General features: G+C 51.5%; 2 protein-coding genes across 3 annotated transcripts; one reads left to right on the top strand and one right to left on the bottom strand.

Moving 5' to 3' along the window:
- Positions 1-35,747: 35,747 nt before the first annotated feature.
- Positions 35,748-101,774, top strand: PTPN5 (protein tyrosine phosphatase non-receptor type 5). Of its 2 annotated transcripts, none has more exons than XM_055141241.1 (14): positions 35,748-35,842; positions 65,453-65,529; positions 86,425-86,642; positions 87,112-87,219; positions 87,406-87,483; positions 88,001-88,242; positions 89,637-89,826; positions 93,203-93,287; positions 96,511-96,590; positions 96,724-96,861; positions 97,653-97,763; positions 100,269-100,429; positions 100,539-100,652; positions 100,798-101,774. In XM_055141241.1, exons 1-14 carry the CDS (start codon positions 35,763-35,765, stop codon positions 100,889-100,891), a joined length of 1,776 nt encoding a protein of 591 aa, XP_054997216.1. In that variant the 5' UTR covers positions 35,748-35,762; the 3' UTR covers positions 100,892-101,774. The 2 variants fall into 2 exon arrangements, with proteins under 2 accessions (XP_054997216.1, XP_054997217.1); XM_055141242.1 differs by lacking the exon at positions 35,748-35,842 and adding an exon at positions 35,953-36,217.
- Positions 101,775-122,137: 20,363 nt separating this feature from the next.
- Positions 122,138-127,112, bottom strand: TMEM86A (transmembrane protein 86A). Its single transcript, XM_055141868.1, has 3 exons — positions 126,956-127,112; positions 124,542-124,806; positions 122,138-123,858 (listed from the first exon to the last, which is right to left on the bottom strand). The coding sequence occupies exons 1-3, from the start codon at positions 126,974-126,976 to the stop codon at positions 123,422-123,424; spliced, it is 723 nt and encodes a 240-aa protein (XP_054997843.1). The 5' UTR covers positions 126,977-127,112; the 3' UTR covers positions 122,138-123,421.
- Between the last annotated feature and the right edge of the window lie 15,509 nt (positions 127,113-142,621).

Here is a 142,621-nt window from a genome sequence, read left to right as displayed (position 1 = left end):
GGGCTCTGGGCTCAGGGAACTACATAGATGCTGAGGGCTGACACCAAGTAGGTCACATGCAAGGCAAGTGGCTTTCCTCCTGTGTTACTCTGATCTCAATTATGCAGATCTCTTTAATTCTAGATTGAGCTTAAATGGCCTCTCTGGGCTCAGAAGTCATGTTAATTTTCTTTCTCAGGAATCAGTCTCCACTGATCAATACTCTCTAGATAAAACTCTGAAGTCCTTACTAACAAATTGTAACCAACTCTTGTTAGAATCTGTCTCATAAGACATTGCCCATCTATTAACTAAACTTTTAGCCCTGCAGCTTTCCTATTTCGCAGCTAGAGTGGCAAAGCAACATGCTTCAAATCCATCTATATCCATTCCAGGATTCGTATCAAGTATTAAGTAGGATTTTGATCCTGACAACCCATATGGTACCAAGAGCCCACCATGAGTAATCCATGGGAATAAAGCCAGCCAAGAGTAAGCTCTGAACATTCCCAGGCATGACCCAAAACACAAGCAAACAAACAAATATTGGAGATGTCAAAAGGTGAAAAAAAGTTTTATTTACCAAAATTCTGTAGATCAAAATTACATTCATTCTCAATAACCCATCCAATCCCATATGGAAAAGCTCAATCTCTTGCCGTTTCATTTTATTTTTATAAAGTTGTTCACAATAGTTCATTATGGCTAATATTCAAACACCAATCCTACCACCATAAGAAGAAAGTGTGTGAAGATTGTTGTATTTCATCCTGAAGCCATTTAAGCCCTTGTATAAGAGATTACAAGCATGTATATTAAACCCAAATACATGTGTGCTACTTTTGGAACATCAGTGGGCTAGAATATAAGAGGTCCAAATGTGACCTCGATGTTTTATGTAGCTCTCTTCCAGGAGCTTTATTTCATAGTCCCTGGATCTTGGCCATTGATGAGATTGTATGGGTCTGGGGACAGTTTGTGGGTGTTACTGCCAAGGTACTGAAAAACTAGGGAGCTGGGGGGAGTAAGCCATTCTGAGCGAGCCTGAAGATCTCAGTCACAGCCCACATACCTGGGCTTTTCCTGGTTCCCTCATAGGTAAGCCTCATCTGAGCCTGTGAAGAGCAACCTTGAGCATGGCTGCACAGTTTGGTTCTAGAGGTTTTCGGTTGTTGGGGTTCTGCTGGGGCAGAGAGGGAAACTCAACCCACCCCACTCTGAGTTGTCCCAGTGAAGACAGCCTGGTGCAGGGTCAGAATGTTTTATTCTCCTCCAGTTTTAAGTGTTCAATTATTTTCACAAACTTTGCTATTTTGTCTTCAGTTCTATGACAAATCTTTACTCTGGAGTATCTGTCAAAGTCTTTTTATTTTCCATAGACTTCTCTGAACACAAGGCATTAGAACAATTCAAAATATGTCCCAATACTTTTAAAAGCTCACAATTAAAGATCTTATTACACATAATTGTCAGCGACATTTATTCAATATTGGAATACACTTATTCCTAAAATATCCAGCATTAATCAAAATATAGCAGAGTCTTCAGGATTTCCACATAATTTTTGTATATATATATATATATATATTATTCACATATACATCAATAAATTTAAGTATTTGGGGGGGCAGAGAGATAGTAAAGGGGTTAGTTCATTCCCATGGCACACTCTGACCTCCAGATCATCACCAAGTGTAACCTGGAGTCTCCTAATACATGCAGAGGATTTAAGCATCCTGCATATTCAGGCCTTATCCCTGAAACACAAGTCCTGTTAACCAAGCATCTCTAGAAGTGTTCTTGGAGCACCCAACCACCTCTTTGGACAACCCCTAAAAATAGGCTATATATCAAATAGACCTAATCTATATGTATTTTTCTTTCCATAGGGGGTGAAATAATTTACAATATTAGGAGCTCTTTCAAGACCATCCTTACTTACTTTCCCTTTAACCAACCAAGAAACGTTCTTTAAATAGAAGTTTTATTTCTAGGAAATTTTGCCTCATATTTATTAAAAACTTTAAAGGTCAAACTACCAAGAAATGACACAAGAAGTGATCCAGTTAAACAAAGTAGCAAGCATTTCAAAAGTACAAACAAAACTTATCTGCTTAAAACCAAGGTAAATTTATTTAAACCTATTGATAAATCTGATATTAAATATAAAGTTATTTCAATAATGTAATATGCAGAATAATTAAATGATTTAGAGTTGGAAAAAGGCTCACCACAGTCTAATACTTTTTTCCTTTTAGGAAAGGAAATTAAAAATCTAATGTTATTTAATATTTTAATAACTAAAATTAATTAAATAATATGTTTTTATTTTATGGCACAAATGTTTAAATCTAATTTTGAGATCCTTCCAATTATTCATTAGATTCTATACTTTGATCAGTCAAAAAGTGTCTTTCCCTGAAATCCAATCTTCAGAGTTTCAGTCATCCCTTTCACGTTTACATTCTGCAAATAACCAGTTTTAACTAGGTAAATAGATTGATTTTGCTTAAGTTTGAGGTGATAATTCATATGCTTTTAATTTATATTTTATTAGCAATAAATGACTTTTTTCTTGTCCCTGTTGACCATCTGCATGTCTTCTTTGAATAAGTGCTTTTTCAGATCTGCCATTCACTCCAGATAAAAATAAATTATTTTCATAATAAATTAATAGACGGAAATTCTCTATCTTAAAGATTAACTTGCATCTCAATATGAGATGTGTACCTAATTTTTCCTTTCTGGAAAAGCTTGTTCTCTCACTATTCCTCCTTTTTCACACTCTCTTTCACTCTCTCTCATCTTTCACGTTTCCTCATATTTCTCTAAATAAAATCCAATTAAAATTTTAATAAATAATAAATGGAACCGTTTCCCACCTTCCCATTGCTGTTCTTGATGCAGTTACTGAGATCACAGAATTGGTTGTAATGCTCACATACTTACAATGTTCGTAGAAATTGAATACTTTAATTGCATTACCACACAATTTGTGGGGCACATGTGGTTGCAGTACTCAATGACTTTGCTTGCATTGCTTAGCAGGGGTCACACTAGTTGCAGGGTTCATTTAGGTGGGATGTTCACACACATGTAGTGGTGGTGCACTAGAAATTAATGCTGGGGACCACAAATAACCTTGTCACTGGGATTGTTCCCAAATGTTGCGAAGTGGTGATCAATATTGCTGCCGATCCATCTAATGACATCTCACCTACAAGGTAGGGAGTCTATAACAGAGCCACACTCATAGACATCAAATAGCTGATTCTCATGAATATCAAAGGAAGTCATTTTAGAATGTTATACCAGCTATCCATCCTCTCCAGATGTCCACTTCAAAGTGATCATTATAAGTCTATTCACAATCACAGATATCCCGTTGCTCATCCATTTGCTTGAGTGGGCACCAGTAATGTTTTATTGTGAGACTTATTGTTACTGTTTTTGGCATACTGAATACACCACGGGTAGCTTGCCAGGCTCTGCCGTGCCGGAGCAATACTCTCAGTAGCTTGCTGGGCTCTCCGAAAACTGAAAAGGAAATAGTAAACTGAGAGATAAAACAAGAGTTAAGTCACTTGCCTTGCATTCCACCAACCCCAGTTCAAATCTCTAGCATCAGATATTGTTCCCTGAGAGCTGCTAGAGGTCAACTTCTGGGGAATAGCCCATGGGCACCATTGGCTGTGGCCAAAAAACAAAATAAAACTGATGTATACTTCCAAAAATGAAAGAGAATATATGAGATAGGGAGTGAATATGAGTAAACTGTAATCATAAGAAACTGAACTGAAAAGAACAGTACATGAAACTAAAAGAACTTACTGCATAGACTCAGCAGCAGATAAACAGGAGGCAAGCAATGAGTCAAGAAAGAGACAAGGAGCAAGAGACAGTGGGAATAATCAATTTAAAAATATATAAAAAGAGAAATGAGTGGGAAAATGGAGACATAAGGGAATTATGAGATAATATTAAGAGAAACCATATCTGAAGTATGAGTCCCTGAGGATAGGGGAAGAACTACTGTTCGAAGAACTTATAACTAAAATGTTCCCCATTCTGAAGATTAAGTTATAAACATAAATCCAAAGATCTCAAAGAGTCCCAAGCTAAATAAATTCAAATAGAAGAATTCCAATACACATAATAATTTAAATGTCAGAAGTCAAAGAGAGAGAATAACAGCAAAATTTAAGAGGAAACTAATGTTAATGTTAATAAATTTTCATAATACTCACAGCACATCTACTGTGGGATAACATTGCTTTGTCCTTTCTCCCTTGCCACAAGGAGCTTAGATTTATCAAGTTACACCCATCACAGTGCTCCCAAGTCACTCCCATTTCTTTGTTTATCTGTAACCTCTTCTCTATGCTTTCTTCCCCAAACGGTCTATCATCTTTTTCCCCCTAACCAGACTCCGTTAACTTGTAAGGTCGGATTCCTCAGAAATCTATGATTTCATATGTATGAGTGAAACATTGCCTTTCTCCTCTCCTTATGTCTTTTGAATAGTTTACTTTAAAGCAATGTCCTTCTTGTATGGACAAAGGAAGACAGTTAATATTATGCTTTTGTAAGTTGGGATTTAATTGGCTTCGAATATTATTCCCTCTCGGGCATCTGCTTTCTCAATTTAAGCCTCAGTTGCCCTTAGTTCCTAACACCCCAAAAGTAGGGTCCCGACGAGGGACTAAATGAACCCAGGGCAAGCTGTGAGCAACCCTGACATCAAAATGGGCCAGGCCAAAGTGCCACAATTCTTAACCATAAGTTAAGAGCTTGGCTATGGACAAATACTGTCATGATCCAAAGGTAACGACAAGACTAGGACCCTGCTAGGGACAGGAAAGACTAATCTTCCCTGAGCACTGTAGTCTGAGATGGAGATGACCCCAGGAGAACAATCCTATAAGCTTAATATATCTATTAATGTGTCTATACAAAATGATTAACATTGAATGCTTATATGTTTGTTGGACAAGGGGATTCTGCTCTTGGGTGGGTCATCCTGCTGAAAGAGAATCTGTCCTAGAAGCAGCATCCCCTGAGGGAAAGAACTTTACCCCTATTGATTGTGACCACACCTATGTGTAAGCCCCAACCCCTCATGCTGGAGGATTTAACTAGGCTGTAAGAGTGGGCTGGGGGATCCAGAGCGAGGGCCAGAGGAGAAGGAGAATGAGAGAGGCAGAAGGAGATTAATGAGAGATCGAGGAGAATGAAATGGCATGGGAGAGGGAGAAGCAGGAGGAGAATCAGAGGAGAATGGAGATGGGAATGGAATAAACTGCAACTGATACCAACCAGCCTGGCCCTCGTTCCTTCCTTCGCCTTCCTATCACCATCGACCTCCCCGGGGTGGGGGAAGCAGCCCAAGACTACTAAACGTGGACAGCAGGAGATATAGAGCGTCACTGCCCCTATTGTGATTATACAATCTCATCATCATCATCATCCCGTTGATCGTTGAATTTCTCGAGCAGTCTCAGTAACGTCTCCATTCGTCCTAGCCCTAAGATTTTAGAAGCCTCTCTACTCGTCCTTCCCAACGATGCTGCATTGGAGGCTCTTTCAGGGTCAGGGGAATGAGCCCCAGCTTGTTACTGGTTTTGGCATACTAATACACCATGGGGAGTTTGCGAGGTTCTCCCATGTGGGCAGGAAACTCTTGGTAGTTTGCCAGGTTCTCCACTTTGCGACCTCGAGCTTCCAGGAGCTCACTTTTAAGTCTCTGGATGCTGGCCATTGATGAAATTACACAGCTCGGGAAGGCAGTCCCTGGGTGTGACCACCTAGCTACTGGAAAACGGGAAATCTGGGCAGAGGAGGCCCAGTCCTGATCCGAGCAGGCTTGGAAGTCTCAGCCCCAGGCCCCACATACCTGGGTTCCTCTGCCGGTACCTTCATGAGGGAGTCTCATCCGAAAGTGTGGAGAGGGGCCTTGAGAATGGCTGTGGCTAGGCTCCAGAGGTCTTCAGCCGCCGGGAGCTCTGCTAGGGGTGGGGAGGGAAGCTGGAGCCCACCCCCTCCGAGAGACCCCGGGGAAGACAGCCAGGCGCGCAGGCAAGAGACTCTCTGCCGATTACACAATCTAGCAAACCAAATTCTACAGCCAGAAGAGAGTAACTGGACAATGCAAACAAGCTGAATGAAATTAAAATCTCAACAAGAAGCCAACTCAAAAAAATCTTGGGTTAAGATGAATTGCATGGCAGGGACTTTGAGGGTAGAATGTAGTTTACATTTGAAGTGACACTTTTCCCACATGGAGTCAGGCAGAGATGCAGTAAGGAAAAAGGCAAGAGTGTGTTCAGAAAGAAAGACTTGATGAAATGTACCGTTCATCCATTTGTGTTAGTGAGGTGACATGTTTATCTGTGATGAAGAGAGTATTTTGCTGCATCTGACAGTAACTAGTGGAACTTCTTGGCTCTGGAGAGGAACCTACAAGAATAAAAAGAATGGATGCCAGTGCTAGAGAGAAGCTTATGAAGATGGTAGTCAGCTCCATGACTTCCTACAGAAACTTTCTGGAAAATAGCTGTGCACATTCATGTGAGTCATAAATCCCAAAGTGATCTTTCTCAACACTGTTCTAACTCTACTCCCATCTCTCAGCCTCAGCCAACCCTCACCCCAGATGGTCCCCTGACTGCAAGTGGTTGTTATAGTGGAGAATTTTACTGTCAACTATGTACCTTTTGGGCAGCAAAATGCTATTAAGCAATGTGAGCCTGCACTGGGAGGATTTATAACTATTTATCTCTTGTATCACTTGTCATCCCATTGTTCATCGATTTGCTCAAGCAGGCACCAGTAACGTCTCCATTCGTCCCTGTCGCGTGCTAGTGTAGCCCAATGGTATCTGCTCACTCCAGGAACACAAAGAGCCTCAAACCATTCATTCAGGGTCTTGACGAAGAAGTCTGACCGTCTCGTAAGTGGGCGGCCACACAGCCTTTTGACGTCCCATGGAATCCAGTCGGTAACAGCTCTAGTCCAGCAGTTGCCTCTGAATCCCATTATATGTCCAGCCCATCTGATTTTTGATGTCTTGGCAAACGAGACTGCATCTCTGATTCTTGACCGTCGACAGAGGTTAGAACTCCAGATTCCTTCTTTCACTTGAGTGAGATGTGATACTCCTATCCCAGCTCTTTCAATTCTTCTTTGGGATACCCGAATAGTGTTCTCATCCTGTTTGCATATGCATAGGGCCCAGGTCTCTGAGGCGTATGTTAGTGCGGGAAGAACGGTGGAATTGAAAAGATGTGCCCAGAGTCGGAGATCCTTCATCCTCTTAACCACTTCTTCAATGCTCTTGATGGCTTTCCATGCTGCTCTCTTTCTCCTGCGCAGTTCTGGCGCCAAGCCATTCCTCATGTTGAGTTCTCGACCCAGGTACACATAGCTGCTGCATTTGGAAATGTTCATTCCATTGAGAGCAAATGGAGCATCAGGGGCTAGTTTGTTTTTCATGAACATCGTCTTGTTTAGGATCAGCTGCAGTCTGACCTTTCCACTGTCACGGTCAAAGTTAGCCAGTATTTGTGCCACTTGGCTAATGTGTGGTGTTATGAGAACCATATCATCAGTGAAGCAGAGGTGGTGTAGTTGCCGACCGTCTATCTTCACTCCCATTCCTTCCCATTCCAGTCGTCGCATGACGTTCTCTAGGGTGGCACTGAAGAGTTTCGGTGAAATGGTGTCGCCCTGCCAAACCCCTCTCTTTACGTCAATGATCACTTCCTTGTAGAATGGTGAGACCCTGGTGGTGAATCCGCAATACAGTTCGTGGAGGATCTTGATGTACTGAGTTTGAACGCCCTGTTTGGCTAGGGTTTTGATGACCGCTTCAATCTCAACAGAATTTTTGATTCTTAAAGAAGATAACTATTTATAACTAGGAATAAATCACACCCTCCTTTCTCACCATTCTAATGCCTCCACTGTCTGCTCTTCCATTTTGCTTTATCATAATTGTAAGTACATGATTTTTATACAACAGAATTTACACTGACATAAAATAAACAGCAAAGGCTTTCTGAAACTTATTATCTAGAGAAGAAAATCTGTTTTAGTTTTTCTATGTACTTTTTAAGCTATTATAGTTTTGAGTAGTAACTATAATTCTATTTGTTAATGTATTAGTGGGACTGGAGTGATAGCACAGCAGGTAGGGCGTTTGCCTTGCACGTGGGTTCAATTCCTCTGCCCCTCTCTGAGAGACCAGCAAGCTACCGAGAGTATCTAGCCTGCATGGCAGAGACTGGCAAGCTACCCGTGGCATATTCGATATGCCAAAAACAGTAACAAGGCTCACAATGGAGACGTTATTGGTGCCCACTTGAGCAAAACAATGGAGACGTTATTGGTGCCCGCTTGAGCAATGGGATGACAGTGACAGTGACTATATTAGTATTAATAGCAGAATCAAATTTTTTCCACAGAAAAATCAAGAACTTAGGGTATGGCAAAGCATTAGAAATGAACAGATTGGAAATTAATTTGTTATTAAAGTAACTAATAATTATGCTTGTAAACTATTGGAGAAGGTGAATAACATACAAGAGCAGTTGGATAAGATAAGCAAAAAAATGGAGGCCCTACTATAATAAACTGGACAAAATATTTGCAATAGAAGTGAAGAATTTCTTTGATGGGATTATTTGACTTAACACAGTTTTTTGTTTTGTTTTTTTGCTTTTTGGGTTACATCCAGTGATGCTCAGGGGTTAAGTTCTGGCTCTACACTCAGGCATTACTCCTGGCAGTGCTTGGGGGATTACATGGGATGCCAGGGATCGACCTAAGTCGGCCACATGCAAGGCAAACGCCCTACCTGCTGTACTATCACTCCAGCCCCTTAACACAGTTTTTAAAAGAATTAGTTCCAAGATACATTTGTGGAGGGTCCAAATATAAACAAAGAGAAAAAAGATGAGAAATAAATAATCATAGGCTGTATGGTTCAAAAAAATGAATGATAAAATTCAAGAGTAAGGAGGTGATTAATAAAGGTCTAGCATATATGTAATGTAGATACTGGGGGTAAAAATAAAATGAAACATGGCCAGAGAGATAGTATAGTGGGTAAGGTGCTTGCCTTACTTGCAGCTGACTCGAGTTTGATCCCGGACATTCCATATGGTCCCCTGAACAACATCAGGAGTGATTCGTGAGTGCAGATCCAGGAGTAATTCCTGAGCATCTTCAGGTGTTTGTTTTTGCTATCAAAACAAACAAAAATAAACAAATAAAAAAAGAAAAGAAAGAAAAAACTAAAAAAGAAAAAAGTTTAAAAATACAAAGAAAAGAAAAATAAAGTGGAACAGAAATAGACGACATATTTTAGAAAGAATGGCTTAGAATTATTGGATTCTAATTTGGAGAGGGAATTGGGTCATACCCAGCTGTGCTAAGGGCTAACTCTTGGCTCTGCACTCAGGGGTCACTCCTGGTGGTGCTTGGGGGACCATATGTGGTGCCAAGGACCAAACCTGGGTAGAATGAGGCAAAGCAAGTGCCCGACCCGCTGTGCTCTCTCTCTCTCTCCATGCCTGGGCTTTTTCGTGTGGAGCAGAGGTTTGAATCTTGCCTCCCACATGCATGGCAAAGGCTGCACGGCTGGGGCAGATCACAGAGAACAGAGCTCGCCACCAGAGTACAACCTCGTCACAGCCTGGTTTGCCTGAGAAGACATGAGGCTGGAGATCTGAAGGTGTCCGATCCCTGCACGGAACAGAGCAGAAGGACAGGATCAGTGTTCTTGAAAAAGATCCCCCAAGAGGTATGGGGTACTCCAGTTGCCATAGCCGAGGGCAGATCTGATCCGGCGGGAGGAGGGAGTCCGTTCAGTAAGAGGTGACCGGCTGACAGAAATCAAGCCCGGTAAACGTCCCTATCCCTCCCACCTGTGTTAGGCTAGAGGCAACTGGACTGGCAGCATCCTGGTGACCCTCCATCAGGAACTAGAGCAGAATCCAATCACAGCACAGAGGCAGCTACTGTGAGGGGGACAGTTGGCAGGAATCTGGAACTGGAAGAGTCAAGGAGGCTGGAAGGGAGTCCAGGGCTCTTGCTCTGACCCACTGCCTTCTAGTCCCTCCTTACTACACACACTGTGCTTGATGAGGTGGTTTTTTTTTTTAATTTTATTGAATCACCGTGAGATAGTTACAAGCTTTCATGTTTGGGTTACAATCTCACAACGATCAAACACCCATCCATCCACCGGTGCACATTCCTCACCACCAATAACCCAGGTATACCCCCCCTTTCCCACCCTCCTGCCTCTATGGCAGACAATATTCCCCAGACTCTCTCTCTACTTTTGGGCATTATAGCTTGCAACACAGACACTGAGAGGTCATCATGTTTGGTCCATTATCTGCTTTCGGCATGCATCTCCCATCCCAACTGGTTCCTCCAGCCATCATTTTCTTAGTGATCCCTTCTTTATTCCATCTGCCTTCTCCCCTCCGCTCATGAAGCAGGCTTCCAGCTATGGGGCAATCCCCCTGGCCCTTGTATCTACTGTCCTTGGGTGTCAGCCTCCTGTGATGTTAATTTATACTCCACAAATGAGTGCAGTCCCTCTATGTCTGTCCCTCTCTTTCTGACTCATTTCACTTAGCATGATACTCTGATGGGGTTTTCATCACCTCTCTTTCTCCTGCTTTTCATTTTGACCCTGGATATGCTTTTAGTCCAAGTGAAGACAGAAATCTTGCTAGAAACACAAATTGCATTGGTCATAACATTGTGTTAAAGTTACCTGGAACAAGCAAAATTAGTTCTCGTAACCTTAATCTCGGAAATAGACCGTTCTCCCATATGAAAAAGTTTCCACTGGAACAGGGAGTGGGGGCAGGTGGCGGGAGGGAAACTAGGGACATTGGTGGTGGGAAATGTACACTGGCCAAGGGATAGGTAATATACATATTTCATGTACATGAACAACCTTGTAACTGTGTCTCACTGTGATTCAACTAGAAAAAAAGAAAAAAGGGGGCCGGAGCGATAGCACAGCGGGTAGGGCGTTTGCCTTGCACGCGGCCGACCTGGGTTCGATCCCTGGCATCCCATATGGTCCCCCAAGCACTGCCAGGAGTAACTCCTGAGTGCAAAGCCAGGAGTAACCCCTGAGCATCTCTGGGTGTGACCCAAAAAGCCAAAAAAAAAAAAAAAAAAAAAAAAAAAAAAAAAAAAAGAAAAAAAGAAAAAAGAAAGAAAGAACATTTCCTTTCCTTGCTACCTCCCATTAGAAATGGATCTCAGTGTATGGTGTCATTGGTCCAGGATGAGTCACCTCCTGAACCAATCACCTCCTGGACCAATCCTTAGAGACAGGGTGTGGAGAACTCTGAGTGCCTCCAATTTACTCAAAGCCATTATTCCTTCTCAGGGAAAAGGGATCTGCTACCAGCAACAGAGAAATAATTGCAGTACAAATCTGGACACTAAAAGATTTGTGAGTCAGTTACTCACATAAATTCATTTCCAATGCATGACAGTTTGTTCGGACGTCTGCTCCTTTGCCCCCATGTTAGTCAGAGCCTGCTCACAATTTGTGCTGAAGTCACGTTGTATGTCCAACAGAATGAACCGACATCTGGTGTCCTGTCATAAGCTAATTGATTAATGTCAGGTACAAGTATTGGTAAAGTACTCTGGTCCTGTGTAATGTGTAGAAATGGACAACACATTGTACAACAGAATTCTCTTAAGAGTGCAAGGATATTAGTTATGAAGAACTACTGTATCAGAGCACATGATGGGGTGCATTGGGGCTCCGTGGGATAAGGCTGCAAACATGAGACAGGTGCAAGGAAAGGTTGAATTTTGAGGATTAAAACTCTCAGATGAAGTAACAGTATAGTGAATAAGACACCTGCCTTGTACGTAACCAATCTGGGTTTGTTCCCCAGCACCCCATATGGTTTCCTGAGCCCCACCAAGAGTGATCTCTGAGTACAAAGCCAGGAGCAATGCCTGAGAACCCCCAGGTGTGGTACAAAAACAAACAAAAAGTAAAGTCTAACATTTATACAACCCTTGACTATTTACACAGTAGGTTCCTAACAAATATATTTTTATCTATTGATACTCATAAAAACTATAGAAAGTGAGTATGTCTAAAATAAAAAATATGGTGGGAGATAGTACAATTTGCCTTGTGAGCTACTGGCTTTGGTTCACTCCTTGACACTGTATATGTCCCCCCACCCCCGAGCACAGAGAAAAGAATAAACTCTGAGCACTCCTAGGTATGGCTCAAACCCTAAAATATTAAATTAAAAATTGGTGGGGGAGTATTTTTCAGTTGTGGGCCACACCCAGCTGTGCTCCGGGATTACTTCCGAATCTATACTTGGGAGGGACTATGTGAGATGCCACAGAATCTAATCTGGATTGGTTGCATCCACGGCAAACGTACTGTCCTATCTGTACCACACTGTACTCTCTCTCCTGCCCCATAATTTTTTTAATAAAATAAGAAAAGAAATAAGGGCTAGGGAGATAGCTTAAAGAAATGGAAAGCATGAGGCTCCATGTTCGATTCCCAGCTCAGCATGACCCCCTGAGCACCACTGGCTGCATCCCTAGAATCCCCAGCACTACCAGACCCAAGGAGCTAGTAGTGAGGCCCACTCCAACAGGTCCAGTATTCCTGGGAGTGGTCCTTGTACCCCGCCCTCAGCACTGCCTGGGCTTCCCCATACCAACCCTCTATGAAAAGGGAGGAGTGTTGGATTTCTGGCACTACTTCCAAGCCATCTGGACCGTGCCACCCTGTTGATTAAATATCCAGGGGACTCTCCTTGAGGTGAAAGAACTTCGGAGACATTGCTCCAGAAAAGGCAAAGAGCAGAACCAAAAGTGGCACCGGCCCCCATAATATGTAATTTACTGTAGTTAATATTTGCTCCTCTATTATGAGCAGTTTGGCTTGGCTCAGTTCTACTCCTCTTCCTAGCGAGGAGGTTATGTTATTTGAGTTACCTTCACCCCTTTCATTATACCCCGTGCAGCACTTCCCTGGAACATCGACTCCCCAGAGATACTGACAACTCTCTGTGCTTGTGTTAAACTTCACCTACTCTGGAAGAATCACAAAAGCCAAGTGGACAAGAAGCAGCCTGTGTCTGTGAACAAGCAGCCTGTGTCTGTGGCATTGGTGAAATGGGATCATGATGGGGCCATCCAGGTGGCAGAAATGGAGGTCACTGTTCTTGGGGGTCACCAACAGCCATCTCCTCTCACCAAGGTGGATTTGGCTCCTACTGATGATGAGGCACAGCCTGATAGCAACAAAGGCAACATTATGTCAGCTAGTCAACAAGGAGTCAGCTAGTCCTTGATTCAAGGAGACCAACCAGAATCCATTGACATGGGACTTACAATAGGAACCTTCCATCTTGGAGTTTCTCTGGAAATTCATTCTGACTGGGATTGTCACTGACTCTGGCACATCATTTGATTTTCTTGCTTCTAGCGCCTCGACCACACTATTACCTCAGGGCTCACTAACAGTGTTGGGACCAAGAGTGGCAAGTCAGGCATCTGAAGTGAAAGGGGTGTCATCTTAAAGTTGGCATCCTAGGCATCTCACTCATGCCTCACTTTGATATCATCCTGATTAACCAATATGAAACTGCACACAGCCTTGCCTTGGACCAAATGACCAATGAGAAAACAATGGGCACAGACAATCTACAGTTTTTACCACAGACTGTTACAGCAGGTCTGGCTAGCCCCGGTCCTTGTGGAAGGGATGTAAGACTAGCATGCTGATAACCAGATGTCTTTAGTGTTACAGCTCTCTTTTTTTTTTCAATTCATCTAAGTACTTTCCTGAGGTCTTCTCATCAATAGGCACAGAAACAGGAATCTCTTCATCAAACACCAAACCCAGCTGCCACTCTTCCTCTTTACTACTCTCCTTGCTGTTCACCTGCCTCTCACTGCTCTCTGATTCTTATTCTCCTTGCATGCTGTAGTCTATGGTTTTATACACAGTGGTCTGTGTGTGTGACCATCCTTCAGTTGTTTACTGAATTTTCCTATGAAATCATCCAACAGATAAGACCAATTGGATTGTATACATGATCCTGGTGCTTGTAGACCAACCAATCAGACCAGGTATGATCTTATAAGGGTTTGCAAGATGATCACATAAGCACTAATGCAAATAAGGTCTGTAGAATGACCAATAGGATCACATAGAGCCTTATAAGGGTTTGTAAGATTGTCTATTAGAGATTTTGATTATCTGGTCCCTCCCTCTTTGTTTCCTCTATAATGACACTGAATCATCCAACAGTGGCTAGGCTAATGACTATGAAACAGTTCTTTAAAAATAAGCAGCTGGGGCTGGAGCAATAGTACAGAGGGAAGGGCATTTGTCTTGCATGTGACCGACCCAAGTTCGATTCCCAGCATCCCATATGGTCCTCTGAGCACCGCCAGGAGTGATTCTTGAGTGCAGAGCCAGGAGTAACCCGTGTGTATCGCAGGGTGTGACCCAAAAAGAGCCAAAAAAAAAAAAAAAGCTAAGGTGACAGGTGTCTTTAGCCAATGCCCATTATAGAAAGAAATGTCTTCAATAGGTAGAATACTTGGTGCAGGAAAATGAAATAAAACACGGAGTGACCCAATTCATGTGGCAGAAATGAAAGCTATTCTTGGGGTCACCAACATCTATCTTTACCACGTTTACCCCAGGGGCCCACATGGGAACTGGGGTTTCCCAGGAGTAGCATGCTTATACCTGGAGGCAACATAAGGGTCTCACTGTGCTGCAGATTATGACTGTCTTCTGGACATTTTGTGCTTTTTGTGCCAGGAGAAGGGAAGGGGAAAAGAGAGGAAGGGAAGGAGGGAAGATTTAAGGAAATAAGCAGCCAGGGAGAGAGAGTATAGTGGGTAGGACACTTGACTTGCATGAGACCATCTCAGGTTCAATCCTCATTACCACATATGGTTCCCTGGACACCATCAGGAGTTATCCCTGAGCGCAGAGCTAGGAGTCAGCCCTGAACACCACAAGTTTGGCCAAAATGAATGATTTAAGGAAAGAAAAAAGATACAACCACACTGACAGAATTCACTGGTTCTTGTCATCATGAGGAGAGAGGTTGCTGTCACTAAGTGGAATGGATGCCAATATGTTTGCCAGTGATGTGTCTCCTATTAACCGCGTGCCGGGGCAGGGGTATAAATGGTCAAAGCACAGTAGCCATGATCTAAGAAGGATATAGTATAAAAGACCCAAAATATCTGCCTTGGGTGTAGAGCATCCACAGATCAAGCTGCCTAAGCTGGCAGAAATGTTAGCAGCGATGAAGGAAAGCTATGCTGGGTGGCAGAGAAGGGAGGCGAAAAGTCTATCAGCTATAGCCTTATGGCCAGCAGCTATGGGAATGGGAGTTGTCATTCTCTGATCTTCCTTTCTTGTCGCTCTCACCCAAAACTCTGCCTATCTCAAGCGCTAGAGAAGCTGTGACAAGATAGGAAATCAACATGAGAACTGTAGGGAATTTAGGAGATGCAAGAGGTGAAGTAGAGCAAATGTTATTGGTGCTCTGAGATCCCTTTTTCAGGTTGGTGCTTTTCCTCTGGGCCGGAGCAATAGCACAGCAGGTAGGGCGTTTGCCTTCCACGCAGCCGACCGGGGTTCGATTCCTCCACCCCCCTCGGAGAGCTACCGAGAGCATCCAGCCCGCATGGCATGAGCCTGGTGGCATATTCGATATAACAAAAACAGTATATATGCCAAAGACAGTAACAACAAGTCTCACAATGGAAACGTTACTGGTGCCTGCTCGAGCAAATCTATGAACAACTGGACGACAGTGCTTACAGTGCTTTTTTTCCCTCTGGCTGCCAACTGAATGCCGGCCAAGAGCGCACACTGACCGTTTCTCCAGCAGATGGAGCTGAAGAGATTGGAGCCCCCTCACTCTTGCGTGGCTCCAAACTTAGTTGCTTACAGCCAATGACTGCTGGCGGAAGCGGGGTGGGGTGTTGAACCGAAGCCTCTCTCTGCACAGAATAGGTCGTGAAAATGAATGAGAAAAAGGTGTGCACACAAGCCCAAACACATTCCACCACGGCTGTTGAATTTTGCTCTATTTTCTTTGGTTTATCAAAAGAATTCTCTTGATAATAATGACTGTAAATAATGCAAAAAGAGCATTTGTTTTGATTTTACGAGTAAGCATTCTCATTATAGAATTTGTTGTTGCTGTTTTGGGCCACACATAGCTGAGCTCAGGGCTTATTCCTGGCTTTGTGTTCGGCAATCACCCCGGCTGTGCTCAGGGGAACCTGTGCGGTGCAGGGAATCTGAACCAAGGTCAGTTTCAGGCAAGGCAAACGCCTTACTTTTGTGCTGTCACTTGTCACTCCAGCCCTCACTGTTGAATATTGTTGGTTGGTTTATTTTCACTGTAGAAAATGTTTTAATGTAACAATGTATACCAAAAAATTTTTAAATACAACATCATCATTTCATCTCTAAAAGATTACACATACAATTTCAACCAAAATTAGGTTTATTCTATTTATATTCATTAGTAGAATGTTTGTTATTCTTATTGATATACATTTCTTAATTACAATTTGCTAACAATCACTGACTGTGATTTCAGACATAGCACTTCGGAAATACAGGCATACTCTGTCTCTAAAATAACAATGTTAGGGAGCTGGGGCAATAGCACAGTGGGTAGGGCGTTTGCCTTGCATGCAGCCCACCCGGGTTTGATTCCCAGCAGCCCCTATAGTCCCCTGAGCACTGCCAGGAGTAATTCCTGAGTGCAGGAGTAACCCCTGTGCATCGTCAGGTGTGACTCAAAAAGCAAAAGTAAGATAAGATAAAATAAAATAACAATGTTAGAGGGCTGAAGAGATAGTATGGCAGGTAGGGCTTTGCTTTGCACATAGCCAACCCAGGTTCAATCCCTGGCATCCCATATGGTCCTCCTGAGCACAGGAGTAACCCCTGTGCATCGTCAGGTGTGACCCAAAAAGCAAAAATAATAGTAATAATAATAATAATAATAATAAATAAAATGACAATGTTAGAGGGCTGAAGAGATAGTACGGCAGGTAGGGCATTTGCCTTGCACACACCCAACCCCCAGGTTCAATCCCTGGCATCCCATATGGTCCCCCAAGCACTGCCAGGAGTAATTCCTGAATGCGGCTCCTGAGCACCCCTACATGGCTCAAAAACTAAAAGTAAAGCAAGAATGTGAAAAGTGAGCACCAAAATGCCTTCCTGCCCTGGTGATGTGTGGGGTCGTACAGTCCCTGATGCCTGCATGTGCTTGTCTCTCCCCCAGACTCCCTCCAGGACTCACTGGAGCTCTGAGCATGGAGTCCTTAAATGGCCTCCCTCTGATTCTTCTTTCAGGATCCAGGGCAGGTCCCAGGACAAGTCTCTGCCTGCCAGGATGTCCAGAGGCAACGGTTGCTTTCGGTTTGAAATCTTCTTAGGGTTAAAGTCATTATTCAGGGGCTGGAGCAATAGCACAGCCGGTAGGGCGTTTGCCTTGCACGCGGCCAACCCGGGTTCGAATCCCAGCATCCCATATGGTCCCCCGAGCACCGCCAGGAGTAATTCCTGAGTGCATGAGCCAGGAGTAACCCCTGTGCATCGCCGGGTGTGACCCAAAAACAAAAATAATGATAATAATAAAATAAAATAATTATTCAAACTGTTATCATACCAGATTGTCATTAATGTTTGATCATCACAATTTATTATCATAAATGATGATCCATTCATCATGAATTGATGGACCTTTGAATCTCTAATTAGAAAAAGAACTTTGGGGGAGGGGTGGTTTCCATGAATAAAATGTAAATTAACCAAATAAGAAATGTGCTTTGTTCAATTTGCATATCCTGTCACTTAGGAAGTTTCTAGGACTTTGTAGGTTCTTAACAAATATTTGACCATTTAAATAAGTCGCTCTAACCTTATATCCAATCCTAATTGCTAAAACAAGAAATGAAGACAAGGCCAGAGAGACAGAAGAGAGATCAAAGCACTTATCTTGCATGCACCTTGTCCTGTCCTCGGCGGGTCCTCAGCACCATAAGGAGTAAGCCCTAAGCACAGAGCCAGGAACAAGTCCTGAGCACAACCAAGCGTGGCTAATAGTAACAATAATAATAGCAATAATAATAATAATAATTTAATAACAATATTAAAGAAGGAAATGGTAAAGAGCATGCACCTAAATCAGTAAGCATGAAATAAAAGAATAGCAGTACACATTTCAGAAAAATAACAAAATAACCTTACCATTTAGAGGTAAGGTTATTGTTTATTGGGGAGTCAATGTGATGGAGCTCTGGGCTTCCTCCTGACTCTGCTCAGACTATTCCTGGGAGTCCATATGGAGTTCCCTGGACCAAGCTAGGTTCATCTGCGTGTAAGGTAAACATCTTAACCCCTGTACTGTCTCTCTGACCCGAGTTGCGTTTTACTTGGCAGGAGTGTTAGGCAGAGGTACGATTTAAATTCAGTTAATTTGCTGAATGACAACACCCTGCGATTCTTATATAGGTCACCAGAGGGCGCGCTTGTATCTCATATGTCTTCATCATCCTCGCTGCGGTCGGAGACTTGCAGGATGTTAAGTGGGCTTGAAAAATAACCAGAGCCTTTGAGGTCTGTTCGTTGCTCCTCTTTAGGACAAAGGAATAATACTGAAAGTAAGATTACCTAGCAAGGCACTTAATTGGGGCATGTCACATAGTCACGGAGACGAGTGGACGGAAATCCCTCCTTTGCAGCTGGTTGAATAGCCAGAGGACAGTCAAGACAGAGACAACTCAAAGAATTAGGACTTCCTGATGAGGGAGAGGGTTCACCGGCCACACTACCTTGTTCTCAGTTTCTAGCAGTTTCCTAAAATATGTGAGTGAGAAAAAACTACAGACGTGTCCAGACATTCCTCTGCCGTACTATTTTACAGATGGGGAAACAGACCCTTCTTATTTCCCAAGGTCAAAATACTAATGGGAGAGCCAGTCCTAAAACCCCAGGTGATTTCAGGGCTGGAGCAATAGCACAGCAAATAGGGAGTTTGCCTTGCATGCTGCCAACCCAGGTTCGATTCCCAGCATCCCATATGGTCCCCCGAGCACCGCCAGGAATAATAATTCCTGAGTGAAGAGCCAGGAGTTAGCCCTGTGCAGAAGCAGGGTGTGACCCAAAAAGCTAAAAAAAACTTTTTTTAAATACTCCGGTGACTTCACTATTTCGTTGTGTGGTGAATACGTGGGTGGGGAATTCTTTAGAAATAGCCCTCTGGATCCAGGGAAACCTCAACTTTATTGATAATTAAGATTGAACTTGAAATAAAAGGGAAAAGCCAAGCTTACAGACCAGAGTGAACAGAGTAGATGGTTGCCAGAGGTGGGACTTGTGAGGCAAAATGGGTGGACTGGAGCTGGAGCGATATTACAGCGGGGAGGGCGTTTACCTTGCATGAAGCCAACCCATGTTCGATTCCCAGCATCCCATATGGTCCCCTGAGCACCTCCAGGGGTAATTCCTGAGCACAGAGCCAGGAGTGACCCCTGTGCATTGCCGGGTGTAACCCAAAAAGAAAAAAAAAATGGGTGAAAGGCGTCAAAAGGTATAGTGGGGCTATAAAGTTCTGCATGGAGACATTGTGTATGTGTTTGAAAAATTGTGCCAGGCTGTATCTTAAAAGTCCACATAAGAGGGAAAAATATTTATGGCGATGGATGTTAATTGGTCTCTAGTCAATATGATGTAGGCAGGTAGATAGGAAAAGGCCTTTGGCGATGAAACTTAGATTAGCAAAGTCTCTGAGAAGGAGGCAAGATCGGATGAGACCTTGAGCAGTGGACACTGAGGAGATTGGACCCCAACCCATGAAGGAAATTCCTCGAATTCCCTCGGACCTCTCCCTCAATCTGATTAACTTTAGTGATTCAGCCCAAAGAAGACCATCACCACTTCCAACCTCCCTGGTAACCTCCCTAGCAACGAACTTTGAGCTAGGAAGAAGTCCCACATGGGGGCAGGTTGGAGAAACCCTATAAAAGACACCTTGGACAATGCAAGGGTGCGCATATACTGCCTGAGCCCATGTGCTGCTTGTGCCCACGTGGCCGAGCACGTGTGTCGCCCGCATCTCCCCTCTTGAGATGTGTACCTTTATGCTTTCGTGTCCAGTGCTAGGATGTGTGTAGGGCCTCTCTCCACCCTTGGAGAAGCCCGCGTTCTCTCTTGAGCGAGTTACTCTTACTCTTCTCTCTCCCTCTTATCCCTTCCTCCTTCCCTCAAGAAAACCTCTAAATAAAATCTGTTTACTTCACTGCTTGTCTACTCCTGAAATTCTTTTTCCGCGAGTGAGATGAGAACCCAGTAACCCTGGGTCCCGGGTGGTAGAGGTGGTTGGGGAGAAAGTGACCGTCTTTCTCCTCCCCGCTTCACAAGTCACCCGTGGGACCCACCGATATCAATTTCACAATATATAAAACATTGAATTCTTATGTTATACACCTGAAAATAGTATAATGTAATAGAACAGCTACACTCTCTCTCTCTCTCTCCCTCTCTCTTTCTCTATCTTTCTCTGTGTGTGTTTGTGTGTGTGTGTGTGTGTGTGTGTGTAACAAGGTAAACAAGATAGTTTTTATTGAAACTTGTTTAGAAAGACATGAGGAGAGAGAGAGAGAGGGAGATGTACGTGTTCAAGAGAGAGAAAATGGGCCTCTCCAGAGTGGAAATAGGCCAGCAAAGAGGCATGGAGACAAGCAAGCAAGAGATGAGTTCAAGGAAGAATCCGGGCTTGAAGAGCAAGTCTTGTTTTTCCATTTTTGAATGGGATTTTTATGAAGGATTGTTGATTATCATATCCTTGTTCAAAGTGTAAACAGATAAAAAGGAGAGAGGAAAGAAGGAAAGGGGGGAGAAAGGACGAAAGAAGAGAGGGAGGGAGAGAGGGAGGGGGTGAGCAGATAAGAGGGAGGGGAGGGGAGAGGGAGGATTTGCTGACGACCCTGTATCCAGGCAGCCTCTGCGGCTCTTCCTAGCAACTGCAGCTATGAGGCGTTGTTTGAAGTACTCATGTTTTTTTCAAATTCAAAAGATGAAGGATAAGCTATTAAAACAAAAGGCTTAGGTAAATCATAATTCAAGGATAAAAGAGTCACGATTCCCTCAGAAATTCATCTGCAAAATAATTATGCGTTGTCAATGACACAATTCCTTTCCCAGTGCAGATTTGGAGAGCCTTGAAACCCCCACCTAGAAGGAACCTTGGACTCAGATATTCAAATATCTCTCTTTTCAAATGGGGGATGTGCAATTCCCAGAAGGGAAAAGATAGGATCATACCCAGAAGCTTATGGAAGCCAGAAAAAAAAAAATAAAGAACCAGACTAGGGTCAGATAAGAGATATTTTATCTGTGTTACAGGAAATATGTGAGTGTTCTGTTTCAGAACATCAACAGAGGGCAGGGCATAGCTCAGCAGCAACGCATCTGCCCTGCAAGCCTTAGAGCCACAAGCTCAATCCCAGCCCTGCCCCATCTGCTCCCAGTGTGACCCCAGACGCACTTCCCTTTGTCATGCCCAGCACCCCAATGAAAGTGTGCAGTCTCTGGTGCCCCACAACTGCGTGGACCGGCACCACAGCCAGTGTGGGAACTCAGAGTGCACAACAGCTGAGGAAGCCAGCACCCCGCCCCGGTTTGCAAGAACACAACTGAGGGTGTATGAACCCTGGGGATCACAGCAGGGAGGGAAGAAAAGAGAAATTTCCTGAGTGTGGGGGTGGGAACAGGAGAAGAATGCTGACAAATAACCCCATGCATTCCTTTTTTAATGGGGAGCAGCAGGACCATGAGGGCAAACACATGTTTCCTGCCTCCAGGACAACAGCCGCCCAGTTCTATTGGGTGTTGAGTAGAACTACAGACTTGAAGTTGCCACGTTTTCTCTAACAATTCTTTGCACGGACTTGAGCGTGAAATGTCATTGTCTTTTAGTGATGATAACTAATGTGAGCTCAGTGCTGATCGAAAGGAGCCCTCAGGAGTCTGGATCCAGCTGCAACTTCCCCGTGTTGCCTCTGGACTGGGAGGTGTAAGGAAGAGGAATCTGGGGACCCCGGCGTGGCTGGTCAAGCTCAGCCATCCACTGGCGTTGGGATCTTCCAGTAGCCACTTTCCTCTGGCCTCTGTTTCCTCATCTCAAGTGGGAGAGGGTCCCTCAGGTTCCATCTGACAGGTTCTGGCTGGCTCCCTGAATGGTTCTTACAGAGGGACATTGTAAATCCACAACATATGGGGCCCGATTGTGGGGTCTGAAGGCAAAAGTTCCCCAAACTCCTGTCTCTTTATGTGCACAACTCAGTGGAACTTCTGACTCCAATGTCCAAAACTGACCTCACCGCCCCCCCAGGGCACTCCCCACTGCTCCTCACTTAACTGACTGTCCTTAACTCCGCCTCCTCCCTCCAGCCACATCCAACCAGCAAGTTCTTTGGACTCCACTCATTTCCCCTGGACCCTCTGCTTCTTTACATGACCAGTGCGATCGCCTAAATAGGCAACCACAACTTTTCATTTGAATCACTGCATTAGCCTCCAGCTCTCTCTCTGTCTTCATTCTTCCCCTCCAATCCATCCCTCGGTGCTGAGATCAGAGTTGTCTTCACAGTTGGAGATAGTGCTCAGTGGTAGAGCACTTGCCTTGCAAGTGGGAGGCCCTGGGTTCAGTTCCCAGTGTGTGTGTGCGCGCACACACACACACACACACACACTGGGTTGTCTTCATACAACATAAGTTTCTAGCTTAAACTTCTTCAGTCACTGCCCTCAACATGAGAACCAGCTCAATACCATGCCCTTAGGTATTTGTTTTTTTGTTTTGTTTTTCTGGCCCAAGCTCATGTTCTGATCTTTTCTCTTGCAACTGTCCCTCCTGTCTGTCCTAGAGCTGTCCAATTCCTAAAGAGACAAAAAAAAAAACCAGCTTGTTAACCAGTGACTGTCCAGGATTTAGTACAGTGGCAACCCCTTGTCAACACTTGCTATAAATGAATGTATACATGCGTGAATGAATAAATGAACTATGGACCCAAAGAATCGTCTGCCTACAAGCATACTGGGTACATTCACACTTTCTCTATCTGGAAAAACATAGCCTTGTTATGAAGAGAAAATTGGACAAAATAAATGAGTTTGGAATCTGTAAAAGCAGAATCGAGACACCAGGTGCTACTTACATTCTCCTTCCTTATTTTCTAGCTGAGAAACTACCTCCATCTTGTTTCATAGCCCTAAGCAGGACTTAAGTTCCTTGATAAAGCAACATCCTTCAAACAGTACCTGTAACATTTTAATCATGTGTTAAATAAATAACCTTTACTCTCTGATGGTAACAATCATAAGGACCTTTGTGGCTCTCTGCTTGCTGGGTGCACCGGAGAGTTGGGACAGCTCCTTGAACAATAACCCAGCGTCCCTTTGAATAAAGATGTGGTTGAGGCTGGGGGGAGATGGTCATTTAGGATATATGTTCCATAAGCAGTGAGGTGAGCCCACACCAAAACACAGTCGTTGGACAGTCACACTTCCAGGACTTTTGAAAGTTCAAAGGGAAGGAGGAAGGAAGGAAGGAAGGAAGGAAGGAAGGAAGGAAGGAAGGAAGGAAGGAAGGAAGGAAGGAAGGAAGGAAGGAAGGAAGGAAGGAAGGAAGGAAGGAAGGGAGGGAGGGAGGGAGGGAGGGAGGGAGGGAGGAAGGAAGGGAGGGAGGGAGGGAGGGAGGGAGGGAGGGAGGGAGGGAGGGAGGGAGGGAGGGAGGGAGGAGGGAAGGAAGGATGGAAGGGAGGGAGGGAGGGAGGGAGGGAGGGAGGGGAAAAGAAAGGAAGAAAGGGAAGGAGGGAGGAGGAAAGGAAGGAAGGAAGGAAGGAAGGAAGGAAGGAAGGAAGGAAGGAAGGAAGGAAGGAAGGAAGGAAGGAAGGAAGGAAGGAAGGAAGGAAGGGAGGGAGGGAGGGAAAAAGAAAGGAAGAAAGGGGAGGAGGGAAGGAGGAAGGAAGGAAGGAAGGAAGGAAGGAAGGAAGGAAGGAAGGAAGGAAGGAAGGAAGGAAGGAAGGGAGGGAGGGAGGGAGGGAGGGAGGGAAAAAGAAAGGAAGAAAGGGGAGGAGGGAAGGAGGAAGGAAGGAAGGAAGGAAGGAAGGAAGGAAGGAAGGAAGGAAGGAAGGAAGGAAGGAAGGAAGGAAGGAAGGAAGGAAGGAAGGAAGGAAGGAAGGAGGAGAGAAGAAAGGAGGAAGGAGGGAGGGAGGGAAGGAGAGAGGGAGGGAGAGAGGGAGGGAGGAAGGAGATGCTCATGGACTCTTATGATGACACTGGAGGCAGGTATGGAAATGTTCCCCATCCTGCAAACTTCAGGGGTTTTGTAGGCCCCATATTCCCAAGCATGGTTCTCCACCTTCCCTCCCATCCATGAACACCCAGTGGCTTTCCAGTAATGCTCCCCTTTGCCTAGTTAGCCAATGATCACTCCTGGGCAATGTCGACAGAACCCCTGGCCATACTCTGGACCTCAGAGACTAAACAGACATAAATGCACTGTGTGATCTCCAGGGAAAACATTTCTCCTCTTTACCCACAGCAAGTTCATCATGAAGTGGGGTTCCTTGCTCGAGAGCTGACCATTGGCAGAATTGTCTGGGGATCTTACTTAATATTGAGACTCATCCTGTTCTTACTGAATCAGACTTTCCATTAAGAGTAATCCTGATAGTCCAGATTTTTTTTAATCACTGTGAGAACAGTTACAAAGCTTTCCAGTCTAAGTCTCGGTCATACAATGATCAAACACCCATCCCCTCACCAGTGCACACCCTCCTCCACGAACCCCAGTATACCCCCCATCTCATCCCTCCCCCAACCTTTGTGGCAGATGATTCCCATTTTACTCTCTCTCCACATTGATCACATTCAATATTTTGACAAAAGATCCACCATTATTATTTGGAATTTCCCCAACATTCAGACCTGCCGAAAAGGCATCATTAGATAATTTGTTTCTATTGCTGATATAAAGAGCATTTTGGGTTTCTGATATTTTAGTAATAAGTCTGGAGGGATTTCTGCCAAAGCCGCTGGGTTCCGAGATTGTTTTGTGTTCCTCTGGGATCGTGGCTGTTCAGGATCCAGGAGCCGTTTGTGGGCAGCAACTCGAGGCCTCGTTGGGGCGGAGAGAGGGGCCAGTTCTACCCCCCATCCCGTGAGGCCCCACGTGTCATGTCACTGCAGTCTCATACCTGGCTGTCCAATAGGCTCTGAAAAGGTGGTGGCCACCGCACTGCTGGGGGAAAAGGCAGAAAGGACAAACACTTTTCCCCACCCGAGGTGGCACGGCACCGTAGTTTAATGCTTAGTCCAGATGCATTTCTGCCAGAAGCTGCTGGGTTCCGAGATTGGTCTGTGTGCCTCTGGGATGAGGGTCATTCAGCAGCCAGGAGCCGTTCGTGGACGGCAACTCAGGGCCTCGTCTGAGCGGGGAGAGGGGCCTTTTCCACCCCCCATCCCACGAGGCCCCGTGTATCACCATTCTCTGTCTAGTTTTGGGCAGGGTCAGATTCTAGATCATTTGATGATCTAGATCATCACTAGATCATTGCTCACTTTGTATATCAGGAAAGGTCTCACACCGTGTAAGTGGGCGCGCACTTCAGAGGAATAGTCCTGTGGCCACATACTGGAGCCATGTTTGTAGAAGCTCATGGTCACCAGGATTCCATCTGGAGAAGGTGGGGAGACTGCACCTGCTCCATCTTGGGGTCCTGGAGATATCGGTGCGGTATAGAACCCAGAAATTCTCTGGTGTTGTGGTTCCCGCCGGCTTTCTTCACTGCTGAGTGCAGCAAGAATCCAGATATTTTTAATAGCTCCTACAAATGATTCTGAAATTCACTCAGCTTGGGAGAAGCCTTGGAGGGTCTTTGGAGCACAGAGGCACCAGAGGCACTGTGATGGTCCGTGCTTCTATGACGCCCCAGCTCTTTAGGTAGGATAGCTGAGACTGAAGACCAGAATCTATCTCACATACATGCAAGCCCCACCAGAAAACTCTTCCCAGCACATTAGACTAATTCCTAAGCTCTTCCCAGCCTTGAAGGGCCCTGTAGTCTGACTCCTCTCCTCTTCCATCTACACTCTGGCTTCCCACTATGCCTAAAACAGAGGCGTATGCCTGGGTGGCCCTTGCCCTGATCTCCCTGAGTGGTTCCTTCTTGTAATTCACATCCCCACCAAAATGTCATCTCCTCTAAGTATTAGAAGGATCACTCCACAGCTTAGATGCCGGCCTCACATGCTGGGGGAAAAGGCAGCTCAGATAGAGAAGGGACCAACAAGTAAAGGCTGCTAGGAGGACCCGCTCGGGATGGGAGATGTGGGCTGAAAGTAGACTGTGGGCTAAACATGAAGGCCACTTAATACCTCTATTGCAAACCATAACATCCAAAGGGGAGAGAGAGAGAGCAAAAGGGAACTCCCTGCCACAGAGGTGGGGTGGGGTGGAAGGGACGGGGTGGGGGTGGTGGGAGGGATCCTGGGATCATTGGTGATGGAAAATGGGCACTGGTGGAGGGATGGGTACTCGATCATTCTATCACAAAGCACAAAGCAAGCACAAAATTTTGTAAGCCTGTACCTCATGGTGATTCACTAATTTTTTAAAAAATGTCATCTCCTCTGAGAAGCTTCTGTTTGCAACCCATCAAAGTGGATCCACCAATAAGCATAGAAAAAGTGTTTGTTGTCACTTATTCTCAGGTAACTACAAATCAGAATAATGAGATACCATCTCACAATCAGTGAGGATGGCTTATATCAGAGCACTTAGTATAATAATCAGGATATGGAAACAACCCGAATGTCCTATGACAGATAAATGGATAAAAGAAGTTGCGGCATATATACCAAATGGAATATTATGCAACCATGAATTATGCAGTTTACTGTCACTTGGATGGAACTGGAGGGTATCATATCAAGTAGGTCAAAAGGAGAAAATACTGGATGACTTCATTCATCTGTGGTACGTAGAGTAACAATACAAAGGAATGGGAGGTATCAAATGATGGCAAACCCTGAATTACAGAATTGAGAATACCAACAAGTGGGAGGGGGAGCGGGTGTAGAGGAATGATAGAACATAAGTGAACTGTATGGAACATAAGGACAGTGCTGGGTGGTCCTGGGTACTTTGGTGGTGGTTAGATGAGGCAAGTCTGTTACAGAAAATGCATAAGCATTAATATCACTGTAAACACTGAGCCAAAGTATAGCTACTAATGTTTTAGTGAGTTTGCCAAGGAAATCTTGAGACATTGGTGAAGGGATGCTGAACTGAGGCTGGGCATGAAGTTGGACCACTTTCAGTCTAAAACTCTGTTTTTTATAGTACTGTGGATCACTGTGTCTCAAGAAGAATGGTGGCAGGGTGAGAGGGAGTGGGCCCTCTCTGACTTCACTCTCCATCAGCCCGTCATTTGCCACATCAGAAATGATCCTTTGATCTAGACTAAGCCCTGAGCACTGTGTCCCAAAGTCAAAAAATAAATAAACCATCCTTTTATTCATGATTTTAACCTGCTTCGTTGACAATGGGCCCCACTAGAATGCAAGTGCGGTGAGTGCAGGAAAGCTGACTGTTTTGTTGTCTAACCCATGACTGGCTCGTGGAACATTGGTCACTCAAAATAGGTCCTCAATAAAATATGTGCTGAGGGGCATATAGTACAGAGGTTGGGGCACTTGCCTTACATGTGCCCGAACTAGGTTTGATCTTCAGCACCCTGAGCCCTGCAAGGGGAGATCCCTGAGTACAAAACCAGAAATACCGCTGGGTGTGACCCTAACTTCCCCCTCTCACTCAGAAAGTGTGCTGAATGGGTCTGCTTTGTTGGAGCCCAAAGCAGTGGCCACAGGAGAGACAAAGTTTCAACTCCTCCTCCTTTTTAAAAAAAATTTTAATGAATCACCATGAGGTACAGTTACAGACTTACAAACTTTCGTGCTTATGTTTCAGTCATACTATGATCAAGTACCCATCCCTCCACCAGTGCCCATTCTCCTCCACCAATGATCTCAGCATCCCTCCCATCACCCCCACCCCCTCCTCCCCCCAACCTCCCCGCCTCTGTGGCAGGCACATTCCCTTTTACTCTCTCTCTCCTTCTGGGTGTTATGATTTGCAATACAGGCATTAAGTGACCATCATGTTCGGTCTATAGTCTACTTTCAGCACGCATCTCCCATTCCGAGCAAGCCCCCCAAGCATCCTTTCCTTGGTGGTCCCTTCTCTATCTCATCTGCCTTTTCCCCCAGCATGTGAGGCCGGCTTCCAAGCCGTGGAGCAATCTTCCTGGTCCTTATCTCTACTATCCTTGGGTCCAACTCCTCCTTCTGAGACTCACGTGTCTAATGTTTCTGCCCAGAATCTAACCCTGGTGCCTTTTCCCTTTAACCTGAGTTAAGGGGCTAGAGCCTGCTACTCTCAGAGGCTGGGCCAGGCCACCAGCAGCTCCCACAGGAAGGTCACATCTCCCCCTGCGGCAGACACCCTAGCAGTCTGTCTCCCCTCGGAGTCTCCTCTGACAAACCTTGCTAATGACCTTGACTTAGCACTCTTCGATCTCACAGCCAGGAGACACAATGGTAGAGTGATGCTTAGGAACACAAAAATGCCTTCTTCCTTCAGATCAAACGTTTTACACAAAAGCTCCATCCCCATAGCACCTGTTCGAGTCGTCAAATTCTTGGGATGGTACTTGACCCTGATGTAGGCAAGTAGACAGGGAAGGGCCCCTATGGCAAGATAATTCCTAGGAAGTAATAAAAACCAATAGGGCCAAGGCTGCCAACACAGGAACCAAGGCCTGGTAAGATCCACACCTGGTGCCATCAACAGACCCAAAGAGAAGCTCCAGCAGGAACAAAAGGCCAGGAAAGGAATTTCAGAGAAAGCCATCAACTTTTGACACTCAACCCCCTTGGCAACCACCCTAGAAACAGACTGTTATCTAGCTAGTCCCAAGGAGGGGGGGGGCACCTTGGGAAAAACAGTATAAAAGCCACCTTGAACAAAGGAAGCCTGCGCACATGCAGCCTGACCCCATGTGCTGTTTGTGCCCATGTGGCCAAGAACATGTGTCGCCAAATCTCCCCTCTTGAGACGTGTACTTTCATGCTTTCATATCTAATGTTGGAATGTGTATAGGGGCTCTCTCCATCTCTGGATTCTCCCTTGAATTTGTTACTCTCTTTCACTTTCTCTTTTTCCTTCCCTCCCCCTTTTTTTTTTTTTTTTTTTTGGCTTTTTGGATCACACCCGGCAATGCACGGGGATTACTCCTGGCTTTGTACTCAGGAATTACTCCTGGTGGTGCTCAAGAAACTATATGGGATGCTGGGAATCAAACCCGGGTCAGCCACGTGCAAGGCAAACACCCTATCTACTGTGCTATCACTCCAGCCCTTCCTTCCCCTTCTTAAGTTTCCAGATAAGACTTCACTGCTAGTCTACTCCTGAAATTTCTTTCTGCAAAAAAGACAAAGAACCTATAAACTCTGGGTAAGGCCCAGGACTGACTTTCCAGACTTTATCAGTCCTAACCTTTCCAAATGGTCCAGAGTGGCAGAGGCAGATCAGAGGTGACCCTCTCCTCTCCTTGCTGTCTCACATAAACCACCCATGGGGGCCCACCAACTTCAACCCTATTCTTCAACCCCTACAATATTTTTCTTGCTTGATTGAGAAATATGAGGATAATGTTCAACTTTCATTGAGAGATTCCATCTGATGTAGCTCAAGAAATCCCATTTAAGTATCTTCTTGCAAGAATATCATCTAAATTACTGGCCATGGGGACTCTTGGAGTCTCCTACCAGGAAAACCCTCTGAGAGAAAAATGCTGGAGATGCCTCAGATTCTTCCTAGATGTCAACAGGGCAAAAGAGAAATTAAAGGAAAAGAGAAAGGAGGATAAGAGGGAAGATAAAGAGCAAACAAAGGTGAGCTACAGGGCCACTTTAGACACATTGGCCTGTTTCTTCCCTTCAGGCCAGGCTCTGCCATGCGGGCAGGATACTCTTGGTAGCTTGCCAGGCTCTCCGAGAGGGGCGGAGGATCGAACCTGGGTCAGCTAATTGCAAGGCAAAGACCCTACCACTGAGTATCGCTCCAGCCCAATAATAGCAATAGCAATAAAAATTAAAAGGTATGAATTCCAGGATCAAGCTAAATTCAAACTGACTCTATGACTTATTGTTTATAATAACTTTGAGCAACATTTTTGATCACTCTGCATTTTAATTCCCTATGCCTAAAAAGCAGTTATCTTAGAGGGCTCTTTTAAGGATTAGATGAAATTGTCAAACAAATTTCTTTGACACAGGAAGAACTCAGTAAAAATAAGCTATAATTTAAGTTTTGGTCTTTGCTTCACTTTCAAAGTCTATTTACATTTTCCTTAGCCCTGATTCTCTCTTTATTGATATTTTAACATCATTTTGTGCTTTTATGTCCTGCGGTAAGCAACCTCAAATCCTTTGTGGATTGGACAGGTTATAATAAGGAAATAAATAGATATATGAATAATAAAACATTCTCACCAGCAAAACATTTCATTTCCTACATAGTGAACTGCAAGAGAGACCAAATGCAAGAAATGTGAACTCAAATCTTTAACCGTTCATCAAAAACCCATCATCAAAACACATTCTGATTACTCAGACTATCTTACCCACATCCTCCTCCTCTTTCCCAAATCATTTTTTTCATCCTCCTTCTGTCAAGAGAGAGTGAGTCACGCAAAATGGCCCCATACACCTGAGTCCTCTGAACTTTACTGCTGCCTCATTGCCATAGACTCAGAAAACCCTTGTTTCCCATGCAGAAGGGAAAGGAAGCCAGTGGGTCGCTCTCCACAGGGTTGTGCTAAAAGAGAGCAGTGGCAGTTGAGTGCTCAGTCAGGCATTGGCTAGAGGCTCACTGGAGAGCGTGAGGGCATTAATAAGTGCTGTGTTTAGTAAGTGATGCCTTTGGACCTCTGTGGGCCTTCATTTCCTCATGGGGAATAGCAGAACTTTCCCCTTAAAATGCCTGTGGTAGGGGGCTGGAGTGATAGCACAGTGGGTAGGGCGTTTGCCTTGCACGCGGCCGACCCAGGTTCGATTCCCAGCATCCCATATGGTTCCCCGAGCACAGCCAGGGGTAATTCCTGAGTGCAAAAGCCAGGAGTAACCCCTGAGCATAGCCGGTGTGACCCAAAAAGAAAAAAAAAATGCCTGTGGTAATGGAATCTGAAACTCCTCAACAAGAGGCTATATCAGCAGACGCACCGTGAGAAGACCAATTTATCCCTACATGGCAGAAACTCCCTACAAGCAATAGGAGAAAGAGCGTTTCTTTGGAACTCCTTCCTACTTCCTTGGTGTATTCCACACTTTTCTTCCTTTCAACCCTGAGATGAGCTTTGATGTGTCTGGAGGCAGATGTGTCTGGGCTTGGAACCCCGGCACGACACAAGGATGTTTGAGAGGGAGGCAGGTCTACCCCTCTGCAGTTGACTTTATAAAGTGCGACAGTTTCCTCTGAAAGGCTTTTGATAAGAGTATTAGGCTTTTCTCCCACCCTAAACACACAGTTAGGCCTTGAGTCTGAAAGAGATTATATGGCTGGTGGCATGCTTGAAAGCCCAGGATGGGACTGAGGCCTTGATTTGTGGAAAAACATTGGGAGCTTGAAGAGAGGGACCTTGGTTGTGGGTATCAGACCAGTTAAGTCCTTGAGCACTTGAAAGTGTCACTGTCAGAGCATTTGTAGGGCAAGAGGCTTTGAGGCAGAGCAGCATTTATCCTGCTTTCCTATATGAGTGTTACAGAGTGGGAACAAGAGTATACAGAGGGTAGGGCACTTGCCTTGCACGTAACCTGATTCAGTCACCAGCTCCACATAATGCCCCCAAGCACTGCCAGGAAAGATCCCTGAGCACAGAGCCAGGAGAAAAGAAAGTAAGAAAGGGGGAGGAAGAGAGAAAGAGAGAGAGAGAAAGGAAGAAAGAAAGGAAGAAAGAAAGGAAGGAAGAAAGAAAGGGAGGAAGGAAGGAAGGAAGGAAGGAAGGAAGGAAGGAAGGAAGGAAGGAAGGAAGGAAGGGAAAGAATAAAGAAAGGGAAAAAGAAAGAGGAAGGAAGGAAGGAAGGAAGGAAGGAAGGAAGGAAGGAAGGAAGGAAGGAAGGAAGGAAGGAAGGAAGGGAGGGAGGGAGGGAGGGAGGGAAAGAACAAAGAAAGGGAAAAAGAAAGAGGAAGGAAGGAAGGAAGGAAGGAAGGAAGGAAGGAAGGAAGGAAGGAAGGAAGGAAGGAAGGAAGGAAGGAAGGGAGGGAGGGAGGGAGGGAGGGAGGGAGGGAGGGAAAGAATAAAGAAAGGGAAAAAGAAAGAGGAAGGAAGGAAGGAAGGAAGGAAGGAAGGAAGGAAGGAAGGAAGGAAGGAAGGAAGGAAGGAAGGAAGGAAGGAAGGAAGGAAGGAAGGAAGGAAATCCCCCAAGACTGTAGGCCCCCCAATGTGAGTAAGTTAGAGGTACTCCTGAGTAAGCAAGTTAGGGAGGCCCCTTGAGAGAACAGACATTGTGGGGTGCAGTTAGGTAAGGGCTGCTGCTAGAATCTGCTTCTCACCAGAGATAATCCCAGAGAGCCCAGGTAGCATAGAGGAAGTAGCAGTTTCCTGGACCCCTGAGAGAGAAGAGAGAGAGAGAGAGAGAGAGAGAGAGAGAGAGAGAGAGAGAGAGAGAGAGAGGAGAGAGAGAGCGAGCACATAGAGCTCCTGAACCACGCCCCCCCACACACCACCTGCCATCCCTGAAAGGGAGCAGCAGAGCTGCAACCAGGAGAGAGCAGTGAGCCGCCAAGGCTGCTCTGAGAGCTCCTGCCAGCGCAGGGATGGCAGAATGGGTGCGGCTCTGGTGAAGATACTCAATGCCTCCTTACGCTTCACCTCCCCCTTCGCCTGGCTAGACTCACTCCATCCAGCAAAGCACCAGGCACTCCTGAGCAGGTAGAGATTGGGCAGAGCCCATGAACCCAGGATGGGACCCCCACAGACAGGGGCACTAACACCCCTCTGCCTTCCCATAGGCTTTTGGGGCAACGCTGACAGAAACCTGGCATGCCCAGCCTCTGTGACCCCAAGCTCCGCTCCCCAGGGACCTTGGCAGCTCCCTGTGCTGCCATCCTCCCAGTTTCCAATGTTCCAGGACATTCTGTCCTTCCAAGTCCCCACTGTTCCAGAACCTTCTCAAGCCTTTCCTGCCTGGACTTGGAACTAGCTGGGAAGTGAAAGCCCACACCCCTCAGATGTCAACCACAGGGCCTTAAACCAGTCACTGACAGGTCTCACTTCTGAAAATGGGGATCTGACAAAACAGGGGAAGAAAGTCCCGAACACCTGGTCTCAAATACAAAACTCAAATTACCAAGCAGTAGCAGGAGGAATGGTGGGGTGGGAGGCGGGGCATGCTGGGGAGGGTGCGAGGAGATGAGGTGATGAGGTGGGTTAGAGGTGACAGAGGGAGAGTGGAGAGGATCTGAGGTGCTTTGATGGTGGTGGGCTACAGTAACTATCTCAAAATCATAAAATAGCAACACTATTGTAATCATGTTGCCTTAGCTATACATTTTTTTCATTCTTTATGTTTGTTTTCGGGGGCTTTCTCCTGGCTCTGTGCTCAGGGATTGTGGACTGTATGTGGTTCTGGAGATGATTTCAGGGTTGGCCCCAAGCAAGGCAAGTGCCTTACCCACTCTCCTACCTCTCCAGCCCCCAAATTTTTAAAAAATGTTTTAATAAGTCAGAGATTAGTAGAGCTTTGTCCAAGATCTACGAGAGAGAGAGAGAGAGAGAGAGAGAGAGAGAGAGAGAGATCCCACGGTGCCTACTCCCCAAAGTTGCAATGAGGAGTCAATAGAGCAGTATATGGAAAACACAAAGTACATAAAGTAGAGCAAGGCCTATTAAAAAAAAAAAAAGCAGCGCCTGGCACATACGAGGTACTCACTTACAGCACCTGCACAGCCGCAGGTAACCGCACACCTTGTTGGGTAAGTCAGCCTCATGGCAAACGATGAGATGAGGCTCTCGGGCGTGGAGTGGGAGAGTCTCCCTGAGCCGGACTGCCATTTGTCCCCCGACTCTGCCATGCAAACTGAACAGCACGGCCTGCTTGGATAGCTGCTGTTTGATCTCTCCCCTCAGTCGACAGGGCACAAGGAGATTTAAGTGGGCTTTGTGCCCCCAAATAGGCAGGGAAGTGGCAGAGTGAGGGGATGGACCACTCATCAAGGCCCAAGGCGGGGCTTCCCATCACTATCCTCGTTCACGTGCTGGGAAATGATGACAGAGAGGTTCCAGGAATCCATTATGTGAAGGAATATGCCCAATAGGCTCCACCAGGGAGAATGAGGCCGAGAGTCCCCGGAAATCTCAGGGAAGGACCTGGGGAGCAGGGGATCTGTGAAACAGAACTTAAAATGAGATTGGAGGGGGGAGATTCGGGGAAGGGCTGGCCTGGTGTTCCAGGCTGAAAGCAGGTCTGAGCAGAGGCCCAGCAAGCCTCTTTTAATGAGGTTTCCCATTAACAGACTCTGTTTTTGTTTGGGGGCCACAGTTGGGGGTTCTTAAAGGCTCCAAGCTCTGGAGTGATCCCCCCTGCTGTGCTCAGGGGGATAATATCTTTACTGGGGGCGTTGAACCAGGGCTTCTGCAGCTGCATGTAAACGCCTGACCTCCGGTACTATCTGCCCAGCCCCAAGCGGCGTCTTTGCGGTACATGTAAGAGGTAAAGAAGCACCGAGGTAACTTCCTTATTCCAAGCAGAGAAAAGAGCAATGTTGAACGTCTTGGGGACCCGAGGTGGCTGCCAAGTGGGTGATGCTCATCAGAAAGGCCTGTGGGCCCCCGCAGCAGCCGGATGTGTGGTTGGACCGTTGCTAGGAGCGAAGGGAACCTTGTGGTCGGGGAGGGGGCTAAGGCGAGCCCTGCAGATCCTTCAGGGCCCTTAGCTCTCCGTTAGATGAAATGGAGCGCCACAATCGGATTTCCCTGAGAGGAAAAAAACGGGATCTGACGTTTTAAAAGGATCCCTCTCGCTGCTGTGTGGCAGAATCAACTGCAGGGGGCCAAGGATGGAAGCCGGGAGACCCCCGTGAGGAGGCTAATGCAGAAATCCAGGAGAAAGAGGGCGGTGGCTGGAACCAAAGTGGTAAGGGAAGAGAGGAGGTGCGCTTGGCTTCCCCCCCACACACATAAAAAATAAAAGAAATGGGGAGGAGGAATCGGAGAGCTAATACACTGGGTAAGGCGCTTGCCTTTGCACCCACCCTCACCGGGGTCGATCCCTGGCACCGTGAGCACAGCCCGGTGTGGCCCAAAAACCAAAAACGGAATTTAGGATCCCCTGCCTGCTGCAGATCATTGCCCCCCAAAGCCCTGTATCCGGATGGAAGGTGGGGAACCCCCGGCCGCGCCGCGTCAGTCTGCTGACTGCGGGATTGCGCCACGCGTGGGCGGCGGAGACCCCCCGGGTGCCCACGAGATCGCCGAGACCGCGCGCGCCCCAGGGAAGGAGGCCGGAAAGGAAGGAGAGCTTGCTCTCCAGATCTGCGCTGGGGGGAGCAGGATGGGGAGCCGGTGCTCCCCCGATGCCTCGAGAGGGTCCTGAGCCCCCCGCCTCCCGCCCCCGGCGCTCTGTGCGCCCCGGCAGGCCACTCCGCGTATGCAGGTGTGGGCATGACGCGGGCATGACGCGGACAGCGCCACAGCACCCCCTCCGTGTAACTCTCGCTCTCGCCCCTCTAACCCCCTCCCTCCCTCCCTCCCTCCCTCTCCCCGTTCTGACCCCTTTGTCTCGCTGGCCTCGACCCCCCAAGTCAGTTCTGCACTGGAGGGGTCGGGGGGTGCGTCCGGGGCCCGCGGCCCCGCCGGGGTCCCTCTGGCGGTCGGCGGTCGGTGAGCAACGGCCCGGGGCTCCGGGCGCAGAAAATCATGAATGAAATGGAAGCGGGGCTCCCTCTCCCCCGCCCTCCCGGGCCAGGAAAGCTCGGCGCGGGCGCGGCGCCGGCGGGGACTCCGAGGGGAGAAGACGCCGGAGCTCGGGGTGAGGAGGGGAAGGTCCGGCGGCGCGGGCGCTCCCCGCCCCCCGCGCGCACCAGCCCCGCGGGCCCTGCGCAGCTCCCGGGGAGCGGGGCGGAGCCGGGGCTGAGGGTGCCCCAGAGCCCCGGCGGCGGCGGCGGCGGCGACTGCGCCCGCCCCAGCCCCGGCGGCCGCGGGGAGCCCGGGCCGGGGAGCGCGCACGGAGCGCGGGCCAGAGCGTCGGGGCGGACGCATCGACGGACGGACGGACAGACGGACGGACGCCCCCGCACACGCAGACGCACGGAGCTCGGCGCAGCCCCCGCGCGCGCACACACACGCACACACACGCACATACACACACGCTCGCGCGCGCACACGCACACACCCATACACCCACGCACACACACACGCACACGCGGGGCGCACGCACACGGAGACACGCGCCCCCTCCTCCCGCCGGCCTGCCCGCCCGCTCCCCGGCGCCCGGAGCCCGCTCTGGCAGGTAAGTGCGGCGCCTGCCGTGGGCGCTTTTGCTTGCCGGGAGCCCGAAAGCAGGCGGGGCGCGCGGTGCATCCCCCCCACCGGGGTGGCCGCGGACACCCCGCTCCAGCCCTCGGGGCCGAGAAGCCGGCGCCCGCCCCCGCCACGCCCCCACGGGGCTACCGGGCGCCCCGGGAAGCGGGGGAGGGGGGAACTGGGAGCGGGATCGCGGGGTGCGAGTTCCCCCCGACACCCATCCTCCGAGCTGGCGCCGTGGGGGAGCGGAATCCGGGTTGGGGGTCCCGGGTCGGAGCCTGTGCGGCCGAGACTGCTGCGCGGCTGTCGGCTGCGTCGCGGCTCCAGGCGCCGAGGCTCCGGAGGGAGGTCGCCCTGCTCGGCCTATAAAATGCGGCTCCCAGCCTTCCCCGGCGATGGAAGCCTAAAACACCCGCTTTCACATCCACCCCCAAAACCCAAGCCCCGGGGTTTTCATGCCCAGGCAGCCTCGTTTCCATTGCGGAGGCCTTGGCCCAAGCCCCATCTAGACATGGCCTGGGTCAGAATCCTAAGGGTATGCTGAGGGGAGCAGCGCCGGAGGAACCGTGGGAACTCATGCAGTCCCCTCATTTCACAGACGGAGAAACTGAGGCCCGGGTGAGGCAGTCGCCAAGGTCACTGCAAAGTTAGTGAACAGAACCTGTGTTTGAAGCTAGAGTGCCTGGCTTTCATACTTAACACCCAGCATCATTCGATCCCCGAGGCCCCCCTTCCCCCATCCCCCAAACCAGAATTTGAAACCCAGAATTTCATCCTAGAATTCAAAAAAGCCTACCCTCCCAGCCTTGTCCGAAAGGAGCTGCAAGTGCCTTTCAGTTGCTACCGTACCTATGTTTAAGGAGGGGAGGGGAGGGGGTAAAAAAAAAAAAAAAGTAAATAAGTGGGTCTTTAATTTGCTCTTTCGCCTGAAAAGAGAGCTCTCTTATGCAAGCACTCCAGGTCTGAGATCTAGTTTGGGAGATGGGAAGCGATCCCAGAGTGGAGACCAGATTCCAGGGTCGTCCAAGACTTCTCTGCCTGTATCTTCAGCCAGACCAGTTGGTTTGGCCTTCAGAGACTCCTCATGGACCGCCTTTCCCCACTTTGACCCAACCTTAAACTCTCCCAGGTACTCTCCTGTCTCCGGGAGGCCTAGGTCTTCTCTGCCAGCTGGACTTCTTTCCCCAGCGGTGTGCAAGTGCCCCAGTCCTTGGCTTCCAGCCTCCCCCCTCTCCCTTTCTCCTTGATGTTGGTGGAGAATGGCCTCTGGCCTTTGCTGACAAAGCTGTCGGGGAGCTTGAGTTACAGCCCCCACAGGGCTCAGGTGGTGGCTTAGCACACAGTTCCCTCAAGGACAGCTGGATGACCCCAGAGCCAAGCAGAATGCCTGACCCAGAGAGGGTTCCCCGAGGGGTGGGTTGAAGGAGAGCTAGCTGGGTGCTCAGGGGGCAAGGTCAGGCCTGCCTTGGAGAATTGTGGAATCTGGGGTCCTTAGCTCCGAGGACTTGGCTCAGTCTCTAGGGGGCCTGAGGCCCTCAGCTGGGTGAGCTAAGCTGGATGGGAGCAGAGCCAGGGGGGCTAAGTGGCATTATCTCAGTGTGGGCCCTAGAAATGACACAGCTCCAGGCCTGCCTTTTGCAGAGACTTCAGAGTAAGTGGTGGTCCCGGAGTCTTTGCGGTTCGCGAGGTGCTGGCCTCGCTGAGACCCAGGACCCTTCTCGTGGTTCCCACCACTTCAGTAACTGCTCAACACCTCCTTGGGTCTTTGTTTCTCTAGCCAGAAAAATAAGAGCTTCGGGTTGGAGATTGTCAGGATGTTTCTCACGTCTGAACAGGTTGGGGGCGGGGAGGGAGCACTTATTTATGTAACTGCAAAAGGCCTGCTTTCCCCTTCTATGAATGTGTGGGAATAAGATGAGATCATTTATGTGAGGGGACTTGCACCGTGCCTGAGGCGGAGGAAATGTTGGGAATTGGTGGCTGTTAATACAGCTAAATTCCCAGCTTTCTGACTATACCTCCCAGTTGCTTCTTCGTTCAAAGTGCCCACGGATGTGGGGTTTGTAGACCCTCAAGGTCCTTCTCCTTCAAAAACAATTCCTCACTCCTGTTGCTGACCTGTTCCTGGAAACCTCCCTGGAAGAAATGGTACTTGATCAAGCTCTTTTGCACCTAAGCATGATGGCGTTTAGTAAGTTACATGGTATCAAAGCATTTCTTGTGCCCTATCCCTTGTACTTGGCCCCTAGAGCATACCTGTGACATCAGTAGGCATTATGATTCTTATTCCGTAGGTAGGGACGCTAACAGTTAGAGTTAAATTTAACTAAGGATGTGTATGGACAAAATCTTAGGACCACAGTTTGCTTCCAGCTGGGATCATCTGACTCCATATGACGAATTCTTCTTTCTTTGCCAAACTGCTTTGTTCTTCCCTCAAGAATCTGCCCTCACAGAGAGACAGATAACGTCTTGGAAAGAATTGAGAAGAAGGGAGCATCTTATTCTCCTGGAAGATTAGAAATGGTGTCTTGGAGGATTTAGGTAGCCTCAGAACCCCCGATCAGAGTGAGTTTACTTGGTAGAAGAAAAGAGGGGAAACATCCCAAGGAGTGGAAACAACCAACTCATATCAGGACTTGTAGGGCTGGATAGAAGCTGAAAAGTGACTCTTTCTAACTAAACAAACAAACAAAGATACGAAGAGTGGTAGGAAGGAAGCTGCAGAACAGGATGGAGACAGTTCCCGGGGCTGACTTGAGGGTGAAGCTAAGTTTTTGAACGGGAGAAGGGAAAGATATGATCAGACCTGGCCATGAGGAAACTCATTCTGGCAGCCCAGGGAGAACAGATTGGAGCCGGCTGGCAGGGAGCCTGGGTAGGAGATGATGGCAATGGTCTTGATGAGAGATAAGGGGGGTCTGGTCTGGGACGGGGGTGGCTGTAAGAGTGAGGAGGAAAAGGTGTCTATGTGGGAGGCCACCATGTCACCAAAATCAGCGGCTGATGGGATATGAGTGTCAGAGGAAGGGAGGAATGAGAAGTGATCCCAAGGGGCTGTGCCTGTGTGCCTGAGGAGCTGTTCAAAGAGTCCAGCAGGAGAGGGACTGGGTAGGCTTCTAAGTGGTCTCAGGGTCTGGGTGGTAAATCGTGATGACTCTTCCTGCAGAGCTATATGTTCACCAGGACCCAGGCTCTCAAAAGCTAGTTTGCTCATTCATTCATTCATTCATTCACTGTCACTGTCATCCCATTGCTCATCGATTTGTTCGAGCGGGCACCAGTAATGTCTCCATTGTGAGACTTGTTGTTACTGGTTTTGGCATATCAAATACGCCACGGGTAGCTTGTCAGGCTCTGCTGTGTGGGCACGATACTCTTGGTAGCTTGCCGGACTCTCCGAGAGGGGCAGAGGAATCGAACACGGGTCAGCTGCGTGAAAGGCGAATGCGCTGTACTATCACTCCAGCCCATTCATTCATTCACTGTCCAAAAATGTATAAGCAACGTTTGCCCAAAGCTGAGTTCTTCTAGGCTTTGGGAAGATAGTGCTGAAAATAAATAAATAAATAACTGCTTGCCCAAGCTCTACCAGGGAAGATAGAAAAGAAAAGATACTCATACACAATATTTATTTTTCCACATACTATATGAATTTATTTATATGAAACATCCAAAATAGGCAGATCTATAGAACAGATTGTACAAATAAAGGGGTTTCAGGGCCTGCAGGCAGGGAGAAAAAGGGATGATCACTTATAGGGTTGTTTTGCGGGATGATGAAATAGTTTAAAATTAGCACAGTGTGAGGGGTACATGACTTGGTAAGTATATGAAAAAAACTGAACTGTACACTTTAAAAGGATCAACTTGATGATATGTTAATTATACCTCAATCAAGTTATTAAAGTAAAGATGTATGGGCTGGGGAGAAAGAATGGGCGGGGGGCAGTTGAGGAGGTAAGGCGTTTGCTTTACACATGGACAGACACAATATTTAAAGGGGTGAGAAGCAAGAGTAAGGGTGAATCTCATGGTAAATATGCTTTTAAATTGGAATTGTCTTTGAGAAAGTGATATTTGAACAAGGACTAACTGATGAAAAGGACCTGAAAGTAGCATTCTTTCCCAGAATTGCTACTAGACCTGCAAAGGCCCTGTGGTCATCATGTCGTTTTCAGGGAATAGCTAGCTGCTTTAAGAGACAAAGAAGGGCAGTAAGAATGAAGAGAGAGAAGCAAAGCCAGATCATGGGGTGCACACAAAACTTGAGGACAAAATTTGACTCACTGTGTTGTGTCACGGAGAACCTGGTACTAACTAGTCTTGCATTCTCTGTGCGTAGGAAACCCAGGATGACATTAAGCAGTGGCTCTCTACAGAGTTAAATAAATGTGGAAAGCAACCATTTGTGTATAAAACCGCATATCTTGGACTAATAAGAACCTATAAATAAAGATACTGTGGCATAGTAAACTGTAGTGTGATCAGAATGATAAAGCTCAGATGATTGGGATGTCTGTGTTGTCATTTAAATATGAATATTTGAGTCAAATCTGCATATTTTACTCACTGTGGCTTGATATTATAAACACTGCTGTTGACTAAGTCTAAATATAAAACATACCTGAAATGACTGCAAAACCATTAAAAAGAGAATATTTATGGTCTTCCGTTCCCCGCTTCCAGTGTTAATGCACAGTCTTCTGGCTTCGTTTCAAATTTCCCTTGTGCAACCCTTTCCTTCCCGGCCATTTCCCTCAAAGAGATTTCAGAAAAGCTCATGTCCAGCACAAAGACCCTTGTGTGCAGGACAAAGGTAAAATCATCATTTCCGGTATATTGAAAGATTTCCAAAAAGACAGGGCAGTGGGAAGGAGACATTATTTAGAGAAATATAAAATCTTTAGGCACTTAATTGTTTAAATGGGCTCTACTAGGGGGAATGGAAAATTGCCAGAAGATGGCTTCATCATTGAAAGCTTTTTCTGCAGTAAGTTGAACACAGGGGATAAGTGAGCTTTCCAAAATACACAGCACTCTTTACCAAAAAGTTTACCTACTTACCTGGAAATATATACGAACAGTCTTCTGACCAGTGTGGGTTAGTCTAGCCGGTATTAACTCCTGTGTTCAGCGGTAAGCATATCTATGATTAAGAACCTGGCAAACTCAGAACAGACCTGCTCCTCTGGCTGACTCCATTTCTGCAGCTCTGGGAGGTAGAACTTGGGTTCCAGGACCACTGAAGCACCAGGTTCTGTGACCTGTGATATATGCAGGTCCACAGATACTATCTCCCTGGAGGAGAGTGAGGACCACCACACCACGGGGGTGTGGTTCCCTGCAGCTGATTTGGTGGGTGGTGGGAGAGGGAGGTGGTCATCCACAGACAGTGCTGGAAGTTAGGCTGGATCTGGGGGTGAAGGGGCAAGTTGATATGGTCTCAGTCTTCTTTGAATCAAAGGCTTGCCCAAATTTTCCCTAATTCAGGTTTCATCATCTCTACAGTTGGAAAGTTCTGGTCAGCCCAAGCACGAGGAACACCCTTACAGTTTCGACTGTGTAAGGGTGTTACAAAAGCTTTTCCTTCCATCCTTTTAGGTAACATTATGGGAAAATACGGCTTTTCCCTATTCAACATCATCATCTCCATCTCGGCCGCATCTGGTGAGATGTAGGATGAGAACCTCAGCCACCGTGTCTGACAAAGCTCAGAACCCCCCAGACTGTTCAAGGAAGAAAGTTTCAATAGGGAAAATGAAGTCATGCTCCTTCCTGGTCCCTGGGATCTCGACTCGGGTTTCTATACCAGAGTATGCAGCGCAACATGTCGGGGTAGGAAGGGAGCCTCTGGAGTTTGATGCCTGGGAGCCACCAGTTGTAGATTTTTGTTTGTTTGTTTTGCTTTGTTTGTTTTCGGGGTGGGGGATGCTGTGCCCAGCAGCATTCAAGGGTTACTTCTGACTCTGTGTTCAGGAGTCTCCCTCAGGCCTCAGGGAACCATCTGTGGTGCCAGGAATCAAACCAGAGTTTACCACATACAAGACAAACACCTGAACTCTGAACTATCTCCAGCCCCAGCAGATTTTTAAAGGAGCGAGCATGTTGGTGAGAATTCTTTTTTTTTTCTTTTTTTTTTTTCTGGGTCATACCCAGCCATGCACAGGGGTTACTCCTGGCTCTTCACTCAGGAATTATTATTCCTGGCGGTGCTCGGGGGACCCTATGGGATGCTGGGAATCGAACCCGGGTTGAACACGTGCAAGGCAAACATCCTACCCACTGTGCTATTTCTCCAGCCCCGAGAATTCTTTGGCCCAGTCTCCTGGCTGCTGTGATGGTAAGATAAACTAGCAGTCTCTTTCCATAGTTAAGTTACGCGGGTTGCGGCCATGGGCAAGGTACACCCAACTTTAATATGCATCCCCAGCTCCCCACTTATCTGAGAGCAACAAGGGATAGAATTATGGATCCAGCCATGGGCAACATGTGGTTGACTGGAATCATCCCCAAAGATTATGCATTTCATCATCAGCTTAAGGATGTTGGCCAGTCCTTAAAAAAATAAATTATCCTGTGAAAAGAATGAAACCTTACTCTAGAACAAATGTAAGATGAACCAGGAAGTTATAGTCCCCACCCTGTTCCAGCCATAAGTCAGTGTTCTTTATGAGTTAAAATTGGGGTCTAATTAGCTAATTATCCTGCACTTTCCATTGAATATTTTACCATGACTTCCATGTCCATGTACCTTCTCCCCCTCCTCCATGATTTGACTGTGTTTTATTGAACCATTTCCTCATTAGTACTGTGTTTTGTAGAGAATCTTCTCAAACGCTTACTCCTCCATCTCATCTTCCCAAGGTCCAAGCGAACTCAAAAAGCCTAGGATAGGGCCAAGAAGGGTTGAGGACGAGGGCAAAGGAAAGAACCTTGGGCACAGAGACTGAGTACCTGCATGTCAAGCAGAAAGCCTGGCTCCATCTCTGTCACCACATGGTCCCCAGAACACCTCCAGCAGTGACCCTTCCCCCCAAGCACAAAGCCTGGAATAATCTCCAAGCACCACTAAGTGTTGTCCCCAAGCAAAGAAGTAAATATAAAGTAAAATAAAAAGATATTTTAAAAAAGAAGAAACCAAGCGTCAATTGTGGGCAGATGCAGCTTGCTTTTTTTTTTTCTTTTTGAGTCACACCCGGCGATGCTCGGGGATTTCTCCGGGCTCATGCACTAAAGAATTACTCCTGGCGGTGCTCAGGGGACCATATGGGATGCTGGGAATCGAACCCGGGTTGGCTGCGTGCAAGGCAAACGCCCTACCTGCTATGGTTTCAGAGTGCTTTTTTTTTTGTTTGGTTTTTGTTTGGGGCCCAGACCCACCAGTACTCAGGACTTACTCCTTGCACCCAGAGATACATATGGGATGCCGGTGGTTGAAGCAGGCTTGGACACATGTAGGGCAAATGCCTCCCCTCTGTACTATCTTTCCAGCCCCAAAATGGGGCAGGAGGGAGGAAACTTTTTTAAAAAAAATGTTGAAATCTATCAAATACGCAATTTTAACTCTTTTTTTAAAATTGTGGGCCACACCTGGTGGTGCTCAGGGTTTACTTCTGGCTCTGTGCTCAGAAATCACTCCTGGCAAGCTCAGGGGACCATATGTAGTTCTGAAGGTTGAACTCAGGTTGGCCATGTGCAAGACAAGAGCCTTAGCTGCTGTACTATCTCTCTGGTTTTATTTTAAGCATTTGGAGGCACACAGTTCTGTGGCTGTAAATGTATTCACTTTGTTGTCAGTCATCACCACCAGGTATCCACAGCACTCTTTTTTTCATCTTGCAAAACTAATTCTGGGGGCTGGAGCAATAGCACAGCGGGTAGGGCGTTTGCCTTGCACACGGCTGACCCGGGTTCGATTCCCAGCATCCCATATGGTCCCCTGAGCACCGCCAGGGGTAATTCCTGAGTGCAGAACCAGGAGTAACCCCTGTGCGTTGCTGGGTGTGACCCAAAAAAAAGCAAAAAAAAAAAAAAAAACCTAATTCTGGATCCATTAATCAGGTATTCCTCATATCCTGCTCCCCATCAGCCTGTCGGAACCTCTCTTCTACTTGTTCTCTCTGTGAATGCACCTACTCTCGATACCTCACATAAGTGGAGTCATACAATACATATTCTTCCATGTATCTGACTGATTTGCTGTATCAATGTTTGTAAGGTTCCCCCATAACTTCACATCACTTGTGTTATGTATCTGTGACAGATTATTTTTTTCTTTTTTTTTCCTTTCTGTTTGGTAGCCACGTCCAGCAGTGCTTAGGAGTTACTCCTGGCTCTGCACTCAGGAATCGCTCCTGGTGGTGCTCGGGGAACATATGGGATTTCAGGAGTTGAACTTTGGTCAGCCATGTGCAAAGCAAACAGCCTACCCACTGTATTATCACTCCAGTCCCTGTTCTTCCTTTTTTGAGGCCAAATAATACTCCATTGTTTATATATACCATGTTTTGTTTATTCACTCATCCACTGATGGACACGTGCCCTGCTCCCACCCCTGGTTATTGTAAATGATGCCGCTGTGAGCACAGATAAGCAAGTATCTCTTTGAGTACCTGCGGCAGTTCTTTTAGGTCTATACCTAAATATCAAATGCTGGATCCTATGGCATTCTACTCACTTAATTTTTTTGAATGGGCGGGTAGGCTGGAAACCCTAATAAGATGTTAAGACTACAGGTTATAAAGAAAACATTTTTAAAGCAAATTTTGTGTCAGCCCTGTACAGCCAATTTTGTAAAACCAAATGTTGTGCATGGCCTTGAGGTAGAGGGGAGGAGCAGAAGCTGACGGGGGATGGATGCAGCCTCTGGTTTGGAAAGATTACTGTGATTGAGAGGCACTGTGGGTGGAAAAAGAAAACTCCCAGGAGAGGCCTTAGTGGATGGAATTCATTCATGCTGGAGTCTGCACCGAGCCAGGAAATCAGTGCTGTCCCCAGGGCCCTGCCCACAAGGGGGTTACATCTGTGGGGATGCCAGAGGCGTAACCTGGCAACGGTGCCTTCCTGATGCCAGCTGCCACAATAATAAGCAGAACCTTTTACTGGGTGCTTACTACCTTATTACACACACACACACACACACACACACACACACACACCCCTCTTCATGACAGTCTTGTGCAGAAGGTTCGCCTTCTCTTCTTCTGACAGGTGAGGAAACACTCCTGAACTTAAGTAACTTAACCAAGAACACACAGCAAGTCATTGACAGAATTGGGATTCACACCTAGGCAGTTGCTGTGCTCTGGTACTGAGCAGAGAGCTCTAAGAACATGAGAAAGGAACCTGCCCCACCTGGAGTCTGAGAAGGCTTCCTGGGAGAAGGGGTCAGGGGAACATTTGAGTGTAACTTGACTGTTCTCCTTGAGTCCATGATCTCAGAAAATGATTTTTTCTGTAGCATCCAGCCCTGTTCCTAGGTGACTCTGACCATCTAAGGGCACCCCCTGCTTCAGTGCCAGGCTGTATCAGATGGTGGTCACATGTCATCCTGGTGCTTGCTGTGTGGCAGGGGGGCAGAAGATGGGGCGGGCAGGCGTGAATGACTCCTTCTCCCACAGACTTCACTGTATCCTGCTTCCTGGACCAACCTACTTCCAATACCTCTAGGGTGCCTTCAAGAAGGACCCCAAAGGCTGGAGCAATCGTACAGAGAGTGGGGCACTTGTCTTGGACACAGCCAACCCAGGTTCAATCCCCAGCAGTTCATATGGTCCCCTTGAATCCACCAGATGTGATCCCTAAGCACAGAGCAGGAGGCAGCCCTGAGCTCCACCACATCTGACCAAACCCACCCACCCCTCCACCCCCTGCAAACAAGAGGGATCCCAAAGTTCCCACTGGGCCTAGGCAGAGTTAAGCCAGTGAGCTGGAGTTCACCAAACACAAAACCTGGGAGTGGTGGTAGAGGTCATTTGTCCACCCTGTGTGTGATGTCATTGACCCTCATGCCTGGACCGAACATCACTGAACTCCCATCATTGCCAAAGCCCTGTACTGAAGTGACTTGTTGTTCCCCGTGGCCTGTGGCAGCTTATCAGCTGGGAGCCCCTAGATGGCTTCTAGGTGGGAGAGTTCTTTGCCATGAAAGCATCCCTGGCCCCTCTGCACCCTGTCCTTACCTGTCCTCCCTTCAAACTCTAAATCATTGTGACCACTGGACAGGCTCACACAACATGTACTTTTACATAGGAAATGTGTAATCCAGAAGTGTTCTGTTCAGTGTGTGTGTGTGTGTGTGTGTGTGTGTGTTTTAATTTTATCTTTGGGGGCCACATCCAGAGGTGCTCAAGGCTTACTTCTGGCACTGTGCTCAAGGATCACTCCTGCTGGGACTCAGGAGACCACATGCGGTACCAGGGCTCGAACCCAGATTGGCCTTGTGCAAAGTAAGCCCTCCCTCTCTGGCCCCTGTTCAGTGACTTTTGATGATTGTAGGAAGTCATTTTACCCAAGCTGGATTCGAGACGTGAGACATTTCTGTCACCCCTGAAAGTTCCCTCTTCCTTCTTTGTAGTCCATACCTGCCCTCAGGTAACTGCTGCTCCGGTTTCTGTCATTGCCAACAGGTGTTTGTCTCTCTGACCGCCCTATAAATGGAATCATACAGGAGGTGGTCTTTCGTGTCGTTCGCAGAGCAAAACACACGTGTGGCACCCCCAGTTTTCCTGACGCACACACAGTTCTAAAGCCAGCTAGGATGACCGCCCCTGGTCTTGGGTGTAAGTGAGCATGTCTAAGCCCGGTGCAGGGAAACCGCTCCCCGGCGCTGAGTGCCCTGTGCTGCCTGGTTCCAGCCCACTAGGGGCCTTCCCTCCCCGCAGCCCTGCCCTTCCACTGCTCCAGGTTTTTGCCCCTGCCATGTTCCCTTCTCGCCTTGTGTGCTGAGCTTCTAGCGGAGGGCGGACGTGGCCTCTCTGCACAGCTTCCCAGACTGCCCCTTGTGCCTGTCGAGGCCGTCCCTGGAAGCCCTAGGTGATGAGCAGTACAGTTTTTGTTTTTATTGTTGGGTAGGGCTGGAGCAATAGCACAGCGGTTAGGAAGTTTGCCTTGCACGTGGCCGACTCGGGTTTGATTCCTCCGTCCCTCTTGGAGAGCCCAGCAAGCTGTCGAGAGTATCCACCCGCACGGCAGAGCCTGGGAAGCTACCTGTGGCGTATTTGATATGCCAAAAACAGTAACAGTAAGTCTCACAACAGAGACGTTACTGGTGCCTGCTCGAGCAAATTGATGAACAGCGGGACAACAGTGCTATAGTACAGTGCTATTGTTGGGTATTTTGAATGGTTTTTTTTAGGGAGGGGAGTGGTTAGAGCCACACTCAGAAGTGCTCAAGGTTTACTCCTAGCTCTGTGCTCAGGAATTATTCTTGGCAGTGCTCGGGGCACCCTATGGGATGCCAGCAATCGAACCCAGGTTGACCGCATGCAAGGTAAGCACCTTACCCACTGTTCTGTCTCTCCGGCCCCTGTTCAGCACATTTCTGACTTGGCTCATGGACTGGGAAGCAGGTTATGGGCAGGGCCAGGGTCTGGGACTTTCTCCTCTGTGTATCTCCACGCACTCAGCACAGATCCCGAGAGTGAAGAAATGAATTCTGAGGCTTTGCCTCAGGTTTATGTTACAGGCAAACTGGGTTTAAAATAACTCCACAGAATGTATCCCAAAGTGCCCTGTGAAGCCATTCTAAGAAGGATAGTCCCAAAAGTCAGCGTTGTCTCCAACTGAGATTAGAAACGCAGAAGGAAGCAGAGCAGAGCCACCCCCCACCCCCCACCACCGCCCGCCCTGGCCTTTCTCCCCAGACCACCTGACATCATGGAAAATGGTATTGGTGAGTGCAAAATAGTCAGAGTCAAGAGAACAGGCAAGGGATCAGTCGGGGAAAAACTGCCGAGAGGAGGAGAGTTCTAAGAGTTTTCCACAGGAGTCCGGGGCAGGAAGTTACATAACCCTAGGGTGATGCACAGAGAACCTGAAACCATGATCCAGGCTGCCCTGGATCCTGGGCCTGGTTGGGCTCTTGTCATCCTGGCTCCGAGTCTCCTCTTTCTTCCCCCTCTTTTAGCGGCCCCTCACTTAGCCACCCCCTCCTGGCCACCTTCCTGAGTGTGCAGGAAAGGGCAGGATGCCCCTGGCCTGGCCTTCCGTCTCACCGCCTCCTCGCTCGTGGGGATCCGGCAGGAAACCATAAGCCTTCTCAGTCTGCACGCCCCCCCAGAAGCCAAGAGCACAGGAGAGCCCGGAACAGCCCGGGGAGGGGCTCCCAGGTTTCAAGTCACAGTCCAGGACCCTGAGGGATGGTCCTGTGCACTGGGAAGGCCCCGCCCTCTTCAAGCTGCTCTTTCCTGACTTGCTCTCATTAGCACCAGGAACCCCTGATGGAGCCCGAGAAAAGGGGATTCAGAGGCTTGTAGTTGTGGTTGGTGGTGCAGAGAGCGGGTGTCGGGGTGGGGGGAGACTGGCCAGGCAGCTCTGAGCTGAGCCGGGGAGCCAGTGGTCAGCAGGAACGGTACCTCGACTGCAGTCCTTCCTGCATCCAGCCTTGCCCAGTGCTCCTGTCACAACCAGAGGCTGCAGCTCTCCGTGCCAGGCTCCCGGGAGAAGAAACTGAGGCTCAGAGCGGTCCAGGCAGTGACCCAGGGCCCGAGGAGAAAAGGTGGCAGAGAGAAATGTTTCTACCTCCCGCTCCAGCCTTGCTCCTGAGGACAATTGCCCACAGTGGGGGATGTGACAATGGTCCTCTTGTCTGGGTGGAGGGGGAACGTCCCTAGCGTAGGGCCCTGTGTTGACAGCCATGGCAGCCCAGCTGCCATCAAACTGACCACCCATGGCCCGGGCCTCGCCTCTGGCCTGTCCTCTCCGTTAGTGGAGCCACAGTGGCCACATTCCTGCTCTCATGGCCCTCGCTCCTGTGTCCCACCCCCAGTGCCTGCGGCTGCCTAGTGGCATGTGGTCACTCAGTCTTCCCACACCGCTGTCAGCGTCTAGGAAATTAGATATTGGAAAGTGCTCAGCACGTGTTAGCTGTGCAGCTAGGATTTCACCAGGATTCAGGAGGCAGCGGTGGGCTACCTGGGCAGCCCAGTCTAAAGCCTGTGATCTGTGGTTTGTTTTCATTCACTTTGGTCTTTGGGCCACACCCAGCAGTGCTCAGGGCTGACTCCTGGCTCTGTGCTCAGGGGTCACTCCTTTTGTTGCACTCAGGGGACCCTCTGCAGTGCTGGAGATCAAGCCTGTGTCGGCGAATGCAGGGCACGGTACCATCCCTCCAGCCCTATTTACTTCTTTGTATCGAGGTCACTGTTAGTGGTGCTGGTGATGAACTCAGAATCATTCCCAGTGACGCTCAGTCCAGCAGGATGGTGCTAGAGGTTCTGTGCTTGCGTCCAGCAGAGTCGGGGACAGAGAGTTCCTCACTGGTGGTGGAGTTGGGGACTCTGCGGTGTCAGCGACCCGATTCGGAGTCTTTCCCATTCAGGCATATGCTCAGGCGCCGGAGGTTGAGCTCTGTCCACAGCCCTGATGGTGTTTTTCTTCCTCGTTTGTGCATATGTGATACGGAGTAGCAGGGATGGAACCCAGAGCCTTACACAAGCAAGGCGAGTGCTCTAACCACTGAGCCACAGCCCTGGCCCCTTCTTTGGGGGTTTTCTGTTTCTTTATTATTTTTTTCCAACACAACACCTTCACAGTGCACACGCCCTCTTTCTCCCAAGGATTCCAGCACCCCACCCTCCCAGTGCCCCAAACTCAAATATGTGGATCAGTTCTCCCATTATGTTGCCTTTAGCCTTTGATGCTAGCTTGCTGTATATTTTCATTATTATTATTATTATTATTATTATTATTATTATTGAATTACCGTGGGATACAATTACAAAACTATTATGATTAAACTTCATTCATATAATGATCGAACACCCATCCCTCCACCAGTGTACATTTTCCACCACCAATGTCCCCAGTATCCCTCCCACCATCCCCACCCCAGCCTACCCCCTGCCTCTAGGGCAGACAGTTTCCTTTTTTACTCTATTTTTGGGCATTATTGTTTGTAATACAGATACTGAGAGGCCGTCATGTTTGGTCCCTACTCTATTTTTAGCACACATCTCTCATCCCAAGTGATTCCCTCCAACCATCATTGACCTAATGACCTCTTCTCTATCCCAGCTGCCTTCTTCCCCAGCTCATGAGGCAGGCTTCCAACCATGGAGCGATCTTCCTGACCCTTGTCTCTATTCTCCTTGGGTGCTTGTTAGTCTCATATTATGTTATTTTATATTCTACAAATGAGTGCAGTCATTCTGTCTGTCCCTCCCTTTCCGACTCATTTCACTGTTGTTGTGTATTTTTATGTCCAACATATGAGAAAGATCATTCTGTATCTATCCCTTTCCTTCTGACTCATTTCACTCAGCATGATATCCTGGTGTTCCATCCATGTTGCTGCAAATTGCATCATTTTCTTCTTTCTTGGAGCTGCATAGTATTCCATTGTATATAATGGGATATAACTTCGTGACCCATTCCACTGTAGTTGGGCATTTGGGTTGTTGTCATATCTTGGCTGTTATATTAGGTGTGGCAGTGAAAATAGATGTGCATATCTCCTTTAGAATTGTTTTTGTGTTTTGGTGATTGCTGGATTGTATGGTAGTTCTATTCCTACTTTTTGAAGAGATCTCCATATTGCCTTCCATAGAGACTAAACCAGATAACATTCCCACCAACAGTGGACAAAGTTTCCTTTCTCACCACACACAAGCCTGCCAACACTGGCTGTTTCCAGGCTTTTGGATACATGCCATTCTCATGGGCCTGCGATGATATCTCATTGTTTGGACAAAACCACCTTCCTTGTGGTATTAACAAGCCGCATAGACATGCTCCAACTCTAGCCCATTTCTTTGTCTTGAATATTTGCCCAGTGCCAGAAAGAGGGGGAAGGCTGGAAATGCCAGTCCATCTCAGAAGCAGTAAACACCTTGCTGGTTTCAGTAGTCTGCACCTGGGACTTGGGCCTGGTCAGTGACACTTACTGGCTGTGTAGCTGTGAACTCCGTCTCTCCAAGCCCCAGCTCTACATGTGTAGGCGGGATGGCTGCGTGGCTCCCAGAGTGAGCATGAGAGATGCAGGGTTATAAACCCCGGGGTGGTGTGTGGAGCTCGGCTGAGGCCAGGAAGCAGTGCAGATGGGTTACCTCTATCTAGCAGAAAGGTGAAAACATAAGGGCGAGTGCCCTGTGCTTCCAAAGGGAGTCGGGGAGGCTGCTGCTGAACAGGTGACCTTAGAACAGGGTCTTAAATGGCAAATCAGAGCTTTCCAAGTAGAGAAATGAAATGGGGTCTTTTCCAGTGGAGGGAAAAGTGCATTCCCAGACTTAAAAACTGTCCCAAAGTGGGCAAGAGCGCCCCCTGGGTGAGGAAGTAGCTGTAGCAGGGGTGAGTGCAGCTGTGAGGTGAAAGTGCTTCCAAATGTCTAAATGAATGGAAATACTGGAGCACCCCACAAGAGGTGCGATCACGCCTCCCGTGTTTGTGGTTGCCTCTTCTCTTGCTGTAAATTAAACTGTGTATGTGTGTGTGTGTGTGTGAGAAGAGGCACCAAGAGAGAAAGAAGAGACAGACACAGAGACTGAGACACAGGGAGACACACAGACACGCAGAAAGCGACAGATACAGAGAGACAGAGATACAGAAAGAGACACAAAAACACAGGGGGGATACAGAGACACCGAGAAACACAGAGAGACAGCGATATAGAGAAACAGAGAGACACAGAGAGAGACACACAGAGACAGAGAGAGAGAGAACAGAGGAATGCCTTTGATCTTGACGAAAGTGAAACAAGATGACTCTTGGTCTCAGAAATCTTGTACTCCAGTTGGTTGCTCTGTGGGGCTTCTGCCCTCCACACAGGTAGGACTGTCCACAGCAGACACTGTTCAGCACTGCCAAACGTAGTCTCCACCAGTCACCACTTGGGGCAGGACCTGTCCTCCACCCCTGGTGGCCAGGCAGCCGCGTGTCCCTGTCACAGGGAACACACCCTGCTCCTCTCACCCCACCGCACCTCCACCATCCACCTCATTAATCCTGACAGCCCCAGAAGTGAAGCTTGACTTTAAAAGAAAAAGGCCTTTGGGGGCCAGGAAGGTGGTCCAGTGGGCTGAGCACAGGCTTTGCATGCTTTGGCCCTTCGCTCAGTCCCCAGCACTGCCAGGAGTGACCCCTAAACACTGAGCACCCCCAGAAGAAGAAGAAGAAATAATGCAGAAGAAGAAATAAAACTGCAGAATCTGCTGCTTCTTCATGTGCCCTCGACTCTGCTTAGCGCCTTATTTTCAACAACGAGGAGGCTTTAGGCAGTGGGGACAGAACAGTCCTGACAGCTGTGTGACCTGGGGCAGGTCACTTTACTTCTCCGAGTCTCCGTCTTCTCAGGGGAGGAGAGAATGTTCTTCTTGAGACTGTTCTCGGGATTCAAGCCGGCCTGACTTCTCTGGAGACTAAGGAAAGAAGGACCATGAGAAGGAAGAACATCCCCATGGGTTGCGGTCAGTGGCCTTGCTTCTGCCCCAGTGCCTTCCACATTGCCCCTTGTCAGCCCTGATTCTTTTCTATTGCTTGAAGGTTTCCAGCTCCAGACACCCCCTCCCGTGGCCTCCTCCTGCCTGGAGCAACTCCGCCCGCGTCTCTTTCGTGCCACAGCTGCTCACCCCCTTGCTTTCATTTCTCATCAGAGATCCCTTCCTGTCTACCTCTTTAGAGGGTGCTCATTGGCCTCCTCTTCTGCCACCAAGCATGCACCTGTGTTGCCGTTATTTTTGTTGTTGTTTGTTTGGGCGGCCACATTTAGTGGTGCTCGGGGATTACACTTGGCTCAGTGCTTGCAGGTTGGTGGGGAGTGTCACTCCAGGAAACCTATAGGGTCTGAGATCACACCTGGGCCTCCCTCTTGAATCACCTTTTGCATTTGCTTTTATTGGTTTTCGTCATCCCTGATGATGCTCTGGGTTTACCCCTGCTCAGGGATCATTCCTGGTGGACCTGAGGAATCATATGGGGTGTTGGGGGTTGAACCAAGACTGGCCATGTGCAAAGCAAATGCCTCCCCGCTGCCCAGCCCTTACCTTTGACTCCTTGCCCCCCTCCAGTAAGCTGTGAGAGCCCCAACTTCATTGCACTCCCAGGGACTCACTGGGACCTATCTGTGTTCGTGAATGCAGTAGACAGTTCTGAACCAAAGAATGTTCCTGGCCCCGAATCACACAGGAAGATGAAAATGTGTGTGGCCAGGTCGGGCCTCCCCAGCACCTGCCCATCATCCCTGCCCCTGAATCTCTGCCATGCCCACGTCCCCCAGCTCCCGCCAGCAGAGCAGGAGGGTGGCACCATCGGTGTCCGCACATCACAAGCAGAGAACACGCAGAGCCTGTGTTTGCGATCTAGAACACTCCAAGTTTGCAGTCGGCTCAGACGTGGGCACAGATGGCTGGACAGTGGACAGCTGGGCAGGATGGAAATAGCAGTGAACCAAGCATTGGGAGTCCTGGGCTCAGAGTCTGTCTGTTCCTCAGTTTCCTGCACTCAGCCAGTCTGGGCACGGCGGCTGCCAGCAACAGCAACTGACACAGGAACTCAGATGGAAAAGCTCTTGTTCGAAGGCTTGGGGTACGGCACAAACTATCTATCAGCCACCTCTCTCCCGGGCCCCCTTCCTAGGACAGGGGACAGACAGGACACCAGGGGAAGGGAGCACTGACTCCCCTAAAGGAAATTGGGGTGCGGGTGCGTGGAGAACTCCCTGAAAACAACTGTTCACAACACTGTGTTACCTGGGGCCAGTCACTTAGCCACTCTGTGGCCTGGCTTCCACATCCGGGTGTCCTAAAGCCGGCCTCTCCCCTCCCTGCAAACCTCCGGCGGGGGATGCTTTGTGCCTGAGTAAAAGGCCTTGGATGGTGTGACTCCATGGCAGGGGGTGTGCACTGCCCTACAGGTCACCCCAGGGTCCACCCCCTCCACGTGCCTGCTCTGGACATGGGCCTGGTGAGCTGAGCTCAGATTTCCATGGAGCGGGCGCGTGCTCTGCCCCTGCATGGCGACATCAGCAGAGGAGAACCTGGCAGGTCTCTTCCTGGCTGGGGCCTGGCCATCTCCACCAGGCTGGGAGTGCCCGGCTTTGCTCCCTGTCACTGCAGAACCCCCAACACCTACGCAGCTGAGCCACTGCCGTGTCCTTCACTCGACCTCCACCGTGTGCATTGCCAGGCGAGGCCCGAACACCTGGGGTGCAGGGGTGGCTGCGGAAGCCCGTTGGGGCGGCAGGTGCACTAACAGCTAACTATAGCGGCAGAACAAAGTAAGGCGAGGAGAATCGTATGAGAGGGGCGGGGTGAGGGGGGAGGCAAGACTGGGGAGGGGAGAGCACTGTTTCCCCAGCAGACCAGGAAGAGCTCCGCACAGAGGGGACACAGAATGACGCGTTCAGCTGGGCAGGCGCGGGCAGCGGAAAGCCAGGGGCGGTGTGGACAGGCCTGGAAGCGGGAGGAGGTAGGCTTGATTCAGGGCAGAGAGATGGCTAGTGAGGCGGGGCCTTCGGGTGGAGGGCTGGCACCCTGTGTTGACAGTGAGCCTGTCTAGAAGGTTCTGAGAGTCCCCGGGGAAGTGAGGCTCTAGGTAGAAGGTGTGTGTGCCAGGGGGATGGGTCAGGAGGTTCCAGGCCAGCTCAGACTCACATCCAGAAACCCCGGTGGCTCACAGCTACCCCTTGACTCTCCTGCCTGGCACATGGGCACAGCCCCCTCCTTCCTGAGTCCCACCCCAAGCCTGTCCGCTCTTTCTCTAAGTCCTGGGCAAAGCTGGCATCCATGCACCCATCCCCAGGCAAATGTGAGGCATCCCCAGCCCATGTGCACAGACCCATGTTGATGCAGCCCCTGCCAGCCATGAGCCCCCGGGACAGGGGCTGGGCCAGTCCAGGCTGGGCCTCCAGCATCCCACACATGCAGAGTGGCCGTGGGTGCTCCCTGCTTGCCACACGGGTGCATGCCTGAAGGTGCCGGCATTCAAGCGACAGGAAACCTGGAGACCGCCACCTTCTCTCAGAAGATGTCTGGGATCCGGGAGGAGGAACCCATGTTTGGGAGCAAAGATGAGAAGTTAGGCTCACTGCACCCACTCTTCTCAGGAACCCAAAGCTGAAAAAAATCAAGTCCCATTGCCTGATAATGTTCCTCAGCTGAATAGTAGGCGGTTCATAAAGAGGAAGGAAGGGCCATCGGGCTGGAACGCGTGCCTGGCATCTCCAGGACTACGTGGTCTCCTGAGCACTGCCAACTGTGGCCCTGTTGGCCCCCAACGCCCCTGGGAAGCCCCCACCCCCAAAGAAAAGTATACTGATTATGTGCAGCAACTAGAATGAATCTGAAAAACATCAGCTCTGGGGCTGGAGCGATAGCACAGCGGGGAGGGCGTTTGCCTTGCACGCGGCCGACCCGGGTTCGATTCCCAGCATCCCATATGGTCCCCTGAGCACCGCCAGGAGTAATTCCTGAGTGCAGAGCCAGGAGTAACCCCTGTGCATCGCCAGGTGTGACCCAAAAAGCAAAAAAAAAAAAAAAAAAAGGAAAAGAAAAAAAGAAAAAGGAAAAAAACACGAAAAATATCAGCTCAATGAAAGACAGAAAAGACCAGGCGGTGCATGATGCCGTTTATATGGAATGTCCAGAACACAGAAACCTCCGCGACAGGCAGCAGGGGGCAGAGAGAGAAGGGAGGCTTCCATAGATTGGGTTCATGCCAAGATGCATGTGGGAGACCCAGGTTCGATCCCCAGCACTGTGTGATCCCCCCAGCACTGCCCAGAGGAAACCCCCAAGCCCAGAGCTGGATTGTACCCCCCTCCCACCAGGCATTGCTGGACATGGACCAAAAATAAACCATAAAAGAAAAGGATTTCTACCTCACCACCCCCAACCACCACCACCCCCACGGTCACCTCCAGAATCTCCAGCAGAGCAGAGCCTGGCAGCATCCTGTCCCCAGGGCCCTTGCACTGGACCACCCACCCACTTAGCTGAGAATCCCCAGTGGGAGACCCAGGCCTCCTGAGCACTGGAAACCTTTTTCATCCCAAGAGAGGGGCAGGAAGCAGGCTGGGGGAGGCGCGGTAACTTCTCACTGGGCACATGGTGTTCCCCTGGGGATATTGAAAATGTTTGGGGGGGGGGGGGGTGAGGGGGAAATAGAGCCACCTGCAGGACGTAGGGAATGTGCTCACAGCCATGAATTTTTGCCCTTTCAAATGGCCGAGGGGCTGAAGCCATAGCACATAGCACAGCACTTGCCTTGCATGCAGCCAACCAAGTTCAATCCCACGCTCCCAGTGTGGCCCCTGAGTGCCACTAGGAGTAATCTCTGAGCACTACTAGGTGTGCCCCTGGCCTGCCCCCGCAAAAAAATAAACTTAAGATGTTAATTTATTTTTAATTTTTTTTTAAATTCAATCACCGTGAGATAGTTACAAAGCTTTCATGATTGAGTTTCAGTCTTACCATGGTCAAACAACCATCCTTCCATCAGTGTACATTTTCCACCACCAGGGTCCCCAGTCTCCCTCCCGCCACCCCCACCCCCGCCCACCGCCTGCCTCACAATTTCCTTCTTACTCTGTCTCTGCTTTGGGGCACTATGGTCTGCAAAACAGATACTGAGAGGAAGATGGTAATTTAATGTCATGTGAATGTTACCATCCCTTAAAGAAACAAATAGAGTGATTTTTTTTTAATTTATTTATTTTTAATTAGAGAATCACCGTGAGGGTACAGTTACAGATTTATACACTTTTGTGCTTATACTTCCCTCATACAAAGTTTGGGAACCCATCCCTTCACCAGTGCCCATTCTCCACCACCCGTAAACCCGGTGTCCCTCCCACCCTCCCCAATCCCATCTCCCCCCCACCCCACCCTGCCACTGTGGCAAGGCATTCCCTTCTGTTTTCTCTCTCTAATTAGCTGTTGTGGTTTGCAATAAAGGTGTTGAGTGGCCGCTGTGTTCAGTCTCTAGCCCTCATTCAGCCCGCAACTCCATTCCCCCACATGGCCTTCGACTACAATGTAGTTGGTGATCGCTTCTCTGAGTTGACCTTTCCCCGGAATGTGAGGCCAGCCTCGAAGCCATGGAGTCAACCTCCTGGTACTTATTTCTACAGTTCTTGGGTATTAGTCTCCCACTCTGTTATTCTATATACCATAGATGAGTGCAATCTTTCTATGTCTGTCTCTCTCTTTCTGACTCATTTCACTCAGCATGAAACTTTTCATGCCCATCCACTTAACTACAAAATTCTTGACCTCCTTTTTTCTAACAGCTGCATAGTATTCCATTGTATAGATGTACCAAAGTTTCCTCAACCAGTCATCCGTTCTGGGGCATTCGGGTTTTTTCCAGATTCTGGCTATTGTAAACAGTGCTGCGATGAACATACATGTGCAGATGTTGTTTCGATTGTACTTTTTTGCCTCTCTGGGATATATTCCCAGCAGTGGTATTGCTGGGTCAAATGGGAATTCAATATCTAATTTTTTGAGAGTCGTCCAAATTGTTTTCCAGAAGGGCTGAACCAGTCGGCATTCCCACCAGCAGTGAAGAAGGGTCCCTTTCTCCCCACATCCTCTCCAACAGCGGTTGCTTTTGTTCTACAAATAGAGTGATTTGAAAGCAGATCAGACCCTACTGGCAGGGGGGCACGCTCATTCCTCAGACACCCTCCTACTTCCTGTTTGACACCGCTAGGCTGCCAGTGGGAGAGCCTGCGGCCAGGACTCCTAGAGCCTGTACTGAGGCCTTGTCCCCCATCAGCAGCGCCCCTCCATCCCCCACCCCCATTCTGACCAGCCTGCTTCCCCTTAGCACAGCTTCTCCCACCCCGGGGACCTCCTGCCTTGCTCTCACTGCTTCACTGTGGAAGAAGTGCCGTCCTCCCACCCCCACCCCCTGCACCCTGCCTTTCTGAGTCTTGCCCTCCTCTGACATCCTGCAAGAACCTGCTACAGATCCGTTCCTCCCCCTCCCCACCACCAGCGGGGCTTATTCCGGGAGACACAGACAGAGTCAGGTGTGGGTGCAGTCATGTTTGCGGAGTGTCTACCCAGAGCACTGGCCGCCGGGCGGAGAAGGGCCCGACCCTTCTGTCCCAGTGCCCTGTTGAAAGTGGCAGTGGCTCTGGGAAAGCCGCTCTCCCCTCTCCTTGTCCCCAGGCTGAGTGACCTCCAGGTCGCTGCCTCTGCGGGGTTCTCTGGTTCTCAGCGGAGAGGAAGTAGCCCCCTGAGCTGCTGCTCCCTGTTCTGGGAGGCGTGTTTTCTGCTCTTTTGGTTGGTAGAAGTGGAAAAGGAGCAAGGAGCCCGCAGTGAGCTACAGTGAGCAGCTCCTGAGCATGGCAGGGAGGCGGGAGACCGTTCCCCCTCCCCTACCTCCCCCCCACAGACACTGCTCCCCGCAACCTGGAGGGGCTGTCACTCCGCCAGCTGAATGCAAACCCTCCCCAGCGGGGCCTCGACACGCAGGTGGAGGCTGCGAGCCCAGAACCCTTTGACCGCAGGGCTGGAAGCAGTGGGCTCCTGTTCCGTTTTCCTCTCCAAACAAGAGGTGCTACTCTTGCTGCGTTCCTGATTATGAAATTAGTCATTTTCTAGGAAGCTTATTTATAGAGTCCGATCCACATAGGCTGCGCGGAGCTGTTCTCAGCACAGCTTGGGGTCCGGGAGATGGAAGGTATGGGCGCAGCTGTGAGTCACCCAGGGGTGCCTTTCATTACCTTTGCACCTGCCAGGGGCCACTGGGGTGCACTTTAGGATAAAGAAAGAAGAGACTCGGGATGGAGAGGTCAGGAGTAGGTGTTCCTGATTCCCATCCAGTGGCCACTGGGGGTGGCCAGAGGGGCATTGTTGGTCTCATTTTCCCTCTCCGCTAAATGAGGGCCTTCTGCTGGGTGGTTCTCTGCCCTGGTCAGCAGCTGTGGAGAGGGTGCTGACTGAGGAGGTTTCTGGGTGGCTTCACAAAGACCTGCCCACGGGCAGCACAGATATAGCCAGGTTAAGGTTTCTGGAGTGGGGGAACATCTGCTTATTCAACTAGTTTGGTTTGGTCTTGTTGAGCCAGGGAAGGTGCCAGGCACTGAATGAGATATTGAAGTAACAAATGCAACTAAACAGTGGTCACCCTCCATATCCGGTTGAGAGAGGTGTTCGTCATGGCTGGGGACGTGGCTCAAAGGGTGGGGGCACACGCTGGAATCCCAGGGGGTGTTATTTGTTTTGTTTCGGGAGGCATATCCGGCAGTGCTCAGGGAGTACTCCTGGCTCTGCACTCAAAGATCAACTCCTGGCAGGGCTCAGGGGACCATATTGAGCGGCAGGGATCGAACCTCAGTCAGCTGGGTGCAAGGCAGATGCCCTACTCGCAGTACTGTCACTCTGGCTCTTGGAGCACCAGGTTTAATAGAGCACCTCATGGGTCCTCCAGTCACCGCCTCGTATGGTCCCCAAACAAAATAGCAATGAACCAGTAGGACGGTGATAGTTGGAAACGATCACTCTGGATGAGAACTCAGTGCTGAAAGTATGTAAAGGGATGTACATACATGGTAACCTTTCAGTACCTATATTGCAAACCATGATACCCAGAAGGAAAGAGAGCATGAGAGAGGGAAGAAATATTCCTGCCATAGAAGCAGGCTGGGGGGAGGTGGGGAGGGAAGAGGGAAACTGGGGACATTGGTGATGAGAAATGTACACTGGTAAAGGGATGGGTACTGGAACATTGTGTGACTGAAACCCAGTCATGAACAACCTTGTAACTGTGTCCACGGGAATTGAAGGAAGGGAAGGGAAGGGGAGGGGAGGGGAGGGGAGGGGAGGGGAGGGGAGGGGGAAGGGGAAGGGAGGGAGGGAGAAGGGAGGGAGGGAGATGGGAGGCAGGTAGGGAGGGAGGGAACAAGAGAAATCTGTTAATGAAATGATGGTGTAAGTTAAGATGATGTTTTGAATTGTGTCAAGTACTGAATAAAGGGCACTGGGAAGTAGACCTGGGGAGAGGGCTGAAGGAAAAGCCTGTACAAAGCACCATAAAGAGTGTCCAGTGTGGCCAGGGTTCACAAGTCAGAGAAAAGGGGGCATGAAATAGGCTTGGAGCGTTAAGCCAGGATGATGCCAGACCAGGCACATTTGGGGGCTGGAGGGATCATTCAACAGGTTGGCACACATGCTTTGCCTGCAAGAGACCCTGGTTGGATCCCAGGCATCACACGGTCCCCAGCATCCCAAACACGGACCTGGGAGTAGCTGTTGATGCCACCCCCTGAGGAAAGGAGGGAAAAAAGATCTGGCAAACTCTATTAAAAGAGTTCTGTCTGGGGGATGGAGTGATATCATAGCGGGTATAAAGACAGAGTGTTGGGTTAAGGTGCCCAAGCTGAGTTTACAGCACTGTGGGAGCAACCTCTGAGCACAGAGCCAGGAGTAACATCCCCCCAAAATATACAAATATTAATGATGAAGCATTTTTCAGAGAGGATCATATAATACAAGGAAGATTGAGGGTTTGTTTATTTTTGGTGCTCAAGGCTTCCTCCTGGCTCTGCACTCAGGGATCAGTCCTAGCAGACTCAGGGACCATCTAGGGAGCCAGCGATTTAACTCCAGTTGACTGTGTGCAAGGCAAACACCCTACCCACTGTGCTATCTCTCTGGCCCTAGAAGACAGAGTTTTGAAAGAACATTTTTTTTCCTGGTTTAGGGATCGCACCTGGCAGTGCTCAGGGGCTACTGTGGCTCAGGGCTCAGTGCTCATGAGGTGCTGGAAATCAAACCTAGGCTTTTATACATATGCTCCATCCCGGAAGAATTGATTCTAGTTTCAGCCTGCTCCGGCCACTGATGTACAGCCTATGAAGCCGTATAGATATAGATATAGGAGCAACATGGAGAATATTCTAGAGACCACCCTGAGACCAGTTCAAACCTGCCAGAATCACTTAGGAAAGAGATCTGGGCACGGGGCAAAATTAAGGCAATGGAAAGAATGAAAAGTGGATGAATATAGAAGACATTTCAAGGGCCCTGACTGCAGTAGACCTGTTCTTTCAGGAGAGCGAGAAGCAGGGATTTGGGTTTTTCTGAGATCCTACAAACTGGAGTGAGAAGAGGATAAAATAATGCAATAGCAGTTGGGGGCACCAGGACCTGCCCGTGTGCTTTTTATCCCTTCGGATCTGCAGCTGGGCCTGAAATTGGCCTCGGGAGCAGACTAGAAGGCTCTATAATGCTGGGCTGAGGTCTCAGGTCTGGGGACAGATGACCTTGAGATGCTATTCAAGTTTTTTTTTTTCACTTTCTAGTTTTCAAAATCAGATCCTACTGATTTAAGCTGAAACTGGCAGGGCCCTGGGATATCTCTCTGTCTGGATAGACATTCTCCCCACTGAGACACAGACAGACAGGCAGGAAGGAGGCAGCCCTAGGTCCTCGGCATCGACAGAGACTTTTGGACCTTTGTTCAGGCCACTGGGACCACCATGATGCAGGGTCTTCAGCCACAGAGTCCAGGCCCCCCTGGAGGTGTGTTACTCCAAGGGAGAGGAGCCGGAGGGATAAAACAGCAGGTAGGGTGCTTGCCTTCGACGCAGCTGATCCTTGGCACCACATATGGTCCCCCAAGCTCCTCCAGGAGTGATCCACAAGCACCATCAGGTGTGCTCAAAAAAAAAAAAAAAGAAAGAAAACTGCAAGGAGAGCACAGAGAACACAGCCTCCTTCTGTGTCCAGCTCAGAGACCTGAGCTTGTGGGGCCACCAGAGCCCATAGCTGTATTTCAGGCCATTGCTTAAGTAGGGCATCCTCTTCCCGCCCTGAGCATCTTAGGGACCTTTAGGACATGCCCGTCATCTGGCTCCTTCCTGCAGCCTTTTCTCACAGAAAAGGTGGACACTTCCTAGGCTAGGAAAGTGCCTTTCTTCTTTATCCCTTTTAAAATGAGTTCATTGCTGGCTTACAATATTATGGAATTGGGGGGGGACCGGCTTCATACCCTTCTATTCATGTAATACTCAGGGTTTTTCAGAGATCCTACAAACTGGAGTGAGAAGAGAATAAAATAATGTAATAGCAGTTGCCCGTGTCACCCAAGAGAGCCTTCACTCATTCCCCGTCACTTCCCACCCACCGTGGTTTTCACCCAGCCTCAGGGTTAGTTTTATTGTTTCTTGCCTCATTCACTTGCTTTGACTCTTCACGCTCCACAGCTAAGAGAAGTCATCAGGTTCTTTTATTACATTTCCTTATTTTACTTAGGATTGCTTCTAAATCCATCCAGTTGTTAGCCCTCCCCCCCTTTTTTTAAATAGCTGAGTAGTATATTTTAGTGTCTGTACCGTAATTTCTGATAATTTCTTTATCAGTCATTTTTCTAAATATCTTATATTTGGGAGGAAGAGAAGAGACCACACTAGTTATATGAAGGGACTATACCTGGTAGTGCTCAGGAGTGATATATGGGGTTGGGATTCAAACTGTCGTAGCTGTATCTGTATGCAAACCTTAAAACCTCCGCACTGTCTCTCTGCCTCTGTCAGTCATTGTTACCTTTAGGTCGATTGCAGTTTCTGGCTGTTGTGAATAATGCTGAACATAGGGATGAAATCAGTCTTTAAATTAATGTTTTCACTGTTCTTGGAAAATGGCTAGGGGCAATATTTCTCCTAGATACTTAAGCTAGAGTCATATGGAATTTCCGTCTTATAAGGAATTCATTTTCTATAACTGTTGCACCAGTTTATATCACTTCCAACCATGTTCCAGAGTTTCTTTTTCCCCACAGCTCGACCAATAGCAAGGTTATTTCCAGTCTTTTTGACACAGACATTCTCGCCAGCTGAGGTTTTAGCTTATCGTGGGTTTTCCTGGGCTTTTGTTTGGTTGGTGTTGTGATGTCAGGAATCGAATCAGTGTGACTTGAGTTCACATTTCGCTTACAATCAGCCGTGTGGAATATAGTCTGTGCGGGACCATCTGGACGACTTTAGAGAAGCCTTTATCCAGGTCTTTTTCTGGGTTTTTATGCAGTTGCTCGCTTTTTTTTATGTTGAGTTGTGTGAGGTCAAAGAACTTTCTGGATTTGGTTATGGCAGAATGGCAAACTCATGTCTTGCATGCATGAGACCTGAGTTTAATCCCTCCATCACACACACACGCGCGCGCGCACTCGCACACACACACACTCGCACATGCACGCACACACACACCTAAATGAAAGAATTTTTTTTCTGGGGACAGAGAGATAGTACAGATAGCTGGTGAGGCACTTGCCTTATACATGGCCAACCTGGTTTGATCCCCAGCACCTCTAGGGTCCCCCAGGATCATTCCTGGGCATAGAACTAGAAATCATCCCTGCATACAGCCAGGAGTCAGTCCTGAACAGCCAGGAGTGTTCCCCCCGCAAAAAACAATTTTTTTTCTGGGGCAGGAATATTGCTCAGGAATCGACGCACATGCCTTATATGTGCAGGGGCCTGAGTTCAATCCCCAACACTGCGTGACCCCCCTTGAACACTGTTAGATGTGGCTCTGGTGGCCCCCAGCACCACTGGCCCTTATCGGCATTGTACCAGCAGGTCCCGATATTAACCTGTACAGCCTGACTGGCCAAACATTGCTGAGAGTTAACTCAACACCCCTGAGCACTGCTCAGGAGCAGCTCCCCCCCACCCCACAACACACATATCCAATTAAAGAGAAATCAGAGGATTTTCTGATTTCATCAAGAAACAGAGCAGCTAGGAGCTGCAAATATATACAGAGACTATTTCTGGAGAAGAGTTTGCTTGTCACCTTCCACAGCCTGAAGCTCGGGTCATTTGCAGGAGACAGACTGGGTTTCCCCATAGACCTCTTCTTACTCACCCACGGTTCACACCCCTGGGAATGTAAGAGAAGGAGCCTGCCAGCAGCCAAGGCAAGGAGCCTGCAGTCCTACACTCTCCTTTCATCTCCATTGCTTCCCTAGCAAGCTGTGTGGACTCGGGCAAGTTCCTTCACTTCTCTGAGTCTCTGTGATGATCCTGAATGTGCAGGGCGGTGTTGAAGACTCCATGCCATAAAGTGTTTGCGGAAGACTGACTTGACCGTCGTGAGCCTGCCTTCCGTTGGGAAGATGGCGACAATGATGATGACAGTGGTGGTGGTGGTGGTAGGGGTGGTGGTTTGAAAAATAGCTGGTTGCTGCTGTTGCTGCTGATTCCACATCAGAATTCTGCACCTGCCTCCACAGCTGGACCTCTGGGAGGCTAGTCTTCTAGAACCCCTGCTGGCGGGGTGAGACAGGTAGTATTCAAAGGGACACAGAAAAGGGCCAGAATGATAGTACAGGAGGTTTCTTACCTTTCACACAGCCAGCCTGGGCTCGATCCCCAGCATCCCATGCAATCCCCTGCCAAGAGTGATCTCTGAACATAGAGCCAGGAGTAAGTCCTGAGCACACTGGGTGTGACCCCCCAAACCAAAACAAAAGAGCAGGGGTGGTGTGGGGGACAGGCATAGCCGAAATGCAAGACTTTCATCTTTGCGGTTTCATCAACCAACATCCTCTCACATTTCTCTCCCTGTTGCAGGAGTGTGGGAGAGAAACACGCTGCTGATGAATTCCAAGGAGGGGCCCTGGACATGTGCTGCAGTGAGAGGCTGCCGGGTGAGTCTTCCCCGCACCTGGGAAGCCCGAGGGCTCCACACACAGGGCAGAGCCTGACAGCACGGTGGCTCCGGGGCTGGAGTGAAGTGAGGCTGACTATCTGCAGGACCGGGTTGACGCGGCTAACTCGTCTCCATTTGAAGAGGAACGGGCTTTCCTGACCTTTGGTCTCCCTCTAACGTGTTCCCAGTGGGAGCCGTGGTAGTGAGAGTGGACGGAAGGGTGAGAGCTGGCACGCCCAGGGTTGGGTAGGGATACTACCACAGAATGGTGGCGTGAGTGTGGCCTATACCCCAGCTAAGGGGGGGACTGGGAGACAGTGGCCAAATGCTGACCAATGGTGAGCACACACAGTGTGACTTGAGTCCCAATGACCACCCACAGGGCCCAGAAAGCAGCTGTACAGTCCCCATACAGGCCAGACACAGCTCAGACACAGCTCAGACACAGCCCCAGACACAGCCCCAGACACAGTGCCAGACACAGCCTAGACACAGCCCCCAAAGACAGCCCAGACACAGCCCCAGACACAGCCCCAGACACAACCCGGGTACAGCTCTAGACACAGCTCAGACACAGCCCCAGACACAGCCCCAGACACAGCCCCCAGAGACAGCTCAGACACAGCCCCAGACAAGGCCCAGACACAGCCCAGACGCAGCCCAGACACAGCCCCCAGACACAGCCCCCAGACACTGCCCTAGACACAGCCCAGACACAGCCCAGACACAGCCCAGACACAGCCCCAGACACAGCCCAGACACATCCCAGACACAGCCCAGACACAGCCCCAGACACAGCCCCAGACACAGCCCAGACACAGCCCCAGACACAGCCCCAGACACAGCCCAGACACAGCCCCAGACACAGCCCAGACACAGCCCCAGACACAGCCCAGACACAGCCCAGACACAGCCCCACTGTCCCAGATACAGCCCCACAGCTCAGACAGAGCCCAGACAGTCCAGAACAGCCCAGACACAGCCCCAGCAACAGCCCCAGCAACAGCCCCCAGACACAGCCCCCAGACACAGCCACCAGACACAGCCTAGACACAGCCCCCAGACAAAGCCCCTAGACACAGCCCAGACACAGCCCCAGACACAGCCCAGACACAGCCCAGACACAGCCCAGACACAGCACCAGACACAGCCCAGACACAGCCCCAGACACAGCCCAGACAAAGCCCCAGACACAACCCAGACACAGCCCAAACACAGCCCAGATACATCCCCAAATACAGCCCCAGATACAGCCCCAGACACAGCTCAGAAACAGCCCAGACACAGCCTAGACACAGCTCCAGGCACAGCCCCAAACACAGCCCGAGACACAGCCCCAGACACAGTCTAGACACAGCCCCCAGAGACAGCCCAGACACAGTCCCAGACACAACCCCAGACACAGCCCCAGACACAGCCTAGACACAGCCCCCAGAGACAGCCCAGACACAGCCCCAGACACAGTCCCAGACATAGCCCAGATACAGCCCCAGACATAGCCCAGATACAGCCCCAGACACAGCCCCAGACACAGCCCCAGACACAGTCCCAGACACAGCCCAGATACAGCCCAGACACAGCCCCAAACACAGCCCCAGACACAGCCTAGACACAGCCCCCAGAGACAGCCTAAACACAGCCCCAGACACTGTCCCAAATACACCCTAGATACAGCCCCGCAGCTCAGACACAGCTCAGACAGTCCAGAACAGCCCAGACACAGCCCCAGAAACAGCCCCGGACACAGCCCCCAGACACAGCCCGGACATAGCCCAGACACAGCCCTAGACACAGCCTGATGCAGCCCCAGACATAGCCCCAGACACTGCCCTAAACACAGCCCAGACACAGCCCAGAGACAGCCCAGACACAGCCCCAGACACAACCCCAGACATAGCCCCAGACACAGCCTAGACACAGCCCCCAGAGACAGCCCAGACACAGCCCCAGACACAGTCAGAGACATAGCCCAGATACAGCCCCAGACATAGCCCAGACACAGCCCCAGACACAGCCCCAGACACAGCCTAGACACAGCCCCCAGAGACAGCCTAAACACAGCCCCAGACACTGTCCCAGATACACCCCAGATACAGCCCCACAGCTCAGACACAGCTCAGACAGTCCAGAACAGCCCAGACACAGCCCCAGAAACAGCCCCGGACACAGCCCCCAGACACAGCCCGGACATAGCCCAGACACAGCCCTAGACACAGCCTGATGCAGCCCCAGACACAGCCGCAGACACTACCCTAGACACAGCCCAGACACAGCCCAGACACAACCCAGACACAGCCCAGACACAGCCCCCAGAGACAGCTCAGACACAGCCCCCAGACACTGCCCTAGACACAGCCCAGACACAGCCCAGACAGCCCAGACACAGCCCCAGACACAGCCCCAGACACAGTCCCGACAGCCCAGACACAGCCCCAGACACAGCCCAGACACAGCCCCAGACACAGCCCAGACACAGCCCAGACACAGCCCAGACACAGCCCCAGACACAGCCCAGACACAGCCCAGACACAGCCCCAGACACTGTCCCAGATACAGCCCCACAGCTCAGACAGAGCCCAGACAGTCCAGAACAGCCCAGACACAGCCCCAGCAACAGCCCCAGCAACAGCCCCCAGACACAGCCCCCAGACACAGCCCCCAGACACAGCCACCAGACACAGCCCCCAGACACAGCCCAGACACAGCCCAGAGAGCCCAGACACAGCCCCAGACACAGCCCAGACACAGCCCAGACACAGCCCCAGACACAGCCCAGACACAGCCCAGACACAGCCCCAGACACAGCCTGGACACAGCCCCAGACACAGCCCAGACAAAGCCCCAGACACAACCCATACACAGCCCCAGACACAGCCCCAGACACAGCCCAAGACACAGCCCCAGACACAGCCCAGATACAGCCCAGACACAGCACCCAGGCTTTCCAACACCAGGATGGTGTCATGCCTCAGTTGTAGGCCAGAGCCCCGATTGTGATCCACAATGTTGAAGTAACAGAAGGAAGGAGAATGAGGAACATCTCCAATGAGTATTTTAGGTGTATTTTTTTCCTCTTCTTAGAATGAATATCCATTTTATAATATTACAAAGGGCAAATAAATAAATAGAAAAGAGAAATAATCATAACAGTGTTACACAATGTATTTTGTGCCTCTCCTTTTAAACATTTTTGTTTCAAAAGGAGGCAGAAATGACCAGAGAGATAGCATAGAGGTTAGGGCTCTCACCATGCATGCAGACAAGCCGTGTTCAATCCCCACCACCCCATGTGGTCCCCTGAACCCCTCCAGAAGTGGCCCTGAGCACAGAGCCAGGAGTAAGCCCTCAACATTGCCAGGAGCGACCCAAAAACAAAAATAAGTAGATAAAAATTTTTAAAAATCTCTAACAGGAGCTGGAGAGAAAGGACAGCAGGGAAGGTACTTGCCTGCATGTGTCCTATTGGCTCCATCCCCAGCCCTCTTAGGAGTGACCCATGAGCACAAAGTCCGGAGTAAGAGCTGAAAACAACTAGGCGTGGCCCCAAAATGAAGTAATGATAAAAGAAACAGCTAGGAAGGTGACTCCATGGCAGAGCCTAGGCCTTGCATGAGGAGGACTTGTGTTTAATCGCTGGCCGTTTAATTAATCGAAAAATATTTTTCGATTAATTAAAGGGCCAGAGGGATAGCGTAGGAGTTAAGGCACATCCTTTGCTTGTGGTTGATCCTGGATCAACCCCCAGTACCACACGGTCCCCCAGCATAGGTGTGGTTCTGAGGCCACAGGGCTGACCAGGGTAGACTCAGCACTGCAGGACCACACCCTCAGGCCCCTGCATGGAGCTGCTGGAAGTCTCCCTGCACCAGCAGCATTGGGCAGAGCCCCTGGGCCCCTGGGCACTGGTTAGGAGGCCTCTCCAAATTTTTTTTTTTTTTTTTTGCTTTTTGGGTCACACCCGGCGATGCACAGGGGTACTTCTGGCTTTGCACTCAGGAATTACTCCTGGCGGTGCTCAGGGACCATATGGGATGCTGGGAATCAAACCCGGGTTGGCCGCATGCAAGGCAAACGCCCTACCCACTGCACTATCGCTCCAGCCCCTCCAAAATATTTTTTTAAATACAAGTCTGAAGTGACAAACTGTAGCTTGTCAGAAACCTCGTCCTTGGCAAGGAGGTTTACAGTGTGCATCAGTAACACGCTCCGGAGAAACACGGAAAACAGCAAAGTGTGGCTGAAAAGAAATGACTCTAAAACAAGCGGTACAGGCTCATGGGTGCTCAAAGGGCGGAAGCGCATGCATTGCGGCGGGAGCCTTGGGTTCAGTTCCCAGCACCACAGGGTTTCTTCCTGGAGAGGGCCCCAAGCACCCCAAAAACTAAATAAAATGAAACAATGATTCTATTCACACCTTGTGTCTCCTGGTGCCCCTCAGGGCAACCTGTGATGATTGAGCCCTTTAGTGCAATTCATACCTTCTCCAGTAGGGGGTGGCATTGCCCCAAGCACTGAGGTTGGCCCTCTTGGGATGGTTTAAGATGGAGGCCTGCCTAGGGGTAGCCCTAAACAGCTTCCCTGAAGCAAAGAGTTCTCCCGAGGGCGCGTGAGCTGCCTGCCTGCAAATATCTGAAAGGCTGTTTTGTGAAGGGGCATCTGATTCACTCTGGGTATTTTCAGAGGGAAACCAAGGCGAAGCCTATTGGCCCAAGGGATGTGGAACTGTGACTCAAAGCAGCCCCGTCATAGCGCTTGATAATTCAAGAGGGGGAAGGAGCGTATTCCATCACTGGAGGCATTCAAGTCTTGTCTAGCTAAATATTGGAGAGGAAATTTCCACAATGGTGGGAGGTCAAGCTGACATCTAAAGTCCCTTTCAACTATTAAATAGTTCTGTGATTCAGATATGAGTCATAAAATTCAGGGATGATTCTACAACTAGGGATGGCCCCACTGGCTAGGAAGGAAGAAAAAAAAAAAAACACAGAAAATAGGACATGATGTATAAGGAATCCGGAAAGCAGGGTGGAATGAGGTGAGGTAGGAAAAGAGCCTGGGATTTGGCCGTGGAGCCTGGCGGTTTGACTGTAGTCTGTTTGCGTATGGGCGTGTCATTTCACCTCGCATGCTCATTGGTAAATAGAAAGAGCAGTTTTCATTTATAAAATGAACAGTTATTCATACAGCACTATGGACGTATGACTATACAGCCTCACAAGGATTCGATCGTTAGGATAATACAGGCAGTCATTTAGCATTGGTTGAAGCCCTACTGTGTGTTGGGTCCTACGCCAGGTGCCAGGAAGAAAGCAGAGATAGTCCCCACTCTGCTATGAGTTGTTTCTGGAAAACAAGATGAAACCCCAGAAGAGAGGCTAAACTAAGAAGCAGTCAAAGCGTTAAATTCCAGCTCTCTCCCATTCCTCTCCAAAAGCCAACGACCCACATAGAGTGAAAGGGGAGGTATTGGGCATCTTTTCTGGGCATCTTTCTTTGGCCACACACTCATCTAAAAGCCATCGTGTGTTCAGTTCACTGTGACTGCAAAGTCACTGTCATTCGCTGCATCTTCTAGGCGAGAGAAGGTTAAGGAGTCTGATGTAGGTCAGCAAAGCACAAGGGTCAGATGCTTGCCTTGCATGTGGTCAACCCTGGTTCAATCCCGAGCATCCTATATGGTTCGGTGAGCACTGCCAGGAGTGATCGCAGAGCAGAGTCAGGAGTAAGCCCTGAGCACAGTCAGATGTATTCCCAAAACTCAAAAGCAAAGGGATCAGAGGAGGAGGATTTGACAGGGTCACTGAGCTGGGGGTTGGTCAGCGGTCATCCTCGGAGCCTGTGTTATCCCACTGTGCCTCCATTGTCAACATGGAGCCACCATTTCTCGGCTGATAGTGGACTGAGACAGGGAAAGCTCAGCTGTGTCTGTCCTCAGGATGGAGTTTGGAGGAGGCTGATGTCCCTGTGCCTGACCCATTTGTGTCCTTTGGAAAGAGACAGGCAAGTTAGACCTCGAACCCCTGCAAGACTCCTGTCATCTCTTGATTCCCCAAGAGTCCTATCATATCTGATCTCCCAAAACTTCCTCCTTATCTAGATCCCCAGACTCCCACTATATCTAGATCCCCAGACTCCCACCATATCAGATACCCCAAACCTCCTCCTTATCTAGATCCCCAGACTCCCACCATACCTACATCCCCTCCAAACTTACACCCTATCTAGATCCCCAGATTGCCACCCTAGCTAGACCCCTCTAGACTCCCACCACGTCTAGATCCCCTCCAGATGCGCACCATTATCTGGAGCTGTTCTTGCACCTCGCCCCATCTAGAGCCCCTCCAGACAGCTCCCCGATAGGTACTGAAATAACTCCCAGTCCCAGGGCTCATGCGCTCCCGGAAGGGCCGTGCCTTCCTCTCGTTACTGTCTTCCCTGGGCCTCTGCCCGGGTTGGCTCCTCCAGTAAGCACGACCTATCCTTCAGTGAACTGCTGTGACAGAAGTTCCCAGGCTCACAAAGCATCACGGAGTCTGGAATAAAAACAAGGGACTGTCACCACTCACTCTGGGGAGTGTCTACGCTGGCCATCCTGGGCTCTGTGACTGCCATGCAGAGCAGTAGCTGACTGCAGAGTTGTTAGAGGATTATATGAGCTCATCAGCAAAGAGCTGGGAATGGTTCCTGGCACGTAGCGAGTGCTGGGATGTATGTGTTAGTATGAGAAAGAGGGACAATAAGTAAATAAGCAGACTGTGTAGCATGGCTGATTAGACGTGCTATGAACGGTGTAAAGCCCAGAAGTATGGGGCAGGACCAGTGCGGGGAGGGGAGTGATCCCTGGAACCTTTGCTAAGCAGACGTCCACAAATGGTTTAAACAGCAACTTGGAGCAAAGGCTCTGCAGGTATAAATGGCCCAGAGCTTGGGGGGCTGGGCCTTTAGAATGAACTCCGGGGCCCTTCAGGCAGTTACATAATGCTGATGTAAACACACAGAGCCCCAGTCCTCTCTCCCCCTCCCACCGTCTTCCCCAGCGGCCGGCAGGACGAGAGGCAGCAGAGCGAGGGCCAGCCCTGCCTGGTGACTCATCCCTTCCCATGTGCACCCCGGGCTGGGACGACGCGGCCAGTTCTCCTGGCCACGGTCACCTGGGCCCTCTGCCAGCACCAGGCAGGTCATTCAGTCTCCCCAGCTTGAGATTTAGGGGGTGAAAATACCCTCCGGCATCACCACCCCCCGCAGGCAGGCAGCCCAGAGGGGCACCACACGGGGGACAGCCCCGAGCACGCGCCCGCCCGCCGTGCTGCTCCACACGTGTGCTCTGCACTCACGTTTGTGCTCGCTCGTCCCGGCCTGTTGCTTGATGACACATATGCAGGCACCCACCCACAGCCACCCAGACACGTGCCGCCCTCTCTGTCACACGGCTGCAGGGCTCGCACCCAGCGTGGCGCTCGCACACCGGCAGGGCTGCTTCCCCTGGTGCATTCGGGATCCCTGAGCCCCTCGCTGGCCTGCATGCTTGCCGGCCCGCCCCTAGGTCCCTTTCTCCCCCACAGCTGTGCTCACCTCAGCCCTGCAAGGCGAGCAGCCTTCCTCCCCTCACCTTCCCCGCCCTTCTCCCAGACACCCCGTTCCTCGCGGTTCCAGGCACTGTGGCAGCTCGAGGAGATGCCCAGGTGCCATCTCCGCTCTGCCCGCAGGCACACCTATTTCTCTTCTCCCCCAGGGATCACGCCTCACACCTGGTCACCTTCCTTTCCGTCTCTTTCTCTCCGCCTTGCTCACTTACTGGCTCACTGTCACCCAAACACATTTATGCATTCCAGCTCACACGGCCCCCTCTTCTGTGTGTAGGTGTATCCCATTTGCAGACGCGGGGGCCTCCACTCCTTCCCCAGCCAACCCCAGCACCGGCCTCGCCTGGCACCCGGGGCTTCCTCAGGGGCGACAGGGCAGAGGACAGAGGTCGAAGACAGCGTGATGGGGTGACATCACTGCAGCGCCTCCAACACGCAGGCTCTGGGGCAGCTGTTCCTAACACTGGCAGGGACTGTGGCCAGACTGCCAATGGGACCCAAGTCCTACACTTGCCAGATCCCTTGGTGTATGCGTGTGGACGCATCGATCCTTTTATCCAAGCCGGGTCCACACCTGCCCCCAAAGCTGCCCCTTGGCCATTTGTTGAGTATAAAGATGCTCAAGCAGGAGACTGTGTCCATCCTCTTTTTTAAAAAAAATTTTTATTAGAGAATCACTGTAATGTACAGTTACAAACTTATGAACTTTTGTGTTTGCATTTCACTCATACAGTGATCATTTACCCATCCCTCCACCAGTGCCCATTCACCTCCACCAATGATCCCCTCTCACCATCCTCACCCATCTGCCCCACAGCTTGGAAATTGGCCTCACATGCTGGGGGGAAAGGCAGCTCAGATAGAGAAGGGAACACCAAATAGAGGATGTTGGGAGGACCCATTCGGGTTGGAAGATGCGAACTAAAAGTAGACTGTAGACCGGACATGAAGGCCACTCAATACCTCTATTGCAAACCACCCTCTTTTTGTTTTTTGTTGTTTTGCTTTTGGGGTCACACACAGCGATGTTCAGGGGTTACTCCTGGCTCTGCACTTGGGAATTACTCCTGGTGGTGCTTGGGGGGCTATATGGGATGCCGGGGATTGAACCTAGGTCGGACGCATGCAAGGCAAATGCCCTACCTGCTGTACTATTGCTCCAGCCCTGTGCCCATCCTCTGAAGGAGGTACCTGCAACCAGGAGGGCAATCCTGGTTGCCATAGTAGGGTCTGAAAATGGGGACATGGCTACATTGTCTGTGAACTTCCTGCTTGGGAGGGGTGGCAAGGCCAGAGGGGATGAACCCGTCAGTCTCTGGAGTGAGGGCGTCCACTGCCCTGTGTTGAGGCAGCTGCCTGGAGCCCTGCCGTCCTCACCACCATGATACTGAAGCGTGTCAGGATTAGCCAGTGCAAGCAAGGTGGGTCTGTGGACACTGAAGGCCAGCAGCTGGCCTCTTGCACCCATGACTCTGCACGCACGTCACACCCAAAGTCCTGGGGCCTTGAAGTCCTGCCTCCCACTGTCACTGTGGGTATGAAGCGAACCCTCTCTGAGAAGGAGGACGCTGCCCATCCAGAGTGGCCTTTCACTATAAAGTCAAGAGAGGCCTGGCCCGAGAGAATCTCTGCTCACCAGGTCCTGCAGCGATCACCCCTGGCTGTTCAGGAGGGTCGGGTGGTGGTGGACATGGACTTGGGGCAGTCCCGTCCTGGACAGGACAGCGTGGTCTGTCAGTGCAGCCAAAGAGGGAGACAGACCCGCTCCTTGCTCTCAGGGGAACAGCACCCCGGAAGGATGAAGCAACAGGTTGTCTGTCCGGGGACTTGAAGGTTCCTGGGAGCAATGGACTTAGATAAAACTGGACCTGCTGACTGGAGAAGGTCCTGGTTCTGGTCTAGTAGAACTGGATCTTGAATCTCTTTGTTTGGTAATGTTAGGGGGCCACACCTAGCAGTGCCCAGGCTTACTCCTGAGGATCTGTGCTCAGGGGTCACCTGTGTGGTGCCAGCGATTGAACCGGGCTTGGCTGCCTGCAAGGCTAGTGCCTTACCCCCTCTCCTGTGTCTCAGATCCCTACCACCTCACTTTAAGGGGTGGGCTACCCTATTCAAGAGCTGTGTCCCCATCTGCAAGCTCAGAGTCCCCTGCATGAATTCGAACTGTTTTGGACTGGTGAGGGAGTGGGCACAGAAGTGCAGACAGACAGACAGACCTGCCTGCCTGCCATCTCTCAGTAGCTCATCTCCTGTTGACTCTCATTTCTCCGTTTTCTTGGTGGCCAGTCAAGACTTAAAATGCACTGAGAGATGTTTGTTATAGCTGATGGGCCAATGGATTGTCTGTTACTTAAGTCTCAAAGTATAAACTGAAGTAAAACAAAACAATTTGATCTTCTGGGGACCTGGATTGGATAATATTCTGTACCAGTGCCACTTATTAAGAAATCTCAACCCAGATACCCAATGGCCGGTGATGGTAAAGGCTCATTTTTCTCAGACACCGGGAAATGTATAAGGCAGACTCTAGCTGGATCTTAGGGTACTGTGGGGAGACAGTCAGACCTGAATTCAGATTCAGTTCCTAGCACACCATCCAGGAGTAACTGCTGGGTGTACCACCGCCCCCACCACCACCAAAAAAAAAAATACCACTTCGTTCGCTTATGACTCAGAGGGTTATGTGGGGCTCAGCCGGGAGGTTCTTCTGTTCCTTGTGGCATCAGAGGAGGTCAGTCACGCATCTGCACCACTTCATGTTGGGTTGTGATAGATGGTCCTAGAGAGCTTTCCTTTTATTGTTTTTTATTTATTTAGTGTTAGCTCTTTCAAATAATTGAATCACCATGAATTACAAAGTTACAAAGATATTTATGATCGAGCTTCCAGAGTATACTGTTCCAATACCAATCCCTTCACTAGTGCCACTATCCTTCACCAATGTCCCCAGTTTTCCTCCCACCCCCCAGCCTGCCTGTGACACTTTTCCCCTCCCCCATTGCCCTTGTGTTCCCTTCACTAACTCATACCCTTCACCTGCCCCAGTGCCAGGCGTCCTGCTGAAGACCCGTCTCCTGTTCTTCCTCTCTATTGCCATTGGGCATTTGTTATTCCCCTACCAGATTTCTTTTAAAAACTGCTCTCGCTCTCTCACTCTCTCTCTTTCTCTATCTCTCTTTCTCTTTCTTCCTCCTCTCCTTCCTTCCTTCTTTCCTCCTTTATTCCTTTCTTCCTTTTCTCCTTCCTTTCTTCCCTCCTTTATTCCCTCCTTCTCTCCTTCCTTCCTTCTTTTCTCCTTTTTTTCTTTTCTCTCTTCCTTTCCTCCTTCCTACTCTCCTTCCTTTCTTCCCTCTTACCTTCCTTTTTTCTTTCTTTCTTGCCATCTTTTTTTCCTGGGGCTGGAGAGATAGTATAGCAGGTAGGGTTCAATTCCAGGCACCCCCTATAGTCCCCTGAGCCCACCAGGAGTGATCCCTGAGCGAAAAGCCAGGAATAAGCCCTGAGCACTCCAACTTGTGCCCCATCCCCCAGAAAATCTTTCTGTTCTTCCTTTCTCTCTTCCTTCCTTCTTTTCTTTCTTCTTTCCTTTCTTTCTTTCTTTCTTTCTTTCTTTCTTTCTTTCTTTCTTTCTTTCTTTCTTTCTTTCTTTCTTTCTTTCCTTCCTTTTTCCCTCTATTTCGAGGTCCCCTCAGTTCCCAACAGTCTGTTTTAGTCATACATATCTGGCCCTCTCCTAACACTACCACACCATGTCCTACCCCACAGTCCACTGGACCCCACTGCCCTCCTGCCCCCTCCCTCACCACCACCCACCTCCCCTAGTCAGCCCCTTTCTGCAGCGAGAATCCGAGGGTGGGGCTTTGTTGGGCTCTGTGCCTCCCCTTGCTTTGACTCTGCATCCCACCCAGTTGTGGGCTGTTCTTTCTCCTCCTGATGTATTCCAGCACATGGGGGCTCCCTGGGTGCCTCCTTTGGCCCCTCTCTTCATGCAGCCAGCCAGGGCTCCTCCCCCCACTCCTTCAGGACCCAGCAGGTTCCGCTTCCCCCACTCACCACCCTTTTCACCAGGAGCCACAGAGCAGGCAAGTGCCGCCTGGCAGAACCCTTCACACTCATTACGTGCTTGGTTATGAATTAATTTGGGAGGGTCTTTATATATTCAGAAGCCTCATGCTATTGTCAGATTTTTCACAACAAATTTTGCAGTTACATAATCCCCAGAAAGAGTCGTGACATTCTGTTTAAAATTCTTAGGTCTAACCTGGGTTCTATCCCCAGCATCCCATATGGTCCCCGAGCACTGCCAGGAGTAACTCCTGAGCGCAGAGCCAGGAATTACTGAGCATCGCTGGGTGTGACAGAAAACAAACAGCAACAACAAAAGTTCTAGCGTGGAGGGCTGGAGAGATAGTGGAGGGATTAAGCCACTTAGCTGTTTAATCTCAGCAGGACATAAGGTGCCCTGAGCACAGAACCTCTGCTCGAGAGCTTGGGATCTCACAGGAAACCGTTCCCATCTGCCAGCTCTGTGAGAAAGGAATGCTGCAGGCAGGTAGAGCAGCTGGCAGGATGCTGGGCTGTTTCTCCTGCACCCCAAGAGCCAGGCCTCTTTGCACCTGAAGGGTCTCGGGCGGAATTCATCCTCAGAGGCTAGACGAGCCAAGCACACCCGCCCGAGGCCTGCTGGGGTCACACTATCAGATGCCCACCGGAAGCCAGCCCCAGTCGCCTGCCTCTCCAGCCTTCCCAAGACAAGGCCTTGCATCCCGCATCTGCACCAGCATCTTCCCAGGGGGCACCTCTGCCCTCCCGCCCACAGCCTGGCTCCCGCTGCTGCTCTCCAGAGCCCTCCCCACCCTCCCCACCGGGACTGGGGCTCACTGTGCCCCTAACACTCTTTCCTTTTTTAAAAAAAAATTTTTTTAATTGAAGCACCATGAGATACACAGTTTCAAAATGGTTCATGATCAGGTCTTAGTCATACAATGTTCCAACACCTGTCCCTTTCTCAGTGCACATTTCCCACCACCAATGACCCCAGTTTCCCTCTTGATACCACCCCCATCCCCGGCCTGCCCCTATGGAGGGCAGTTTCTCTAGTTTCTCTCTCTCTCTCTCTCTCTCTCTCTCTCTCTCTCTCTCTCTCTCTCTCTCTCTCTCTCTCTCTCTCTCTCTCTCTCTCTCTCACACACACACACACACACACACACACACACACAGCGGGTAGGGCGTTTGCCTTGCACGCGAGTGACCCTGGTTCAATTCCTTCGTCCCTCTCGGAGAGCCCAGCAAGCTACCGAGAGTATCCCGCCCGCACAACAGAGTCTGGCAAGCTACCTGTGGCGTATTTGATATGCCAGACACAGTAACAACAAGTCTCACAGTGAAGATGTTACTGGTGCCCACTCGTATGAACAATGGGACGACAGTACTCTCTGTCTCTGACTCTCTCTCTTTCTCTCTCTCCATCTCTCTCTCATCTGCATCTGCTCTTTCCTCTCTCTTCTGTCTCTCTGCTCTTTTTCTCCTCTCTCTCTCTCTCTCCCGCCTGGCCCCTCCTCATTCCCTCACTCTCATCCTCTGCCCTCCCCTGCTGCTTCTCTCTCCCCGCCTCTATCCTCTCTCCTCGAGGCAGCCTCCCATGGGTGCTGAAGGGTGCGAGCAGGCCTCAGGCACCCAGCCTAGCAGTGGGGCTCCGCTGGCCTGGCCTGCTCCCTCCAGCATCTCTCTTGCTACGTTCCCATCCTTGGGACAGCCCCCCATCCCCACCCCACCCCTGGTCCAAGGGCACGCAGGCTCGCCCCATCAGGGGGAGGAATGCTGGAGAACTCAGAGTCCAGACTGTCTCCCCAGCTCCGCGGCAGACGCGGATGCACGTGAGCTCCTATATCCTGTGCCCATTACCTCTTCCCAGATGATACCCAAGAGCGGGGTGAGGGCAGAGACGGGCCGCGCTGAGCCAGCCACTCCTCGCTCAGAGCACCGCTAGGAGTGACCCCTGAGCACAGGGCCAGGAGGAAGCCCTGAGCACTGCTGGGTGTGGCCCAAAAGTAAAATAGTGGCTGAGGGGCCAGAGCGCTAGTACAGCAGTTAAGGTGTTTGCCTTGCACACAGCCCGGGTCCCATCCCGGCATCTCATGAGGTCCCCCAAGCACTTCCAGGAGTAACTCCTGAGTGTCGAGCCCAGTGTAACCCCGGAGCACCACCAGGTGTGGCCCCCCAAAAAATAATTTTTTTTTAAGTGCTGAAAGGGGTGGGAGTGTTGGGGCTTTCTAAGCAGGAGGCGTGCGGTGTGGACAGCTGAGTGCTGGACTTAGGAGACTGAGGGGTGAGAGCCACCAGCAGGGACTCGAGATAGATTCACCCCCACCAATTAACCATCTTTGACCAAGGGGCTTGACACCCACCAGCCTCAGTTTCTTCATCTGCGGAATGGGAGGAGGAGGAGCCTCTGGCTTCTGGCATCACAGTAAGGATTGCGTGTGATCCTAGCAGTGAGACTCTGGGAGCGACACCCAGCATGTGGAGAGCAGTCTGCATGGGTACCCCGTGGCCGAGGGAGCGGCTGACATCATGGCTCTGCCCTCGCCACTCTGTGCCTCAGTTTCCCCATTCGAGAAGTTAGCAGACTGACTAGAAGCTTCTGATGGCTGTTGTGCCCCTCGGGGCTTCTAGAAGCCCCCCGACATGAACAGAACTGACTGTGACACTCTTTGGGTCAGGGCCCTCCCCGCCCCCCCAGGACCAGGCAGGACATGGTGGGGAGGTCACCCCAGCCGTGTCTGGGAAGGGAGGGGCCCCTGGTTGGGCCGCGCCTCCCTTCTCCCAGCAGGCCAGGCCAGCCTCGCTCCCGCTTCCAGTGGGCCGGCAGCTCTGAGGATGAGTCACCCACGGGAGCAGCTGAGGGCTCTGGAGCCGGGGAGGCACTGCCGAGAAAGGGGTGGCAGCAGGGTCCACTGGGGCGGGGAGGGGTGGGAGGGGGGACTCTGCTAGTGACAGGAGAGGGACCCCCGGGTTCCCAGCGAGAGGCAGAAGGCCATTTCTGGGCAGGCCTGGCCCGGCTGCCCAGAGCAGTCGCCCGGGAGGAAGCCCGGTGGGGGGGGGGGGGGGCCTTCCTACTGCTGGTGTCCTTCCTCTCCTGACCCCCAAGCCTGGGGAGGAGGAGCCATCAGCCGGGGCTCATGCACAGAAGCTGCACCACCCTGCACCACAGCCCCCCCCCAGACACGGGGCCTCCTTCTCACCCCCCAGGACCCCCCATTTCCCCGCCTGTGCCCCTTTCCTCCGTGCAGAGAGACCGCCTCAAAGCCCTGGCTGGGCTCACAGCTCAGATCTGTGTCTCCTCACACTGGCCACCTGACCTGGCCAAGCTTCTGGTTCCTCCCGGGAAATCCCCTTCCCCTTCGGGAGGTGAGCCAGGAAGAGCCCATCCTGTACCCCCGGCTCAGGATGGTGGCACCGCAGCCAGCTCGCCAGCCCTAGACACCCCCCCCCTCGCTGGCAGCCTGCAGGAAAGCAGACGCATGTGCTTGTGCAGGCGTGTGGGGACTCAGGGGAGAGGCCTGAACTGGGCCCGGGAGGTCCTGGGACTCAGGGGAGAGGCCTGCACGGGGCCCGGGAGGTCCTGGAGGCCAGAGGACCTGTGCACCTAGGTCCACGGGGCAGGGAGGGTGGCACTGTTCTGTTCATTGCAGTAGCCCCAGAGCATCTCTCTGTCTCCCGGGGCTGAACAGTGTGTGTGGCTGATGCTGGCAGTGAGCAGGAGAGTGACGAGCAGAGATGACCCAACCCAGATGACCCAACCCAGCCGCACGCGGCACTCAGACCTGGGTATTGTGCACCTGAGGCCCGAGACGTAGTATGCGTTTGAAAAGCTCTTTCTGAATCAAGAACATTGAGTCTGTGCCCAGAAAAACGTCCCATAAACTCGGCTCCAAAATGCTCCCATAAACCTTGCTCCCGGGAATACTCAGGAAGTACCTGTCAAGGGGGGTTCCTGTGTTCCCCCCCACCTCCACCGCCCACCCCCACTCCCCGGGGGCTGCCAGGTGCTCCCTGGAGGGGAAAAAAAGAAAGGCAGCCTCTACCTTTGTCTCTGAGATGTGCCGAGAGAGCCCTGCCAGCCTGCGGTTGGCAGACACCCCCACACGTACCAGCGGTGAACCTGCACCTTTCATATGCAAAGGGCGCCGGCGCCCCTTGGGGGAAGCGGGGCTGTCTTCCCAGCCCGGATCTGCTGCTGACTGAGTCGCTCCCAGCCAAGCCACACCCTCCCCCCCCCCACCCCTCTCTGTGCAGCTCGTGCCTGGGGGCCCAGCCTGCCTCTGCTACACTGTTACAGACCCTCAGCACCGGAAGCTCAGCCTGCCCTGCCCTTAGTGACCCCCTCAGCTGGCGGTGGCGTCCACCACCTCTTCATACCCACGGTTTCGTCTTTCTTCATGTTTAAGACGTGGATAATGCTAACACAGGCAGTCCTCCTGCTCATCATCCCTGGGTTTCATCCACAGCGCCATAAAAAAATGAGTTTGTTTACAGATGTGGTAGCTGGCAGGTGGGCTTGGAGTCTGGGGACTTGGGTAGGCCTCGTGAGTCTCTAAAGTCGAAATGGGGTCCCTTGTTTTGCTTTTGTTTGTGTAGGGTTTTGGGGGTTTTTTGTTTGTTTGTTTGTTTGGGTGGGTGGGTGAGTGGGTGGGGTGGCCCCCCTGCTGGTGCTCAAGGGCCAGTCCCAGCTCAGTGTTGAGGAATCAGTGCTAAGTACTGTGTAGCCCTGGATGATGAAATCTGGGCTTCTTACATGCGAAGCATTAGTCTATTAAGCTTTGTCTCTGGTGGGCCTTTTTTTTTTTCTTTTTGGGTCACACTTGGTGATGCACAGTGGTTACTCCTGGCTCTGCACTCAGGAATTACTCCTGGCGGTGCTCAGGGGACCATATGGGATGCTGGGAATCGAATCCGGGTCGGCCGCGTAAAACGCCTTACTATCACCCGCTATGCTATCACTCCAGCCCCTCTGGTGGGCCTTTTGCAAAAAAAATTTTTTTTGTCTGACTACAAATGAATACATGAGGGGCTGGAGCCATAGCACAGCGGGTAGGGCGTTTGCCTTGCACTCGACTAATCCAGGTTCGATTCCCAGCATCCCATATTGTCCCCCGAGCACTGCCAGGGGTAATTCCTGAGTGCAGAGCCAGGAGTAACCCCTGTGCATCGCTAGATGTGACCCAAAAAGAAAAAAAAATGAATACATGATATGTATCCATATAGATGTATGTTGTATATATGTGTTTATTGGAGGAATATATTTGTACATTTAATATGTGTGTTTATTGGAGGAATATATGGGGCTGTAGTGATAGTACAGTGGGTAGGGTATTTGCCTCGCACAAAGCTGACCCGAGTTTGAGCCCCAGCATCTCATATGGCCTCCAAGCCCACCAGGATCTATCCCTGAGAACAGACCAGGAATAAGGTATGACAAAAAAAATTTTAAAACTACAGTTAACCCCTGGCTTCTTCTCTCCTGCTCACTTCCCTGGGACATTCACTCAGCACTTGCTGTGTCCAAACAGACCCTTGGCACCGGAAGCTCTGCCAGCCCCTGCCCTTAGTGAGTCTTTCAGCTACCAGCAGCATGCCCCACCCACCTTTTTTATAGGCACACTTCAGTCTTTCTTCATGTTTAAGACATGGAGAACATGCCGACTTCTAACCCTGCCCTCCTCCCTTCTACCATGGAAATTTAAATATTTACCTCCAGAATCATCTGTAACAGCAGTGTGGATGTTTTATTATCAGCAGGTTGTCAGACTGGGATGCACAGACCCCTGGGGGAAGTCCCGCCAGGTAAATGTAGCAAACATCCCACTTAAAACTCTGGGTGGGGGGAAGGGCTGAAGTGATAGCACAGCGGATGGGGTGTTTGCCTTGCACGAAGCTGACCCAGGTTCAATTCCTAGCATCCCTTATGATCCTCCAAGCACCGCCAAGAGTAATTCCTGAGTGCATGAGCCAGGAGTAACCCCTGTGCATCGCCAGGTGTGACCCAAAAAAAGCAAAACAAAAACCAAAAAACTTTGGGTGAGGGGAAAGAAAATCATCATCTTCATTTCAAAACAAGTACAGGTAGACCCTCTTAGAGAACAGGGCACTGGTATGAACTTTGAAAACAGAACCAAAACCCATGACTGTATGAGCTCAGTGGATCCCTGGCAGAAATATCTGAGAGGGGCTGAGTTCAAGACCCTCTTTCTACAGAACAGGATGCTGAGACTCCCGGGAGAAGGAGGTCCCAAGGACACAGCATGTGCCCTGGCAAATGTCAGTGTACCTCTTCCTCTTTGGGTGTCATCCGTAGACTGCTCCTCTTGGCCCCCTTCTCCTGTCACCCCCCGGGCACAGCCCCGGACTCTCCCCTCTGCTCTTGTATGTGGGTGGGGAACGTGCCACAGTAACCAGCCTTCTGCTCATCCGTCGATAGTGGAAACCTTTGCCTTCCTGCATAGCCAGCTCGTAGCAGCAGCCTTTCCTTTGCCCCCCGGTGCTCTGGCATCTGAGCCACCTTGTCATGAGACAGCAGCAGACCTGACCCTCGTGGTCAGGGGCAGAGACCCTCACCCATCCCTCTAGATCTTACCAGCATGCAGATAGATTTCCCCCCTGGGTGAGCTGTATCACAAGCTGTGTCCAGCGGCCTGCGTTTTTCAAAATACTGGGAATTCTGTGCCCATTACTATCCTCTTGACATCTATTAAGCAACCTGATGCCAGGTGCCGTGCTGGGCGTTTCGCCTGTAGCAGCTGCAGACTCCATCGGGGCTTTGGAAAGCTCCTGTGATTACCCCCACCTACCAGATAAAAGCACCCAGGAAACCCGTTATCACTTGCCCATCAGCGTCCCTTGTTTGGTCACTGTCAGGATTTGTGTTAGAGGCTGTGGAGGTTCATGATGAGCGAAACGGATACCATTCCCGATACCACCCTTTTGGAGCTTACGAGTAGTGCAGCCGGCACCATTGCCTGGCTGTGTTCAGACCCACTTTATTCACTTCATAGCCAGTCAGCAGGGCCACTCTCTGAACCTCGCTCCCCCACCCCACCCCGCCCCATCCTTCTCTTCTGTAAAACAAGGGTAATAGGAACCATTAGACTTCAGGGGCTGGAGCAATAGTATACCAGGTAGAGAGCCTGCCATGCACATAGAGGTCAGGGGTCAATCCTCGGCCTCCCACCTGGTCCCCCAAAGTCGGCCAAGGCTGAGTCCTGAGCACAGAGCCAGGGGTCACCACTGAGGACTTCCAGGTAGGGTTCACAAAAAAGCAAACAGAAAAAGAAGTATTAGACGTCTTCCTGAATGCTAAAGGTAAGAAGTCTTAGGTCCTCTGAGGAGTGACTATGATGTAGGGCCGGGCCTCACCCGTTCCAGGGCTGCTGCTGCTGCTTCCGGCAGCCTGAAGGAGAGTCGTGCGCGTCACTGCTTCTGTAGGGGAGAACCTACTTCAGGTGACATCTGATGGAGTTCCGCGAGATAAATAGGAGTGAAACTGGCACAGTGTGGGGGTGCAGGGGGCGGGGAGCCGTGTGTTGGAGGAAAGCTCCAGGCAGATGGAATAACATGTGACAATCACGGGGTGGGGGTGGGTGGGGGGGAAAGGGAGGTGAGCAGGGTGGGTAGGGACGACCTGAGGAATTGCAAGGTGCTTGGCTGGACCCCCGCAGAGGGACGCTGGACAGAGCCAATCTCAGTGGTCTAGGAACCTCTGCGAGGCATTCAGATTTCTGGACTGGATCAGACCTACAGGGAGGGAGGTCCTTGCTGTCCACACCGGAAGTAGCCCCTGCCAGTCGGGGTGGCCCCAAGAACAAAACACAAGGACCGAGAAACACCGCTTCCTGCAGCGCCGGGCTCTGCGCACGGTTGATCGGGGCCCTGGAGAGGCTTGCCAACATTTTTCGAGTGACGCTGCAAGCGTGCAGGCAAGACAGCTGATGACACCACGCGGCCTTGGCATAGGCACTGTCATTACTCGTCAGGAAAGGAGCGAAGAAATGTCCCAGGTACACCGTGGCAGCCCATCACGACTCTCTCCAAACTCTTCACCCACCAGTGCTCCTTTGCTCAGCCGTGAGGGGTCCAGGCCACTTAGGAAGGTGCTCCCCAATGGAGCACTCCCTTCCAGCAGACGCTGGAACCCTAGCACCAGCCTGTCCCAAAGTCCCCTTACCCACCCAGGCCACCGGGATAGGGGTGGGGTGTGATGGACTGCACCCAGGGGGTCCTGGGTGCTTCAGGGGTCATTGTGCTGTTTGTTCACTGAAAGAAGGCCCGTTTCCAGGGGGTACTTAGTAAGTGTTTTGAAAAGGGGGACTTTGAGCCAGATACCTTTAGGTGCTTCTGTGTCTTAGGCTACCACCAGGATCTTCAACCCAAGTAAGTGTGGGGGGGGAGTCCGATGTTTTTTTCCTAGCGGGCCCCCCTGTTGGAGGCGTCTTAGAGAAAAGCAGATCCCAGGCAGTGAGTGACCAGCCAAGCTTTCAGCGTTGAGGTGCTGGCAGGGGCCTCAGGACTCCATTGCGCCAGGAGCACGGGAGGAGGCACAGCCAGAAAACCGAGTCCAACCCCGATTTCCAGACGTGGGGGAATCGAGACCCGGAAATGGAGTGGATCTGCCGGGGGCTCCCCAGGAGGGACAGGCCCCCACAGAGAACCCCTGGCCATCTGAATGAATTCCACCACACCAGGAACCCTCCCCACTGCCAGGGCGCCCAGCCCCTGAGCATGGGGGGCGGGGGGTCTCAGGCAGGGACAGAGAACCCGGTGCAGCCCCCTCACCCTTCAGACACGGGCACAGGAACAGCTGGGGATGGTGAGCGGGGGGGCCTTGGGGGGTCGGCAGCCTGTCCCCTATCTGCAGCCCCCCTTCCCTGGCCCCCACCCCCATTTTAATTGGGGCCGAGGTGGGTTTTTTGGTTGTTGTTGTTTCCTTAAGAAATGGGAAAGAATAAAAGCTGCGTAAACACGGCGATGATGTTAACTCCCTGAAAAGCCTCCTGCCATTTTAACTCCGTTACTGGAGAAATAAAAGAGAAATAATTTGTCCACCCACACTGAGCTCTTTCTGACGAAGGTAGGTGAATATTGCTTTGCTAATCGAGGGTGACTGCTGGAAGGGGAGCCTCGCACGCAGGCTCGTCCCGCATTGAGAAGCCGCCGCTGCCGCCACTGGCCCAGAAGGAGCGTCCGGCCGGCCCAGGGCAGGCTGGGCACCCCCACCCCCCCATCACCGCCCCCGCCCGTGTCTGCTTCCACAGGTCTGCCCCAGCCGGTAGTGATGGAGGCGCCGGACCAGGCCAGGGGGCTCTCGGACGCCGACGACGACAGCACCGCCGCGCCCAGAGAGATGCCACCGCCCCCAGCTCCTTCTCCGCCCTCAGAGCCTGCTCAGAAGACACCACCTCCAGGAGCTGCCGGGAGCCACTCCCTCCCGGCGAGAGGCAGCCTGTGCCTGCTGGCGGCTTCCCAACTCCTGGTAAGGACGGCCCAGGGCCCAGGCGGGCCTCCGCCAGGGGGAGGGCAGGGGACAGCCCCCCCCCCACTGCTAATCTTAGGTGGCCACCCGGGACCCCCAGGATGAGGGGCCTGCTGGGGGGACCCACCGGCTTCTCAGGCCAATGTGAGGAGAAAGAAGCCCGGGGCCTGGCGGGCAGAGCCCCTCATGGCACGGCCGCCCCCACCGAACAGGCAATACAGGAACTCGGGGCGGGGGGACCCCCGTGGGCCTCAGTCCTGAGTGGGTAGAGGGAGTGTCTTCCAACAGCATCCTATCCTCGAAGCGAGGGCAGGATATCCTCTGGGAAGGTTCCCCTTGGCCTCCAGCACAGCCCCGGGTTCCCCCCTTAGCGCTTCAGGGGGCCAGGTTGAGGGGAAGGGGAGCTCGGTGGGGGCGCTGCTCGGAGCTCCAGGCTCACTGTGCTGTGTCCCCCTCTCTGTTGCCCCAGCTCGCCGGCGGGGTGCTCTGGCTCAGCGGCTATGGCCCCGTCTGGACGCAGAACGCCTCCGACCTCGCTTCCTCCTGGCTGGCACTGCTGAGACAGCTGGGACCCATGGTGAGCAGGGCCCCCGGGGGCTCCGGGCAGGGGGGGGACGGTGACGGGCCTCCAGTCCACCTACCCCTCTCCCTGCTCCCCACCCCGCACAACACCTGTTGTGTTGCCCGTGAGACGCCACGCGCACACACGTGCCCGTGCACAAACCGCTGACCTGTCTGTCTCACACACCGCCCCCTCCGCCAGGCCTGGCTGGGCGTGGGATCCTGGGACGCCCCCCACCTGCTCCTGGCCTCCGTGACTGTGGTCCTCGTCTCCACCCTGGTAAGGCGCCTCCCTGCGCGGCCCCTCTGCCCTGAGACCCCCCCCCCCTTGCTCCTACCAGCTGCCCTCCCTGCTGGGTGGGGTCCAGGTGGCAGGAACTGGCTTCCGGCCACCCCTGGGCCCAGCCTGGAGTCAATTCACTTTCATTCTATTTATATTGGTTTTTTTTCTTGGGGAAGGGGTGTAAGGTTGGGGTTGGGGCTCTACCCAGTGGTGCTCAAGGGACCACAAGGTGCCAGGGATGGAACCGGGGCTGGCCGCATGGAAGTCAAGTGCCTTAACCCCTACACTGTGTCTCTGGCCCCTCCTTTCTGAGAACTGGTGGGGGAGAGGGGCTGAGGCTGGGAGAACCCCCCACCCTCCACCCAGAAGGTCTCAGTCCCCAGGGGAAAGGGTGGGTGCAGGGAGGACTGGGTGAGCCTGACTTCCAGGTGGCGGAGGGGCACGGGGCTCCGTCCCCCAAGCACCCGTCATCTGCGGGTAGCGAGGCTGAGCCCTGGTCCGTGCCCCCCACTAGGTGTGGCACCTGCTGCGGGGTCCTCCGGAGCCCCCCGCGCCCCTGCCCCCCGAGGACAGGCGGCCCTCCGTGAGCCGCCAGCCCTCCTTCACCTACTCGGAGTGGATGGAGGAGAAGGTGGAGGACGACTTCCTGGACCTGGACCCCGTCCCCGAGACGCCAGTGTTCGACTGCGTGATGGACATCAAGCCTGAGGCCGACCCCGCGTCACTCACCGTCAAGGCCATGGGTCTGCAGGAGAGGTGGGAGGCGTGGAGGAGGGGGGCGCCGGGCCCTCACGCTCTCCCCAGGGGAGGTGCCCGGGACAGGGTCGCCCTCGCCTCTGAGCCTCGTGGACTCCTGGTCTTAGGGTTGGCCCCTTGGATGGTCCTGAGGCGGAGGCCGGGGAACCCCTTCCCCTCTCGTGGGTGTGAGGCCCCCTCGTGTGAATGCTTGGGTCAGGGTCGATGTGTGTATATGTGTGTGTGTGTGTGTGTGTGTGTGTGTGTGTGTGGTGTGTCCATGTGTGTGGTGTGTATGCTGCAGCTGTGCCTGTGCCCACGATGGAGCACGACATGGGTGGATGGGGTGGGGGAGGGGACTCTCTCTGTCACGTGCCCCTGAAACCCAAGGATGTGTCCCATGGGGGTTCCCCAGAGCTTGCTTTGGGAGGCGTGGCACCCTCTTCTTGGGGCCTCACAGGGTAAGTCAGAGCACCCCAAGTTTGAGTGAGGCATCCAAGGCCACCCGAGGAGCACTGGACGAGGAGTCAGGAAAAAACTCAGCTTTTCGCTCAGTGATGCCACTTCTTTGCTTGTGAGCTGGGGCGTTTTCTAGGTTTTGTCTGTCTTGTTTTGTTTTGAAGCCACACCCCGCGTTCCTCGGGAGCTCTTGCTGGCACTGTACTCAGAACCGAGGACCCCCGGCAGTGCTGGGGAGCTGAGCTGGGGTTGGCTGCAAGGCCAGCAAGCCCCATCCCTGCTGTGCCGCCTCTGCGGCCCACACGGGGGCAATGCTTCTTAGCATCTGTCTGGGACTCCGTTTCCTTTTCCGAGTGATGAGGAGCTTTCCTTACCTGTCGGTGGACACTGGACGCAGGGGAGCAAGACACGGGACGCAGGGAGGTCGAGTCTCTGCTCTGGCCGGATCCTGGGAGCTTCCCGGACCCCAGCAGCTGGGCACGGCTGCCTGCAGTGACAAAGAGAGTCTGTGTCGAGGTTGCCTTGGCTGAAACCTTCATTTCGCTTTACTTGGGTTTCAGTTTGGGGGCCACACACAGCGGTGCTCAGGGCTTACTCCTGGCTCAGTGCTCAGGGATCACTCCTGGCAAGCACCGGAGACCCAGCGGTGTGCCAGGAGTCGGACCCAGGATGGGCAGGTGCAAGGAAGAGCATCCTACCTGTTCGTTGGTCTCCCATGGGTGGAACCTGTGAGCCCGGGTGCCAGGCCTCCCCGTAGCACCTTCACAGTTGAGGGCAGGAGACCAGAGCGAGTCAGTCCAGGCCTCGGGTGGGGACATCGGCTCCATCTGCCGTGTTGGGGGGCTGTCCCGTGCCCGTCTCTGGGCACACTGTGTCCCCCCCTCACCTTCCTGCTTCTCGGCCCCCCACGGATGCCCCGACACTCACCCCCCCCCCGTTTCACATCCTCCCTCCAGGAGGGGCTCCAACGTCTCCCTGACCCTGGACATGTGTACCCCCGGCTGCACGGAGGAGAGCTTCGGCTACCTCATGTCCCCGCGGGAGGAGTCGGCACGCGAGTACCTGCTCAGCGCCTCGCGCGTGCTGCAGGCCGAGGAGCTCCACGAGAAGGCTCTGGACCCCTTCCTGCTGCAGGCAGAGTTCTTCGTGAGTCCCAACCCCACCCCCAGCCCCCTGGAGCCAGTGAGGGGGCCCTTGCAACCTCCAGCTCCCTTTTCTCAATGACAAAATAGGGTTAGAAAGAATCAGGGTGTTGCCAAGATGCAAGAGAAACGGACCATGGACAGGGCGCCCCCTGGGGGGGGTGCTGGGTAGGGACGCCCCGAGTGTGTCTTGCCTGGCACTGTACAGAGAGAGCCCTGGGCTGCCCCCTCCCCTGCCGCCTGCCCCAACATACACACAAGCACACACGTGCACACACATGCATACACATGCACACACATGCACACATGCACATGCCCGGCCCCTCATCTCTCCCTGACTTAGGGAGCGCCTGTTTATTCCAGGTCTCAGTCACAGCCTCTGCCAGAGACCCCAACCCATGACCCCTATCTATGGTGGTGGCAGCCCGGGGGGTCCCCGCCTTGGGACCGCACAGGTTAAGAGGGAGGACGCAGGGGGTGGTACATTCAACTTTGTTTTTGTTGATAAAGGCGCAGTTGGAAATGAAGCTCGGGTAGTGGCGAGGGTGGGCTTCTTTCCCAAACCTGACACCCAGGATTAATAAACCCGCCCCCTCCCAGGCAGTGCTGGCACGTCACGGGCTCGGCCCCCGGAGGTGACCCTGTGAGTGTTTCCTGGCAGGAGGCCCCAGAGGAGGAGGGGAAGGGACTGTCCACTAGCCTCTCTACTCCGGTCTCACCGACAGGGACCCCAGCCTACTCTGTGGCCAGAGTTGGGCCAGGGTGTTTGGGGAGGGTCTCTGGGGAGTGGGGAAGCCTGGTGCCCCCTACTGCCCCCTAATAGGGCCCCCTGCTCCCTTCCTGACTCTGACTTCTGGTGCCCTCTGACCTCTGCTCCAAATTCCCCAGAACATGATGGGGTCTGTGGGAGAACCGGGCCACATTCCCCAAGGGGGCAGCCGCCCTCCACCCCACTTGCCTCGGGGCCCCGTCCACCGCCAGCCAGACCAGACCGGGTCTTGCCCCTCTCGCGCCTGCGCTCACATCACCACCCACAGGCCCCACACAGAGTTTGCTCTGGTCCTGGGTGCCCCCGGCCTGCAGCCCCAGAGCCAGCGCGTCCCCGGGTCCTTGCCACCTGGGTAAGATGGCCGTGTGCCCGGTCGCAGAGACGGGGGCAGTGCCCGCACCCCACTCCACAGGTGCACGGGTACGGTTTATTTATTTTTCATTTTTTTTCTTCTGATTCCTTTAACAATCCTAACAGGTGAGTTTTGGGTTTTGGTATTTGCTTTTAATTTTATTAAGTTGCCATGAATTACAGAGTTATTCACAATTGGGTTTCAGGCAAACCAGGTTCCAATACTAATCTCTTCACCAGTGTCCCCCGTCTTCCTCCCACCCATCACCTGCCTCTGTGACAGGTGCTGTGCTGGGTTTTTTATATAACTTTTTTTTTTTTTTTTACTTTTTGGGTCACCCTGATGATGCTCAGGGCTTACTCCTGGCTCTGCACTCAGGAATGACTCCTGGTGGTGCTCAGGGGACCATATGGGATGCAGAGGATTGAACCTGGGTTGGCTGCATGCAAAGCAAATACCCTCTCCACTGTGCTATCACTCCAGCCCTGCCCCCCCCTTTTTTTTTTGCTTTTTGGGTCATACCTAGCGATGCACAGGGGTTACTCCTGGCTCTGCACTCAGGAATTACCCTTGGCAGTGCTCAGAGGACCATATGGAATGCTGGGATTCAGAAACCCGGGTCGGCCACGTGCAAGGCAAATGCCTTACCTGCTCTGCTATTGCTCCAGCCCCTCCTCCCGCCTTTTTAAAATTTTTTTTTATTTTTTATATAACTTTTGGCGCTGTGGTTTCCAGCACTGTTACTAGTGGGGCTTCCTACTCGATGCTTTACTACCTGCCAGTGCCACCTCCTCGTCCAGGGGGGCCCTCTTTTGTCCAGCACTGCCTTAGTGCTCTCCTCCCCATCCAGTACCCCCAAAACACACACACACACACACACACACACACACACACACACACTTCCATCCTCCTTTCACAAAACATGGGCTTGGTGCAGTGACACACAGTTGAGTTTGGAGTCAGCTCCCCACTGCATGGCCAGGTGGAAGGTGGGGGTAAAGAGGTATGGGGAGTTGTCCCAGCAGATACATGTGTGTGTGTACATGTGTGTGTGCATGTGTGTGTGTTAGGGGGAGGGGCAGCTTTCCAGGCTGATAACCCTTGGGGGTGGGACAGCACCAGTGCTCTCTGCCAGCAGCTCGCTGAGAGCTCAGCCTCGGGCTGGATCGAGGGGCTCGGGGGAGATCCCTGTTCCTGACTGCAGACTGACCTGGGCGCTCCCATCCAGGAGGTCCACTAGGGGTCACTTTACCCCCTGGATCGCCCTCTGGAGGAAGGGGCTCTAATGAGGACAGGACAGGAGAAGAGCCCAGGGAGACTTGAGGCCGGGCCTGCCCTGAGGGGGCCTGCAGAGGTGTCCAGGGCTCTGTGGCAGAGGCAGAGGGGTGGGCGCTGGCCAGCGCTCTTGCGTTTGCGTCTGCTCTGCTCATCAACCTCGTACTGTCTGCTGTGGGCCAGGCTGTCATACTGTTATTAAGCACTGGCAGTATGTTCCTTAAAAGGCTTTTTTGTTGGGGGGAGGGGGGAAGGGGGTGTTAGGGGAATGCCCAGGCTCAAGTGCTCCATCACGGAGCCTCATCCCCTATAAAACTTCCTTCTTTCTTTTTGGGGCCACACCCAGCAATGCTCACAGGTTTCTCCTGTCTCTTGCACTATGCAAGGCAAGTGCCCTACCCGCTGTGCTGTCTCTCCAGCCCCCTAAAAAGCTTCACTGTCTCTGTCACTGTCATCCTGTTGCTCATGGATTTGCTCAAGTGGGTACCAGTAACGTCTCTCATTGTGAGACTTGTTGTTACTCTTTTGGCATATCGAATACACCACGGGTAGCTTGCCAGGCTCTGCTGTGCAGGCGGGATACTCTCGGTAGCTTGCTGGGCTCTCTGAGAGGGGCGGAGGAATCGAACCCGGGTTGGCCACATGCAAGGCAAACCTACCCGCTGTGCTATCGCTCCACCCATGAACTAAGTCATTCAGGGCTGGGCACAACCAGTGTTGCTGGAGGGCACTCTGAGCACAGTGCTGCGGGGCTGTTCCTGGCCCAGGGGACCTGGCCAAGGCAGGGACCCACCCTGGGCCTCCCGCCTGCAAACAGACTCAGCCCATTGAGCTATTTCCCGACCTGAACTCAGCCATGTGATGGTTTGTTGCCTGCACGCATGGACTCAAGCCAGCCCCAGGGACTAGAAGTTGGGGCCCTCACCACCCCTGTTTGGGGGAAGCGGCTGGCAGCTGCTCACATCCATGTGTTCCCCCCTGCAGGAAATCCCCATGAACTTCGTGGACCCCAAGGAATACGACATCCCTGGGCTGGTGCGGAAGAACCGGTACAAAACTATCCTTCCCAGTGAGTAGGACTCGCCATCCCCGGGGTCTGAGGGGCAACGTCTTCACCCTAAGGAAGACACAGACCCTGTAGGGGGCCTCCAGGGTCCCCAGGGGTACAGGGATCGGATGAGGGAACGGGTGCTGGCAAATCTTTGTCCCCACACAGCTCCTAGGGGACCCTGGTTGTGTCCCGGTGTGGGGTGTGGCTCTGCGGGAACCCAGAGAGGAAGAGCCATGGTGACTGTTTGCTCCCGGGCAGTGTGGTGATGGAGAAGTGTCCTTGCTGCCTCTCTCTCTCCAGAGTGGGCAGGTTGACCAGGCGCGAGGGGTTTAGACAGTCCCCCCCAGCCCCTCCAGCAGCCTCCCTGCTGGGAAGGGCAGCACTGAGTTTCAAGTCAGGGCCTCTGGGAGCCCAGAATTGGGAATGTTGATCTCTCTGGAGTTGGGTGGTCCAAGGGAGAGCCTTCCCACAGGCAGAGCCCCCACAGGGGGAAAGAAACGCTCTGAGGGGCTCCAGGGAGCTTTCCCCAGGAAGCTCTGAAGGCCCCACCCAGAGAAGAGGGCCGACAGGCCGGTATACCAGATGACGGGATGTTCCTCTCAGCCCTGGACCACTGTGTTTGGGTCATTTTCATCCTGTCCCCCACCCCCTCACCTTTTGTCCTTTTTGCAGAGTTGGGTCTCAGCCCAGGGCTGGCTTGGGGGTGGGGGTGGGGTGACTGATGGGAAATGACTCTCCCAAAAACCTGTTCTGCTCCGTTTAAGGAGTAGCAAGGCTTTCAAGAAGCATCTTCAACAACATGTACGATGTCATGACTTATTTTTAACTTTTAAAATATCGACTTCTGGTTGCTATGGTTACACAGTCTCTAGGTAGTTCCGGTTAAACAAAGCACCATTTAAGGCCAGGATGTATTCTTCAGGGCTGCTCACCTCTTTCCTCTCCTTACTCCCACCTGGAGAGGGGGGGCTCAGGTACCCCTCCCCCAAATCTCGGGCTTTGTTGGCCACCCACAGAGACCCCCAGCAGGGGGGAGGCCCGGCCCTCCCTCTACCTGGCCCAACTGCATGACTGACAGGTTTCACCTTCAATAAGACCTGAGCCTCCAGACCCCCAGATGCAATAGGGAATGCAGACTGACCGAGTGCCTGGGCATGTATGGGGGGCGGGGGGACGGTGGGTAGAGGCCCTGAGAATCACTCATCAGGTTTGCTGAGCCCCCGCCCATGAGCTGGGGAATCCCACAGAAAGGAGACACACAGTGTGATAGGGGACACAGATCCTGGGATCCACATGTACCCTCTACCCCACTCTATCCCGGACGTGTAGCAGGGGGTTATGCCCCTGTACGCATGGGGGTCCCCTCTCAACACCCCTCTCTCCACTCACTGTCACGGGATCTCCGGGGAAGGAAGGGGCTTCCACACGGCCCCATTTCTAGGGCCACACATACAAATGGCGTGGGCACAGCGCCCCCCGGGCAGCCTCTGGTCCTCCACACCTCCTGCTTGGATCCTGAAGCCATCACCTGGCCAGTCCCTGCTGCTTCTCCCTCCTGTCCCCTGAGCAGTGCAAAATAATCCGGAAGTCTCCTTCTCTTCCTCCTGATGATCCTCCTCCCTCTCCTCCTCCTCCTCCTCCTCTTCCTCCCTTCTCCTCCTCCTTCTCCTCCTCCTCCTCTTCCTCCTCGTTCTCCTTCTCTTTCTCCTTCTTTTCCTCCTCCTCCTCTTCATCCTCCACCCCCTGAAGTCCTGGGGGTTAGGACCTAACTGACAAGCTTGGCCTATGAGACCGTTTCTCCACAGACATTTCCCCACCGCACCACACCTCCCCCCAGCCCCCCACTTCCACCTGCCCCATCCCTGTCAACCACCCAGGCCACAGAGGGTCCTGTTACCCCTGCACCCCTGCTCCTCAGGACTCTGGGGACCACTTCAGGGTTTGTGTCTTCCGTCTGGAACAGTCAGGGGCCGTGGTAGTAACCTTGGGGGGCGCTTTCCCATCACTTTTTAAAAGTTTGACTTTCAGAGGCCGGGGGAGCGGAGTCATTGGGAGTGATGTCTTTCATTCTGAAAGGGGGATGAGAAGCCTCAGAAGCCTGGGGCCCTCTGGTCTAGAACCCCACGGTAACTGCAGCAACACAAGTGCCCGCCAGGCACTGTGCCAACTGCGGATGCTCGCCCGCTCCCTCTTCACCAGCCGAGCGAGGCGAGAGGGAGTGCTGGCGTCCCGGTGCCGTGGGGCCTGGAACCGGGCTGGGAACAACTCCTGGGCCTGCCCACGTGTGCGGGAAGGGCCTGGAGTCCAGCATCCCCTGTCACACCACAGGAGGAAGAGCAGCGAGCTGGTGATGAATGCAGATATGCACCCAGAGCCCTGGCCCGAGCACCCCCGCATCCCGGAAGCCCACTCCGCCCCTCACGCCCAGCACCACCGCAGCCTCCCTGTCCCAGCCCGGCCTGTGCGGGTTGGCAGCCCCTTCAGCGCAGAGGCCCTTGCTAGAACCCGCAGATGAGCCTCTGAGCAGTGGAACACGATGTTCTGGCCTCTGGCCAGTGGTTTGGACGCACGAATCGATGGGAACCGGCCTTGAGCATGTCCGTCTGTTCTCCCAGGGAGCAGGCCTGAAAGGCTGGGTTCCTTTGTCCCCAGCGGCCAGCCCCCACATCCCAACAACCCTCTGCATTTATGAAGAGCCATGTGGTGGCCAGGGAGGACACGGGCAGGGCAAACGAGGGCACTTGCTTTGCACACGGCCCACCCCATTCAGTTCCCGGCACTGTATGGGATCCCCGGAGCCCCGCCAGGAGTAAGCCCTGAGTGCCACTACATGTGGCCCCAAACCAACACCCCCTGCCAAAAAAAAGAAAAAGCTGCCTGGCATTGCCCAGCCGTGGGCATATACTCTGGAGTCCCAGAGAACCAGGGGCTCGGCCGCCTGCATGCCAGCAACGGTGTTGTCACTGTCCCGGAACTCAGGGCTTCCTGAGTTCTGCACTTGACCCGTTCCTTCCCGGAACACGAGGTGTCTTGAGTATTCGGGGCCCAGCAGGGACCCTGGCAGGAAGTGGGCCCTGGGCCCACACAGCGGAGGCTAGCCCTCTCTCATTCTCTTCTCCTGGGCCCCGGCCGCCTCCGGGGGCCATGAGGCTGCCCCTATGTTGTGCTGCTGGCCAGACGAGGAAGGCCGTGACGGGTACAGGGGGCCCTGAAGTCACCGACGTCTCCCCCCCCACCCCAGACCCTCACAGCAGAGTCTGCCTGACGTCCCCAGACCCTGAAGACCCGCTGAGCTCCTACATCAACGCCAACTACATACGGGTGAGTGCTCCCACTCCCCACCAGACCTCCCGACCCCCCCCTCCTGGGGAGGAGCTTGGATGCAGGGACCTACTCCTCCTTACCCCCCACCTACCCCCGACCCTGACAGTTTGGCCCTGGCTGTTTCCCACAGGGCTACGGTGGGTCGGAGAAGGTGTACATCGCCACACAGGGCCCCATCGTCAGCACCGTGGCGGACTTCTGGCGCATGGTGTGGCAGGAGCAGACGCCCATCATTGTGATGATCACCAACATCGAGGAGATGAACGAGGTGGGCACAGCAGCCTGGCCACGCCTGCTGCTTCACGTATTCCCCACACACACACACATGAACCTTTTTGTGTGTGTGAGGGGGTGAGGGAGGGCCACATCCGGCTCTGCTCAGGGCTCACTCCTGGCTCTGCTCTCGGGGATCACTCCTGGCGGGACTCAGGGAATCCCATGGGGTGCCGGGGATTGAAGCTGTATCAGCAAGGCACACACCCTCCCCGCTGTACTACCTCTCTGGCCCCCCGCCAGCCTTCCTGATACCACGTTAATCCTCGAAACCAAGCCAAGAGGTTGGCCATGTATGCTACAGGAAGTGAGAATTGGGTCATCCTGGGTGGGGGTGTGCAGGGGAGCAAGTGGCTGTTCAGGATGTCTATTTAGTGCCACACAGACAGTCTGGGTTAGGACCAGAAGCTGCTCCCCATCATCTTTAGGGACTGTGTGTGTGTGGGGGGGAGGGGGGTGTTGGTGCTTGGGAGGAGTGAAATCGGGACGGCCACGTGCAAGGCAGGAGACTCTCCCCCTCTCCTCTCTCTCTGGCTCCAAGTGAACCCAATGAGCCTGCCAGGGCTGACCCCGGCTGCCTCCTGCCCCACTGAGTTGAATCCCTAGACAGGCCCCTCACATCCTCCAGAGGAGGAATCGAGGCTTGGCGGGAAGCCGCGTGTGGGTTCTGAAGCGGAGATCTGAGCGCATTTGGGCTCTTGTCTCCCCGGGAGCCGTGGAGGGGGCGTGGAGGAGAGCGCGGCTGGGGTCGGGGAGCAGCTCACGGCCGGGTGTGGACCCCTGCAGAAGTGCACCGAATACTGGCCCGAGGAGCAGGCGGCGTATGACGAGGTGGAGGTCACGGTGCGCCAGGTCATCCACACGGAGGACTACCGGCTGCGGCTCATCTCCCTCCGGGTGAGGCCTAGGGGCTGGACCAGGGGTGGGGCGGGGTGGGGCAGGGGCTTGGTGGGGAATCCATGGAGAGCGACGCCCCACAGTCCTGCAGCTGAGATCAGCCTGGGAGTCACTGAGAAACAGGCATGAGGGAGGAATAAATCAGGACAGAGCCAGCAGGACCCAACCAACCTCCATGGCACTTCATGCTTCTGAGCCATCTCTGTCTACACTGCCCTTCCTAAGGCCGCCACGTTATGCTTGAAGTGTATCCAAAGCCAAAACTGTGGCTTTTAGCAGCCTCCAGCACTGCCTTTGGAAGGGAGGGTCAATTCCCAGCGACTGAGACCCCCACAGCGAGAAACATCCTGGCCTGTAGTGCCTGAGCCGTCCACCAGGCGGCAGACACTTCCTGCTGCATTTGGCACAGGGAGGTTTGTGGTGACAGAAAGGAAAGGAAAACGGGTTGCGGGGGAGGGGGGCGCTATGCTGGAATCGGGGGAGACGTACAGAAGATGAGCAGTGTAAAAAACAGCGCAGAAGAGTAGGGGGGAAGGAGGCACCCTCCCACCCTGAAGTTGTGCTTCTTCCAGGCTCAGCATAACAGTGAAGACTGTTCCCTAGGATTCCAGAGAATCTTAATAAGGAACAGACGGTTCTTAAGATTCAAGAAATTGTTAGGAATCGAGAAAACTATTTCATGTATATGTATACATATATATGCATATTCATATATATATATACATATATATGTGTGGGTTTTGGACCACCCCCAGCGATGCTCACGGCTTACTCCTGGCTCTGCACCCAGGAACCACTCACTCCTGGCATGATCAGGGGACCATATGGGGTGCCGGGGATCGAATCTGGGTCAGCCGTGTGCAAGGCAAAAACACCCACCCCACTCACTGTACTATGGCTTCAGCCCCGGTTTCATCATTTTGAGAGATGGTGAATTCCGTGTTTGGGAAAGGTGGGGCGGGGATGTGATAAACCCTTTGTAGTCTAAAAGTGATCAGCATCCAGGGAACTATCATCCTGTCCGGGGATGGCCTGTCTCCCTCTGCAGAGAGGCAGGATGGGCTCTCAGCAGGGCCCAGAGGGCAGTGCCCACATGCGCAGCTCTGATGCAGGCCTTCGTAAAGGACAGAAAGAGCCAGGACGTGGGATGGGGGCCCGGGGGGAACAGCTGGGGTAGCTGCCACCGATGACCCAGGGACCTGGGGAACCAGCGTCCTGTGTCTCCAGAAAGAGAAGCTGAGTTGAGGCCTTACCTCAGTGCCACAGGGCTGGTGAGAGAAGAATTGGGAAAGTTGGGAGTGGGGGAAGGCATTTGCTTCTGTCCAGAAACTTTTTTTTTTCTTTTTTGGGTCACACCCGGCGATGCACAGGGGTCACTCCTGACTCTGCACTCAGGAATTACTCCTGGCGGTGCTCAGGGGACCATATGGGATGCTGGGAATCGAACCCGGGTCGGCCGTGTGCAAGGCAAACGCCCTACCCGCTGTGCTATTGCTCCAGCCCCTGTCCAGAAACTTTTACAAGCACCTGCCCGGGGCCCTGGATTGGAGGGTTGGGTACTAGGAACACAGGGCCCTGGGTTGGGGGTTGGGTACTGGGTACTGTACTCTATCCTCAAGGAGCACCCATGAAAGGGTAAGTATGAGCTGGACACCAGTAGGAACCAGAAAAACCACTCTGCCAGCTGGGGTGTTCAGGGAGGGCTGCCTGGATGGTGGTGCTATAGTGGGGTTTTGAAGGATGAACAGGAGTTGAATAGAGGCCCCCCCCCCCCAAGAGGAGAAAGCATCCCAGGCAGAGGGTGAAAAGGTAAAAGGGAGGGGCTGGAGGGCAGTACAGTTGGAGATCTGGAAGAGGCAAGGGGTGCTGTCTACAAACCATTTGGATAGTTTGTGGGAGACGTTTCCAAGAAGCAGGGTGGGGGTATGGGGGCTGAGGGGGGAGCGACAGGGTTAGGAGGAGGCGTCTGGAGGAAGAGGGGCAGGGTTGGGGGAAACCTGGAGGGGGAGGGCAGGGTTCTGATGTGGGCCTGAAGGGGAGTCTGGAGGGGAGGGGCAGCGTCAGGAGAGGGGCCTGGAGGGGGCCCTGGAGGGGGAGGGCTGGGTTAGGACGGGGGCGGGGCCTGAGGGGGCGGTGTCGGTGGGGCGGGGTCTGCGGGGTGGGTGGGCCCTGAACTGCGCATGAGTTGCCAGGTGGTGGTTTTTATCCCCCCCCCCTGCACCCTCTGAAGGGTCCGCGCAGGGGCGCAGGGCCTGGACTGTGGGTCAGCGGGCCTTGTTGACTGCCGGGCGGGGCGGGGAGGGGACAGCGGGCAGGGGCGGCCGCCGTCGGAGGGATGCGGGTCGGAGAGACGGGCGCGTCCGGGACACCCGGTGGTCCTGGGCGGGGCGGGGGGGAGGGGAGGGAAGGAGGGGAAGGGGGCTGCTGTGCGTGTCCTTCTCCGTGAGGGCCGGTCCAGGTCTGGGGCGCTCACCTGTCAGTTGCCGCGTCCTCTCTCCCCGACAGTGCGGGACGGAGGAGCGGGGCCTGAAGCACTACTGGTTCACGTCCTGGCCCGACCAGAAGACCCCCGACCGGGCGCCCCCACTCCTGCACCTGGTGCGGGAGGTGGAGGAAGCCGCCCAGCAGGAGGGTCCCCGCTGCGCCCCCATCGTCGTCCACTGCAGGTGGGTCCTCCCAACCACCCTCGGGAGGGTCAGGAGTCAGGCCTCCACGGCCCTCCCCCTTTCAGCCGCCCCCCACCCACACTGCCCTCACCCTGCCCTTCCCTCCCAGCGCGGGCATCGGCAGGACGGGCTGCTTCATCGCCACCAGCATCTGCTGCCAGCAGCTACGGCGGGAGGGCGTGGTGGACATCCTGAGGACCACGTGCCAGCTCCGGCAGGACAGGTGCGCCCGGGGGCCTGCGGGGAGGGGTGCATGGGGGAGGAGGAGCTGCCAGGGCAGGGCCGGAGCGGTGGACGCTGCACCTGCGTCCCTGCTGCTGCCTGGGCCCCCCGGACGCCCCGACCCCACTGGCGTCTCTGCCTTGCAGGGGCGGCATGATCCAGACCTGCGAGCAGTACCAGTTCGTGCACCACGTCATGAGCCTCTACGAGAAGCAGCTGTCCCGCCCGGCCCCGGAGTGACCCCCAGCTCCTCCGGGCATCCCCCACTCCTCCCCCACCTCTCTGCTTCCTTCCCTCCTGCGGGCGCCCTCCCTGCCCCCCACCACACACACACACACACACACACACACACACACACACACACACACACACACACACACACAGCTTTTCCTTCTGTACATATCGGGGAGGAGAGTGGGGGCCGGGGAGGAATGGTCCAGGCCACGCGGGGGCGGGGGGGTGCCCAGGGCAGGCCCCCTACCACACACACCTGGGACCCCCGGTTTTTCACAATGGTACCGGCACTACTTGATCCAAACGTGTTCGTGCCGTGCTGCACCCCCGTGTCCTCCGCAGCCTGTTTTGTCCGTCCGTCCACCTCTGCCGTCTGAACCGGACACTGTGTCTCCTGCCGCGCCCCCACCCCCGCCTCCCAGTGGGCAGCGAGTGTTTTGCCCCCAGCTGTGGGTTCCAGGTGGGGAAGGGGGCGGGAGAGCCTTAGTGCCCACTTTTAGGGAGTTCCAGGGCGGTGGGCAGTGATCTCTGGAGGGCGCAGCAGGCAGGGGGTGACCCTGTGGGGCTGTGGAGAGCGGGAGCAGAGGGTCTTGGTGAGTCCAGGGGGCACCCGGGCTGGGTCTGTGTGAAACCTGTTCCCGTCACTGCGCGGACCCTCCCCCTCCCGCCTCGCTGCGTGCCTGTCGCTCTGCGTGTCCTGTGCCCACGCGTGTGCTGGGCGCCCTCGGCAAGGCCTGCATGCCTCTCGGCCACCTGTGTTCTCTTGGAGCCACGTGTTTTTATTGCTGACTTTAAATATTTATTCCACGGCAAACTGACATTGGGTGTCTTTTTTATAATTTGCTCGTGGTCACTGAATAGAGCAATAAACAGAGCATTTTGAGCAAAAGTATCCTCCCGAGTGGGTGATTTCCCCTTGCTCTCCACTCCCTACCTTCCTGTGGCCTGTGGAGGCCCTTGTCCTAGAGCCACGTGTATGCACACACAGCACACATGCGCACACACAATGCACATGCACATAAGCATATGGATATACACATGCATGCGCAATATACACGTGCGTGTGTGCACATATGTATATGGACACACGTACTTCTATGCACATGCACACCTGCGTGCACACGCACATTCCCACAAGGTACAGCACCTGGCTCTCGTGCTCCCTCACTCCCCCTGGTGGACATTGGAGGTAGAGGATGAATCCAAATTTGAGTCAGTTAAGCATTTGGGTGCACCCCTGCTCAGCCAGGAGCCCTGGGCCCGAGGAACCTCAAAGCCCGTGAGAGACAGGTGTGCCTCATAGCTGGCAGAGTGGCATAACTTCCACAGGTGGGCCTGAGAGGCCAGGGCTAGAGCGGGGGGACTTTCAGGTGGCACACAAAGGCCCATCCTTCTCGGTCAGCCCACTTACCCCCACAGCAGCTGCAGCCTAGAAGTTTCCCTGGTGAGGGCCTGAGGGGAGGGGCGGGTCCAGGGACTCAGCATGTGGGTGCAGAGTTCTGGCCAACTCCAATCTTTATGCATGAGTCCCCCGCCCCAGGACACCGTGGCAAAGCTGTGACACCTCCGCTGACAGGCAGGGTCCCCCCAAACAGGAGGGGCCCCGAGAGGGCCACGGGCCATTAGCAGCCGGCACCAGAGCCTGAGCAGGTTGGTGAGGGTCCAGGCATCATGAAGAGGTGCTCCGAAGGGAACAATAAAATGAGAGAGAGAGAGAGAGAGAGAGAGAGAGAGAGAGAGAGAGAGAGAGAGAGAGAGAGAGAGAGAGAGAGAGAGAGAGAGGAGAGTGTACAGGGGTGTTTGCCTTGTATGCGCTGACCTGAGTTTGACCCCGGTACCCCATCCAGTGCCCCTAGCACTGCCAGGAGGAATTCCTGAGCACAGTCGGATATGACCCAATGCTCTCCCCCAGAAAAACAGAAAACAGGGGCTGGAGCGATAGCACAGCGGGTAGGGCGTTTGCCTTGCACTCGGCCGACCCGGGTTCTAATCCCAGCATCCCATATGGTCCCCTGAGCACCGCCAGGGGTAATTCCTGAGTGAAGAGCCAGGAGTAACCCCTGTGCATTGCCGGGTGTGACCCAAAAAAAAAAACCAAAAAAAAAAAAAAAAAAAACAGAAAACAGGGAAAAAAACAAGCTGGGAGCGGGTGGGGTGGCTCCCCTGCAAGGTCCCTCAGACTATGTAGGCATCACAAAGCCGCTTGGTGCAGAGTGACACCCTTACAGACCCCCCCGCCCCCACTTGTCCCTCCTCTGGGAGCCTGTAGCTTTGTCTCCTGGGTCTTGATGGACCCAGTGCACATGTCCCCCTGAGTCCTCCCGCTGTGAGGTCCTGGCCCAGCAGGAAGAGCAAAACCTGGGGCCACAAAGGAAAAGAAACCTGCCTGCTGCCCCACCGTGTCCCCAGCCTCACTTCTGCCCTCCCCTACACAGACAGACACACGCACACACACACACATGCACACACACTCACATGCATGTATGCACAAAGCATGGTACCCTCTAGCAGCAGCTGCTACAGAGCCTGAGTAAGGGAGCCAGGAACTTAAGACACCGGTGAGTTCTAGTGGCCAAGGAGGACAGAGCGTGGACACAGAGAGGCCAGACCCGCGTGACGCTTCCGAAGGCCTGGGTGGAGCTGCAGGCTCCATGGGCCTGGCATGTGGAGAGAAGAAGGCAGAGCCCGCTACCCGAGTCGAGAGGGGACAGCAGCTGGGCAGGGGTAGTGTCAGCACCCAGAATTCTTAGACGCGGCCCAGGCAGAGTTCTACCAAGCAGGAGACACTTCCTGCCACCTTGGGCGGGGCCAGGGAAGTTAAGGCTTTGGGGGATTCCAAAGGCACTGTACTGAGAGTCCAGAAGGAGGCATTCTTGGGGCTGGCGGGACGGTATGGAGAGTTTGGCACTTGCCTTGATGAGCCAGAGCGATGGGACAGCAGGGAGGGCACTTGCCTTGCACACGGCTGGCCCAGGTTCAGTCCCCAAAGCCCTGTAAGGAGTGATCCCTGAGTGCAGAGCCATGAGTAAGCCCTGCGCATGGTCTGGTGTGTGTGGGGAGACAGGACAAACTCACATTCACATTTGCATGATTAAAATTCCAGAAGGAGCCCAGACCAGCTCCCTGAGCCTTTTCTTAGGTTTTTATATTTTATTTTTTATCCATGGTTGAAAATTTGAAAATTCATAATAGGAAGGTCTAAGACATGAGAGTGTCTGGTTTTGCCACTTCCCAAGTGCAAAGCAGGAAACAGGCAGTGGAAACGTGCTATGCCGTCTGCTCCTCCGTCGGGAAGCTCCTTGCAGGTCCGACTTCCCACCCTGTGCAGAAACACAGCAGCCTGCACACACAGCATCCCCAGCTGTGCCTTTCGGCCCTTTCTCTGGGCTTGACCTGGCTCGCTGGGCAAGTCTAAGTCCTGCATCTTCCCCCGTCTAAGAACCTGCAGTGATTTGGGGTTTCCCAGTGTGGGGGAGAGGCTCATTGGTCTTGATCACTCTCCAGAGAAAGGAGATGAAGAAGGCTAAGAGAAGCCACGCCCCCACCTCTCCACACACAGTAACCCCCCAGCCTTTGGCACTCAGCTGCCCCCCCAATACACACAGGAGCATCTCCAAATCGCCCTCCCACCTACCCCCTTCCCTGTCCTTCCTGGCCTCCTCATCTCCCTGGTGTTCCCAGGTGAGTGCCCACGCCTGCCATCACCGTGACAACCATTCACCACAGCCCCAGAGTTCTCCAGCTCCACTGCCACCCACGTGCAGACCTTCTCCAAGACAACCAAGACTGTGGGAGGGAGGAGAGTGGGGTGAGATGGGGGGGGGCGCGTTTGGGAAGGCGCAGCCTTTCTTGCTCCACACCCACCCCATGGGTGACCCATCTTTGCTACTAGCGGGTCCCCCAGGAAGCCGAGGCAAATTTGTGCTTTGACAAAGCCTCAGCCCGTCGATGTTCACCACCCCCTGCCCCCCCCCAGATCAAATCTCCAAGAAAACAGCTGAGAGAAAGCCAATCCCGTGGATACACGCCCTGATGGGTGAACCCTTCATTGCTGGAGATCCGAGTCAGAGGCCGATGTGTGTACCTCCACTGGTAGCATTTCAGGCATGAAGGAAGTAGGGCCGTGGGAGGGCCTTGTCTACCTGTGAGTAATGCCCGGGCCCAGCCATTTGCAAAACAGGAGCCAGGGGCTAGTGGGTGAACACACAAACAAGTGAGTGACCCAGGCTTCCAGGCTTCCGGTCCTCGAGGGTCAGACTCAGGGGAAGGCAGATTTAAGGAAAAGCCGAGACATGGTCTTTGAACCGAACAGACTGCCTCTGTCACACCTCTGGAGGAAATAGTTTTAGAGAATGGCCAGGAACCAGGGTATTTGATCACTGTCCTCCCAGGAAAAGGGTCAAGACCAGATAATGTCCTAACCTGATCACCATTCCTGCTCAGTGAGGCCTTATCCTGGACATGAGACCAAAAGTTGCGACTCCAGTGATTTTTTTTTTTTTTTGAGCCATACTCAGCAATTCCTCCTGGCTCTGCACTCAGGAATTACTCCTGGCGGTGCTCAGGGGAACCATATGGGATGCCGAGAACTGACCCCCGGGCGGCCTCATGATAGACAAACGCCCTCCCCGCTGTGCTGTGCCCCCCACCCCACTCCAGTGGTTCTTGCCTTCAGTTCCAGCTGTGGCTCACATGATTCACCTGGGAGCAGAGGCGGCTGGGAATGAAGAAAAGTCTCACTCCAGGCTGTTAAACCATGCGTTTTTGTCCTTCTTGTTTTCACATGTCCTCCAGTGCTACTAACATGCTCTCAGAGTTGGAAGCCAGTGATCACGGCGCCCCGGCAGGGAACACAAATGCAGAACTAAGACTGAGGTGAATAGACCCCCTCTAACGGGGAGCTCCTACCCCCTTCACACTGGTACTGCCAGGTGGAAATACAGGTTCAGTGCTAAGATCCACCATCTGAGATTCTTTTTTTTTTTTTTTGGCTTCTTGGGTCACACCTGGTGATGCTCGGGGTTACTCCTGGCTCTGGCTCTGCACTCAGGAATTACTCCTGGCAGTGCTCGGGCGACCATATGGGATGCTAGGGATTGAATTTGGGTCGGCCGCGTGCAAGGCAAACACCCTACCTTCTGGACTATCGCTCCAGCTCCAACCATCTGAGAGTTTGTGTGAAATCTCTCATCTGGCAGATGTAGGGATACTTCATTGCATTTTTTTATTATTATTATTTGAAGCATTGTGATGTACATACCTCTCAAGATAGTTTCCTGCATGCCCTCTTCCAACTCTGCACCCTCCACTGGCTTGTCGGCTTCCCTCCCCTGTTGTCTGAGGGTTCCTTTGGCGACTTTGAAGAAAATGCATTGTAGAGGCCAGTGAAGGACATCGTAGGTGAGACCTCTGGTCAATATTTAAAAGCAGGGTGCCTTGGGCAGAAGACATGTGCTCAGCGGGCAGGAGCACATGCTTGGCATGCCAGAGGCTGGGTTTCAGTCCCCAGCACCACATGGTCCCCAAAGCCCAACCCAATCACTGCCAGCAGCAACCCTCGAGCACTGAGCTAGGAGCAGTCTATGAGTACTGTCAAGTGTGACCCCTGAAAAACAAAATAAATAAATAAAAGCAAAACTTCCCCAACAAATTTTCCTCATCTCGGCCCTTCAGATGCTAAAGACTCTGAAGGCACCTGTTTCACCAAGATGTTGTGAGGCATAAGCCCAAGAATCTCTGAAATGTGCTTTGCACAATTCCTGACACGGGAAAAAGGCTCCATGGATCAGAGCAATTCCCATTAACAAGATTTTTAAATGGTTTATATTTTGGTTTATATTTTATTATTTTTATATTTTATTATTTTTTAAATTTATATTCTGGTTTATATTTTGCTTTTGGTTTGGGGGTTGGGGGTGGGGAGGGGTGTTGTTGCATCTTTGGGCCATACCCAGCAGTGCTCAGGGCTTGCTCCTGGCTCTGTGCTCAGGGATCACTCAGGGAGGGGGACTTGAGGGACTATATGTGGTGCCAGGGATCGAACCCAGGTCAGCTTGTGCAAGGCCAGGGCCTTCCCCACTCTACTATCTCTCCAGTTTATATTTTTCTAGCCCATGTCTTTAATATAAAAGTATATTACTGGAAGGGCCAGAGAGTTCAAAGGGCCGGGCCACCTGCAAGCTCACCAGCACTGCCAGGTGTAGCCAGGATGGCCCCAAGTCACAAGCTGCACATCTGTAGCCTAAGCACTGAACCATCCGACCACACTGTTCTTGTATCACCAGGAGTGGCCCGGGGGTGGGGGGGTGGGTCCCTGAGCACTTTGGGGAGTACTCCCACCCTAAGAGTACATTACCAGAGGACATATGAAATTTCAGGCAAGGGATGGTCTTCTCCACCACTCAACAATCACTCAGGGCCAGAGAGAGTACAGCAGGGTGGGCACCTGCATGTGGCCGGTCCAGGTTTGATCCCCGGAACCCCGTATGGTGTCCTGAGTACCACCAGGAGTGATCCCAGAGCGCAGAGCCAGGGGCAACCCCTGAGCATTGCTGGGTGTGGCAAGAAGGAAAAAAATCAGCACTCCCTTTGCAATAAGTGGTTGACACCACAGGACAGAGATGGACAAAAACAGGGCTCAGCCAAAGAACCCGCCTCCCAAACAGGAGTAAGCCAGGGCGCCTCGTAACGTTACTGGGAGACTAGGACTGCCAAGAGAACAAGAAAATCCCCAAAGAAACGTTTCATTCAGAAAAATAAGCAAAGGAAAAAGAAAGCATTATTCACAGCCAAAGAGTTGTAGGGAGAGGTTGGCACCCCTAGTGGTAGAAATCTGTATGACACAGTGACTCCGGAGGGCCAAGTCCCTCTTTTCTGGCCAAAACCATCCAGCCACCCTGCCCCCAGGGCCGACCTAAAAGACAGCGCTGTCCCCTCAAGTGAAGAGCACTCCTCCAGCCCCAGGCTGGCCTCCCCGCCTGCCTCCACAGAGCAAGGCATGACAGGAAGTGCTTGGGCATTGGAGGGTTCTTCGGCTTGGTGACCCCAAGTTCCAACATCCCTGGGGCGAGAATACCCGGGAGTTCGTGAAGAAGCGGCTGAGGGCGCATCTCTTCCCATGTCTCCCCAGGCCCCTGGGTGCTTTCCTCTCTTTCCCAGTCCCTCCAGCCACAACCACCGTCCTCTGCCCATGCCCTACCCCCTCTACTCCCCACCACTAGTAAGCAAATCCAAGCCATGATCATTTTGGGGCTGGCAAAGGTTCTGCCTGGATCATAAGTGCATCCTGTGTCCATTGCAAGGAGCTTGGGTACTGGGGAACCCCCAACCCGAGGTCTCCTGGAAGAGGGAGCGTAGCATCCTTACCAAGGACTCCAACAGGATGTTTGAGGACTATGGTCGCAAGGAGCATGGGCTAAAGCCACAAGGGTCAGTTGCCAATGAGGCCAGGGGCAGGGCCCCACAAGGACGGGAGACTCATCATTGTCCAGAGTCAACGCTGGAATCGGTGTGGTGGGCCCTGGGCATCAGTGGCTGCATCCTCCAAGAGGGGTCCCTTTCTCATCCCCTATCCTGTCTGTCCGTCCTGAAGCTTTCCAGGTGATGACTGGCTGATGGGGCCAGATGGGGGTGCTCAGCTATCTAATCTCCAGGTCATTTCTCCCGACTCCACGCCAGCACAGAGCAGACTCAGATGCACCTGCCTCCTGCTATCTTATGATCACTCTGCTCAGGTCACTCTGAGAGTCTCAGATCATTCCGGATCCTGGAACCCCTGGAAGACACAGAGACCAAGACTGACACCACAGTACCCTTTGACTATACTCAGGAGCTGACGAGCCCCAATGTCAGAATGATTTGCATCAAGAGTGGGGACATCTGGGGCTGGAGTGATCGTACAGCGGGGAGGGTGTTTGTCTTGCACACAGCTGACCCTAGTTCAATCCCCAGCATTCCATATGGTTCCCCAAGCACCACCAGGAGTAATTCCTGAGCGCAGAGCCAGGAGTAACCCCTGAGAATTGCTGGGTGTGACCCAAAAAGAAAAAAAAAAGAGTAGGGAAACCTACCTAGAAAGGCCCCAGCTCCTTCCCAGATGCTTTCATTACCCATCAGCAACGGCCTCTCCTCGTCCAGTCTCCGGGGACGTGGACTCTACCTGTACCTATCCCACCACTCAGCTCTTTGACCCGCGTCAGTTACTCTCCTCTCTCTGTCTTTGAAACCAGAAAGGCTGCATTAGCGAGTCCTGACAGTCCTGTTTGAGAAAGCCTCTCATGAATGCATGTGTATTGAAAGTTCAAACCTTGTGGCCTGAGTGACAGTGCAGCAGGTAAGGCACATATTTGCTTGTACAAGGCCAACCTGGGTTCAATCCTTGGCATCCAGATGCTCCCTCGAGCACCCACTAGGAGTAATTCCTGGGCACAGAGCCATCAGTAACTCCTGATCATCACTGGGTGTGGCCTAGAAACCAGGAAGAAAAGGGAAAAAAAAAAAAGAGTTCAAACCTTCGCTGGGAAATAGGGACCCTAAAGTCCACTGAGTCAGATGAAGCTGCTGAAGAGATTCATCCCATCACCACGAAGGTGTGTCAGACAGCAATCCTCAAGGTGCTTTTCTGGGCCAATCTCTTGCCCAAATGACAAAGTACAAGGTGGGCGTGGAGGTGCCAGAGAAGGAACACATATCCTTGCAAGGAGCTGGGGAAAGCAGGCACTACTCACCATTCAGGCTCCATGTGTGAGGATGGCAGTGTGGTCCTGTTCAGGATCAAGAATGACGGTGGATGGGGCTGGAGCGATAGCACAGTGAGGAGGGTGTTTGCCTTGCACGCAGCCGACCCGTGTTCGATTCCCAGCATCCCATATGGTCCCCTGAGCACCACCAGGAGTAATTCCTGAGTGCAAAGCCAGGAGTAACCCCTGTGCATCGCCCGGTGTGACCCAAAAAGAAAAAAGAAAAAAAGAGAATGGCAATGGATATAATTGTATCTCAGTGTTTCATTAAAAATATTTTTTTAAATGACAGTGGCCCCACATGGGCAGCGTGTGGAGCAGCGTGCAGGGAGGGATGGAGCAGGGAGGGGGGAGAATGATCACAGCCCAGCCTCTGCCACATGCCCTCAGCAGGCTGGTGGGGCCAGTACCTGGCTGGGTGGGGCTGGGCTGGGCTGGAGGCACCAGCTGCCCAGCTGCTCTAGCCAAAAGCAGGCTGGAGGGAGGCTGAGGATAGAGTTGAGGACTGGACTGAGAATGGGTTGGGCTGGAGTGTAGGTTCTGCAGCGGAAGCCACTGGAAAGCGACCTTTCTAATGAGGTAGCCTTGGGCAGGCCAGCTAACTTCCTACACTTCATCTCCCGTCTGTAGCGGGCTGATTCACGCAGCTCACAATAGGCCTTTTCTCATGTTTCCTCTCCGGTTGCTGTTGACTGGCAGTTAAGGGCTGATGGGACGGAAGAGGCTGCACAGCTAATACAGGGATTAAGCCCCTGGTCTGGCACATAGTCAACCCTGATTCAAACCCACCACTGCAGATGGGTCCCCGAGTACTGCTAGGAGCCCTCAGCACAGAGCCTGGAGTAAGCCCTGAGCATCACTAGGGGCGACCCAAAAGACCCCCCCGACCCCAGTTTTTTGAAAGTAAGTTTTTGGTTTTTTTTTTGCTTTTTGGGTCACACCTGGCGATGTATAGGGGTCACTCTTGGCACATGCACAAAGGAATTACGCCTGGCGATGCTCGGGGGTCCGTATGGGATGCTGGGATCAAACCCGGGCCGGCTGTGTGCAAGGCAAACACCCTACCCACTATACTATCACTCCAGCCCTGAAAGTAAGGTTTAAAATAAGTGGTTTTTTTCTTTAATAAGGTTAAAAAAATGGAACTTAGGGACAGAGGTGAGGTTAGTAGGGAGTATAGGAGCTGGGAATAAAATGAACCAAGGAGCCAGGGATGTTTACCACATGCAAGGCCCTGAGTCAATCCCTGATAATGAAAGTCCCACCCTTGGCACTGCCGGGAGTGGCCCTGGCTGCCCCCTCCACAGCACTATTGAGTGTGGACTCTTTCTTTTTTTTTAATGGAGTGAGGGGAGGGCAAATGGTAATGTAGGTCATCCCATTGTTCATCTATTTGCTCAAGCCGGCACCAGTAACGTCTCCATTGTGAGACTTGTTACTGCTTTTGGCATATGGAGTAAGCCCTGAGCATCCCTAGGGGGGACCCAAAAGACCTCCCACCCCCAGTTTTTTGAAAGTAAGTTTTTGGTTGTTTTTTTTTTGCTTTTTGGGTCACACCCAACGATGTACAGGGGTCACTCTGTACATGTAGGTACAAATGATATTTGGAATGAGTCTGAATTTAGATTATGGGAAGATCTAGCTTTAGATTTTTCTGCAGATCTAAATTTAAATCTATGGGAACTTGCTTTAGAGCACACATATTCCAGGGACTGGAGCGACAGTATAGTGGGCAGGGCACTAGCCTTGCATGTGGGCATCACATATGACCTGGGCATCCATCACATGTGGCCTCAGTTCAATCCCCAGCATCACTCCTGAGCACCGCCAGGAGTAATTCTTGAGCACACAGTCAGGAGTAACTCCTAAGCACCCACCAGGTGTGGCCCAAAAGCCAAAAAAAAAAAAAAGAACTGGCTGTCTCTGGGCCAATATTGTACCATCATCCTCCGAGGTGGCGCTGGAGCAGTTCTGGAGGGGAGGGAGCAGCCCCTGTACGATGCCTTCATGGTCATCAGGAGGCCAGCAAGAAAGACTTGGTGTTGGCTGGCAGTGGAGCCATTGAGATGGCGCTCTCCAAGTACCTGCGGAATTACTCAAGGACAATTCCAGGAAAGCAGCAGCCTGTTGATGGGAGCATGTGCCTTGGAAATCATCCCAGCTGTGTGACCATGCTGGTTTTGATGCCACAAACATCCTCCATAAGCTGTGGGCTCAGCATGCCCAGGAAGGCATGTGGTATGGGGTGGACATCAACCATGAGGACATTACTGACAATTCTAAAGCCTTCATTTGGGAGATGGTGCAGATCAGTGCCTTATCGTGTCTGTGAATGAAACCATCAAGGCTCCACAGAGGATGCTCTGGCCAGGACAAGATCAAGGCCACCCATTCAACAGTACTCCGCCCCTCCCAAGGGGCTGGCAGGCTGGCTCCAGGGCGTGCTTTTTCTTTCCTGTTTTGGTTAATTGATACAATAAGGAAAGGGGTGTGATTGGCCCACTCCATTTTCACTGGAGGTTATTTAAAATAAAGCTTTAGGCTTAGAGAAAAAAAAATTTTTTTAAATAGAGCACATGTACTATTAGCATCACACACATCATCTTGCAGGGGTGGAGAGACAGAAAAATTGGGGGTTCAATTATTTAGGAGCTTGAGCCTTTTCTCTCCTGCATACCTAAGTATGCTGGGGACACACCGGTGAAGGATCCCCAACAGCCCTTCAGTCCAAAAAATGGATGAGTAGATAGGTGATACAAGGTAAAGTTAGGTAATTAATTAAGGTCAACTGTCATTCCAGAGAGAGGAGAGTTCTAGAAACTCCGAGGAGGGGAAGAGCTTGTCTTCTGGGATGGGAATCAAGCAAAGAGGAACCCCACAGCTCTCCAATCTATACGTGCACTGGGAGACAGAAGACTCAGGGGACAGAATCTAAGAGGAGTAGTGGACGCAGGCCGGGGGTCCAGAGAGCTCAGAACCTAGAGAGGTTGTGCTCAGGGCAGGTGGGACAAGGCCCTCCCGATCCTTTGCTCTGAAGCCGCCGTCTGAACCTGTCTTCTGTGTGTCCCTTTGAGCCCTCGCAGGGCTGGGTGGAGTTCTGGAATGTTCTCCGGTAGCTGCGTGCACGTCAAGTGGAAGGCCCCAAAGGACAACAGCAGATGCCCTGTGACACAGTTCACAGTGGAACGGAGAGCAGTTGGCAAGAAGTCCTGGATAAAGATAGGCAAGGTGGATGCCAAAGTCCCCAAATTCTCCACCATCCACGTAAAAGAGGGGAAGGGTTACCAGTTTCCTATCCTGGCAATCAACTCAGGAAGAAGAGTGACAGGACACAGGGGAAGTGTTTGCAGAAAATTCCATCACTGGGTGAAATCGCCCTGTCTGAGCTCAGTGGGAAACTGGGGGGATGGGAGGTGTTGGGGGGCCTTCAGCCAGTGAGGACTGCTGGTCTGTGGGGAAGTCCCACGGGACCATCTCTCCAGCTGTCCCAGGAGACAGGCAGACTCCAGAGTCAGAGCCAAAAGTAATTTGTGGAAGCATTCTTCAAGTTTCCCCCTTCAGATCGCACACAGATAGCACGTGCCGGGGCCCATCCAGGACTGTGTACACCCCAGCGCACACATCCCACTGTTTGGGGGTCAAATGTTTCCTCTATTCCAGAAATCATCCTGAATCCAAGAGGGTGATGTTATTTTAAGGATTAACTTGAATCCATTCTAGTCTTTTCTTTTTTTCTCCCAGAGAGAACCTGGACAACACTGGCATTTTAATTGTGACAGCTAATAACTTTTTACTCTGCCCTAACTGATCTCCATGATGGAGTATATGCAGAGAGAATATTAGGAGCTGTGGCATAGGGCCAGAGCGATACCCCACTGGGTTGAGTGCTTTGCATGCAGCGGGTGTGGCTCAGCTGCACATATGGAATGCGCCTGTTCAAGTCGACAGAGGGATTCCTCTCTGGAGAGGTGGAATCCCACGGTCTCCACTTTCTGGGGGCTGCCACCCTGATACACGAGAAAGTGTATACACAGGACACGAGAAAGTGAGCAAATAAAATCTGGAAGTCAGAGACAGCGAGAGGACATGGTAGGAGGCAAAAAAAGTTGATCAGGGGTATGAAAGGGAACCCAATGGACTGGAGCACATGTTTTACACACAGGAGGCCCAGGTTCAATCCAGGCACCACTGGGAGGAAGCCCAGAGCACTGATCCGATGCTCACCCCTGAGCACCACTGAGCATGGCTCCAAAACCAAAAGAAAAGAAAAAATATTTGGAGACTATTTCAAAGGTACAGATGTTGAGGTAGTGAGAGACCTGGTGGTTGAATGCACACAGCTGGCTGAGGAGGGAGTTAGAACAGAGGGCCTGGAAGTAAGGTCTCAGAGATACCAAGTGTTGGAACTGAGCATGGGTTTGAGTGAAGGTGAGTCTGGGTGTCTGTTGTACCACAGAACCCCATCTGAATCGCTCAACTCCAGCATCTTCCCAGCCCAGCAGGAGCTGACACACCACACACACACACACACACACACACACACACACACACACACAAACACACCCGTGAGAAGCGGGCTGAAGACACACCAAGGAGCCATCCCAGCACACAGAGACCCCATCTCAGGCCACGTGCTGGCAGCCTCGCAGAGAGGCAGAAACACTGCTGCCAGCTACTGCCTGTAAGCCTGTCTGGGGTTCCAGAGCCTGAGGAGTTAGCTGGGGGCGGGAGTCCAGAACGTGCCACCAGTTGAGGCCACAGAGAGGACCAGGAGCTTACAGCCCAACTTCCTAGGTCCAAGCCTTTTCACGAGACCACATCCTTCAAGGGAAAATCAGATGATGCTGCATTCAAGAGAAAAAAAAAAAAAAGCCATCCTGGGCTGGAGAGATGGGACAGTGGGTAGGGAACATAGCTTATCATCAATCCCAGATACCACATGTGGCTCCCCAGTCCCTGACAGAAGCGACCTGAGAATGGAGTCAGGAGCAAGCCCTGAACACTGCCAGGTGTGCCCCTCCCCTCCCCCCGGCCTCACCCCCCAAAAAAGCCTTTATCTATATCTGTGCCTGGACAAAGCTCAATGATTCCAGGGGCTTCCCATAAAACAACAAACAAAAACTGAGTGCCAAATGTGTGTCAAGGGAGACATTAGGGATATGAAAACAAAAGAGACACCTGCCCTCCAAGAGCTTAGGAACCAGTAAAAAGAGATGCATGGGAAAATCACTCCTTGGCTGGAAAGGCTTTAGAGGGGGAGGGGTTGGTTGGTTTTTGTTTGGGGGCCACACCCAACCATGTTCACAGCTCCCACTGGCTCTGTACTTAGGGATTACTCCTTGCGGTGTTCAGAGGGTCGTTGGGATACTGGGACTCAAACCCAGGTCTGCTGCATGCAAGGTGAGTGCCCTACTGCTGTCCTATTGCCCTGCCCCCCTGGAGAGGAGGTTTATAGCTGAGTCTTGAGGAGAGGCTCTCTAGGCCCTACCTCTGTCTCCATCTCAGATGACCCCAAATTTGACCTCAGCGTCTGACCAGAGCATCACATGGTGACCAGGGTGGGGACCGGCCTTCTCTATGAGTCGCTCCTGACCACAGACCCCAGATGCCCGGGCTGCCTGCTGCAGTGCTCACACTCTTTTCTCGGCCTTTGACTCAACCGCCTGCCAGACTCCTGGCACTAGATCAAAGGCTCCCAAATGGATTTGGCCTACCACTTCCTTTTCAGAAGGAAAGAAAAAAATTATTCAGCACTCCTCTGGAAATTGGCCGTCTTTAAAGGCAAGTTCCCCCCTCCCCCACCCACCCAACTGCACCCTGGACTTTCCAGCACCCCACCCCCGCACCCCCCACCAAGATGTGGCACTGCCCACTTGAGGCAAGACTGCCCTCGTATCTGGCAGGGGACTTCTTTGTGTTTATTTTCTTGGTTGTGTGTTGTTTTATTTTTGCTTCGCGTGCGTGTGTGTGTGTGTGTGTGTGTGTGTGTGTGTGAGAGAGAGAGAGAGAGACAGACAGACAGACAGACAGACAGACAGACAGACAGAGAGACAGAGAGACAGAGAGACAGAGAGAGACAGAGTCAGAGAGACAGAGACAGAGAGACAGAGGGAGAGGTGCTGGAAAATGAACCCAAGGCCTCACACATGCAAGCCAGTTGCCCTGGTGAACCATATCCCTGGTGATCAGGAAACTTCTTGATAATGGGGGGTGGAAAGCTTCAAGTACACCTAAGTAACCCCACTACCATTTCCAACCACCATCCAGGGCTTACTGCCCCCCACCCTCCGTGCGATTGGCAGAATGACTGTGTCCACCACAGGTGGGGAAGCCAGCCCCAAGGGCAAAGGCCACTCCAAGGGCCTCACCACCTACTTAGAGCTTCTGGGTGTATGTCTGTTCCATAGGAGTGTGGAGAGGCACACGATGCCATCCAAGTGGAAGTGGCAGGTCTGACCGCAAGCCTCACTTCACATTCCCCAAAATCCAGCCCCCCTCTGCTGCTTGAGAACCCCCATCCACCACAGAGTTAAGGCTGTCTGAGAGGTTAGAGAGGCTTCCATCAGCCGTCACTTTTTTTTTTTTTTTTGCTTTTTGGGTCACACCCAGCGATGCACAGGGATGGCTCCTGGCTCATGCACTCAGGAATCACCCCTAGCAGTGCTCAGGGGACCATATGGGATGCTGGGATTCGAACCCGGGTCGGCCGCGTGCAAGGCAAACGCCCTACCCGCTGTGCTATCGCTCCAGCCCCCAGCCGTCACTTTAATGGGAAAGAATATTTCTGCTTTTTTTCCCCCAATGTCCTAAAGATTCGAGGCAGAGAGCTAGAATGAAGCTTTTGTTTCTGTTTCTGCAGTTACAGCCCAAGGACTTCGGGGTTTAGGGCAGAGTATGGTCCCCAGACAGCAGCTGTGGGCCAGTGACAGCAAAGCAGGAAGGCTGCTCTCCAGTACCCCACGCAGTCTGTCAAGTTCACCTGGAGTCGGTGGACTCTATCCCTGAGCACAGAGCCAGGACGAAGCCCTGAGCTGCTGGGAATGGCCCCCAGCCAAAACAAAAGCTCAAAACAACAAAGCAGATGAGGGAAGAGAAGTAGGAGGAGCAGACAGAGATAAGTTCATCCCCCCTTTTTCTCAGTTTCACCCCAATAAAAAAAGGGGTGACCTTATGGGATGACTGGAAGCTTTGTGATAAAGGCCTAATCTCCCAAGAATGGGGGGGGGGTTAAGTTTTTATTGATGTTCTGATGTGCCAGGTACTTTACCCAATATTCCAATGCGTTATTGTTGGCCCTAATTTGCAAATGAGAAAATAGGGCTCAGAGAAGACAACTTGCCCAAGCTCACAGGACTAGTAAATGGCAGGCTAGACTTTAGAAATAGTTTTTGGAATTTTTTTTTTTTGGTGTGTGTATGAGGGCAGGAGTAAACATGGTGATGCTCAGGGCTTACTCCTGGCTCTGCACCCAGGAAATCATTTGTCACAGGCTTGGGAGGACCATATGCGGTACCAGGGATGGAACCGGGGTCATATGCAGGCAAACACTATATCTACAGCTACAGCTCTGGCACCGATAGTTCTGTGTGTGTGTGTGTTGGGGTGGGAGGTTGATAGGCATACCTGGAAATCTGGCAGTATTCAAGGGCTACCCCGACCCAGACTCTGTACTCAGGGGTCCTGTAGTGCCAGGGATCAAACTAGGATTGGGCATATGCAAGGCAGGCTTCTGTTCCCTGTACTATCTTCCAGCTCAGGAAGTTCAGTCCTGGCTCTAAGCCATCCACTGCCTGAGACTCAGTGGAAAAGATGTGCCCTGGCCCTCCTCCGCAGCTCAGGACCCCCAGGGTGGCTGATGGACCTTTGGCAGTTTCAGATTGTCCACAGTCACCCCTTATCCGCAAGGGGTCAGGGAGGTCCCAGTCCACTGACTCTCCCCTGGATGCAGCCCCAGGGCAGATGATGGGCCCATCATGAAGCAGCTCACAGTAGCTTCTCGGGGTGTCTTCCGCCAGCAGCAAGTATATAGGACCAGCTCACTCCCCACAGCACTGCCATGGAGGCCCCGACCAAACTCAGTGACAGTGACCCACGGGACTCCAAGGACACCTGGTTAGTCAACAAGAGTCAGCCAGAAGGCTGGAGTGAGAGCGGGTAGGGCCTTGCACAGGGTGGACCAGAGTTGAATCCCTGGTATCCCATAGGGTCCCCCGAGCACTACTAGGAGTGATTCCTGAGCCCAGAGCCATGAGTAGCCCCTGAGCATCGTCCCCCACCTCCCCACAAGAAGAATGAGAGCCAGAGAACTTGGGGGTGATATCCTGGATCCTTGATGGTAGAGATGACATAAGGGTTTATGGGTTCCCAAGATGTGAAGTGAAATCAGAAGAGCATTGTGGTGAGAAGGCGGGTGGGAGGGAAGCAGGGAAAAGAGGGTGGAGGTCTGGACACCCAAGGAAGCAAAGGCTGGGGCGAGAGTAGGGGGTCGGTAAAGGTGGTGCTCTGTAGGGTGAGATTAAGGAGGTGGACCCTATCCTCTAAAGTAGCACTGTAGCACTGTCCTCCAGTTGTTCATCGATTTGTTTAAGCGGGCACCAGTAAAGTCTCCATTATGAGACTTGTTACTGTTTTTGGCATATCAAATACGTCATGGGTAGCTTGCCAGGCTCTCTAAGAGGGACAGAGGAATCGAACCTGGGTCTGCCAAAGGCAAATGCCCTACCCGCTGTGCTATTGCTCCAGTCCTCTAAAGTAGACAGGGGAAAGCAGAAAAGGAGAAGGAAGAGGGGGATGGAAAGGAGGAAGAGGAGGAAAGGGGAGGAAGAGGGAGGAGAAAAGGGGAGTGGTAGGAGGGGAGGAAATGAGCGGGAGAGGGGGGGTGGAAGGAGGTGGGGAGAGAAGGAGAGGGGAGGAGGGAGAAGGAGAAAGGAGAGAGGGACAAAGGAGGAGGGAGGGAGGCAGGGAAGGGGAGAAAGGGGAAATGAGAGCCAAGCAGAGCGCAGTGCCAGGAAGGGGTGGGGGGGTTGGGGCTTGGGCAAAGTTTGGGTGAAGAGTTAAAAGCAGCTTAAAGCTCACAGGTGGCAGAAATTGCGGGACAGAAAAGAGGTCCAGGGCTCTCGGGACTGGAAAAAGCTGTGCCCCTGGCTGAGGTTGTGAACCCCAGGCTTGACGAAGGACCTGGGAGGGGTGGCAGAAAAGGAATCGCAGACATCGCAGACCCCCACCTCAAGTCTGGGCGCGGAGCTGGGTCTCCCAGGTGTGCTGAACTCGGAGCCAGCCGGAGTCGCAAGAGTCGCAACGGGCAACGCGCAACAACGGGAGGGCGCCTCCGTCCAGACTCTCCGAGCCCCGGAGGCTGGCGCCACTGGCCGCGCTTGGTGACCCTGCGCAGAAAGCGCACGGGATCAGGACGGCTCCGGGAACAGTACCATGGGCCCGTTGAACCCGCGGCCCACGGCACCCACGGGAGCTGCACTGCCCATGGAACCCGCGGCCCCTGGTGACCCGCGGGAGCTGCATGGCCCTTGGAACCGGTAGCCCTTGGTGACCCTCTCCAAGGGTGACGTCAGCACCAGGGCCAACTCCCAAGTTCTGGCGCAACTCCATGAGCAGCGTGCGCGCGTGCGTGCGTGTGATCTTCGCCCCTACCTGCGCTCCGGAGAGGGGCAGCGGCTACAGGTACACCTAGAGAACTGGGCAAGGGTCCCGGCAGCTGCAGGCTCACCAGCCCCACTGAGGACCCTGTACCTGATCTGCACCCGGGAAGGTGTGGGGTCTCCCCGATTGCATTCCATCTGCAGCTGAGGGGGCGGTCAATCCTCGGGGTTTTGGACGCAGCCGCTATGTTTGTTGGTTCTGCCACCCCAGTGGTGTAAATGCGCGCAGATGGGCTACCGCGGTGCCTCTCCTCTTCCTCCCAGGACCCTGCTCAGTGCCTGACAGCCGCAGGTGTGGGAGTTTACAACGCCCTGCGGACTAGAGTTTGCAGCCTTTCCTGGACCTTTGAAAAAGACACTGGCCCAATTGCAGCCTGCTCCACTCAAGTCCAGGAAAACGGTTTTTCACAAATTTTTGCCAATGATTCTAACAGGCAACCACTGCAGGAAAAGGCAGTCAGAGGGGCTGGAGGGAACCTGGTGGTGCACACTGGACTGTGTCTGCTCACAGGACAACCGAGGAGAAAATACTCTTTCCAGCACATCCCGACTTTCTTCACAGCTACGCAGCCAGCACGGCACAAATTCTGAAGGCAATTTGTGCTCAGCAGGCGTCTGGCACCCTTTTGCTTAAACTCCCTCCTAGCTTTCCTACAACCCCTTTGATAAAAGTTCCACTGGCGAGCCTCTGTCTCCCCGGCACCCCCATATCTGCGGCTCACTCCCTGCATTCTCCCCAGGGCTCTCCACTGCTGTGTTGGACCTTGTCATCCCACTAGCGATGCCTTCTCCTGTGACAGGACCACATCCTGTTGCTCTGTCTCTCGAGTGCTGTTAACGGTCTGACACCAGGACGATGCCTGCTGAGTGGCTGTTGAAATTTGTAACAGAACTAGGCCAGGGAAGCACTTCGGGAAGATGGAGCCTTCAGCCTTCGTTCCACAGCAGCTAGAGACCGCTGACAGCTTCCCTCTGATTGTGAGCTCACGGCCCCTGGACCCTGCCACGAACCAGCCATGTGACCTTGGCAAGTCCTGCTGAAGCCTTTTCTCTCAGCTTCTTGAGGCTTAAAGTGAGGGTGCATGGCGGTGCCTGGCACAATGCCTGGCAAATTCTCGGGGTTGAATAAATGGCAGCTCCTGGCCCCCGACGCTCAGCTGACCTGGAGAATCTGGGGCTGCTTCCACTCCCAGGGAACACTGAGGGCAATGGGCAGGTTTCAGCCCCTGGTTCCTGGGTAGTAACTCCAAGCCCAGCTCACTAACTAGTTTTCCCTGCCCTCTAGAGCCACCCACACGAACAAAGACTCGTTTCGTCTTTTCAAGATGACACAGTAATATGCGCACCTGTCATGGAAAATTCGCAGAAGGCATCAAAGTACCTTACGTGAGCGCCGGCCTGGACACCAGGAGGAGGCAGGACTGTGGGGTTCCGTGACCTGTCCACAAAATGGGCCCCAGCCAGGAAGCCTTGTTTCATTTCTGATATCACCAGTAAAAATGGTCAATGGCGGGATCAGGTGATGAGCTGAGACGTGCACCCTGGCCTGTCCCCAGGGGTTGGTGCAGCGGGGACCAAGGAGACAGCTGTGGGGTTGAGTGGGAAAAGACTCAGGAGTCCCGAGAGCCTGGTCCTAGCCCATTTCCATGGGCAGTTGCCAGCCCCCTTCTCTGGAGGCCGTGACTTACCTTCTCTTCCTCTGCGTCCGTGATGCTGCACAGCCCCCTCTTCCCAGAGCCTTGCGTGCCCTCCTCTTTCCCAGCCCACTCCCATCCTTGTTCATGCCAGAGCTCTGCCTTCAGACCTTCACGTCTTGAGTGGCCAGAGTTCTCAGGGTCTGAAAGTGACAGCATCTAAAGTGCTCCCTTACTGGGTGGGTCTCAAACTTTGGGTTCATGGTTTTAGGGATTTTGGGGGGTGGGTGGTGAAGGTGAGAAAGGGTTTGAGCCACATTCAGCGGTGCTGGTGGGGTTTGGCAGGACTGCTCCTGGTACAGTGCTCAGGGGTTGTGCCCTGAGTGCAGCTGAGGAGAGAACCTGGGCCTCTAGCACGCAAGGGACAGGTTCTGGCCATCTGGACTCTCTCCAGCCCCAACATTTTAAAGTTTTTAGTGGGTCTGTTTGTTTTGAGGTAGTTGGGATTGAACCCAGGCCTAGGTATATAGCTCTACCAATAAGCCAAATCCCCAACCTTGATGAAGAAAAAGCTTTTGCTGTCATACTTAGAACAAGAAAAGTGGGTCCCTGAGCTTCCCTCCTCAACTTCTTTGTTTGCTTCTCTCACCAGGGATCTTTGAGAACCTTCATTTGGATGAAAAGCACGAATTCGCCCAACACCCACGTGAGACCTGAGTCTCCCCCATCATATCCTCCCCTCTACATAACTCAACTAAAAGCAGATTTACCACCACCCATTCCATTTTATGCTTCTGGGTTGGATGCAAACGTTCCTGGAGTCAGCTGTGCATGATCCCGCCAGTATGAATCCAATACATGATCCTAAAGCATGAATTGGCCAATCCTCCAAGTCCTGGAATCCCAGGAGAAAGGAGATGCCTAAAGGGAATCTGGATCGTTGCGGGGTAGGGTGGGGAGGTGATGGCTGCAGCAGAGAACACGACGACAATGCCACCAGGCTCCTGTGCACAGGGACCGTGTCGAGGACAAACCTGCACATCACCCTCCCATCATCTCCCCTGACTTGCCCACCCACGTGACCAACCAGCACCAGAGCCAGGGAGCCAGCCTGGCGCCAAGCTGCCCTGGCCAGGACTGTGACCCAGACTGTGAGGACATCCAGAGCCCCTGGCACCAGGCCCCCATCCTTCCTCTCCCGGACAGGCACGTGCTACACAGGCAGACAAGTAGGGCAGCCAATGGCCCTTGGGTTTTTATTTCTTTCTTCTCGAAAACAGTAGAGGATGGAGTTGTCCCCTCCTTGTTCCCCTTGCATTGAAAGTGCCTTGGGTCTTATGACCCTGGAGTGTCGTTGCCGCCCCCCCCTCGCTCCCAGCGCAGGAGGTGGCAGGAAGGAAAGCACTGAGTGTGGGGGCAGGGTGGGTCCCAGCGAGCTGAGCCAGGCTCAGCACCCCATTCAGCAGCTCCCCGAGCCCTCTCCCCATAAGACCTCAACAGACATCAGAACAGATACTTATGGCAAACACACAAAGATAAACTGAGGCAGACTATACACGCACAGACTCACAATCAGACACACACATAGGTGGCCCCTTCCTTTGGCATAGTTCGCCCTAGCCCTGGGCGACAGGGTCTAAGGATGGTGGTATGGGGCCTGAGCTCTGGCCTTTGAGATGGGACCAAGTTGAATCCTGGATACCCCAAGCTCTCAGGTCAAAGAAATGCCCTCCCCTTGGGGTTGGAGAGATAGTACAGCGAGTGGGGCACTTGCCTTGCAAGCAGCCAACCGGGATTTGATCCCTGGCACCCCAAATGGTCTCCCGAGCACTGCCAGGAATGATTTCTGAGTGCAGAGCCAGGAGTTACCCTTGAGTATCGCCAGGTGTGGCACCCAAACCAAACAAATTAAAAACAAAAAAAAAAACAAAAAACAAAATCAACTCCCTGGACAGATACCTTCCCACCCAACACTTCAAAATCGAGATTGTTCAAGTAACAAGGATTGATGATGGAAAGGGAAAAGCCCCGCTTCTCGACCTTCCCAACTACGGGCGCATGAAAGGGCTTCCAGCCCTGGGACATCTCAATATCGACTTCTCCTGTCTTCCCTCAACACTGCACAGGTCAGAATAAGTGGGAGTAGGTAAGTCAAACTCTTCTATCTGGTAGAATTCAGGGAGCAGGAGAGTTACAAAGCTAAGCACCATCACCCCTCGAGGGTCTAGGGACAGTCCCAGTGGGGCTGAGGCAGGGAAACGTCTACTGCCGGCTCCCGCAAGGAGCCTTGGTCTAGCTCATTCGAGCTCTCAGCTCTAGCTCATGGCCTGAGCTAGAGTCGCTGGCGAGCGCCTTGTCCCACTGCTGACCCCCTCAGTCGTGTCCATGTCCCAGGCAGTACCTGCTGCTCCAGGATAATACTACAACCATCCTGATCCGGGTCCTGCAGGGTCCACGGTTCTGGGCCTCCGCCCTGGCTGCTGAGAGGAAGGACCATGCTCTGGCCCCTCAGTCGGCCTTGCTCAGTCTGCAGTCGTCGACCGGCTCCCGGTTCTCAACAGCTGACAGGGCGATGAGCATCTGGGCGGCGTAGTAAGTGGACATGATGAGTGCCCGCGAGTAGGGGACAGGGAAGCAGAACTTGTTGAGGGCGATGGTCAGGTCCGAGATGATGAAGAGCAGCGCCCCAGTGCCTGCCGCCAGCTCAGTCCAGCGCCAGGCTGCTCCGACCAGCCTCAGCCCCGCCACAGCCCGCCAGCCCATGAAGCTGATAATGACCACGTAGATCCCCACCAGGTAGGTGAAGGCACCTGAGAGGCCTGGGTAGAGGATACCATAGCACAGGCACGACAGTACGGCCATCACCAGCCCTGTCCGAAGGGCCAAGGGCCGCATGCCAAAGGCTGAGGCGTAGAACACATGGGTCACAGCAAACATCAGCAGACCTGGGATGAGAGAAGATGAAGGGATGGCTGAAGGCAGATTCGGGGCGGGGGTGGGGTGGGGATTTGAGTGTTTGGGAGCACTCAGAGGTTCTCTTTGGGGAGTGCAGGAGTGGGAAGAATCCCATGGAGGTGAAGACACACCCCCTCATGGATTCCCCTCAGTAACTGCAGGAAATAACTCGAGGTCAACCTCCAACAGGGGTCCCACAGACTTTGGCCTCAGAAACCCACAGATTCAGCATACTCTGGTTCAAAAGTTTTCTGTGCTATCTCCCAAGGCCCAGACACCTGCCACGTGCTGGCACCACACGGTCCCCCAATCATCAGCAGGTACAGCCAAGAGGTCCCCACCACTGCTGGGGTGGGGTGGCTCAGGCATCCCCGCATCATAGGGCCCGAGCAGCATTGCACCCTCAGGCACTGAGCCAGTGGCCTGCTTGGCTGAGAATCCTGTCAGGCCCCAGGGCCTCCTGAGCACTGCTTGCAAGTCCACCCCTCAAAAAAAAAATTTTTTTTTGGTAGAAAAAAAATCAAAGCTCACAATCAGAGGGAAGCTGTCACACACACACACACACACACACACACACACACACACACACGAGTTTTCCCAAATCCATGCACCCGCCCCCATCCCCTCCCCCCATGCCCAGGAACCTTCCCAGGTAGCTACTACAGCCACTAACCGTGCACAAAGTAGCCCTGGTCCTGCCAGATGAGGAAAGCATCGCCCACGGCAGAGAAGACAAGCCCCACGAGGATGCGGGTGGCACTGGGGTGGGTCAGCAGAAATCCTAGGCCATGGGCCAGAAGGAAGAGCCAGAGGCAGAAGATGGGCAGGCACTTGATGAGGGCGCTGACCCACGACGGGCTGGATGAGGGCAGCCAGAGCACAAAATACACGCAGGTGGCCTTGAGGAAGGGCACTAGCTTGGGTCCCTCACTCTTCACCTGGAGGATACAGAACAAGAACAGCACTCAGCATGGCAGCACCGGCGTCCGCAGGGCACACCTCCACCCCAGACAGAGGCCCCTTTCCCCAGGCAGAGACTGACAACAGAGAAGCCGGCCTGCCCCAGCTGGCATCTGTGCAGACAAGCCCTGCCATCATCCCCAGGCATAAAAGACTTGACAGGACCAGGGTGTCGCCAGTTCTGCAGCTCCTAGCCCCGAGGCATGACCTAATGAACACTCCTAGACAGAGAAGGGAACTGGGGTTAGTGTCCCCTCGGGCAGCCCAGTGCTTCTTCATTCCGGTCCCCAGCTTCTCCCGCCTTGCCACCGAGACAAGTGTACTTAGTCCTTCACTGCCAGCATCACCCCAGCTTGCTGGAAACCACAGTGACTCCGTGACAGCAGAACTGGGAAACTCATCAATGGGGTCTGGACACAAGATTACCACCCTGGCAACGCCAGGTGAGTGCCACAAACAAGCGTGGCTGAGCACTGCCAACGCCTCAACCCTCAATCATTCTCAATCATTTAATGTGGCCTCCACTCTAAAGCATGGGGTGATGGGGGGAGGGGCGGGCGGGGCGCGTGTCAAAGGCAAGGCAAGGAGATAAGGGGTCACGAGCTGGAGTGAGAAAACTAGCCCTGAAAGTCCCACAGATTTCAGGGCTGGAGAGTGGAGTGGACGGGAGGACTGGACAGGCGTTGGTCAACTGCCTTCCTCAGAGAATGAGTAACTCAAGGCACATCTGAAAGAGGCAGGGAGGGGGGAAGGGACTCTTTCCAACTTCTGTTCTGCAGCCAGCCTGGAGAAGGGGAACAGAGAAAAGGGAAGCTGGAGCAGCTGACTTGGTCTCAGGCGGATTAGGGGGAGGAAGGGCAGCTAAAGAAAGAGGGTGTGTGTCCCAGAACACTGCAGGCACGTGCCAAGCTCGGGGAGGGGGCTGCTGTCCTAAGCCAACATCCTGCCTTTGTAATTCCCTGCGGATCCTGGCCTTGACCTTCTGGCCCAGGGTCTCTGAGGGTGATGTGGAGGTACCTTGTAAACCCACACTCAGATCAAAGAGCCTCAGACTGGGGTGAACTGTCCAACCTAAATCTCGGGAGAGAGCGCCATCTCCCAGACCAATTATTACCTGGAAACAGATCAGACTGGGAGTAAGGGACAGGGGAGAGGCATACGGGGTGGATTCTGGGTCCAAGCCTACTCTGGCACTGCCCCCGGGTGAGAGAAAATAAAGAAGATGCCCAGCCCCAGGGGTCAGAGGGAGCGGCAAGGGCAGCGGAGGGCACTGGCCGAGAGGCACAGATCCATCGTCCTGAAGATCTCCGCCCCACCTGTCAGCCCCTGGAGGCAAACTTCGCCCCATAGCCCCTCGCCCTTTCCTAGAGAGAAAAACCGAGAGCGTTCGTTAAGTGGGGGAGACTCTGGACCGTGGGCAGAGAATCCAGCACTGGAAGAAGGGCGGGCGGGGGAAAGACGGTGGTCAAGAGTTGAGAAAAGTCCAAAACGGAAAAAGATGTCCAAGAGACCAGGGTGGGGGTAGAGCCAGCCCCTCTTCCTCCAGCACCGGACCCCCTCCACACACACACACACACACACACACACACACACACACACTGCTCCTTAACTCAGTTACCCCCGCCCCCAACACACACACACACACATACACACAAACACACCCCACCACCACCACCACCACCACCACCTCCCGCCGTCGCCCAGACTGGTTCAGGAGCAAGCGAATTCGGTCCTAGGAGATCCCTCTCCCCAGCGTGGCCAGCTCCGCGGACCCCCGGGCTGGCCGCGACCCCGCCGAGCAGCGCCAGACAGAGATCAACAAAGTCACGCTTCCGAGTCACGTGTCCACTGTTTTCCTCCCTCGGCGGGCGGGCGGGGGGCGCGGCGGAGAGGAGGACGAGGACGAGGACGAGGAGGAGGAGGAGGACGAGGAGGAGGAGTCCAGTCCAGCGGCTCCCGGGAAGCAGGGGCTCCCCCCGGCTCCGCCTGGACAGTGCCCACCTCCGCCCCGGCCCCCCGGGGCCCTTCCTCGCGCCCCGCGGCGGCTTGGCCTGCCCGGACCCAGTGTTGTCCAGGCCGGTGGGGTCCGCCCGCGCCGGACAGTGGTTGGCTCGCGCGCGCACTCACCACAGTGACCGGGGACACCATGGCGGCGGCGGCGGCGGCCAGCACCCCCGCCGCGGGCTGCAGCGGCCAGGACGCGCGCGGGGGCCAGGGGCGCCGGAGACGGCGGAACAAAGCGAGCTCGGCCTGACAGGCGATCCCTCCCGCGCGCCGCCCGGCTCTCGGGGTTCTAGCTGCGAGCCCCGAGACGTCACCGGGGGCTCGGCCAATGGGCGGGCCGCATCCGAGGAGGAGGGGGCGGGGCCGGGGCGGACACGCCCACCAGGCCCCTCCGGCGGCGGCGGGGAGCCCAGCGGCTTCACCCCGGGGCGGGGCCTCGGCAGGGGCGGGGCCTTGAGGCCACGTTCCCCCCCCCCCTACTTCGGGACGTTGAGCCGGGGCATCCCAGAACGTGACCGTGACCCCTGTCCCTGGGTGAGGATCCGGCTTGGCTGAGAAACAAGTACATTCCTATCGTGTACACACGGCTACTCAACATTTTCTCACAGCCCAGGAACAGAAGGCAAAGGCGGATTCCCCTCATCCTCAGACCAGATGTCACCGGTACTGGACCTACAACTTTCTCTGTGTCCAAACACATCCAAATGGACACCGGATAGTAGAGTGCACAATTTACAACACGTAAAGAGACATAACTATGAGGTACAGATATTCCATGAGCCCATCATCCTAACAGACACAAACACTTGCAGAATCACTATTGCCCTTAGGTACCAAATGAATCCATAGATTAAACACACACACACACACACACAACACACACACACACACACACACACACACCAATGACTGTAGCGGTGAGAGCCTAGAACAGAGAACATACAGTAGTCAGGATGCTTTCCTTACACGTGGTGAATCTGGCTTCTATCCTTGGCACCCCATATGCTCCCCCTACCTCCTTTTCCCAAGCCCACCAGGAGTGATCCCTGAATACAGAGCCAAGAGTAATAATCCTTGAGCACTTCTGGGTGTAGCCCAAAAGACAAATACACGAAGAAAAACTTCAATATTCGCAGGTTGACACTGTAGCAAAAAATCGGGGCTAAGGAAATAGTGCTATGAGCCTTGCATGCTGGAGATGGACTCTGATCCCCCATCTCTCAGATGTTCCCCGGGCACCACCAGACCCAAGAGTAAGCCTGTGAGCCAAATGTGGCACAAAACCAAAAAACAAATAAATGGTAAAAAAGAAAAAGAAAACAGGTACAAATGTGGCCCATAAAGCCATAACAAATATCAAACTGCCCTCAGACACATACTTCTTACAATTCTGGGAGTGGTATAACACACACAGAACTCACCACAAATAACAAACTGGCATAATATTATGCTCTTATAGAGGGACCCAAAATAGTGTAGATAGCTACAAAGCATACTGTCTAAGTGAATTTAGTGCTACTATACAAACTAAAAGTACATAGGTAACAGGTACATTTGGAAGCAAGTGTGCTCAACATCATGGGAAATACTTTGATAGGCAAGTAAGTAAATATATGGGCTGGGATCTAGTCCTAGTTTTGCCATAACCATGCCATTGGATGAATCACATCCTCTGACTTTGATTTCCTTCTATATTAAAATGAGTGGATAATCTCTAAGTTTCCTCCCCAACCCATCCAAGTGTAGTAGGAGTCAGAATATGCAAGGCAAGCACTTATCCCCTCTACTATCTCCCTAGCCCCTGTACTGCAATTTTAATATTAACTCATCTATTATTGAGCCCTAGGGTTGTTTTCAGACATTGGCTATTATAAATACTTCTGCCATGAACATATGTGTGTTGGTGTCATTTTGAGTTAATACTTTTTTGTGTTTGAGGGGAATAGATGACCAGGCGTGGAATCTCAGGGTCATAAGAAAGATCTGTTTAAAAAGTGGGCAGGGGATACACTTGGCAATGCTCAGATCAGATGTTATTCCTGGCTCTACACACTGGCAGTGATCATGGGAATATATGGAATCCTGGGGTTGAACTTGGGTCAGCTGTGTGCAAGGCAAATGCTCTATCCACTGTTCTATCTCTCCGGCATATGCAAGTTAATTTTTTTCCCAACTGTTTTTCCAACAGGGATGAACTGTTTTTCAACAGGGATGAACAGTCTCATCATCAGTGAATGAGAGTTTATTTTCACTACATCCCCACCAGCACCTAATTATTTCTAGACATTTTTTTCCCTTTTGGTTTTAGTACCACATCCAGCAGTGCTTTAGGTGTATTCCTGTCTCTGTGCTCAGGAGTGACCCCTGGCAATATTCAGGGAACCATATGTGATGCCAGACCCTAAACCAGGATTGTGTCTGATGCAGCCATACACCAAACAAATACCTTGCCTCCAGTACCCTCTCTCCAACACTCTTCCCATTACTTAATGGGGCCGCTTGTTTTGTTCTTGGTTGTTGTTAAGTTTTGAGATTGCTTTCTTTATCTTGGATGTTAGCCCTTGTATGATGTAAGAACAGGTACATATGTGGCCCATAGAGCCATGACAGGTATCAAATTGCCTTCAGACATATACTTCTTACAATTCTGGGAGTGCTATAATACACAAAGAACTCATCACAAATAACAAATTGGCATAAGATATACTCTTATAGAGGGTAGATAGCTACAAAACATACCATCTAAGTGAAGTTAGTGCTATTATACAAACTAAAAGTACATAGATACATTTGGAAGAAAGTGTGCTCATACATAATGTATGATGTATGAATATTGTCTCCCAATCAAAAGGGTTTCTTTGTAGGTTTCATTTCTCTCACAGTACAAAAGCTTTTTGGCTTGGCATAGCTTGATTTATTTCTGCTCTTGCTTTCTTTGTCAAAGAGAGCATATCATTAAAGACTCCTTCTTTAGAGAGTCCTGCCTATGTTTCCCTCAGTGTGTTCTACAGAATTATATCAAGATTTTTATTTCATTTTGAATTAACTTTTATGCAGTAATTCAAAATTACTGATATAGGAATCTAGTTGCAATTTTTTTGTATGTAGCTGTCCAGTTTCCCCAGCAACATTTTGTGAAAAAGCTCTCCTTGCTCCATTTCATGTTCTTAACCCATTTGTCATAAATTAGCTGTCCATACCTTTGGGCTCTCAATTTGACCCCAAAGTCTGTCTTTGTGACGGTACCCTACAGTTTTGGTTATGACAGCTTTAGGGTATATTTAAAAGTCTAAGAAGGCAATGGTTCCCATCTTTCCCCCCAGGATTTCTTTGACTGCCCTAGAAGTTTTATGATGCCACATAACTTCTAAGAGCATTTGCTCCGTGTCCTTTAAAAATACTATGCATTGGAATACTGTATGACTGAAATCCAATCATGAAAATTTTTGTAATGGTTTATCTCACAGTGATTCAATTTAAAAGTTTTTAAAAAATACTATGGGAAGGACTGGAGAGATAGTACAGCCGGTAGGGCGCTTGTCTTGCACATAGCCAGCCCAAGCTCGATCTCCAACATCCTACACAGTCCCCTGATCCTCACAGGAGAGATCACTGGGAACAGAGTAAGTCCTGAGCACTGCCAAGTGTAACCCAAACACATACACACACACACACACACACACACACACACACACACACACACACACACCATACCTGGGAATTTTGCTGGGGATCAGCACTTAAAAAGAAAAAGAAAAAAGCTTTCACAAGGCCAGAGAGACAGTTCTTATCTCTCTGAGAGAGATAACTGTGGTACATTGTTTGCATAGAGGAGGCCTCAGTTTGATCCCTAGCACCACACCGACACCCCATGCACCAAGCTGGGATCAGTGCCATCTGTGACCCAAAAGCCACAATGATTGTGCATTAAAATACAGTAATCAGAATGGGAGACTATAAATGCTATACCCAGGCCTTTGTCCTATATTATTACACTCACCCCTACAAACTGCCTCGCTAGAAAGAATGCTGAGAGTTAGATGAAAGATACTTAGTATCATTTACATGTGACTTTGTAGTTATATAACTGAAAACATAAATCCATCTCTGGAGACTTAAAAAATACTATGAGAAGGACTGGATAGTACAGCAGGTAGGGCGCTCATTTTTCTCATCAGTAAAATGGAAATCACCGGTTATGTACTGACTTGGCAGTTTTCCAGCCAAATCCTCTAATCTCACCTAGGGTGAGTTCTCAAACAGGGTGAGTAAATCAGGTACTTTTAATTTCTCTAGACCTTAGTGTCCCTGTATATGAAAATGAATTGTTACTGTTACTGTGACTGTTACTGTTACAGTTACTGTTACTGTTACTGTCAGACTTTTTCCGTTAAGACCCTGAACCAAGGGTTTCAGGGCTCTTGGTGTTCCTGAAGGGAGCAGATGCCAATGGGCTACACTAGCACGCCACAGGGATGAATGGAGATGTTACTGGCACCCACTTGAGCAAATCGATGAGCAACGGGGTGACAAGTGATGCAAGTGATGAAAATGAATGAGGTGCCCCAAGAATGTGGATTAGTGACAGCTGGGTTTGCTCCCCAACACAGGAAAAGAAAGGTGGGGGAAGAAGGAGAAAGAAGGTAGGTCTCTAAAAGTGGTTTTCAGCAAGTGGGGTCCATAAAATTACTTGGAAAGCTTTTTTAAAACATAGACGCCATGGAGCTGGGGAGATAGGACAGCCAGCAAAATGCTTGCCTTACACGAGGCCTACTCAGGTTTGATCCCTGGCATCCCACATGGTCCCCCAAGCACCACCAGAAGATGCTCTGGGATCAGGGAGATAGCTTAAAGGGCTAGATCATGTCATGCATGCTAGACACCCAATCCAGTTCCTGGCTCCATATTCCCCCAGCACTGCTAGGAATGACTCCAGGAGTAATCCCTTAGCATCACCAATTATCAGAAAAAAGAAAACCCACAAATTTTAAAAGGCACATAGACACCCTTGTCTATCCAACCCCAGACTTAAAATTAGTCTCACAGATTTTAATAATTGTGGAATCACAAATACCAAAATATGCAATATATAAGACTGGAGATTTGCTATCTCCAGGGCCAGAGAGATAGTACAGAGGCTAAGGCACTGCCTTGCCTATCCCAGTTCCATCCCTGGTATTGAATATGGTCCCGTGAGCACCACTAGGACTGATCCCTAAGCCCAGAGCCAGGAGTATGCCCTGAGCACTGCTGGTTATACCCTTTATACTCACTAAATCAGAATGGTCACCCACAGGGTTTGAGTCAGTGCTTGATTATCCAATAGGCCAACTAATTCGACGTTCAGGTCTCCAGGGAAACGGAAGCTGCTTCCCTCCATGGTGATTATTCTGAGTCCTCCCCACCTCCTTCTCTCCAAGAGGCTGACCTTTATAAGCTGCATCATTGGGACTCATGCACTTAGCTTCTGACTTTGTTCAGCTAATAAAAGTCAGAGATAGATCTGAGTCTCGGAGGCCATTCTGAGTAAGGTTGCCCTCACCCACCTCCAGCTGGCTGGGCCCCGCCCAGACACCACAATGTGACTGCAATCCTCCATGGCCATGGTTCCAGGCTCCCATGCTGGGAAACATGGGAGGTGGAAACAGCTTCCCACTGTTGTCAGCCTTTTGGTGTCTCTTCACCCCTATCTGGTTTCCTTAACCATACCAACAGTCACTACATTCCCTTCAGGTAAATTCTTGAGTGTGCCAGCACCCTGGCTGACACAGACATCAAAGCAAAGGCAAGGCCCTTGAAAAAATATCCCTAATTTTTTTTGTATGGGTAAGACATATCTGTTTCTGGGGGCTGGAGCGATAGTGCAGTGGGTAGGGCATTTGCCTTGCAAGCGGCTGAGTTCAATTCCCGGCACCCCATAGGGTCCCCCAAGCACCGCCAGGAGTAATTTCTGAGTGCAGAACCAGGAGTAACCCCTGAGCATCATCGGGCGTGACCCAACAAGCAAAAAGAAAAGAAAAAACGTATCTGTTTCAGAAGTAAAATTTTATTTTGCTCTTTACCGTTTCTATGATTTTGAATTACATATTGCAGGAGGTGGATAGTAGGATGGAATGACTGAAAATTAAAACCGTACTTCCTGTCAGTACCCAAAACGGTCTGTTAGCATGGGCCTTTTCACACTTCTTGGTGATTTTTTCTTCACTTGCTTGTTTCCCCTAGTTGAAAAAATAAAATCTGGAGTCAGAGCCAGAGAGATACAAAAGGTAAAGCAATTGCCTTGCATGTAGCTGCCTTGGCTGTAAGCCTAGTTTGTTCGCCGACACCACATATTGTCCCCCAAGTATGACCTGTGTCACTCCTGGGTGCAAAGCCAGGAACAGGAATAGCCTCTGAGACCAATGGGTGTGACCCAGTCTTCACCCACCGCAAATAAGAAGATAAAATTGAATAGGAAAAAACTAAATGAGCCTATTCTTTTTTTTTTTTTTTTTTGCTTTTTGGGTCCACCCGGTGATGCATAGGGGTTACTCCTGGCTTTGCACTCAGGAATTACTCCTGGCGGTGCTCAGGGGACCATATGGGATGCTGGGGATCAAACCCGGGTCAGCCGAGTGCAAGGCAAACGCCCTACCCGCTGTGCTATCGCTCCAGCCCGAGCCTATTCATTTATTCACTTTTTCAGCTAATAAACATTTACTGTTAGATACTGGAAGTTAAGAAATTTAGTAAGATACAAGCTGTTTTGGCGCCAGCCCAACCTCCAAGTGGTCCCGGCCGCCGGAAGTCACACCCTCGACCCACCGTCGGCGCCATCTTGCCACATTCAACAGAGAAGAGGCCAGGCATTCTGGTGAGCAATGCGGCCGGAGACATGCTCCGGACCCAAAACCGGGCCAACAACACCGGGGATCTGGACGGAGGAGGTGCAGCCACAACACCTTCTCCAGATGGAGCCCTGGCGACACTGAGCAGCAACTAACATGGCTCCGGCTTGCGGGACTGGGACACGGTGGGTATACTGGGGATTTTGGTGGTGGAATATGGGCACTGGTGAAGGGATGGTGTTTGAATATTGTATAACTGAGACACAAACCTGAAAACTTTGTAACTTTCCACATTGTGATTAAATAAAAATTAAAAAAAAAAGATACAAGCTGTTTGCCTTGCATGTGTGAGGCTAAGTTCAGACCCTGACACCACACACGCATTTGCACCAAAAGATACAGGCTTTGTCCTCAGAGAGCAGATTAAAGCAAGCAAGTAAACAATCATTATGCAACGTGGAAGTTGACACAATTGAGGTATAAAATATGTGTCAGGTGACCTCATAAATGTATCAGAATCATTCATTGTACCTGGAAAAATTTAGGAAACTTTAGTGAAATCTGCAAGTGTAAAGGTTGGAGAGATGTTAAGCTGCTTGCCTTGCTTTCTGCTGAGCCCAGTTGAATCCCTGGCACTGATACGGTCAGCGGAGCACTGTCCCAGTCACTCCTGAGCAGAGAAACTTAAATAGCCCCCTGAGGAGAGAAGCCGGAAAGATTTGAAAGAAAGAAAGAAAGAAAGAAAGAAAGAAAGAAAGAAAGAAAGAAAGAAAGAAAGAAAGAAAGAAAGAAAGAAAGGAAGGAAGGAAGGAAGGAAGGAAGGAAGGAAGGAAGGAAGGAAGGAAGGAAGGAAGGAAGGAAGGAAGGAAAAGGAAGGAAGGAAGGAAGGAAGGAAGGAAAGAAGGAAGGAAGGAAGGAAGGAAGGAAGGAAGGAAGGAAGGAAGGAAGGAAGGAAGGAAGGAAGGAAGGAAAGAAGGAAAAAAAAAGAACTTCATTATGGGTGAGCCCCTCCCAAACCCCCCTCACCAGAAAAACAAAAAGGACAATGTCAGATAATACAACAGGATAGGCATACAAACATGAGGTTTAATCCTTGTACCACATATGGTCCCCTGGGCATTCCCAGGAGTCATCCTTGAGCCAAGAGTAAACCCTAAGCATAGGGTTTTGGTGTGGTCCCAAAACCAAGAAGAGAAAAAAACAAACAGATGTACTGAATTGGATCAGGCACATTCACGTTTAAGCGTGCTTATAAGGAAAGAGACAGACACACCCAAGGAATGAACTTACACAGATAAGCTATGGTCTTCGGGGTTTGATCGCATTCTTCTAGATCACATGACAAAGTGTGTGGGATTTGATAACCTCAAATATCCCAGCTCTGTAGCCTGGGAGATAATACTGGGGGTAAGGCATTTGCCTTGCAGGCAAACAACCCTGGTTTGAATCTCAGGCACCACATAAGATCCCTTAAGCACTGCCAGGAGTAATCCATGAGCACAGAGATAGGAATAGGCCCTGAGCAATGCTGGGTATGGCACAAAAACAGACCTAAAAATTGTAAATCAATGTCCATACTTCAAGAGTTTCAAGCCCTGTAAAGTAGAAGTGGTTCAGTAGATTCTTGTGCTGGGGTCATTCAAGTTCAACTGTTCTCATCAACCTCCATAACAGCCCCCTTCATCCAGATTCTAAGTTCTCAGCATTGGTCCTTCCTCAATGTTGGGAAATTAATATGAGGAAGTAGCAACAAGAAAAGAGAAGTGTCTGGGAGTTCAGCAGGAGATCTTTTAAGTTTTGAGAAGAAAGGAAAATTAGAAGGTCCCCCTCAAGCTCCAGGGCCCTGAAGAGTAATTCTCATATCAATATTAGTACCTGAGAATGTTTTGGGGTAAAAGACCAAGCAGACCTAACTATCTCTTCCTTCCAGGGACCCCATCTTTCCAGACCCCTTCTCTAGTTACTTCACTCAGAAAAAATCATCCCGCACATAACTGCTGTTCACTAACCACTGACACAAAGACACAAACAGACTTTCCCTGTGCTCATGGAACTAAAGTCTAGCAGGAGTGGTCAGCTCCAGATTATAGCTTTCCTTCCTCCCTTCAGCCTGCCCTCCTCTCCTCAGATCTCCCAAGACCAGAGTGAAGCCTGGTTGGGTGTGGCAGGGTCTGGCTGGCCCTTCTTGGAGATTACTCCCAAGCTGGGCGGAAGTAAGAGCAAAGTCAGTGAGGCCTAGTTACCCTATGCAGGGGTCAGGAGAGTTATTTGTGTTACCTTGGCTTCTGAAAACTCTTTTCCTATTTCAGTTTGGCTTCCTGCCACCCATCCGGAGGAGGGCATTAGTACCCAAGTAGTACAATAGGGTTTAAATTGCAAAAGAATAAGAGCTGGCACTGTAACTCTGCCTCCAGCTCAGAAGCCTTCCATCCTGGGCACATGCAAGAGGTGAAGAGCAGCAGTCAGATGGGGATAAGCACATGCCCCCTTTCTCTCTCACTTGATGAAATGAAAATCTGTCTCATCTTCTCCTTAACACACACACACACACACACACACACACTACCACAACAAGTGTCTTATCTTATTGTGCTGTATGGAGAGTCAAAGAAATAGGCTCTTGCTATAAAAAAGGGGATTATTAATCATTCAGATGTTGCCACACTTCGAGATTTCCAGAACTAGTCCAGCATATCAAGAAGTTGGACATCAAGGGGCTGGAGTGATGACACAGTGGGAATTCCTGAGTGCCGAGCCAGGAGTAACCCCTGAGCATTGCTGGGTATGACCCAAAAATGCTAAAAAACAAAAAACAAAAGAACAAACAAAATAAAGAAGTTGGACATCAAACTAGGGTTATCTCTCTCTTTTAGTTTTTTTTTTTTTTTGGCAAGAAAATAATTTTAAATATGGGAAAATAGACCAAGTAGATTTCATAGGGGAATGGCACTTATAGGCTGACAGCCTCCTGTTCGTACCAGGGTTGGCCCAAACTACCCCACCCTCAATTCCCCACCAAAAAATCAGGCGGGGGAAACAAGGGGGGCGGGGGTCAACAATCAACTATCATCACCATCACTTTGTTTTTTGTGTGGTTTTTTTTTTTTTTTTTTGGTTTTTGGGTCACACCCAGCGATGCACAGGGGTTACTCCTGGCTCTTCACTCAGGAATTACCCCTGGCGGTGCTCAGGGGACCATATGGGATGCTGGGATTAGAACCCGGGTCAGCCGCGTGCAAGGCAAACTCCCTACCCGCTGTGCTATCGCTCCAGCCCCTGTGTGTTTTTTTTTGTTTTGTTTTGGGAATGGGGGCCACACCCAGCTATGTTCAGAGCTCACCCTTGACAATGCATCCTAGCAGGGCTCAGAGGACCATATGTGGTGCTGAGAACCAACCCAGTGTTGGCTGTGTGCAAGTAAGTGCTTTACCCTCTGTTCTCTCTGTTTCTGTCTCTGTCGGTCTCTGTCTCTTCCTCTCTCTGTCTTTTCCTCTCTCTCTCTCTCTCTCTCTCTCTCTCTCTCTCTCTCTCTCTCTCACCTTCTCTCTTTTCCTCCCTCCCTCCCAATATCCCATTACTTTGTAAAAGATATCCTAACCCTAAAATTGAAGAAAGTTCAGTGTAAATTATTAGTTCGGTGTAAAAATGTTTTATTTCCTTTATTGTTCCCATTTTCTCCAGCCTGGTAAAACTATTCGTCAGGGTTTAGTATCCATGTGCTGGACACTGCAAAAAATGAGGCCCATGGGGAGGGAGGTGGTGACCTGGATACAGCTTCAGAGGTCTGTGCTTCCTGGTTAGATCACAGCACCGTCAATTTCTCTTAAACAAGTGACTTAATATTTGTGATATAAATTGCTTTCGAAACGGGGAAGTTGAGGGTCAGAGGGACAGTATGTGCTTAAGGAATTTTCCTTGCATGCAACTAACCCTGGTTTGATCCCAGGCACCATATATGATCCCTGAGCACCACTAGCAGTGACCCCTGAGCACAGAGCCAAAAGTAATCCCAGAGCATTGTCATATATAGTCAAAAAAGGTGGGGGGGGGGAATTCCTACTGAAGGTGTTTGTGAGGATTCAGTGAAAACAGCATATGAGACATCTAGATTTTTTTTGGTTCTGTTTTGGAACCTCCCTAGCAGTGTGGAGTCTACCCCAAGCTCAGTGCTGTGGTATGTGGTCATTTGCAGCCATGACGGAGAAATCATACAGGATCAGGGATTAAACCCAGAGTTCCTGTGCTGTACTCCAGCTCACTGAGCTCTCTCTCTGTCTCTGTCTCTGTCTCTCTGTCTCTGTCTCTGTCTCTGTCTCTCTGTCTCTCTGTCTCTCTGTCTCTCTCTCTCTCTCTCTCTCTCTGGTCCAAGGCACAAGGTATTTAACAAGTACTCAGTAAACAGCGCTTCCCTTCCTTTCAGAGTGGATTTTTTTATCTGCCCAGAATGACAAAAGCAGTGTTTTTCTGAAGATAAATTCGACTTCTCATCAACTTTGGAATTCAGCAGAATCACCTGGGAAGCTTGTCAAACATACAGGTGACCCACATCACCCAGGAAGTTCTGTAGCGTGAGGGAGGAGCCCTGGCATCTGTCTTTTAATGAATGAGTTCTTCAAGTGATTCATTGGCTCGCAAAGTTTAAGAAACTCTGTTCTGGGTAACTCATTCAGTCATTCATTCAGTAAGCATGTGTCAGGTACTAGCAAAGAAAACAGCGGGGAAATGATCTAGCACAGAGCCTGGCAAACAGTAGGCATTGATTAAATCAGTATCAAATAATAGTCTTCGAGGAGGGGTATCTTGTGGGGACAGAGGCATTTACATCAATAAATAGCTACAAGAACTTGTAATGAAAGTGGACAGGAAGGCATGGGCAGTCAAAGAGTAGCTAATGCTACTTGCAGAGGAAGATGGGTGAAAGGTTTGCTAGAAAAGTGCGTTGCAAACAGCTTGGACAGGCAGGCTTATCAGCCAGAACAGCAAATATGTGCAAAGGCAGAAAGGTGTGTTAGAGCTGGCCATCTATGCCAGGAGCACAGGATGCCAGGCAGAGCGGTGGGACAGAAAGCCAGAAGACATATATTCGGGGACGAGGTTGTGATTGTCTGCCAAGGAGTAACAACTTCATGACAAAGTGCCTGGGCATCTGTGAAGATTTGTGGATAGGATTGGAAGAAACAGATTTTCACTACTGAAAGTTCATGTTAGGGGTCTGGAGCGGTAGCACAGCGGGTAGGGGGTTTGCCTTGCACGCGGCCGACCCGGGTTTGAATCCCAGCATCCCATATGGTCCCCTGAGCACCACCAGGGGTGATTCCTGAGTGCATGAGCCAGGAGTGACCCCTGTGCATCGCCGGGTGTGACCCAAAAAGCAAAAAAATAAAATAAAATGAAAGTTCATGTTAGCATCAATTTGTCCAGAGAACAGGCTGGCACAGCTAACATTAAAGTCAAGAAGACCCACTTGGACATTGTTGCAATAGTTCATGAGGAAATTTGAGATGTGAACGAGGTAGTGGGAGTAGAGGATGGAAGATGGGGTTTTATGTAGTTCATTGCCACAGGAAAATTCTTTCACAAAGCTTTGGGTGGGGGGGGGGGGAAGCATTGTCCTTGGAGGTATAAAAAGTAGGGCCAGAGAGTTAGTACATGGGATAAGGCATTTGCCTTGAGTCCTGCTGACCCCAGTTCAAATCCCCAGCACCATATATGGTCCCTCAACATCACCAGGAGTCAATCCTGAGCACAGAGCCAGGAGTAGCCCCTGAGCACCACTACATAAGGCCCTCAAACAAACAAACAAACAAAAGTAACTTTTTCAATTGTGAAAGGAATGTATTTTTATTTTAAAATTGGGATATATATAAATGCGTAAAATAATTTTAAAAATCCATATGATACCACAGTTTAGAGATAATCCCAGTTGAATGTGGGTATTTATTTGTTTTGGCTTTGAAGTCATAGCCAGTGATGCTCAGGCATTACTCCTGGCTCTGCACTCAAAGATCACTCAGGGGACCATATGCAGTGCCAGGGATCAAATTTGGGTCAGCTACATGAGAGGTAAACACCCTGCCCACTGTACTCTCTCTTCAGTCCTAAAGTTGAATGTTTCACTTCCTCTCAATTCTACCAGATTTAAAATGTGAATGCCCCATAATTTAATTTAACCATATTGTTAAATATTTACATTGTTTCCCTGTTTTAAGTAGTGCTATATTTTACATAGTCTACATTATCTTTGTCCACTTCTTTGATTATTTTACTGGAACAAAGTCCTAGAAGATGATTAAACCAAAGGACATTATTATTTTAGGCAAGACTTCAAGGAACTGGAGCGCAAGCCTTGTGTGCTTTATATATTGGAGCTCTGAGTCTGATCCCTGAGACAGAATGGTCTCCCGGCACCCAGGAGCAACTCAGGCATCAAATTTTGAGTAATCTCTGAACACCACCAGGTGTTCACCAAGGGTGATTCAAAAATCTATTAATGATTCACAAATTGCTCTCCGGATACACTGACAAAGTACTCTCCAAAAATAGTTTTGACTATTGTGTCAGCTATGAAAAATTCTAGTTTGACTACTAAAGGAAGATATAAATTCCTTACTTAAGCATTATGCAATCATCATATTTCTGTTTCACTTCACTTCCAAGAAGCACTACTTCCTTCATTAATAATAACAATTGTTTTCTAGTGTGTACTATAGGACAGATTCTGTGTTAAGGGCTCTACCTAGAATACATACTTTTATTTTATGTCTTTATGATATAACTATATGATACTGGTACTATTGGTCTTCATTTTACAGAGATGAATTTAAGGATCAGTGAGGCTAAGCGATTTGACCTAGGCTAAATATGGGGACACAGAAAAATATTAATCCCTCAAAACCCTTTAATGAGCTTTGGCCAGAAATGACATCATCAGCAATAGACCATTAGTTTCCCACTTAATAAGGACTCATTAAAAAGAATAAGAATGCTGACACAGGTAGTCAGATAGACAATGGAAAAAGGGTATTTACATATCAGTTAGTATAAATTTTATGTCAAATCTATATTCATACTCTGCCATTATAAAGTTTCATTTCTTAATTTGTTTAATCAGAAAGGAGAAGGGATCCCCTATCATAAAACAGGCTGTTCTTAATGGTTTCAAGGATGGCTGACTAACAACAAAGAGACCATAATAATTTTTATAGGAAATGACTTTTGTTAAAATGCATGTTATAGGGAGTTGAGTTATTTCCACAAGGTTATACACTAAGTTCATCATAAGAGATCAAGATCATCCATCAACTATGGCAATGAACTCTCTTTGACTTTCCTGGCTTGATTAAGAAATATGACTTGGGGGCCGGAGCGATAGCACAGCGGGTAGGGCATTTGCCTTGCACGAGGCCGACCCGGGTTCGATCCCGGCATCCCATATGGTCCCCCAAGCACCGCCAGGGAGTAATTCCTGAGTGCAAAAGCCAGGAGTAACCCCTGAGCATCGCTGGGTGTGACCCAAAAAGAAAAAAAAAAGAAAAGAAAAGAAATATGACTCGGTGGGCAGAGCAATAGTATAGCGGGGAGGGCATTTGCCTTGCATGCGGCTGAGCCGGATTTGATCCCTGGCCTCCCATATGGTCCCCCAAACACCGCTAGGAGTAATTCCTGAGTAATTCAGGAATAAGCCCTGAACATTGCTGGATGTGATCCAAAAGGCCAAATATATATATAGAAATTTGACTAGGGCTGGAGAAATAGTTCAATGGGTAAGGCACTTGCCTTGTACACGGTCTACCTAGGTTTCATCCCCGGCATTCACAGAGTGCCCTGAACCCTGCCAGGAGTAATTCCTGACTGCCAAGTCAGGAGTCAGCCCTGACCACAGGTGGGTATAGCTCAAAAACAAACAAAAAGGCACTTTATTAATCAGGGTGACAGTACTTGTTTATTAAATGGCACAACCACATCCTTTGAAATTTACCTTTATGGTGCTTGTACCAATATGCTCTTTCATGAATGTAATCTCAAGTTATAGTTAAGAGTTTAATGATTAGATTATTTTACTATATTCTAATTGATTAGATTGCAACCCTGCAAAGTTAGACCATGCCTGTTTATTGTCATCATTACACTGCCAGTGTCTTAGACAGAACCTGGCATATGGTAGTAAGTGCACAACACACCTTTGTGAATAAGGGAATGTGTATCTGACTGTATAAGTCAGGCTGTCTGTGGAGGTCCCAAAGAGGGAGAAAGACAAGAAATAATAAAGAAGAGGATGGACCAGATATTGTGGTTAGGTAAGGCGTTTGCCTTGCATGCAGTCGACCCAGGTTTGATTCCTCCGCCCCTCTCGGAGAGTCCAGCAAGCTACCAAGAGTATCTAGCCCACATGGCAGAGCCTGGCAAGCTACCCATGGCATATTCAGTATGCCAAAAACAGTAACAACAAGTCTCACAATGGAGACATTACTGGTGCCCACTCAAGCAAATCGATGAGCAACAGGATGACAATGCTACAGTGACAATGATTAGGGACATAGAAAATGGGGCAGAGTGGGTGACTGTATAGTAAAGCAGAGTACTAGGCCACGTTCCTGCAGGACTCCAAGGTTCCAATGATGTTCTGTGAACTGACCTGATACCACTCAAATAAAATCATGTGGGGTTTGTCTTAATTTTAATTTTCTCAATCCTAGATTTTTTAATGGGGCATAACTGGCATATAAAACTGCATTCATGTTGGTATACAGCACAATGCTGTGATATTTGTGTACATTGTGAAATGAGAATCCCAAAAAATCTAGTTAGCATCTGTCACCATACAGAGTTACAAAAGAATTTCTTTGTATGATCAGAGCTCTCTTTCCATTTAATTTAATTTTTTTAAATTTTTTGATGGTTTACCTTCTTTATTCCATGATAGAGAACTATTCTGTAATCTGAGAAAATAACCCTTGGAAAG

This window comes from Sorex araneus, chromosome 6 (assembly GCF_027595985.1).
Source record: "Sorex araneus isolate mSorAra2 chromosome 6, mSorAra2.pri, whole genome shotgun sequence".
NCBI classification, from domain to species: Eukaryota; Metazoa; Chordata; class Mammalia; order Eulipotyphla; family Soricidae; genus Sorex; species Sorex araneus.
The sequence above is the reverse complement of the archived record's forward strand: the minus strand, read 5'-3'. Positions and strand labels throughout refer to the sequence as shown.

Bases quoted from the DNA above. Each gene is read 5' to 3' on its own strand.
- PTPN5 (XM_055141241.1), top strand. From the start codon at position 35,763: ATGCCTCGAGAGGGTCCTGAGCCCCCCGCCTCCCGCCCCCGGCGCTCT. The intron at 65,530-86,424 runs GTGAGTCTTCCC...CTGCTTCCACAG, and splicing joins CTGCAGTGAGAGGCTGCCGG to GTCTGCCCCAGCCGGTAGTG. The intron at 86,643-87,111 runs GTAAGGACGGCC...CTGTTGCCCCAG, and splicing joins TGGCGGCTTCCCAACTCCTG to CTCGCCGGCGGGGTGCTCTG.
- TMEM86A (XM_055141868.1), bottom strand. From the start codon at position 126,976: ATGGTGTCCCCGGTCACTGTG. The intron at 124,807-126,955 runs GTGAGTGCGCGC...TGTATCCTCCAG, and splicing joins TGGTGTCCCCGGTCACTGTG to GTGAAGAGTGAGGGACCCAA. The intron at 123,859-124,541 runs GTTAGTGGCTGT...CTCTCATCCCAG, and splicing joins CCAGGGCTACTTTGTGCACG to GTCTGCTGATGTTTGCTGTG.